This window comes from Talpa europaea (genome assembly GCF_964194135.1).
Source record: "Talpa europaea genome assembly, chromosome: 4".
Taxonomy (NCBI): Eukaryota; Metazoa; Chordata; class Mammalia; order Eulipotyphla; family Talpidae; genus Talpa; species Talpa europaea.
In genome coordinates, this window is record NC_140070.1 from 11,158,130 (window position 1) to 11,302,308 (window position 144,179).

The window sequence follows — 144,179 nt, forward strand, 5'->3', positions numbered from 1 at the left end:
CACCGGCTTTTATTTTAGCCATCCTGATAGGTGTACCTCAAGCACTCGCTGTGGTTTTAATGTGAATTTCCCAAGTGGCTGGTTATATTGAACAGCTGTTCCTGTGCTTACTTGCTTTCCACTTTGCTTTGTCAAATCTTTTGCCAATTTTTGTTTATATCTTTAGCCAATTTTCTAGTTTTTTTATATTGAACTTTGAGATTTCATTTTTTTCTGGATATAATGCCTTTGTTGGATGTGGGGCTTGAAAATATCACCTTTGTTGGATGTGGGGCTTGAAAATATCGCCTACCAGTGTGAAGCTTTGCTTTTTATTCTCTTAATGGGGTTGCACACACGGCAAAAGTTTGTTTTAATGAGATCAATTTATCAAAAAAAAGTTTGTATCATGCCTTTGATGCAATGCCCAAGAGCTCTGCCTAACCACAAGTCCTGAAGACAGTCCCATGTGTTTTTGTTCTGAATGTTTTACAATCTTACATTTTATATTGAAATCTGTGATCTTTTTGGAATCAATTTTGAATAAGGTGTGAGATGTAGGGTGAGGTTTGTTTTTTTAGGAAGTCCAAGAGTTCCAGCCCCATTTGGGGAAATGCTATCCTTCCTCTGTTGAATCATTCCTGCACCTTTGGCAAAAGTCAGTTGGGTGGGTTTGTGTATAATGCATGATTTTTAAGTCTTTCATTCTAGTTAAACACACTACATGATGAATCCCAATAACTATCTTTTGCTGAAATTAATATAAAATATCAATAGGAGATAATTTTGTAATAATGAAAAAGAAAGCCTAATAACATTAAACATTGTATCTAGAAAATAAAGAAAATAATTCAAAATGAGGAGCAAATCTTATATAATCTTAATATCACCATCTAGGTTAATACCTAATTTTAAAGAAAAGCTATAGAGCAAATTAGCAGAAAGCTGGATCTCTGAAATGTGTTGTTATGGTTTAAATCCTGATTAGGCAATTTACCAGCTACAGGACTCATGTCCCTAGCTGCTAAACATTTTGATATCTGCATTTTTCATCTCCAAACTGTATGTAATAATCCACCTATCTCCTTGTATTACTGAGAGATTAAGTTAATAAATGCAAACACTTAGAATAATGCTTGACATATTATGAATGTACTTAATGTCATCTATTGTTCATCAAATGTGATATAAAAAGTCAGATCATTCCAGTGACAGCTTGAATCAAATCTATGCTAGAATTAAATATATTCCTCTTAAACTTTGGGTAAGTTCCCTGATTTAACTCCACTTCCTCTTCTACGCAATAGGATGGTAATGAAGAAAAAAAAACGAGCTAGTTAGGAGTGTATATCTCTGTGCTCGGTTACATAGTAAACATTTCTTTAATAAATGCCTCTAAAATTTTAAATACTGGGCCTCCCTGGTGGCTCAAGGGGTTAAGACGCAACCTATGAAGCTATCAGCAGCCACTGCAGCATGAGTTCAATCCCCAGCCAGGGAGCAGCCTCACATGGTGCAGCAGACCTCTCCTGACTCACCCGCTGCTCCCCTCTGCAGTGGATTTCACTCAATCTGCCTGTTCTGCTCCCCACTCTGTCTCTGGTGAATCCTCTCACACCCCACACCTCTGGCCTATACCCCAGTTCTTGTATGAATAAATAAATGAATTTATAAAGTTAAAAAACTTGAAATACTGTCTATTATATGTCCCCATGATCAATAATATCAAATGTTTTTTTGGAGCCCTAACTGTGTTAGCTACTAAATAAGCAACAAAAGCAGTCCTTATGCTAATTGCATCGTATTGTATGTAAGCAAAATTAGCATATACAAAACAGAAAAAGGAGGGTAGCTATTATTCCTAGAGGCTTGGGAGGCTAACTAGATTCAATATCCATCATACCCAACTGGAGTTTGCTTGTGGGAACATTTCAACACCAACGCTATTCACCTAGTTTTTAAAGATAGGGTTGACATTTAGCAAACCAGAGAAAATTAAGTTTCTCTGATATTCTAAGTGAAAGGCGCATACATAAAGGAAATTTTTCTTCTCGAGAAGAAGAGCAGCATTTGGTCAACTTAACATATATGGGAATTGATTGTCAGCAAAGAATATTCCATAGGGGATGTTAAAGCACTGTGGTTGCTTAATTATTAAGAGGATGATCTAATTCATATCATTTATATGATCTAACTCATATTATTATATTTATATAATATATATTCATATATTATATATATTCATATATATTCATATATATTCATATATATATATATATATATATATGTGAATGACATGGAGGGGGAAAGGAGATAGACAGGCATTTATCTACAAAGTTCTTGGAGTCTCTAAGAACTCCGCAGACTGAGTCAAGTCACTGGTGCCCACACCACTGCTGCCTCCTGACAACTTACCAAATTGCAGCATCTAGGGAGTTGATGCAGTGAAACTTTGCTTCACTGACAACAAATACCTCACTTTTCCAGAGAAGCAAGATGACTCTGAGAAGCCCAGTGCAATTCATTGTAAAGCAAATCCTAAGGGTTACACAGTTACATTAGTTACTTCAACAATAAGTGCCTTAGCAAGGGAAGCATTTTTGTTACGTTGTTCATACTTCTCAATAGTAAATAGATTCAACTTGAAAACAAAGTCTTCTTTTCATGACATAGCATCCTCCAGCTTAATCTAATTACCTTCTTTTTTAAGTTATAACACTGTACTCATTTTCCTGTAGATTACCTTATTGTAGGTTTACTATTTTAAAGACAATAAATTAGCCTGTGCAATCTCGTATCTTTCCGGGATCATGTCCTTGTCTTTTTTTCAAAAGAGAGTCCTAATGATACAGCCAGGACTTGAATGGCTCACTGAAGCTGAACCTGACCGGGGTGGGAGCAGGAATGACACTTGAGCGCATCAGAGCAGACGTGACCCCCTCCCAGAGGCCTCTGGAGTGAGCGGACACCCTCTGCCTCTATTTCATTCCAGGGAGAGCCTGTGTCTCTTTTTGATTCACACCTAACTATAGTTTGTGAGCCTGAGAAAACGTGATCACAGCCAACTTGGAGGGAGAAAGGATGAAGAGACTGGGTCCAAGTTGCTGCGACCCTGTGGAGACGAAGGATGTGGCTTATTTGGGGCATTTGGAAATAGATTCTAAAATGAGTCTTTACAAAGTTTTATGGTGACAAAGTATTCTCAGGTGTATTAGGCAATTTTAGCCCTCACACCTAAATAGGAGAAGCAAGAATATACATACACCAGTACAATAAAAACTATAGTGGGATTTGTGGTTTTGTTTGGTTTTCTAGGACCTTCTGAATAATCTTTGAAGCAGATTTGTCAATTCCCTCAGATAACACCAGAGATCGTTTGATGCATGCCAAGAAAAGAGAAAAGGTGGAGAATTGTATTGACATTAATTGAACAGATGCACTTATAAGCAAGTAACAATCAACAGAACAGAATAACCCTCCCTTTAAAATCTTTCAACTCAGGGTTATCACTAAAATTCTAGACCAATGATATATCAATCTATGTTATTGATCTTCTAAAAATAGATTGTTCGGTCTTCCTGAAGAAAATTACAATGCAAGAAAAAAATAGCTATTATTAGTAACTCTTTTCTCTAGGGGAAACAATAATATCATATATCCCTGGGATAAAATTAACAAGTGGTATCAAGTCTATGAGAAATAGTTCCTTAGAAGTCTTAAGAAGATAAAAAGAGCAAGAAAAATCAGCAAAATTAAGCAGATTCAGGAGGACTCTATTGAGAAATGGCTAGAATTTGGATACAGTGAGGAAAATAAGCAAGAGGATTCAAGTAAAGAAAGAATGTATGAGACACTGCTGGTGAGTAATGTGAATGCTGTGGAATCGTTATATTATGGACAAACAGACATTTCATTGAGGGTAGACATGCCAGACAGCTCCTAGACAAAAGGTGAGGTCGTTAATTTTCTTTCTTTTTTTTTTTTAATAGAGGCATGTTTTATTTATTTGTTTGTTTGTTTTGTTTATACAGGCACTGGGTACAGTCAGAAGTGCGGGAGGGTGAGAGAATTCACCAGAGCCAGAGCGGGGAGCAGAGCAGGCAGAAGGACCGAAGTACACTGCTGAGGGGAGCAGCAGGCGGCAAGAGAGGTCTGCTCGCCATGTGGGACCCTCTGGGGAGCAGCCGGGGATCGAACCGGTGCCGCAGAGGCCGCGGGCAGCTTCACAACCCAGCGCTCAACTGCTGCACCACTGGGGAGGCCCGAGGTCGTTAATTTTCATTCAGGCTTTCAAAAATGGGAAATCGTTGATGGACTTTAATAGAAAAGAAATCTATTTAGAAGTTATTTTGGGGAAATTAAGCACTGAAATGCAGCCTGAATTGGAGAAAGGCAAAGCTGGAGATAGGAAGACCAAGTGGGAGGCTCTAGCAGTCTCCCAGGTAGAGATCGTGTTGTGACCTTCAGCCTTGGGAGTGGAAATACAAAGGTACCAGGATGATCATGATTAGTACATATTGAGTACTCATAATGTGCTGGGAACTAGCTAGGGTTTTATGTCATCCTTATAACACAGCAGTGCAGAGAGCACTAAATAAACTAAGGCCTTGCAGTACTTACTTAATAAGTATATGGCATTGCACATAACGTACAGAAGCATATACATTGAATACATTGCACACAACTGACTCCGCTGGAGAAACTTGAAAGAAAAATCAAGGACGGGGCCTCCCCAGTGGCGCAGCGGGTTGAGCACCACACTGTGAAGCTGTCCATAGCCTCTACAGCGCAGGTTCGATTCCCAGTCAGCTAGGGAGCTACCCATGGCGCAGCTGACTTCTGTCTTAGCCGCTGCTCCCCTCAGCAGTGTATTTCATCAGTCTGCCTGTTCTGCTCCCTGCTCTGTCTCTGGTGAATCCTCTCAACCTCCTGAGCCTCTGGCCTATACCCCAGCTCTTGTATAAAAATAAATTAAAAAAAAAATTCTTTCATTTAAAAAAAATCAAGGAGGAAATAAATAGGTTTTCTTTACCACCAAGACATTGGGCTTAGCTTTCAACCAAATTCCCAGTGAACTCAGATTCCTGGGAAAGACATGCTCTATGAACTCCTGCTGCCAAGTCTGGAATTCGCTAACTTACTCAATGAAAGGATACTTAGAAAGTTTACCAAAATAGTGTAGTGAACATTTTGTTGCAAATATATTGAAAAAAGAACTTCCATGGAAAATTCTAGGTGTTTTTCCATTTCAGTATTCAGACCTTGCCTCTCAAATTATGTACCTGCTTTGTGCATCGGCTTCATTGATTTGTTCTTTTGCACTAATAAGAAAGTGAAATCTCAGGAATGCAAGCAGGGCCAAGCCAGTAGTTGATAGCAATTTAAATAGAACCATCTTGTCAATGAAATCCTTGCTGTTTCCAATATGCAACACCATCTCACACTACCTAGAGATGCATCTATTTTTATTTACTGAAAATTTTAAAAATCAATTGTTCCTTGTGCTAATGAATTGGTCTACTATCTTATTTTGCTAGAAGCCCTTTTGAATACTAAAAGTCTTCTGCGAATTCTTCACTAAACATTTTACTTTGGCATTATCTGAAAGAGCAGTCTGCTATTACCCTCTCCATATATCAACAAGGTGGTTTTTCTAAATGTGATTTTCATAAAGACACCAAGGCCTCTGTTAAAGTCAGTGCTATTGACCTCATTGTCCAGCCTGGATTCTTCAAGATGTAAAGATGGAAATACTTAAATGCATTTCATCCTCAAGTAAGCTAAAACCACAAACACACACACACCCCACACCACACCACACCATAGACACATGTACACATATGCGTATATGTGTGTAACAATTAAATATCAATTGAATGTATGTGTGTATGTATGGACACACACACACACATTCAATTGAATGCTGATGTTGAATCATTCAATTGTATAAGTAGTTTGGCCCTTGATTGTGCTAAAGAAAAAAGAATCCACTGCTGAGGAGAGCAGTGGACGAGGCAGGAGAGGTCTGCCTTGCCATGTGGGTTGCTCCCTCTTCTGCTGCCCACTCTCTCTGGTGAGTCCTCTCACCCCCCACACCTCTGGCTTACACCCCAGTTCTTGTATGCATAAATAAATAAATAAATCTTTTAAAAAAATAGAACCAAGGCATTTGTAAGCACACGGGATTGTACTGATCTGGGGAGGTGAGGGCAAAAACACACCACTGATGACACCGTTCTGTTCTTCTGGTCTGTTTTCACCATTCACCATCTGAGGTTACTTTCCCGGCTCATTTTCTTCATGGCGTCTTGCTCTTCTTTTTGTTGGCTTGTCTTTGCTCTTCTCCCCACCACCTTTACTCCACAATTCCCTTGTTTCCAGTAACAAAACAAGATGTCCCTCCTCTGTCTCATACACAGCAGATTCTTATTCCTCTGAAGTCACCAACTGATACGCCCCCAACATTTATGAACGCGAGTTCTGACAGAAACGACTCAGAGAAAATATTCTATGTCAGATATTCAGGGTTATTATCTAACTGAATTATATTTTTATCTGTCTTTCAATGAGGTTGGTCTGTTGTGGTCATGCTGAAAATCATTAGGATGAAACACATAAATTCCCTGAAGTTCATCTCATTTAATCCTTAGTAAGTATAGCAGAGGAAAATTCTTCTTCTACCCTCCTAGGCTCAGTAACTGGCATCCTTCAAATTAAACTAACAAAAACAGATTAAAGTGAAAAAAGGCAGACAATTTTTACTGGTGTATTTTTACACACACACAGGGGCTTCACAGAAAAGAAGTGAAAAAGCTAAAAATGTAGACTCAGAGACTTATATGCCATGTTAATAAGGGGTTATAAATAGCCGAGCAGTACAAGATGAAGGACAGAGTTTGGGCTTCTAAGGTTGATGAGTTGTGAGAGGGATGCTAGAAGGTTATGAGGGATCCAGTGGAGACATGGGTTATTTTAATGAGGTTTATTTGTATAAACTCACATGGTGTCAGCTTCCTATCTCTGATGGCAAAAGTTAATCTCATCTTGGTATAAAAGGGGGAAATTTGATGCCCTGTTTTTAGGTAGAAAGGCCAAGGCAGAGAGCTCTTCTTGCATTAGCTGTTTCTCAATAACCTTCAGCTCAATTGGCAACATAGCATATTTTCCAGGGGCATTTCCTGATCCTATTCACAAGCAAGTGAGTATCTTTATTCCCACTCTCAGCTGAGGATTCTAGGCAACAAAACCTTAGGAAATTTCCTCAAGATAACTCAGGAATAGGGGGTAAAACTTCTAAAAAAATCACTCATGTTTCGGGGGCCTCCCTGGTGGCGCAGCGGTTGAACGCTGGGTTGCGAAGCTGCCCGTGGCCTCTGCGGCGCTGGTTCGATCCCCGGCTGCTCCCCGGCCACTGGAGGAGGGTCCCACATGGCCGCAGACCTCTCCTGCCGCCCGCTGCTCCCCTCAGCAGTGTACTTCAGTCCTTCTGCCTGCTCTGCTCCCCGCTCTGGCTCTGGTGAATTCTCTCACCCTCCCGGGCTTCTGACTGTACCCAGTGCTTGTATAAATAATAAATAAATAAATCTTTAAAAAAAAAAAAAAAAAAAAAATCACTCATGTTTCATGAGGTTTTCCATGACCACACAATTCTCTAAGCATCGACACGATTCTCTGAACAAGTATGCTTTTCAAGCTTGATTGTATATGTTCTATATTATTTTCGTGTGAATCTTTTCTTCTTGACAAGACAATAAATTCTTCCAGTACCAACACTAGCGTTAATGAACTTCTCTCCTATCCAAGATTAATAACCAGTCACCAAATTTAATAAACACTCTTGGGCTTAATTTAATAATAACTTTATACTAACTTTACACTTTTGAGATTAACAGGATAAAGGGATTATATACAGATCTTTGAATAAAGGTGGTTTTATTGGTATCTCTAAACTATTAAAAACCAAGTTTAAAACAAGATGAATAAACACTGGAACAAATTATTTGGAAGTATCATCACTCAGGATCAACCTTTCACTAAATGCTTTGAAATGCAGTTTTACACACATAAAATAGAAAATTCCACTTACCTCTTGCTGTTGTTTTGGCTCTCCAGAGAATTCTTTTTCCCAAGGCTACTTACTTTGATCCTTTTCTCTGGTACTGAAGAGCATCTTAAAGCCCCCTCTACCCCCCCAATCTAGCCTACAAAGATGATAGTCAAGTAAAGTCATTTAGTTAAACAGGATTGTTTCTAAAGATTTTTTTTTTATATACAAGAACTGGGGTACTGGCCAAAGGTGTAGGATGGTGAGAGGATTCCCCAGAGTCAGAGCAGGGAGCAGAACCGTCAGAAGGACCGAAACACACTGCTGAGGGGAGCAGTGGGCGAGCCAGGAGAGGTCTGCTGCGCCAGGTGGGTGTCTCCCTGGCCGGCTGGTAATCGAACCCACCCTGCAGAGGCTGCGGACAGCTCCACAGCATTGTGCTCAACCTGCTGCACCACCGGGGAAGCCCTGAACAGGATTTTTTTAAAGAAGAAAAAAAAGAAAAGAAAATTGGCTATAAGGTGGCAGCTATAAATAACCATTTGTGGTGGTATCTGATGCTGTTTCTTTATTTTTCTCTTTTAGGCTGGGAAAAGAAGATTGAGTGTTTAAGAAATGCTGGAAATATTCTATCACCAGTTAGCTAGAACATTCTTTGGCTTTTAATACACCCCTGTGGCCTAACTCACTACATTCTGTTTCATAATGTACACAAATTATAGTGTACTTCTTGATTTATATCTCTTTCTCTACTAGACTGTAATCTAGTACAACTATTTGACTCTTCAAATAATAATTATGTAAATAGTGCATTATATCACTTATTTGTGAAATCTAACAAAAGACTAAAAAACTGGAGAGTAAAGGGGTAGATACCAGGGCAAATGGGGAGAGGTAACTCAAGGATATAACTTCCTGTTAAAAAATTAACAATTTAAGGGATCTAATGTACAACATGGTGTTTATATCCAAGAGTACTGTATCCAGACTCACATGTTGCTAAGAGTGTTGATCTCTAATCTTCTCAGCACACACAAACACAAAAAAGGAAATGGTAACTATGTGGCAGAGATGGTAATTAAATCTAGGATGGTAACCACTTTACTCTCTGTAAGAGTCTTAAATCAACACATTGTACATTTTAGATTTACACAATGTTTGTGTGAATTATATCTCCATAGAGCTGAAAAATGTGGAATAATGAATAAATAGGTATCAATCCAATTTTAATAAAATTACTGAAGGAACTTTCTCAGTTTTCCTCTATAATTTGTTCTCGTACTCTGACAAAACTGCTGGTTGCACAAACTAGAATGAGTTGATCTTGAATCATAGTTATTAACATCTAGCTCCAAATGGAGATTTCCATCTGACAATACATTCATGTTTCATTAAGTCTCATCAAGTTATCCCCAAGAATGTGCACTCTCCTTCCTTGGTAATGGTTTTGCTCTGGTATTCTGGTATATGTTCCCATAACCAGATTCTCTCTGCATTGATGAGGTTAGAGCAACTTTCTGATTTTGCTTGATTTTTTCATATATTTTACATCTTTCTTCCTTTTGTACAATGCATGCTTTCTCCTCTCAGGTGTAGTCCCCACAAAATCCCCACCACCAGTTCACCTGTGCACCAGGCATCGTCACCACAGTCCCTTGTGGAAGGACACACTCCCTCCCCTGTTGTGATCCCTCTCCCTCCCCCACCCCTGCAGAGTGTCTCTGATTAATAGTTTAGAGCAACTTATTTGAACAACAATTTCTTTGACATCTAGTCCAGAGAACTCAAGTGACTTGCCCCGATCTTGACACTGTGATGATCAAATCATGCTGAGGTTTTCAGGGAAGCAAAACTCCGTGACAGCCAGAGTGCCCAGAACATGGTGGACACTTAGTAAGAAATGTGTTTTGTACTGTTATTATTTTACACCAATGTCTTATTTGGTTCCCCTATATTCCTGCAATAAGTAAAACCATCTGCTATTTTTCTTTTTCCTTCTGACTTGTTTCACTGAGCATAATTTCTAGCTCCATCCACATTGCTGCGAATGGCATGAGTTTATCAGAGACATCCTGCAGGGGAGGAGGGAGAGGGATCCGAGGGAGGGAGGGAGGAGCACAGGGGACTGAGGTGATGGTGCACGGGTGCATTGCAGAAGGAAACTCTATGGGAACCACACCTGAGGGGGTGGGGGGAGCAAATATTCTTTAAAAATGAGCAATGGGGGCCTCCCCGGTGGCGCAGCGGTTGAGCGCTGGGTTGCGAAGCTGCCCGCAGCCTCTGCAGCGCCGGTTCAATCCCCGGCTGCTCCCCAGCCACAGGGCGAGGGTCCCACATGGCGCGCAGACCTCTCCTGCCGCCCGCTGCTCCCCTCAGCAGTGTCCTTCGGTCCTTCTGCCTTCTCTGCTCCCCGCTCTGGCTCTGGTGAATTCTCTCACCCTCCGACACTTCTGACTGTACCCAGTGCTTGTATAAATAAATAAATAAATAAATAAATAAATAAATAAATAAATAAATATCTTTTTAAAAAATTAAAAAATAAATAAAAATGAGCAATGGAGGCCTCCCTGGTGGCACAAGGGGTTAAGTACCCACTATGAAGCAATCCACAGCCTCTGCAGCATGAGTTCGATCCCTGGCTAGCCAGAGAGAAATCCACAAGGCGCAGACCTCTCCTGACTCACCCGCTGCTCCCCTCAGCAGTGTATTTCAGTCAATCTGCTTGTTCTACTGGTGAATCTGTCTCTGGTGAATCCTCTCACCCCCTGCACCTCTGGCCTGTACCCCAGCTTTTGTATGCATACATAAATAAATCTTAAAAAAATAAAAACGAGCAATGATATAAAAAAATAAATAAATAAAAATTTTAAAATTGTGTTGAATGAATAAATAAACCCATAACTGTCTGTAAACACTAAACCACACACTTTTCCACTTATTTAATCCACCAGCCTTGTTAGCCCTGAAATAGTGATAAGATTTAGTCTTGATTAGCAGAATCAACCCCAAACCTTTGACCAGCTATGCAGGAGAGGAGCAGGTGTTTTTCTGAGTAACTTTCTTTCCTAAAGCAGAGTCCAAAACAGAAAGACCCAGTCTATGGGTCTTATTTTTTTCCAGATAATTTTACTACTTTGTCATCTTTAATTGCACCCGGGTCTTTAATTTTTCAACTCCAACCTCCTTTATTTTCTTTTCTAAGTAAGGTTTTACTGGAACGCAGCCATGTAGTCATGATGCTGGTGGTAGTTTCACACCACAGCAGCAGAGTGAGGAGGGGGAACAGAGACCATCGGGTCACAAAGCCATGTAGAAAAATTATAGAAATATTCAGCCAGCCCCTCGCTTTGCAGACAAGCATCCAGGCTTCATATCAGCGCTCAATGTCTTTGTCTAGAGACTCCCTCAACAGTGCTGGGGGGGGGGGGGCATGTGAGGAATACTCCCCTGTGAGAAGACACCTGGAAAGAAAAAATGCAGGGAGAAATTCTGATATCGATTGTGTTTATCACTGAGTTTTATTTCTTCTTCCCTGACGCTACAAAAGACAGCCTGACATAAGGCTGAATCCCCACCCCAGAGTCCTCCAGGAGAAGACAAGCCACTACACAGACAACATGGCAGCCAGTCTAATCCCTGCCTCTCTTTCTCTAGGCTCTGAATAAGGCTGATTATTCTCCTGCCTCAGAGAAATCATCATAGATACACCAGCATCACAGACAACATTCGGGGCAAACATTTGGGTTTGTTGCTCAGAGAAGGCAAATTTATGGTACCTGGTTCCCAAGTTGTGGTCATTGGGAGAGGCTGGGAGGTGGACAGAGTGAGCACGGCTGTAGGGGAGGTTCTGTCTGCCTTTGATACAGAAAGAAAGAGGATTCTTCAAGTCTGCTGGGAAAGAAAGTGTCAGTGATATGCCCTCTGTGGCCCCTATGGGCTGAGACATACGGGCAGCATATCACCACCTCAAACAACTGGTCCCCAAATGTATCGTCTCCGTAGATGCTCTGATTCAAAAATCTTTAGTTTTTTGTCCTTCTTTAAGAATAGACCCATTGTTATTATCTTGAAAGGGAACATCAGAAACACATCAATTTTACATCTCTCACTTACATGGAGTTCAAAATATTGTACATTTTTGAGGGTTTTTTTTTTTCCTGTAAGAAACTGCTACACGTTGACCCTGATGTTTCCTGATGAAGTTAGGGGTTTAGGAGATTAAGTTCACAGACTTAATGTTTATGTTAACTATTGTATCAAGTTGAAATTATTGCTGTTGGAAAATAAACTGCTAGGATAGTTCAGAGTGAACACTGAGTTTTGTCAAAAATCTGTCACTTTCAATGACAATGAAAATTACGCTTAAGAAGTCACTATTTCTGGCTTTGCAGATGTGGTTTTCTACATCTGAAAAGAGTGGAATGTTAAATACTCACTGATGACATCAAAAGGTCATTCAAAACATTTCAGTTGGTTTGACTTTGTTAACTATTAATTAAAAGAAGTCCCCAACTGTCTTATTAGTAATTAATCTGATTTCACCTAACTTTTTCATTTCATTTCTCTGAAACAAGGCATGAGTCTCTCTGTGAAAGTAGTCACTTGTTGAAATTTCACTGCATTTTTAAGCTCCTGAATTAAACTTGGTGCTTTGTGGCCGTTATTTTCTAAACAGTTTAACAAGGAGTTTTGGGAACAAGATCCTTGCAAGGAGTGAACACCAAAGCTACCCTCAAATGATCAGCAAACCACAAATAATTCCCATTCTTTTGTAAACTAATCTATTTTCACACCTGGAGTAAAGTTGCTTCTTCTTTTGCAATGTCTATTTTAATGAATTAAATACAAGAAAGGGGGCTGAGATTGTTCTGGTGAAAGGAAGTATCCATCTGAGTCCAAATCCTAAGGTAGAAGCAATTAATTCTCCTTGGCTCAATTTTGTCTTCACCCACACAGTGCTCCTTCACCTGAAATGGCAATCAGAGTTTAACAAACAAAAAATAAGAGAGGGGATTGAAATAACTTCACCTAAAACAACAGGTTTTTTGAACAGTAGAGAGTAGTCACCTGGGAAATATTATATCCTTGTTGTCAGAATCTTGGGGTCACATAGGAAGTTGTATTGAGGGGTCTTCTGGGACACATGGATAAAGTAAGGATGGAAATAACATATGGTAGGAATGTGAGCAGAATCTGTCTGCCTCTCAGATAATTACTGTCATTTTATGTACGCAGCTGGACAAAATAGGAAACTGAGTACTCTGGTAGGTGATCAAGACCTTTACAAAGTTGTAATAGTTGCCAAGTTTCTTGATTACCAAGATGGTGTTGAGTACAAGTATTTTATTTCAAAAATATTTTTCCAACTGTCTTAAATCATGTATCTAAAAGGGGAGCAACAAAAGACGAGAAAAACAGTAAAGAAACAAGCGAGGCCATGGGGGACAAAGATGAACAAAGCATAGTCTGTCTGCATAAGGAGGAATCCATGTCTTCTGAGGAAAAGAATTCAGAGAGAGAAGTTAAAATGTAACATGGTAAAGGTATTACAGAGAGGGGGCCAGGAATGCTGACAGAGGACAGCACAATTTTGTTTCTTGATGCAGATGGGAATTTCATAGCATTAGGGGTGGATATTGAGGAAATAACAGCAACTCATCAAGAAGAAAAAGAAAAATGTGAGTGTGGTGTTCCAGGAAGGAAGAACAGTTCTGAAGTCTGGCATTAGCAGGAGGAGTAGGTCAACGAGAAAGAAGCATAAAATGCACAAGGTATCCAAATGCAAGGAGGCTGCAGAATTCAGGAACCTCAAGACAAAGCCACTTGAGGCAAAAGTTCTGAAACTTTACTGGATTTGAAATTACCTGGAGGGATTGCTCTCAGTAGGTCTGGGGTAAGACCCAAGGTTCTGTTTTGCTAACAAGGTCCTAGGAGAATTGATTTTGCTGATCCAGGGAACACCCAGTGAGAATCGCTGAGATGAACACTGGAATTTCACCCCCAGGACAACAGAGAAAAATGAGAGACAGAGAAAGTGACGAGAGACATATCCCTATCATGGGTGTACTGTGTGAAGTATCACTAGAGCCTGGGAGGCTCCTAATAGGAAATGGAACCATGATTAAACATTCTGCCTGAGAAATAACTGAGAGCTTCCCATCTTAGTAGAAACTGAAAGGAAGTGGAAGGAATAGCTAAGAAGTATTTCTTAGGCTGAAGCAATAGGATTGGCATCCTCTTGAATTTGAGTGTTGGGGGTGGGGGGGGGAAGAAAACAATGAGGATTGACAGTGTGAGTCTTAGCCCAGGAGGACAGGGACATAAAAGGGCATTAACTGAAGTTTAGAATATAAAGCAGGGGAGCAGTTCTCAAGAAGGAGGGATAGTGTGACTGCCATTGCACAAAAATTGCTTTACAGATTGTTTTAAAAGCATCCCTGGTCAGTACTTCATTGAAAAACAAATGCTTTGTAGGGTGACGAAAATACTCTATACAATGTTATAATGATGGTTGTATATCAGTAGGCATCAGTGCTGCCCACAGAATGTACAACACCAGGAATGAACCCTAAGGCGAACTATGAACTTTAGGTGATTCTGGTAAGTTCATGTGAGTTCATCTTTTGTAAACAAACCAACCAACCAACAAACCCATTCTGGTGTTAATGCTGATAACCAGGCTGGGCATGCATGTTTGGTGGTAAGGAGTATGTGGGCAATCTCTGCACTTCCCTTTGACTCTTGGCTGCAAACCTTAAAGTGCTGGGGGAAAAAATGCATTAAAAAAATCCTTTTGGCATAGGAGTGTGCCCTAGAGAAATTCTGTTCCTTTAGGTCTTTTCAAGGCATTCTTTTGCTGTCTTCAAATCTCACCCCACTTCCCTTTCCTACTTCCTTCAAGATCTAAATTCTCTGGAATTTGCAATTACAAGCCAGTTTCACTGGCTCTGTTGCTCCTAAATTGCTTGAATCATTGGCAAGAGGGATGAGGGCATAGAAAGAAAGTTTAAATAATGGAGAGAGGGCCTCCCTGGTGGCGCAGCGGTTGAGCGCTGGGTTGAGAAGCTGCCCGCAGGCTCCACGGCACCGGTTCGATACCTGGCTGCTCCCCGGCCACCGGAGGAGGGTCCCACATGGCGCGCAGACCTCTCCTGCCGCCCGCTGCTCCCCTCAGCAGTGTACTTCGGTCCTTCTGCCTGCTCTGCTCCCCGCTCTGGCTCTGGTGAATTCTCTCACCCTCCCGCACTTCTGACTGTACCCAGTACTTGTATGAACAGATAAATAAATAAATATTTACCAAAAAAAATAATGGAGAGAAGAACACACACACACACACACACACACCCCCCAAGTGCCAGCATGTAGACCACAGATTTTACTTGATTTGGCTTATTTGATCCTCATACAACTATTCAAGAAAAATGATATTATCTGCAATTTGTAAATGAGAAACTGAGGGATTAAGAGAAATGAGAAACTAGAGAGATTAAGATATCTGTTCAAGTGTAAAAATAAATAGTACATAACAGAATTAAGAATTTGACTAAAAAATCTCATCACTAAATCAGCTAATCAATTCATTAATCTCTGCCTAATGCTAAGTTTTCTTAAGATAATGTAATATGAAACTTTACAAGAACTACTAAAATAAGAAGAGGTTTCAGAAACATCTGCCTTTTATTTATAGTTATGTAGATTTTAAAGCCATGGATTAGCCCTGCTTCCCAGAGAAATATATAAAAATTAATTTTAATATGAATATAGTATCAAATGGTTGTTTGAAAATTATTCCTAATGCTAGATTTTTTCACACTAGGATTAACACTTTTATCTTCTTCCAAAATGCCCAAAACATTGTGTGTAAAAGTAAATAATAAATAGGCTATATTCCCACCTATAAATAGATTTTTTTTCTATACATAGAAATAAGTGAAGCTCATATAGTTCTTGGGGGACTAGATCTTGACATGAAGAGGGCAGACAAACCATCCTGGGAAAGCTGGGTCCTTAAATATTTACTGCCAGGAAATGCTATGCTTATCTTGAGACACCAGTGAGAGGGGGTGGGGGGGCGGCATTCTCAATTATGTGACTGGTTTGTAACACAGGGGGATAGATAGCCTGGTCCAGACCCCCAGGAAAGAGACAACCAGAGTCTGGAAAGCACAGACAACTGCCACAACCTTTTAGAAAAGGAATTTGAATTTATGTCCTGGATTTGTCTTTCATTTCATTTCACTGCCTTTTTTTTTTTTTTTAACCTGGTACACTTCATCTTTTTCCTCAGATTTTATCAATCTGTCAGTTACATAACTATATCATTTTGGGGGTCAAGCGTAGGAAAAATAATTCTTAGACTCTAAAATAATACACACTGGCTACCCAAGGAAAAGTGGGTGGGAGATAAGGAGGGGGCACATCATCCCATCCCCTTTTGACTCAGAAATTCTACTTCTGAAAATTTATCCCTGAAGGTCTTTTGATGGGTCACTTGGTTAATTAAGTTCCTCATAAACACTTCTCTGGGTGTTGCTGTGACAGTATCTTGTGGATGTGATTACAGTGCATAATCAGTTGACTTGAAGTAAAGGAGATTGTCCTGGACAATCTGAATGGGTCTTATTCAGTCAGTTAAGAAGACTGAAGATTTCTCAGAAGAAATTCTGCTTGTGGACACAATGTGGGTTCTGTCCCCGGGGCTCTAGCCTGCCGTCCTCCCTGAGAGCTGGCTCTCTGCACACGGCAGACTCACTGCAATCCCAAGTCCGTTCTTGGTGATAAATCTCTTAATGTCTACTTCCTCCTGGTCCTGCTTCCCTGGTTGAACACTGACCGACAATCTAAGAAAATACTCAGAGTTTGTGTAAGTTTCATGTAATAAGATGTTCACCTGAGTATTTTCAAAATAACAAACTGGAAGTACAGTATTATGGGATTTCTGAAGTAATTATGGCAGTCACTTGATGGATTTTAAGTTATATGTATGCAAGTTTGGTTAATATTATAGGGGTGAGTGTCCATTTAATTTTCATTTTAAAATTTGGGATACAAACTGTATATAGTGTATGATCAAGTAATGGAGAATGCACCCAAGAAGGCTTAGAAGAAAACTGGTATTTAAAAGGTTGTCTTTAAGAAGTGGAATTGACAGTAAAAAACTAAAATAGGGGTCTCCCTGGTGGCACAAGGGGTTAAGACATAACCTATGAAGCTATTCACAGCCGCTGCAGCACAAGTTTGATCCCCAGCCAGGAGCTACCCACATGGCACAGCAGACCTCTCCTGATTCATCCACTGCTCCCCTCAGCAGTGTATTTCAGTCAGTCTGCCTGTAATTGTTTTTTTACATCATTGGTCTCCCCATAGGCATAGTCCTCATATTCCCCCACCACCACAGCATCCAAAAGCCATCGCCATAATCCCTGTGCTCCTTCCTGCCCTTTTTTGACCCCTCTCCTTCCTCCCTCCCTTGCTCTTTGCCTCAAATCTATGGTCAGGTTGCAAGTTTTGTCTTTTAATAAATTTTAATCTTTGAAAAATAGCAGCTTAATGTTAATGTGTGTTCTTTCAGAATTAAGGTCATTTCCAAAATATACATAATTTTTAAATTACTGCTTTTAAATTCATTGGCAATTTTCCAAAGAAATCTTTGCTTCACATTTTTGTGCATTGATAACATATTCCTGCACCACATATAAACTGGAATAATGTTATTACAAGCTGAGTGAGCTACTTGATTCTAGAACTAATGGCATAAATGAGACAAAGCCCAAGATCATTGTAAAGGAAGAGATAGGAGATGAGTTCTCTGAAATTTCAAAAAATTTCAGTAATAAACTCCAGCAATTTGTTTTTATTTTATTTGTTTTTATTCGAGTCGTGAGATGTGTGAGACATTACACTGAGTGCTATACATTGCATAGATTGATTGTGGCTAGTACAATCAATCAGAAAAGTAAGTGAAGCCTGATAAAAGGAGTTATCATGGCTCCGCTTTGTGAACAGTTGCTTGAAAATAGATTTTAATCATGATATTTCCTATTAAAGTTTATGAAAATAATAACAATTACTGATGCTTCTCACAACTCATCCCTACCCCTCTATTGATCTGGTGTTTGGCAATCTGTGTGTGTGAATGTGAGTATAACTTTGAAAATCAGTAGCTTTGTCAAAAAGGACTCAGAAAAAGAGATAAAGAAGGAATCAGGGCTACAGACCCAGGAGGTTGTCCTTAAGTCAGCCTGAGGTGTGTGCAGACACAAGGTCCAATATAGATTTTATGTCTTCTAGGATTTGTCCAAGGCAGATAAAAACTGGGGACAATACCTTAGCCCTAATTGCCTCATGCCATTTAACCTATGAGTTACTATCTAACCTAAGATCATTTCTGACATATTTTATACATTTAAACAGGCATTTAATCTAGAACAAATACCTTTAAAGCAGAAACCATTGTTTTATGTTATTTCATGTTGTGCAAGACTCGATTTTTTCTTATATATCGTGAATACATTCACTGTTCAAGTCTGTGTGTATAGTCATAGGCAAACTGATATTTCAATAGGTCAAATTTTTAAAAACCTATTTGAAAGGCACAAAAATTTGGACACAAAATCCAGGGTCATGGGGATCCTTTTCTGCTTGTTTTGTGTCTCTGGAGCATGGAGTGACTCCAGATCCTCAGATCTGAAAGAAGCCAAGCTCGGGAAGACTCAGAGATCAGACAGGGGGTTTCAGTTAGTGTTGTCCTCACATTGCATGTGGGCCCCCCTCCCCCAGCACTCCTGGGGGTACCAGCTCCTTTGAATAAACACCCCAGGGAAGTGTGCTCTTTAGTGAGCCGTCCTGAACTCTATGAGATCATAATCATAATTTCATACAGAAATTTTGGAAGAAGTCAATAAACTTTGGCAATGTGCTGTGGGCACGAGCTTGTTAGAGAAAACATGTAGTGATGGTGAGGAGCTGTTGACAATTCTGGATCCTCTTCTTGGAGGCATCTGTTTCCATTTATATTCAGCTGTTCATCGGCTATTCATTGAGGAAGGTTTGTTAGTAACTTAGACTTACTTCAGCTATTGAATATTTGAACCTACAGAGAAAGTTAATGATATATACAAGGGGCAAGCAAGATGAAGGCTGACTTCAACATGTATCTATAAACCACAGCCGCCTTTAAATTGTAGACTTATCACCTTTATTTGTACTGAAACTCATTGTGAGGAATAATATCATTTGGAAGGCAAGTGACTTACATTCTGTGATTCTCAACCTACAGTTCTTATGGGTTGACTAAATCTCCACCCCTTCTCTATTCCCTGGCTACTCATTTCTGCTCAGAAGCAACCAGTTATCTATTCTGAGATATTTTTCCAGAGAAAATATCTTTCCAGAGATATTTTTTGTATATATAGACATTTCACCCACTTTTTAAAAAGACAATGTTGATTTACATTATTTTGTATTTTGGAAGCATAGATCCATTCCTTCAGATGTTATTACCACCGTGCACCCAGCTAAGCACCCCGAGTCCACCACCATAGTCCACTGTGTTCTCATCCTTCTCTCTCACTGGATTCCTCACTTCTAAGGTCAGTTTTCAAAGGTTTGTTTTTTATTTGGCTTTATCTGCCCATTGTTTGGTTTCTCTGTATTCTATCTATAAGTGGCACCATCCAGGATTTGTCTCTCTCCTTCTGACTTACTTGGCTAAGCATTTCTTTGCTTAGTTTTCCAGCTCATACATGTAAAAAATTATTTTTGTGTTAACATGAGTGCAGGTTTTTTTTTATGACATAGAATGTAAACTTTGTTTTTAAACAATATACTTGGGTCACTCCTCTTAGACCTCTTAGATCTTTTCAACCACTTTTTACTCATTCATTCTTTTTTTTTTAATAAATTTTATTTTTATATTCCCCATACAATTGCAACTCTCTTATTTTGACCCCAATCCCTCCCCTCCCCGCCCCCCACCTCCCATAGAGTGTCTCTGGTTCATAGTTTCCGTTGATTTTGATTTTCACTTTCTTATAGTTATTCATTTTCCTGGTCCCTTATTTAAGTTTTCTAGATTCCTGCTATCACTCATTCATTCTTTAACAGAACACCAAAAACACAAGTTATGAAGATGTTGGGTACATTGGACTTCATTAAAATGAAACACTTTTTTTTGGCTCTTTGAAAAACTCCATTAAGAAAATAAAAAGCAAGCCAAAAACTGGGGAAAAAAGTGTTTCAACATATGTCAGACAAGACTAGAATCTACACTGTAAAAAAAAATGCTCACAATTTAAAAATCAGACAACTCATAAAGTTGTTTCTGTCCCCTGGCTGTACAATTTCTGCAAGTACCAGATGAGAGGCTTCTTATTCACTGGGTGGTCTTTGGAAAGTCAGGCTACCTCTCTCGGACTCAGAAGCAATGGTAGAATGCAAAATTAGTCACAATGAAGAGATCGAAGTCTGCTTCTCACCCTTTGGATCCTGGCAGAAGGCACTAGACATGAGAGATCATTCTGATTCTAACCGGGCCTCAAGAAGCCTTGCAGTTTCCACACTGGAGCTTTGGGGGCTCGTCCACAACCACAAGAACCAGCCTGGGCTGGTCGGCTGGGAGTGAGCGACTTTGTGGTCCCTGCTGCCTCCCTCAGGCCTTTATGACGGTCTCGCTCCAGCTGGCCACAGCTCTTGGTGCTCAGCCTTCCATCACCTTCTGATGAAGACCTTCCACTCAGTCTGATGAAGACCTAGCACCCATCGGCCAGGCCCCGCCCAAATCACTAAACTACAGATTCCTGAATTAAATTTGGGGTTGGTATTTTAAGTCACTACTTCAGAGGTCATTTGTTAATGACAATAGCTAATTGATAAAGATATCTTGTCAGGAAGATGGGGCAACACAAGCAACTACCTAGTGGGATTGTTGGGAGATTTAAATGAGAAAGTAAATGTGAGTGGTCCATGTCCCCCCCAACTCGCCCCCTCAGAGTAGATGCTCAAACATGTTGGTAATGATTCATGTCCTAACGATTGACAAGGATTATCTTGAAGGGGAGGCGTCTTTTGCAAATTTGGTTTTTCTGTGGCTAATGTAGACAGGTAATCGCAAGAGCTACCCAGGTATGTGGCAGCAGTGGAGGAAAGTCACTCTTCCTGATAAGAAAGATGGAGAAGCTTCTCCAGATGCTGCTATTCAATGTAAATATGTCGCTGGTGAAGAGAAGACACTTGATTGTTCTTCTCTCTACTTACCGATTGACTCATATTCTTCTATCAAATTCAGCAAACTTTTGGTCTTGTGCGCCATTGAAGCGGATCAAATAGATATAAGGAGGGTGGGAGAAGAGCATAGAGATTACATCCTGGAGAAGAAAGCTGGGTTCTGGGAATACCACCCACAGCAAGCTTAAGCCGACTATCTTGATTAGCTAAGACTAGTAGCTACATGTCATGATGTTACAGGAACAATGATGCTCATTTGCATATAATGCTTAGAACTCTACACCAGAAAAAAAATAGAACTGTATTCCAATGTAATCTTTTCTCATGCCCCCAATTCCCAAAATGTAAAAGATATATTTTTAAAAACATAATCCTAAACCCACAAAGGTTGAGCAAACATCAATCCTTTTTAATCTTTTGTTGCATAATTTTCTAATGTTTTACAAAGTCTGTCTCAGCAGTGCATTAACTATTACACTAACAAGTGTTAATGTAGTTCCTGCCTTTCCCCAGAAGGACTGTAAAACTGCAAGGCTTTTAGGATTTAAGGCATGGATATAAATATTCAACCCAGGTGTTTCTAAATCACCTTCCACAATCTCAAACGATGGTATAGTTGAAGAGTTCTGGCAAAATGTCTCAGAGTGTCGTCTGTGTTTGTATCCAGTTATGTTACATTCAGAATAAATGCATAAAATAAAGCAAAGCCTGCTGACATATTTATTTTCAGGACAGTTCTGTCATGTGAACTTTCTAATCATATTTGAAAATCCAGCTGTGGAAAGGTATGCATTATAGAGAAATGGCTGTTGGGTCTTTGCCAGACCACAGAATTGAACCGTATATGGCAAAGAAAAATTCTCAACCGCTGTTAGAGCAATTCATTCTTTTAAGTTAAAATCTCCAATTAACCACTTAATTTCTGTCAATATCAATATAACAATCCTTTTATGCCTATGAAAAATGAATAAGATTACAACACTTGTCTGAATTGCCCCTAAAGTGATGCCTTTTCTGGCTTTTAAAAGTCTTATCTAAAGTGTGCCTATAAATATAAATGTCCTGTGCCCGCTGTAATCAATTCTTGGCTTTCAGTAAATTCCAAAGGACTCTGCGCTCTGCAAGAAGTATTGGCTCAACGTCCTGGGGGGTTGTTTCTATTAGGAAATCCGTTCCTTAGGAATGTCTCCTGTGTCCCGGACTTCAATTCCAGGAAGGCATCAGGTTCGATCCTGAACATGATTTCCCTCCTATTAGGAACAAATTTGTGTTTATTATTCCAAAAATACAGTGCTTGAGCCAGAATTTATGGAGATGCTCAAATGGAATCATTTTCTCTTTCGATTACAGCGCACGTTGATGCGAGCCTCGTGTGTGGAGCCGCATCTGACCCCGAAGAGCTGAGTGATTCATGCCGCGTTGCTGAGATTTTTGGCAGTTCAGGCAGGAAGCTTAAACACGCCCTGCCACTTGGAGATCTGGAGCATTTGGAGCTATATTTTCCATTTTAAATATGGTCATGGAAATTAAAGTACTTTTCCTTCGTGAAAATAATCTGAAAAAAAAAAGAAATTAGCAATTGGAGGAGTCAATACGTGCAGTGAATGGAGCAGAGGCCTGTCACAGGTGAGGCTGGAAGTGTGCTTAGACGATGTGGTGGTGCGCGTGCAAAGAACCAGCAAGTGTTGTCCCCAACATCACCCCTCTTCTCATTGCCTTTGCTTTCTCCTCATCCCCTGGGTAAGAGGATTCACCAGAGACGGAGCAGGGAGCAGAACAGGCAGACTGATGAAATACACTGCTGAGGGGAGCAGCAGGCGAGACAGAAGAGGTCTGCCGCGCTATGTGGGTATCTCCCTGGCTGGCTGGGAATCGAACCCGCACTGCAGAGGCTATGGACAGACAGCTTCACAGCACTGCACTCAACCTGCTGCACAACTGCGGAGGACCTTGAGTTGGTTGTAATAACTAACACGGGAGCAGGAACCTTAGATGCAAGGGATCTAATTTATTTTCTCTTCATTGCCCCAGCTTATAAGAAACACTGCCTGTTAGAGACTATTAAGTTTGCAAAAACTGTCTCATGGGCCCTGCTCAGCTCTTGCCCTCCAGCTTTCATTGTTGAACTGCCTTAATTTCTGCTGTCCTTAGATGGTGTTTGCAGTTTTCACTGTTCGGGGTATACACCCTTTATCTTTGTGTGGATTAAGAGCAGCGGACACTGGGAGGAAGGTAAGGATGTGTTACTTTATGGACTTCTGCAATAGTTTAACTTTTCTCTAGCGATCTTCATTACGTTAATGAAGTTTTCTATTTTAAGAAAGCAAATATTTTCTCACCTTCCAAAGACCATTTACCATGACAGTAAAGGAATATGAAAACTATAAATGCATATGAAGAATAAGAGTGAGCGGCTATCAGCAGAGGTTTGCAAAAGTTTCTGGAAAATGGAAATCAGATTGGTAGGTGCTGATTTGTAGCAAAAAAGGGAAAAACCATAGGTTCGGATATACCCACTGAAAGAGCTGGGGCTGAGCAGGGAGCCAGCTTTCTTTTTTTTTTCCTTCTTTCTTTTCTTTTTTGTTTTGCTTTGTTTTGTTTTAGTATTATTATTATTATTATTATTATTATTAGGGAGCCAGCTTTTTAGACAGAATCCTAGAGAGCCTCTGGACTTAGTGAATGAGTCCCACTAAAATGTCAGAGTACAGCAAGATAAGGAAGACTCCGGGGCCTCCCTGGTGATCACAGGTTAAAGTCTCAGCGCTATCAAGCCACTGTGGCATGAGTTCGATCCCAGGCCAGGGAGCTGACCCACATGGTGCAGCAGACCTCTCATCTCTCTCCCTTGCTCCCCTCAGCAGTGTATTTCAGTGGGACTGTCTGTTCTGCTCCCCACTCTGTTTCTGGTGAGCCCTCTCACCCCCCTGCATCTCTGGTCTACACCTCAGCTCTTGTATGCATGATTAAATAAATAAATAAATAAAATAGGAAGACTCGGGGGCAAGAAATACAAATGAAACATAAGAGAGAAACCAAAGTTCTATCCTGAGCAGGATGGAGGAGGCCCAGAGAGCCAGGCCAGGTTGGAACAGGAGGATTGAGTTTTCCATGTGGCAAGATTCTAGGAAGAAAATGAAAAATGACAGATTAAAATAGGGTAGTAACATCTCAGTAGAAGGGTAAATATGAATCGGACTGCTAGTTCTTTCTCTCACGTAACAGGCAGTCCAAAAGATAACACTTACTGTAAACCGAATCACAAACATAAAACTATAACCCTATTATTTAGAAACACATAGAAACTGAAAGAAACAGTTCAGTCGTTCAAGGTTTTTTCCATTGGAGAGGAAGGCTGGATGCTATGTGGTAAGGTACAGCTGTAATTCTCCAGTGTAATAAACAAAACAACTTAATAATATAATGATGAAATAATGTAATTATGGACTAACTAGTAGCTATTTAAAAATTAAGATATTCAGGGCCTCCCTGGTGGCGCAGCGGGTTGAGCGCGGTGCTGTGAAGCTGTCCACAGCCTCTGCAGCATGGGTTCAATCCTGGCCAGCCGTGGAGATTCCCACATGGGGTGGCAGACTTCTCCTGTCTCACCCACTGCTCCCCTCAGCAGTGTATTTCAGTCAGTCTGCCTGTTCTGTTCCCCAACATGTCTCTGGTGAATCCTCTCACCCTCCCACATATCTGGCCTGTACCTTGGTTCTTGTATGCATAAGTAAATAAATCTTTAAAAAAAGAGAGAAAATATTCAATTGTGGTGAGTCTACACTTAAACAAAAACTCGTATAGAAGAGTATAACTTTTATAAACATGAAGTATGAAGTGGATGCCAATTGCCTTAATCATTGCCTATCCTGGAATGATGACCTAGGGGTATAACAATATAGATCAGCAAAGATTCATATGTAGAAATGCGTAACATGGTGCTCTTTATATTTGAGGACTTATAAAATATATAACTAGAGAAATATGCAATAAACAAAGTAAAAGGTTTGTTTAAAAGATCATGGTATTACATCTGGCGTATTGATGGTCAAATGTCTAACTTGTAGAAGAGGATATTTTGTAACTATTAACTTCCAGATTTTGCATTTGAGAATATATTTAATGATGTCAAAAATGCTCATGAATTCCATGAAAAACACTAAAATTACATCTAAAATGGAATTACCATTTTTCAATAACCCACACTATCCACATAAATACACAGAGGCAGGATAAAAATAAAATGAACTTGTGTTATATATTCAGAATAAAAACAAAAATAATTGTATATTAGTATACACAATCTTATAGTCATTTTAATAGGAAGTCTGAAAGCTGAGACTATAATAAGTATTCTTATCCAAAAAATTCCAGTTTACATATTCCTTTTGACCTAAGGGTAGAGGATGTTATTTGTAATTCATCCAAACTCATCTTTTAAAATTTAACAAGACAGTTCAGTAGTCAAATTTCACCATAAATCTATCTTGAGCAAGCATGTTGATAACCTAGAGGTTAAAATATTCATTAGCAATTTTTTCCCTAAATCGGAGAACAGCATAATCCAAACAGTCTTATCCTTCCTTTTTCTATAACTGAAAAAAAAACCAAAGCCACTGACTACCTTTTGAACTTTTCCCCTTCAGTTTCTCATCACATAATTTTTAGTTCCCATGAGTAAAAAGTACATTCTTAAAGCTATAAAGTGTGAGAAAATTATTCAGGAAGCAAAAGGTTATTGCTAAAACTACCAAATGTATTTAACATCGGCTATTTTATGACTTTCACAGATTTGAGGCTATACCAACACAATTTGAAAGTCTATGACTCTTTTAAATTTTGCTTTTACAATTTAAAATCAAATCAAGATGTGCTAAGATGGGGAGGGCTAGCAAGTTTTCTTAACTTTATTAACTCTTATGAAAATGTGTAATTTATTGCTGGAGAAAGGTGCTTTCCTACTGGAGAAAGGTATATTTTCCTACTCATCCTGATCCGCCTTGCTAATAATGAAGTGGGAAGGTGTAGCTGTCACTTACTCTGTCACATCCTAACCTTAAGTACTAATGATCTGTCACAATTTTTCTGTTATCAGGTGTGAAAAACCATTTTTAGAATTGTGCTTTATTAAACCTAAAGAAGTGTATTATAAAATTAAATTGTTACACATCCACAGTGTTACTGCTGCAGAGTAGACAGAATTTAAAACAATGTTTATAAAGGTGTTGGTTTAAGAAATAGAATTTGGGTCCCCTTCCAAAGGTAGGGTAAAGTAGATCGCACCAAATCAACACTCCTGCCATAAACAACCAAGAAATCCAGACAGAATATTAAGTAGCCACCATTTTCAAGGCACTTTAGAGTTGCAGAAGTAATGAGGGTCGGAGGAGTTAAAATCACCAAAATAAGAATAACCTTAGAGAAATTGTCTCAGAGTAATTTTTCCCTATGAGCATTTACCAGTTCTGAAAATGGGCCAGCTCAGTGGAGATTCCTTAAAACGTTAAAAACAGGAATTCCTGGGCCTCCGTGGTGGCACAAAGGGTTGAGCGCAGCGCTGTGAAGCTGTCCTCAGCCTCTGAGTTCGATCCCCGGCCAGGGAGCTGCCCACAAGACGCAGCAGACCTCTCCTGACTCGTCAACTGCTCCCCTCAGCAGTGTATCTCAGTCGGTCCTCCTGTTCTGTTCGCCACTCTGGTGAATCCTCTCCCCTCCCACACCACTGGCCTGTATCCCAATTCTTTTTTTTTTTAATTTTAGTTTTTTTTTAAATATTTATTTATTTATTTATACAAGCCCTGGGTACAGTCAGAAGCACGGGAGGGTGAGAGAATTCACCAGAGCCAGAGTGGGGAACAGAACAGGCAGACCAACGAAATACACTGCTGAGGGGAGCAGCTGGCGAGACAGGAGAGGTCTGTCGCGCCATGTGGGACCCTCCCCAGTGGCCGGGGATCGAACTGGCATTGCAGAGGCTGTGGGCACCTTCACAGCCCAGCGTTCAACCGCTGTGCCACCAGGGGATACCCTGTACCCCAATTCTTGTAATCATAAATCTTTAAAAAAAAAAGGAATTCCATACAACTTAATTATCCCACTTCTGCGTATTTACCCTGAAAAATACAAAAACAGTAACTCAAAGATATATGTGTGTGTGTATGTATCCCCCATATATATGTATACAATGTGTGTGTGTGTGTATCCCCATATTCACTGCAACACTATTTACAACAGGCAAGAACTGGAAACAACCAAGGGCCCATCAATTGACAAAGGGATAAAGAAGACTACACAGCTTTAAACAAGATGAAACCCTGCCATATACAACATGGATGAACCTGGAGGGAATTATGCTTAGTGAGGTAAATCCGACAGAAAACACCATATAATTTCACTTATGTGGTATAGCGATAAAACAAACATGACTAAAAAGAGAAAAAAAAATAAGCTTTCATAAGCCAAAAAGAAAAAGAAAAATACCGGATGGTCTCACTCATAGCCGGAATCTAGAAAACTTAAATAAGGGACCAGGAAAATGAATAACTATAAGAAAGTGAAAATCAGAATCAACAAAAAACTATGAACCAGAGACACTTTTGGGGGGGTGGGGGCGGGAGGGGAGGGAATGAGATCAGAATGGGGGGGTTGCAATTGTATGGGGAATATAAAAATAAAATTATTTAAAGAGAAAAAAAATAAGCTTTCAGACTATTAAAACAATTCAAAGACCATTTTAATATATACTGTTAATTCATAGTTTGGGTGTAGGAAGAACAATTGACACCTATTTTGTAGCATTTACCTAGCTCGAGTTGATATATTATGGTTAAACAATCAAATATATTGAATAGTTTTTCTTTGCCATGAGAAAAGAATTGCTGAAATAAGTCTGATGTTATTTAAAAGTTAGATGCAATTTTCTAGGTACCTCATTATATGCCTTAGGTCTTGAATAATGACAATATATTGGTTCATGCAGTAGAAAAGGCCATAGGGAGTGTGGCTTTGCAAGACATGTCCTCCAGCGTTTCAGACAACTGTATCACCATGGTAACTTCAGAGATCTTAGCTTCCTCTTTAGGTTTCTTGTGGCAGAAACCAAGGCACAAATAACTGTGACATCCTCAATCAGGAAAGTCGTTTCTTATAGCTACTGTGGAAGAAAAGGAAATTTCCTTTCCCTAAAAGACCAAAGCTTCTTATACATTTGGGTTTTCTGCACTTCTGTCAAATCAGTTATCTGGGAATAAGTAGAATGAGTTATAAAAGGTAAATCAACTCACATCTGAATTCACTTCACTTCAAATTACTGACTCAGGGAAGACTTTGCTGCCCATTAAAAAATTTTGGGGGGCCTCCCCGGTGGCGCAGCGGTTGAGCGCTGGGTTGCGAAGCTTCCCGCAGCCTCTGCAGCGCAGGTTCGATCCCCGGCCGCTGGCTGCTGGGCGAGGGTCCCACATGGCATGCAGACCTCTCCTGCCGCCCGCTGCTCCTCTGAGCAGTGTACTTCGGTCCTTCTGCCTGCTCTGCTCCCCACTCTGGCTCTGGTGAATGCTCTGGCTCTGGTGAATTCTCTCACCCTCTCGTGCTTCCGACTGTACCCAGTGCTTGTATAAATAAATAAATAAATCTTTAAAAAAAAATTGGGGGAAAATTCGCCTCCCTAGTAGCACAGGGGTTAAAGACACAGCACTATCAAGCTATTGGCAGCCACTGCAACAAGAGTTCTATCCCTGGCCAGGGAGCTACCCACGTGGAGCAGCAGACCTCTCCTGTCTCGCCTGCTGCTCCCCTCAACAGTGTATCTGAGTAGATCTGCCTGGTCTGCTCCCTACTCTGTCTCTGGTGAATCCTCTCAACCCCCACCCCGCACCCCTGGCCTGTGCCCCAGCTATTGTATGCATAAATAAGTAAATCTTAAAAAAAAAAAAAAATCAGCATTCCCACCCCTCTAATTTCCACTGTTCAAATTTCCTGGGTAATTAAGATTGTGATCCTCACTTTTTCTTAAGATAAAGTTTAAAAAAATCACACCTTTGGGATACTTATTGAATAAGTCTTCTTAATTTTAAAATGTTGAGTTGAACATTTTATATTTAAAAAATTAAATAAAAAAATGTATTAGTGATTTAGTGCACTTCAAAGAGAAAAATAAGATACACTAATAGTCCCTGTTCCTACAAGTATTCGATATAAATAAAACCATGATAAAACGAAAATGGGTTTCAAAAATCCCCTACCCCCAAATAAATCTGCACGTTCTCAGTGCTGCTGCTGCTGTCAGTGCTGCCTTCCAAAGATTTTTTTCACTCTGAATAGTTAAGAAACCTGCGGTTTTCACTAGAAACATTAAGAGTCACTCAACACAATAATTAAGTTTTAATTTTGTAGTTTAATTTTCGTTTCCCAGTACCACCACCTCTTCACCTTCTCTACAAACGTAGTTAAAAAGTAAAAATAAAATCTATGATGTTTTTTGAGTTCAAAAAGTGTTGTAGTTTATAAAACCAACAAGGTCCTTTTACTTTTATTACCTCCCTGAGCGCCTGTCAATTACATAAAGCTGTGAGTAATGAGTGGCAAAAACACAGTTCCAAAGTCGTAAGTTTTATTTTTTAAGGAATATGTCACGTTAAAACATTAAAAATGCGAGAGTAAAACACACACACACACAAAACAAATGATATACAGGTAGATAAAACTACTTTTTCTGACATAATAATTCTTAAATTTGGCTAGAATTCTCATGGCGTTGACGTGATGTCTTCATTCTGTCTGGCGAGGACGGGACATGCACCCTCCCCCTGGTCCCCAAGTCCTAGGGCCAGACCTTTCCCGGGGAACAGCAGACAGCTGCACAAGCTCTGATGCCTTTGTTGGTAGTAAAAGAAATACCTTGTAATGGCTTATGGGAGAATTAAGGGGTTCAACTTAGTGCAAACTCCAGTTAACAAAGGGTTTAATTATGTAGCTGGAAATAATCTGGCCAAGACTTGATGTCCCTCCTCATTTTCTCAAGACTTCCAAGGTCACCACCAGGGGCTGGCTGATTGCTACAGGCCACTTACCAAAGTGTGTAAGAGAGAAAACTTTTCTATTTCTAAAAGTGCTAGAATATTAAATCATTTGGCTTTCCCTTCCACGACTTCAACAAAGTCAAATCTGCTTGCTTTCTTTCCAAATATTAGATTGCTAAAGGAGTACGATATAGCAGTATACTATTATATTGCTGAAGAATGAGATTCTAAGTGGATGGTATTATGAACTGATTATTAGTTGCTGTTTTTCCACTTAAGACATCTTTTACTATATTTTCAACGTATATTTCTACTTTGCACACTATATGTATCAGAAATGTTTCAAGGCATCTAAAAGATTATAAAGAAAAAAGGAGAAGGATAAAAGAGACAAAGGAAAAATACCAAGTTTTTATTCTTTTCCACAGAAAATTTCAAATTGTTTTCTTTCTATAACAGAAATGGAGATTTTCAAAAGGAAAAATATATAATTGTATTTTGGGGGAAATCATGTTTTAATAAATGGCAAAATACTGGCATATGAGCCACAAGGTGGGGCTGTAACTCCATGCTAGTACTGATATTCCAGACGTTAATTGGTTTTTCACTTATAACTGTTCTCTTGATTTTTTAATTTTTGTAATTGAAAAAAATAAAGTTAATTGTATTCATTAGTGCTAAAAACAATGAAACGACTAAATTCAAGGTTCTATGCTAATTTCAAATGTTCATAATTTTTAAAGCCAAATGTATTAGAATACTAAAAATGCTTTTTTAAAAGTTACTTCTACTCAGAATTATAACTTAATATTAATATTTTATATGTGACAAATGTAAAATTATACATATAACATAAATAGACGAATAAATAAAATATAGTCAGAAGAGCCATATAATAATTTAAAAAAAAAACTACTTCTCCTTTTTCCTTCCAAATAAAGGAATCAAGATTGAAGTTACCCATGATTACTATTATTACATGCTTGGAACGTTTAAAAAAAATAATAATTTACCTAAACATTTAAAAACAAATTCCATTTTATCCCTTGATTTAACTGTATCTAAAACTTTGTCTCTCTCCAGAAAAAAATGTAACTTCACATCATTTAGTGAAAAAACCTCCCTGTGACTTGTAATACTGGACGGCCACCATCTGTGTCCGAGCTGCTGGTCTTAAAAGGTGTTACCGGATGGAGCACTAAAATACTCAACACATTCTTCACACTGAACTTTCTGACCTGCTTCCAAACACAAAAGGAGAATCATACCCTTCCTTCCTCAGTGGTAACTGAAAACGTGTTGCTGCTTTTTGACTAAGCAGGAAATAGCTGTATTTTGTTTTATTTAATTTTCAACTTTTCACTGCAACATGTTCGTCAGGACAGGTGGCAGGAGGGTATGTCCGCGAGCCTCCTGGGGACAATACGCAAGCCCCACTTGGAACGGTTCCAACGGGACATAAACCTCGCTCCTCCAGCCTGTACTTTAAAAACATATTCCTCAGCACACTGCCAGCAAATGTCAACACAGAAATACAGTGCTCTAATGACTTCACTCTGTAAAAGAAATGTCGTTTTCCTAAGAAAGGAAAGCAGAGTAAAGTAGTATAATCATAGCACAAAAATACTTAAGAATTTATTCAATCCTGAAGGAAAGGGTTCATATACCAAGTGGAATTGAAACTCTTAATAAAAATATTGTGGTCAATTAAATTATATCAAGAATCCTTAAAATATACATATACAGAAGCCAAAGTCCTAGAGAAGTTCATGCAGACAATTATAATTGGTGATTTGGACATTTCAGTAACTCTGCAGTTTCTTCAAACCTGCAATGTAACAAATAATATTAATAATTCATGAGGCATAGGATTATTGAAATTGTGCTTATGAATCTAAAAGAAGTTTCAATTTTTTCTTATTTATAGGGCCAGTTGATGTTAATAAATTAATAAATAATATAGCCAGAGGTGGGGAAAAACAACTAGAGTCAACTGTGAGTCTTTTTCATTCTTGGAGTTTAAGTTATTTCAGTTACTTTTCAAACTTCAAAAAAATATATGGTTTTTTAAAGTAGTAGGCTACATAATAATCTTATACAATTTCATTGCGTTTTGCTTTTTTTCATTGCTCTTTAAAAATCATTTCATATTTGCATAGATGAAAAGTGTGATTTGTAATATTACCATACTAATAACTATCTGAAAAAGACTAGTGATACTTTAACAATACTTAAAATGTCTCCAAACCATGAATCTACACATATTATTTAATATTTTGATAAATCAGTTATCAAAAATAGATGATATACTCTTGATTAACTATATTAACCCAAAAGTATCTCTGCGCTCTTTAATTCATAATTAATTCCATCAACAATGTTTTACCATCACTTGCTGGAAACCAAAACAGTGACTCATCTTACAAACACATAACTATAAGTGGATTTATTATCCACCGGAGTCCTGAAGGAAATTCCACACCTGATTGTGAGACCTTTAAGGTTTGAAACACACATGCACATTCTACATGTCCTGTAATCCAATACAATTCCCCACAGAGAAATGAATTTCTGTTGCCCCTTTGTGTTACTTACATTTTTTTCATCCTTTCCATTCTCTGGATTGTTGTTTCCTTGAATTTAAAAAGCAACAAATTCAGGAGAGTTTTCAAAGTAAACCATTACCAAAGAGGGACTGTGAACACATAAAACACAATCTAAAACACTGCAGTAAGCACTGTTTACTTATCACAAAGAATTTTTAGAGAGATTAAGATTTGCAGTTTCACTATTTTTCTTGCCAATGGCATCTACAACTGAATCTAATGTGGTCTTGTTCTCCTGACCTAGAAAGAAAATTATCTAAGCAGCTGCCAGGTTTCCTTACCTCTGAAATATCTCTCAAGCCAGAGTAAGTAAGAGCCGAGTTTCGGGCAGTTGACGCTGATGAGCGTGTACCGTAACCAGGGGGCAGAGGCATGTCTGTTTGTCTTCCCTCGTAGTTTTTGTCTGTAGAGAAATTAATTTTTAGGTTAATTTTTCCTTTCACAGAGAAGGCAATTTATCTAAGAAGTATTATGAAAAGATGGTAGAAAAACAAACGGATTATTTTAATATAAAATGACTACTAGTACAGATACAGATGAATCTTTAAGTCAATGCCTCACATATGGAGAGCCAGATGTTAAAAATCAGCCAATAAAAATGATAAAAGGTAATATCTTTATCATGCTAGCAATCAACAGAATAAATGGACAAGTTAATAATATATTTAAATATAAGGTACTGCCTCATGTATATTCTTTTCGTAAAAGGGTGGCAATATATTCCTAAAACTGATAATACATGCTTTTTTAAAATCAAGAAACATTCCATTTGAAATGAGTTGACGCATACGGGGAAAGATGCTTAAAATTCATGGTACACAGATTTCCTTTTTTAAAGAATTGAACAACTTTCCATTTCCAGTATCCTGATACGATTCATTCCACAAAATGATGGCAAAGCTTTCCTACAACTGAATAACATACAGGCATGCACCTGCTGAACTACCCCTAAGTCGTTTTACTCACAGTACACTTGGCTGCAAAAAACAAAAACAAAAACAAAAACAAAAAAACACAAAAAGGTAGAAAAAGAAAATCACACACCCATTTAGGCAGGTTAGCATAAAGACAGTTGTATTGTGTGAAGTCTACCCAGACAGCCTCAATTAGGGAACAAAGTATTACCACATGAGGACTAAAACCACTCGAAAGGCTTTTATTTTCATGGCTAGTGGAGCCAGTCTCTTTTGTCTACTCTTGCCTCTTTGCTCCCTGTTCCCTTCCTTTGTTACACATCAATGTCACCTCGGCCAAAACAGCCAGCCAAGTGCAGGCTCAGCATCATTTGACTGACTCACACTTGATGTCCTAATTCCAAATTTCTAAAGGAGAGAAAACGATTTGGCTCTTCTCTCTCCATTAGAGTTCCCTACATTAGGTGATCCATTAGCTGAGCTCAAGGGTCAAAATCACCTGGCACAACTTGAGGACTAGCTATACCCAGTTCTTTCATCCATGGGTTTTGTGCAATGATAATTTTAAGAAATAATTTGAAAGTAGGCAGCAACTAGAGCCACTATGCCCAATCTTGGGTTATTCTTTACAGAGATGGGTGTCTCCTGGAGATAATGAACATCTTCGGGTGTTCAGAGAAAAACAGGAACTGGGAAGACAGGATGGAAGGTGAAGCAATGGCTCTCCCTGCCCTGCCTTGGGGACTCAGACTCTGAGGTGTCCATCAGCCTGCTGGAGGGGGAACTTCATGGTGGGAGAAAGCTGGTGTCTTGCAGGCTGGGGGTGGTGGGGGGACATTCGTTCAGCATGGATCATGGAAAGAACACCAGCCACATTCAACAGCAGGTTCAGTTAAATGCATATTACTTTCTGTGGACAATTTTTCCTATTGCTCTCCTGAGACTTTAGTACAGCCTAATTTTAGATGCTTCTCATTTTATCATTAGTGAATTGCTCAAATGCAAGAGTTTTGTAATATCTTACATTATTGACAAGTGTGTTTGTCTTTTCTTACATATATTACTTACATAAGTGAAAGCTACCAAACTTTGGAAATCATTTTTATTATTCTAGAGCACTTAGCAATTAAAAGAGAAACAGTGGGGCCTCCCTGGTGGCAGAGGGATTAAAGTCTGAGCACTAACAAGCTATTGCCAGCCACTGCAGCATGAGTTCGATCCCCGGCCAGGGAGCTGACCCAAATGGCGCAGCAGACCTCTCCTGCCTTACCCACTGCTCCCCTCAGCAGTGTATTTCACCTGTTCTGCTTCCCACTGTCTCTCACCATCGCACCACCCCCCAACACCTCTGGCCTACACCCCAGTTCTTTCATGCATTAAAAAAAAGAGTAAAAGCACTCCAAAAATATGTAACTTTGTATACTGGAATTTATTCAACCACTGTATCATGTAAGATATGTAGGCTGGTGTCCTTAGCAATCCTTGGCTTCATTAGTCTAGAAGTCAACATTTTCTTTGTTCCGAGATGTTTTTCAGTTTCTAAAAAAATAAGGCTTGGGAACATCAGAATACCAATAAAAATCACTTCTCTGAAAACTCCTTACCAAACAACCAACAGCATAAAAACTTACCAGGATTCAGATTTTTGATGTCACAACTGAAAACATAGTCTCCGCTCGTCTCATTAAGTTCTATAGATTTATCATTCTGAAATAATATAATTTAAAAGTTAGAATGAAATGAAATGAAAATTGTTCTCGTTTTATACTCTTACTGCTAAACATAAAATATAAAAATAGTATGATAAATGTTTAAATATTTTCACTATTTTATTTATAAAATCAATACAGAAATATCCCTGTATGTATGAGAAATAATCTTTTCAATGTGGGAGAAGACATGAGCTTTTTAGATCTACTAACTTTACTTCTAGGAAGGAAAGAAAGAGCAGGACCAGAAATTGAAACCCTAACAAATCAAGAAACACATTTTTCAGATTTGACAAGGTAATGATAAATTTGGTAACTATTCCCATGAAATTTGTAATCTGATTGAAGTAAATGAATGAAAAAAATTAAAATTTTAATTTTTTCCCTCTTGCCAACTTTTCCTTATAGAAACACATCATTTGTGTTTTTGAAGACTATAAAATAATTTCAAGCTTTTCATAAACAAAACCAAACACTTCATTTTAAGTACTTCAAGTATTAACAGCTTTTAAGCTCAATTTACAGTTTTGTCAGATGATCTTACCTGCTGAAAAGACCAACAGTTACAACAATAAAACGGGGTGTTACCTATATAGGACTTCATTCCAACAAAACATTTCCCCATGACCTAAATATTCTCTTATTTAGTGTTTAGAAAACAGATAATAATGAATAAAAGAAATACTACATTGTATCTATAGATATCTATGAGCTATCTATAAATGTAAAGAAAGAAAATACCTTCTTAGACAAAAGCAATTCTGTTTCAAGAAGAGTAATACGACTCAGAAGATTAGTCCAGGATTTTTCATTTACCATCACTTTCCCTTTCATTTTCTCCTCCAAAGAATCTAATCTACTTTCTAGCCAACTCAGTCTCTTAAGCTTCTCTTGGCATTCTGCAAGCACAGTCTGGAGTGCAGCAATCTCAGGATTAACTTTTATATCCTAAAATTAGAAGGATTACAAATAATAACATGCAGGCTGAAATTTCTTTACAAATCAATGTATTCCCATTTCCTTTGTTTTACTGCAGTAGTTACAAAAGACAGTACAACATGAGAGGTAAGTTTTGCTGGAGGCAGTTAGGTTTCGTTGTCTCTGGAGACAGAAATGCTTTGACACTCTCACTACTTGCTTATCTGAAACGTTAAGACCCCATTGTTTCAATTTCCGCATCTAAGAGAACCATAAGGTACCAACAGTACCTACTCCATATGGTTCGTGTTCTAGCTTAAAGCTCTTCCCAGGTAATATGAGGAAACTATCACTAACTTCTGGGAACAGCCCCTCAAGCAAAACTAAGAAGAAATGACCAAGAAAAATGGCAATGGATTGAGATTATGCAATTTCCTAGAAACAGGAAATAAGGTTCATGATATCTGACAGGTTTTATGAATGCCAAGTGTATAAACATGTATAGAAGTCACACAACCCAGAAGACAGAAAAAGGAGTCAGAGCAGAAGCTGCAGAGACTAACCTCTAGTGGGATCGGTGGCAATAAAGTAATAGCAAAGGTATTCTGAGAGGGAAAGAAAAGGATAGTGTGGGCTCAAAAAAGGAAATGAAAAGGCAATGGGGAACCAATTTTCCATTCAATAATAGACGGAGTAGGTGACAGAGAACCCTCAATGTACCGAGTATTATATCTCCATCACTCTCACTAAATTGTAAATCCCCTGAAGCCAAACACTATGATATACATCTTTGAAGTACCCATAACGTTGAACTAGGACCCTAAACATAAGCAGCAAATAATGTCTGTTGAATTACAGTCAGTAAAACTTCTTGATTCTTAAGTTCTTGTAACAAAGGTAATATGTCATGATTTAATACTTCAAAAGGCTAGCAATAGTCCAAATTTTAAATACTGAAATAATCATGTCCATAAAAGTAAGAAATACTGTTATCTGTTAAGAAATCCTTTAACTTGTTGTTTATTTGCTACTCAGACTTACTTGATGCTCAGTCTCAATTTCAGGGACCTTTATTTCAGGAATCTTTATTTCAGCAGGCTTTACGTTGCACACCTCAAACCCTTCATTAACATCTGTTATCGTACTTGATGTGTCCTCAGGGATGTTAACACCATCTTCGTTATACAGGTGACGGATCACCACAGCTTTCGTCTAGACAGAGAAAAGTTTGTCAGAGTTGCTTCAATGTCTCCTCACACAACTATTTTCAATGTACACATACTATGTTTGCAAAAGGAACATCTTGAAATCATCACATACATTGTATACATCAAACATTATGCACTATTATTAATATTTTGTGTGATAATGAAAGTGTGGTTATGATTTTTAAGAGCGTGACTATAGAAAAATTTTCAGATATCTATTTAGTGATGTCTGTTTCAACATGTTTTCAGATTTGCAGGGAAAGATGCTGAAAATTGTTTCAATAATGACGAAACAAGATTAGCAAAGCAAACGTTGATAAATCGCTGGAATTGGAATGTGTACTTCTGTGTTTGAAATGTTCCATAATAAAGTTATTTTTAAAGGTTACCAAATAAGTCTCCTAGCACAAGCTGGCTCTAGGAGCAGGACTTATCACAATTTTTGTCTATTAAACAAATCACATAGTATAAGACCTTCGGCTAACAAACTTAACACTGATAACGAGAAAATCCTGAGCATAAGGTCAAACCAAGCATTTATGCAGGTCTCTTCCATCCACTTACTTTTCTGCAGAGTCTGTGCATGTGGCATAAGGACTCAACATGTATGACGGGCAAGTCATAAGTAGCACTGGGAAAGCAAACAATTTTTTTGCCCAGAGACTCCAACTTTTCTAAACTGAAATACTTTTAATGTTTAATCAAATTTCTGATATTTAGAAATTTGATGTAATTGATTAAACTTTGTTTTAAGGGAAGAGAGCAAGAGTAATGTCTTGAAATTTAGCTTCTTTCTTTGTTAGTACAATTTAGAATATCCCTCAACCCCCATAATGAAAGAGAAGACTGAAAAATACACGTAGTTGTATCAACTCAGGTTTAATAAATGCTTACAGTGTGCCTAGTTCTGTGCTAAGAACAATGAAAGCAGAAAAAAACCAATATAGGAAACTTCCTTATTATATGTATTAGAGGTAAGGAAGGATGCAAAATATAATATAAATGACCTAACAATTAGAAAATAAAATTGTTCAAAATAAGAATTAGATAAGTCAGATGTGCAAGTGTTAGATAACTCTGGGCATTTGAACAAATGTCCTTTATAATCAATCCTTTCCTTATTCTCATTACTTGAAGCAAAACAGGCTTCAAGTAACTCTTAAATAACAGTTATTGACATAAATCATTTCATACAGTAAAATGTCACTATTTTTTCATAAAGGCATAAATGTCTATTTTTCTAACAGATTCTGATTATTTAGACATGTATTCTGGATTGGGGAGAAATAACTCTCTAGAGTTCACTTCAGTCAGAAACCATTCACATCCTTTATCTAACTACACTCTGATTATTTCTCTGGCATTATAACCTTAAATCTCAGAAGGGGTTTACCCCAGATGGAAGATAGTAGAAAGCACAGTATCATCATAAAATAATATTTTAGAACCAATTTTCTTTGAAGATAGAGAAAGTATTTCTAACATGCTGTATTCAGAGGTACAGGTGCTGGAAGCAGATAATGGGGGAGAAGATCTCTATCAACAAAGAGGAAATATTCAAAATATAAACTCAAACCCAGATTGTAGATTTAGAGACTATCAAGCATTATAATTCACACTGATAATGGAAATACAAATGTACATAAATGAATCCATATAACCTATCACTACAACTAATGATAGAATCTTCATATGTTCCCATGTTTTAGGATATTGGGTATCTAGTTGAGAATATTCATGATTGCATATTAAAATCTTCATAAATCATCACTATTTTTGAGAAATGAGAAGCAATCAGAAATAAAAAGAGAAAGCTTGTTCAATTTTACACTTCTATTGTTTGAACTTTTAAGAATGTTCTCCAGACAATATGTGGTATGATGTTTTATCAGATGCCAGTCAGAAAACGGACTCTGTATACTCAGGTAGAGAACTCTTGAAACTGTATGACATTGTGCTTTCTTACCTTTCCCGAAGTCAAAAACCTCCCAGTGATGTCAATGCCAACAGGTTCTGTAGATATTTTCTCACTGCTTGAAGAAGGTTCTGGTTTATTGAAATTGATTTTCTTTCTTTGTTGTAGTGGAGTCTTAAAAAAAAAAAGCATTAAGAAGTAATACAATTTGTCTGCAAGTTTGATTCTATTATGATTAAAATTTTCATGTGAAAAACTAAAATTTTCTTATGTGAAATATAACTGCCAAATAACGAGAGCCTAATGAACTACATGTCTTGAAACTAAGAAGTAATAAACATGTATCATGTTTTAATTGTCTAGGAGAAGTAAGTCCAAATCAAAAATGTGCAAAAACAAGTTTAAGCACATTTAAAACAAATATCAGGCATTATAAGGTTACCCATACCTGTGAAGAAGCAGCAAGTGTACTACATGTTAATTGTTGTCTAGGGTATTGATGTTGTACATTAAAATGCTGGGCTACCTATTAGCAAGAGCTACCAGTAAGATCTATTCATAAAATTACCTTCTCCAGACCACACAACTCCTTGTGCTTTTTCATCACACAATTCAGAATGTCACAAACAATTTGGATTTTCCATTCTGCAAATCCACACTGGAGAAACTGCTTTTTTGTCAAGATTGGTTTATAATTAAATTGATCACGAAGAAGCTGTAAAGAGGGAACAGATCAATATAAAAAGAAGCAATTTTTCCCCTAAATTCCAAAGCAGCCATGTGGTCAGGGGTACAATGCCATCTTTAAGAGGAGAGGAGGGTCAATTCATTAACCAAAGGGCATTAAAGGATCTTCAGGAATGGTGTGGGTCATGAACACGTAGGAAAGGCGACCGGGCAGAAACAGGCACGAGGCATGTACCACAGCACGGAGGATTATTCAGAGGGTAGGGAAAAGCAGCTCGTCAAACAGCTCAAATATCCTCAGAGGTACTCCTTAGCTCCCTACAGATGAAAGGATCCCAGAATACCATACCAACTGTCAGAGCCACAGTGGTTTATAAATTCTTTATAAATCTTCATTACCTGATTTTTAGATAAATCAGTAGGCCTCTGTGTTTCAATTTCTCATTTGTATAATGAGAGAAATAGACTAGACCAGTAATTCTCAAAACCTACTCTGTGGAGTTCTAAGATTTCTTAGAAGTGCCTCTTAGCTTCCATGGAAGCGTTCTAAGGTGAGAGACAAAGAAAGGGAAGATTAAGCAGAGACTCTGTATATAAAAACTCCTATTCTGTCAAATGCAACTTTCAACAACAACAACAAAAAAGATCTGATCTGATAAATGGGCTTTATTATTTAAAAAAATTATTAAAAAAATATTATCCAAAATATTTGAGCAAAAATTAATGACAGCAAGTAGGGTTTTTCAAAATAAAATAAAATTAATTTCAATATACAAATAGTATATAGATGTTGATATTACAGTAGATATAAATATGGTGTTAGGCCCCAAGGAACAGAATATCTCAGTCAAAGCTGCTGTTCCTCCTTAATACACAGCTAAAGTAATTCATAATTTTATGGATAACAAACTCTAATTTTTATAATCATATTTCTTTCCAACTTTTTCCAGTAGACTAAATTTTACGAAAATTTAATCTAAAAGGGCAAATGATAACTAGTAACAAAATCTACCAGTTGTCACATTTATTAAAATATGAATAACATCTTGATTGCAATAGGGACTGAGTTATTAAATGGCATAAATGCATAAGAAAGTACTTGTCATGTGCTACACATATTTAAGGAATTATTATTTACGCAACCTTAAAATATCAGACTTTTAAAATAATTATTGTTTCATAAACTCAAAATACCTTATAGACAGTATCGATAAAGCGCAAGTCATTCTTTGCTATCAGCTCCACATTGGATTCCACAAGAAGTTCTGCTATATAAGGTGAATATGAGGTAAGAGAGTAGCTGATGATGGGCAAAGACGCTGCTGTGTCTCCTTTAACCAAGCTGTTAGAAAAAAAAGAAAAAGATTTCTAATGAGCATAATTCTACAGTTAGACAATCAAGGACATGTAAGAACTCTTGTTGATACTTTATAAATTAACATTAGAGCCATAATTATTAGTTGATGCACAAGACTAAATTCCATCCCTTACAGTACATCAGCCTAGCCAAATTACCATGAAATACTATTGTCCAAGCTCAAAAACTTAAAATAGCTGTACTATTGTCCAAGCTCAAAAACTTAAAATAGCTGTTTGTTTATTTTTTTGGTTTCATTGATTTTTTTAAATTATTTTTATATTCCCCATATAATTGCAACCCCGATTTTGACCCCAATCCCTCCTTTCCCTGCCCCCCCCCAAAATGTGTCTCTAGTTCATAGTTGTTTGTTGATTTTGATTTTTTTCTTTCTTATAGTTATTCTTTTTCCTGGTCCCTTATTTAGGTTTTCTAGATTCCTGTTATGAGTGAGACCATCCGGTATTTTTCTTTTTCTTTCTGGCTTATTTTGCTGAGCATGATCCCTTCCAGCTCCATCCATGCTGCTGCAAATTGCATGTGTTTATCTTTTTTGATTGCTGAGTAATATTCCATGGTGTATATGTACCACGTCTTTTTATTTTTAAGATTTATTTATTCATTCACTCATTCATTCATTCATTCAAGCACTGGGTACAGTCAGAAGCGCGGGAGGGTGAGAGAATTCACCAGAGCCAGAGTGGGGAGCAGAGCAGGCAGAAGGATCGAAGGACACTGCTGAGGGGAGCAGCGGGCGGCAGGAGAGGTCTGCGCGCCATGTGGGACCCTCCTCCAGTGGCCAGGGAGCAGCCGGGGATTGAACTGGTGCTGCAGAGGCTGGGGGAGCTTCGCAACCCAGCGCTCAACCGCTGCGCCACCGGGGAGGCCCTGAAACATCTTCTTGACCCAGTCATCTATTTTTGGGCATTTGGGTTGTTTCCAAAGCTTAGCTTACAATAGCTGTTTAATACGGACCTTCACTTCACTGAGGTATTTACTGATTTTCCAAAGTCTAGTCTTACTCAATTTAGTCCATATTTTCCTACTCATGAAACAAATGTACCACCTCACAGTACTCAGGTACATGGTTTTTGAAAACACTTGTTACATTACCTCATCTGCTTTTTATCACAAATCCACAAAGATAAAGCATTATGAAATTTAAGTTATAGATGAGGAAGATGGGACTGAAAAAGGTATTGACTGTGACCAGCCTGATCGGTTTACCATCTTCCACTACATCTGGCCCTTAGTAGCTTATGCTAATTCCTCCAGTCCAGTAAGGCATCCAGTGCTTTGCTATCTAACTATTACTCATTCTTTATGAATAATTTGTCACATCCCAAGCCTTCATGAACATGAAGCCACCCTCAACTTTCTGATCCATACTGATCTCGCCTGAAATGATGCCCAGCATCTTCAGAATCTGCTGTCTCATACTCTTATACTGTTTTCTTTCTTTTTTTTTTTAAAGTTTATTTATTAATACAAGAACTGGGGCACAGGCCAAAGGTGTGAGAGGGTGAGAGAATTTACCAGAGACAGAGCAGGGAGCAGAATAGGCAGATGACCGAAAACACTGCTGAGGGGAGCAGCGCCCAAGACTGGAGAGCTCTGCTGCGTCATGTGGATATCTCCCTGGCTGGCGGGGAATTGAACTGGCGCTGCAGAGGCTGCGGACAACTTCACAGAGCTGCACTCAAGCGGTTGCACCACCGGGGAGGCCCTACACTGTTTTCTAATTGTCTACACACATGTATTCTTATTTCTCAATGTGAAGTACCTTCAGAGTTCCCCACAGCAAAGTACAGGGGTATTTGTAGAAATAACCAGTTGTATTTGTTCAACTGAAGTAAAAATGTTCCTATGTGAAAGATTCGTTTTCCCCAAAATTCAAGACATGTACATAACCCCTGCCCAAGTTTTTCTTAATAAGTCAAAGAACAAATTTAAGATGATAGCACGTTTTATTTTTTAGAACAAATACAAGTTGTTTCTTTCATGTTTATGGGTACAACGATTACCTGATGAGAAAACCACACTAGCAAACTTGTCTACTTGCATGACACTTCAAAAATAGAAAATGAAAAAAAAAAACCCTTTTGAATAGCAAAATCCATTCACTTTATGTACATTATAAATAGAAGACAATCAGATCTGCATTGCACCTCAAAAATCCCAAACAATTTTGATAATCTAGTTTCTAAGCACTTTGATTAGAAATTATAAGAAAAACATATTACAAACAGGCATACTAACACAAAAAATGGCAGATAGCAAGAAAAAATTTTAAAATGGGAAAAAGTAGCAAGAACCAAAATATGTGGGGTCTGTGTATGTGAGGGTGGAGGGAATGCAATTTGAAGGACCAACAGCAAGGAATGTTACCTACCTCAATGGATACTGTAGATACTACTGCTGAGGAGTCATCGAAAAATTGCTGATTTTAATGATATGCTTGACTCAGTAAGAAAATCAGTGTCAAACACTATACTTAGAAGACAAGAGAATTATCTCTTGAACAGACATCTAAGATACCTCTAAAACACTGATGCTTAAAGTAGTAAGAGGAATACTTGGCTACTTAAGCTGGTTAAGAACTGGCAAAACTGAGTGGTAGAGATTTTCCTGTTTGAGGATTCAAGATATGACTGGTACATACTATTGAACCATACTATGGAATACCTTCTGCTTGTCACATGTAATACCTGTAGTAACAGTCATTAGAGCTCCACTTTCTCCTTGTCTGCCTCACATCGGTTCTTATATGGAAAGCCAATTACTCCAGGGTTCTACATAGCCGTTAGTTTAACCAAGTTTCACTCCACTTACTGGAATATATGCCTAATCAGACTTGTCCCTTGATACTCCTAAAATGTCTGATTGCTCCTATGTATGCCAGGCACAATTCTAGGCGTGGTATACAAAAGTGAACAAAACAAAGTTCTAGAATTCAGCTTACATTCTAGTGGGGAACTATTTACTCAATCAATAATTCCAGGTAAGAAGAAGAGAGGTAATGAAGGACAGAGGATGGCAGGAGTACCACATTCAATTGGCACGAATTCAGGAGAAATGTACGCTGCCACACTCACAAAGCAAGTAAATCATCTCAGAAAGTAAAGTGAAAGGGCCAGAGAGGGCCCTTTAACTGAGATAACTTAATACTTGTCTTCAAACATGGTATAAATTGTAATAAAAGAGCTATTTTCTACAGTCTTTCAAATCAAAAAGAAATACCATTGACAGAACATAGAGGGTAGTAAATTATATACTTAATAAAGTTACACTTCTATGAGTTCAAAAGCTTTACAGAGACCAAGCTGTGCACTGATAACACTGTGCTTCTGTTACTAAACACATTTGAAAACTTGGGTTGCAATTTTCCATTGACTCATATTTGGAAGCAAACTCATCAATTTCCTGCTTTCTCAAATATTTTAATCATTTCAATGAAAACCTTTAAAAAAAACGATAAAACCCATATATCTCTTTAGACATTCCATGTCAAATGTTATCTCAAACCATTACCAAAAAGAAAACAAATAAATTCGGTATTATAGCTTACCCTACACAATCTACTTCTTTAGGATAATTCAGCAAGCGAAGCACTTGTTCCAGGTTTCTTAAGCTTCTTTTTAAGTCACCTGTTGCCATCATTTCACATTACATTCAGCATCAGCTTTTAAAATAATCTTTTCACCTAAACATAAAAATCCATGAAACACTGAGTAAGTCTACACAGTTTTGCTGTGTCTCCTACAGGCACTTACCTTATTTATCTTACCCCAGCTTTCCCCCCCTGGCTTATCTCTTCCCTTTCCAACTAATACTATCTTGCATCTACTATATGTTCTTGAATGTCAGGTGTGCTTTTTCCCCCAATGTCTTTTCCATAGCAAAAAACAGACTTGCCTTGTTTATATTCTTACAAGTGACACCTGCCCCAATACATTATTTTGAACAACAAAGTACCATTTGGGAAGTCACATCACTCCAACCCCAAATAATGTCTCTCAATGACTATTTTGGATGTTTATATAGGTTATACTAAAATTAGTTTAAAAAAGGAGACAAAGTACAAACTTAATCATTATTCTGAGGACTCTGACCTCATGTAGTTTACCAATCAGATATTTTGCTTAAAAAATAAAAATTGGCAAGTTAAAAGAAATTCAGGTTCAGCTGCTTAAATATGGCTGGTATTTAATACATGATGCTTTCATGTCCTTTTCTAAACATCACTTACATGAACTAATTTATTAACAAGCATATGTATAATGACCAGGGAACTAAAAGGAACTCCAAATGACAGAAGGGGTATCAACAAAATTTAGAATATAAAAAGCAAATAGGTGGGTGGTAATAAGCAAACTAGCAGAGCAGAAAAGGCAGTCAATTCCATCTGTCTGTTCAGGGAGAAAGAGCTGGATATAGGTTCAGAAATGAGGATGCCCAATACTTCTGATAAGGCTATAGCGTTAGGCCAAGAGGTTGAAATAAGAATGATTATTTGAACATCCATACATGGAGGTCCTAAACCCTAGATTTTTCACTTTCTCTACCCTCCCTCTACCTCACGCAAACATAAGTCCCTCAGCTAAGCAACTACCTCTCTGCTTCCCTGAGTTTCTGCATGTACATTTTTTACATGCAATAAAAAAATAAGTTGGATTTTATTAAAATCCTCTGTTCCTCAAAAGACACTGTTAAGAGACTAAGAAGACAGGCCACAGACTAGGAGAGAATATTTACAAAACACACGCTGGATAAAAGACTGTTGCCAAAATACACAAGAACTTAAATTTAAGAGTAAGAAAACAAACAAGCCAATTAAGAAATTTGCAAAATATCTGAACATCCATCTCATCAAAGAGATACAGACTGCAAATAAGCATATAATAAAAGATGTTCCACAATATGCCATTAGGTAATTGCAAATTAAAATAAGAGCAAACAACAAACTACTACTACTACACACCTATAGTGGCTAGATCCAAATGGCCAGAATCCAAAAAACAAAAACAAACAAACAAAAAAAAAACAATGCTACCAAATGCTTATGAGGACTATGAACAACAGGAATTCTCATTCATTGATCATGGGAATGCAAAAGGTTTAGCCATTTCGGAAGACAGTTTAGTAAATCTTACAAAGCCAGATATAGTCTTAAGAGATAATCAGCAATTGTGCTGGTAAGTATTTACCCAGTTGACTTGAAAACTTATATACATACAAGATATTACAGGGATGTTTACAGCAGCTCTATTCATAACCATCAAAAACTAAAATCAATCAAGATGTCCCTGAAAAAGTGAATGAGTGAAATCTGTGGTACATCCATACAATGGAATATTATTCAGTAATAAAACAAATAAGTGCTGTAAGGCCATATAAAGACATGGAGGGAAGGTAATGCATATTGCTAAATGAAAAAAAAATAGTTTATAAGTGCTACACATACATATGATTTTACTTACATGACATTCTGGAAAAGGCAAAACTGTAGAGACAATAAAAATTATAAAGATCAGTGGCTGTTAAGGTTTCTGAGAAGGAAAAGAGACGGTTTGAACAGGTAGTACAGGGGAAGTTCTTAGAGAGGTGAAATAATCTAATACTGTAATGGCAGAGTATCAAATTATGCATTTGTCAAAACATACAGAATTGTACAGCATAGAGAGTGAACCTTAATGCATGCAAATTTAAAATAATCATTTAGGAAGCTGGGCAATCTCCAGGAGGAATGCAGACCGTGATGAGGAATCTAAGTGTGAAGCAGTCTCATAAAAGGGAATAGGTTGAAAAGATGATGACTAAGTAACTTGGGAAATGAGTGGAGCCTGTGACATGAAAGGTAAAATCAACTGCATGGTATAAACTAGACATTGTCATTCTGCATCCCGCATGCAAATGAATTAATTCTGATACTTCTATACATATATACTGAAATTAAACAAATACAGACATGGTAGAATAGTAGGAGCCAAGTTTCTCCTGCTGGAATGAGAGTTTACAGACAAGAAAGGGCAGGAGAGCACAATGACCCATGTCTAATTGGTTAGTTAGAGACATCAGTATGAACTCATGTGTAGTTTAATATATAATGTCATATTGAAATATTTATACGTATGTCTGTATATGCAGATATCTTAGAATACAGACTCATATTTTCTCTGGTCAGCTGAAAATAACTAAAAGCAATTACACCCCAGCAGTAAAGAGTGCGTTAGCATTCAGATCTTGGTGTGTGATGTTATTCTCTAATTAAAAAAACAAGAAGGCAAGCAAGTACATGCACAAAAACAAACAAACCTATCCTACAGTGATTCCACCAGTGTCAAAGGGACACAGGAGTCAAATGAAACATCTCCCCACAATCAAAGCCAAAAAATTTAAACAACAAAACTAATAAAGTAATATTGGATTATAACACAACATCTAAGACAAAAAAAAATCAATCAATATAATTCAATAGATTGACAAAGGAGAAAAATATCTTAGTCATTTGAATACATGCAGAATAAGCACTTGATAAAATTCCACATTCATTCATAATATATTTCTTAGGGTATCAGGAAGAGAAGGGAGCTGCTTGCACTGACAAAGGCTATCTGTAAAAAATCTGATGCAAACACCATATTTAATGGTGAAAAACAGCAACTTTTCTTATTCGGATGAGAATGAGGTAAAATCACCTACTCTCATCATTTCTAGTCAACATTGTACTTGGGGTCCGAGGTAGCACAAAAACACAAGAAAAAGAAATAAGAGGAATGAAAGCCAAAAAGGAAGAAAATAATGTCATTTTTCACAGATGACAGAACTGTATATGAAAATATCCAAAAGAAAGGTAGCAAGGCTGCTCTGGATAGAAGCCAATATACAAAAATTGTTTTCTCTGTATTTCCAAATCATTAGAAAATGTTTTAAAATTATGCATGTATAAATAATTCACTATAGCATCAATACATATTATAAACATGTGAATAAACGTAGAAAAAGGTGTAAAAGGCCTCAAAACAGAAAACTGTAAACTTTTATCAATTATTAAAATAGTCCTAAATTGAAGGAGGTATACATCTTCATCAAGGAATAGATGACTAAATAGATTGATTGAGAGATTCAATCCATCCCCTTCCCCCCCTTAAAAAAAAAAAAAATCCCTGCAGGAGAATTTTTACCTGATTGTAAAATTTATATAGAAACGAAAGAGATAAAGGATAACTAACACAATCTTCAAGATAAAAATTGAAGGACTTAACTATTAAGGCATAAAGACACATTACCAAGCTAAATTTGGAATTAGTGAAAAAACATACAAATAGAACACTGGAATAGAATAGAGTCTAGATACAGACCATGCACATAATGACACTAGACTCATGACAAAGTTGTTGCTGAGTAGCTATGAAGAATGGATGGTCTTTTCCTAGTGGTACTGTGCCAATCGAATATCCAGATGTAATAAATAAATCTTGACACCTTGATATAAAGGGGACATCACAGTCTTCACAAAATTAATTCCAGGTTTGTTGAAGAACTATATGTGAAATGTAAAGTAATCGGGCTTTCTGGAGATCATAGAGGAGAATCTCTTTATGATCTTCAGGTAAAGAAAAATATCTTAGGAGTGATAAACCACATTAAAATTAGGAACTTCTGTTCATCAAAAGAGAAGAGAATGATAAGCCAATGAGCAGATGATGCTGCTGCAGTACATATAACTCACAAAAATTCATATCTAAGTTACTTCCTACAAAGCCGTCAGAAAACAGAAGACAACAGATAAACAGGAAAAAGATCTGAACAAGAGCTTTACAAAAAAGTAAACATGTGAAAAGTTACTCAATTATAGTAATTATTAGAAAGTTAAAAGTTAATAAAAAATATGAGACTGCAGGGCACCTGAAACTCACCCAGGGCACTGAAAGGGTGAACTATTAACAATTGCTTTGGAAAATATATTGGTTGTATGTATTAAAAGTTGATATACAAGGAGCCTGCGAAACAGGAATAGGACTCAAAAAAAAAAAATACATAATGCAAATATGCATACATAAATACATACCAAATTAATGAACACAAATGAGATTTCAAATACAATGTTTAAATTATTTAAAATCTCAACATAATACCATGGAATTATATTTTAAATGACTCATGTTACAGCATGTAGGACTTTCATTAAATTCTCAAAGAATGCTATTCCCAAAGGAGGTTTATAAAATAAATAAATAGAAAGGTAAATAGTTAAAATCATTTGCCAGATGGAGATAAAAGGCTTCTGTGTTATAAATCTAATCGGCCAAAATGGCAAAGCTCAACAGTACACTTAAACATATCTCCTTTCACTGACCATAGAAACTTCATAGAAGAAAATATGTAACAATACCTTAAATAATGGACCCTCTGGGAATGAAGTTTCTTTGAAATGAAGTCACTGTGATTAAAAAGAAAACAGCACATTTTTAGAAATCAGATGAAGTTAGTCTGATCTTTTCCCACTAATCAAAATTCCAGCAGTTGCCCAGGACTCCTTACACCTCTGTGTTGACACATAACCTGAGATAAATCAGGCTAGCAATTTGCAAAATCCTAAACTTATTAAGCTTTCTATGTTAAGGCCCTACCCATGGAATTCTATACACTTTTCACCTCCTTAGGAACACAGTACTTTCTTACTTCAAATCTCCTTTCCTTCATCAACTTGATAAAGAAAATGTACACTCTCATGCATAGTTTTAGTATTTTTCAGTCAACTCATTATGCCTACTAAACATTTACATTTTTTAGGCAGAGACTACTTTAGGTACTATTAAATGGGAGATAGTCAGAAAAAGAGAAAGATACCCTGAAATCACATTATACAAAATAGAGGGCAAGGTAACGTTCATTTAACGTCTTTTTTTAGGACAACTTGGTGGTAAATGAGCAAACAGAAACAACAAGAGAAATAACTTCCCAAGAACAGCCTTCACTTTCCTGTGAAAGATGAAGTAGTAACTAATTTGGCTGTAACTGAAAAAAAACTTATTCTTGGATGCTGACATTGGTTAATACAACAAACAGGTCTAAGCTTGTTCTACGTTCCAAACCCACAATTCTTCTAGTGGCTCCTTCCCCACCCAGTCATTCTATAACTTTAAAATAAATTGTCTCTTTCCCCAGACTTTAATTCCCTCCAGATGGAGAGTCCATATTTTCAGCACATATAATTTTATACCATTTAACATTTTTTGGTATCTTTCCATCTTCTTTTAAATCCTCAAATAGATATATCAATATCTCATATCATTTCTACCTCTGATAATGGAATTTCTGACAACAAAGTATGTCCCTGGAACACATCCTCTTCAGTACCAGCAGAATAAATATTTTGAAGAAGAGTAAGAGACAAGTACAGGTTGGATCTGTAGGTGAAGGAAATAAGTGATAAAATAAAAAAAGTATGGAAAATAAAGGAATTTTTTAAAAGTGAGAATTACAGAAAAAAATTACAGCTACCCCTCTACATTTTCATGCACAAGATACACATTTTAACATGGTATTTGGAGATGAAAAATTTGTTATTTTAAAAACTGGTTGACATTTTAATTTTACAATCCTTATCAAAGTAAATTAAGAGGTGGTTCATTACTCATCAAGGTAAATTAAATGGAGTAACATATATTCCAACCATTAAGAAGTTCTCAGTATTGCTCGCAGGTTTCCTCCAGAGAGTGCTCTGTCCAACTTAATTTACTAGGGGAGGCGTGGCGAAAGCGGTGCACCATAGCGGCTTAAGGTTTTTCTCAATGCTGTTAGATGTCATGAAAAGATCCTCCGAACAGAATGCCACTGAATGCAGTTAAGAATTTTGTTCGGAATGAAGCACCTAAACTCATCTACTATGGTAGATGACTAAATTTGTGACATAGTTCACAACAACAGATATTATCTAAACACCGTGCATCAAAAATAAAAAGGAAGCGGAGTGATGAGGAAAATCAAGTTTCCAAAAGTCCCTCCTCTCCCCAAGAGATAACACGGAAACCCGCTCTAATAAATAGGGAGAATGGTCTCGGAAAGGGAAAACTTGAGAAAATGGGAGGAGGTGGAGGAGAGGGAGTAAGGAAAAAATACAGAACTCAGGGAAGCTGCTGTGTTCTCATATAAATGTGGCTGATCATAGAAAAAGAACCTAGTGTAGCCATAATGCCAGAATCAATTTCGAGGTTAATTTCTTCCCTAAGGAGGGAAAAATCTAGCCCTCTAGGACGGTGGTGAAATATTTGAAACATCAGAGAAATCAAACATGACCTATTTTTCATTTCTTCCTTCTAGGCGGTATTTCAGAAAAGCAGATGGTTCCTCGGATCCAATAGGAGGAATCAGACGATAAACTTTGCAACCTAAAGACATAAGCGAATCAGAGAGGAAGAGCTGCCAGGACTCTTCCCTCTTAGTTGTTAGCAAAAGGATGTATTATTCCGCAATCAAAAAAGATAAACTCATGCCATTCACAGCAACGTGGGTGGAGCTAGAAAGAATTATGCTCAGTGAAATAAGCCAGAAGGAAAAAGGAAAATAGCGGATTGTTTCACTTATAACAGGAATATAGGGGAACCAAATAAGACATCGGTGTAAAAAAATAAAAACAGCACAAAACACAACAAAGCAAAAACAGACAATTACAAATCAGAGACATCCTGCAGGGGAGGAGGAGGGAGAGGGATCAGAGGGAGGGAGGGAGGAGCACAGGCTACTGAGGTGATGGTGCACGGGTGCTTTGGGGAAGGAAACTCTATGGGGACTCCGCCTGAGGGGGTGGGGGCACGCAAATAGTGTTTAAAAAAATAAATAAAAATCTCCTAGGCTTATAGAACAATCATCTCTGCAAGCATTATGAATTAAGACTTTGAATGTGAAGATAAAAAAGTCACAGAGGCGGGGAAAGGAGGGATTGGGGTCAAAATAAGGGGGCTGCAATTGTATGGGGAATACAAAAATAAAATTAAAAAAAATTTAAAAAGTCATAACATTTTGAAAACTAAATAAACCCCTGAATAGTGCTTGCTATTTATAAAAGCTATTAAAAAGGCAATAAAAACATCTATCTATATCTTCTCTGACCAAAATAAAATAAAATAAAATAAAATAAAATAAAATAAAATAAAATAAAATAAAAGGGTGTATGCCCTGGGCATGCAGGGAAGGTAATAAGGGCTCCTGTCCCTGCACCGCCCTGGGGCGCAGCCCCCCGCTCTCCTGGGCGCACCCCGCAGCCGCCGAGCAAAGCAGCGGGTTCTGAAAGCCTCTGACTCCGCACGACCAAGGAAAAGGGGGGCCGCACCTGCAAGCCCCGGGGAGGCCCGCGATCCCGGCCCGCAGCCCCGAGTCCCAGCGGCCGCCGCCCGCGCCCCGCGCGCGTCCCGCGCCGACCGTTTGTATCCGCGACGAGGGTCGCAGCCCGCGACGCGCCGCGGCCGGCCCTGCAGAGCTGCCGGCGGCCCAGCGGCCGGCGATTCCTCGCAGCAGATTCTCCACACGGCTCGTCCGGGCCGCTGAGGAGTCCGACCCTGCCGGGAGCCGTTCTCAGCGGCTGGCCGCATCGCCAGCGGCAGGCTAGCAGCGGGGGTAGGGTTGATGCTCCGAGGAGCCCGGGCTGCTAAGGGAGAAAAGGAGCCTCTATGGCGAATCGTCAGCGACGGAGACAAAAATGCTTTTTCTTTAAGGCGCAGAACCCGGACGTCACTTCCGGCAACAATAGGAAACGTCAAAAGTCCGACGGTCGCGGCCCGGGCTGCTGCGCTGGAGGTGCGGAGTGCGCCGGGGGCTGGGGCTGCGCCCGGGCGTCTCAGCTCCGTCCCCGCCCGCGGCGTGCACGAGTGGGTCGGAACCGGCTTCTCCATGGCCCGGGCGCCGGTTCCCGGCTGAGCCATTTTCCTGTCGGCTGAAGCCCCCACCCAGAGGCCGATTCGTCGCGGCGGCGGTGGGGATCGCAGGTCGCGCAGGTACAGGCGTCGGCCGGGCTATTTCAGAGCTCTTGCCTCTTCTCCCTCTACACCCCCACTTTCCCTCTGCACCCCCACTTTTCCTCTCGGAAATAGAGCTAAGCGGTGCTCGCCAGTTGGCAGAAACTTGCCAACCAGCAAGACTTTAGGGCCAATGGCAGCGCGAAGCATGTTGAGTGAAAGCGGTGGCGGCATATGAAATGGGGAGTCAGTGTCTGGAGGCGGGAGGGGGTGTGTTCCTGGGGTGTCTAGGCTATTGGGGTGCAGGTGAGCTCGGGACCCCGGTATGATCTGGCTACCTTCAGCCATGAAGCCGAGGAAAGGCAAGGATTGCTCTCTTTTGGCCAAGTGTTGCTTTTTAGGTAATTCGAGTGTTATTTTGGTGCATAGGCAAAGATTTCGGTTCTTTACATACTTTCCAGTAATAAAAATGCAAACACAGTTAAAGGTCACGATGAATCGCCAGGTGATTTAGCCGTCAGACTTTGGCTATAGAATTGGCAAGTTCTTCATCAGTTGTCTCTTGTCTCACTGTAACAGGATATTCTAGTTCTTTGCATGGTGGGTGCTCCATTAAATTTTACTGATTGGATAAAATCGCATAGTGAATTCCAACTCTCAATCTTTTTTTTTTTTTTAGGTTTGTTTTCAGATTTTATATTTGTTTAAATAAGTTAGTAGTTGAGTCTGGTTTTTAACAAATGGAATTTTTTTTTTTCAAGGAATCTGGCTGTTCCTGTCCAAAGCAATATGTCATCATTAGTCTGACAGCAAAGTGAAACTAATTCTTAATACATTTCAGCTCTCCTTCCCTTCTTTTACTGTCTGGTGTTTGGTATCCCTATTTCTGAGAGAGGAGGGGTTTTTTCCTCCTCAGAAGATGTTTCACGAAATTGAGCAAATCTCAAAATGAAGAAATAATTCTTTCCTGTTTTTCGGTTTTGTATCAGAAACTTCCTAATTTTATCTAGTTAACGTCACAGTTTGATGAAATACTGTATTAGTTATATATTGTTGAGTAACACATTACCTCAAGATTTAGCAACTTAAAACAGCAAATATTTATTATTTCACATTTTCTGTGTCTCAGAAATTTGGGTACAGCTTAGCAGAGTGCCTTTGCCTCGGTGGGGTTGTTTCAGGGGGTTGTAGTCCAGCTGTACTTGGAGGCTCTGATCTCATCTGACAATTACACTGAAGCAGAAGAAGATCTACTTCAAGTGCACTTACATGGTTGTTGTCAGGCCTGGGTTCTCCAACAGATGAGCTTCTCAGTAGACCTACCTCACAGTGCGGTAGCTGACTTTGTGTAGGGTGAACAACCTGTCAGAGAACAACCAAGATATCTCAGAAGTGATATCCCATTACTGCTGCCATGTTTTATTTGTTTCATGTGATCAGTAAATCCAATCCCAAGTCTGGGGAGATGACTACACAGTCTCAAGACTTAAGGATCTTTGGAGGTCATCTTATAGGCAACTTAACACTAATAACCGTGACTGATAACTTTTAGGAGTTAATACATAGGGATCAATGAGCAAAAAAAATGCGTCCAAGAAAAATACAGGCAGACTGGAAAATAACAGATTGTAAAGAATTAAGCAAATTTGTACAAGCATTCTTTCTTGGAAAATTATTTTTTGTCTTTTTTTCCCTATGATTTGAAGGGAGGCCTATTATTATATTATTGTATTTCTTGGGAAACTTTGCCTAAAACTGCGGATATGAGAGGTATGTATGTGGTTTAGGGTCTACATGAGGAAAGTGTATCACAACTGGAGATTGTACATGCCTTACCCATCACCATTTACCTGGTGGAAATGGAATCAGAACAAACATAATTGCAAGAATGCAAATCAATGGCAGCATTTCTGAGAAGTGTGTCACAGAATAAATGTATCTGTTATGTCAGTTTTAAGCATCATTAGGTGTCAAGTACCAACTTTTAACATTGCCTTGCTGTACATCGCCAGCACAGCTTTCATCAGTGATCCATATAAGCTTATTGGACATTAAAGGTAGAGCCTTCAGGATTTGTTCTAATACTGTTTTGGCTGTAACCCATTTTACAGTTGCCTCTGCTTCTTCCAAGTTTGAAAGATGTTATACAATCTTTACTAATAAAATATTATTCACATTTATCTTTTATACCTCAGCTGCTTAACACTAGCCTGAATGTGTCAATTCTCAAATTGCAAATTTGACTTTAGAGTTGGGGCTCCTTATCTGATAAGCATACTTCATTTATAATAATTACTGTCAATTAACTAATGTAATTTCAAGACTTCAGATGTCTGCCACATTTTATATAGATGGATGCTTGAGGAAAGATCACAGTTGAAATACTTTCATCAATATCTTATGGTAATACCTGCTAGATAAGCCAAAACCTGCATTGTGATTTATATAATATATGAGCAGTTTAATAAGGGAATGTTTTGTGTGTTTACTATGCTTTGTCATAGACATTTTAAAAAGTCATTTTCTTCTTTTCACAATATAAAAAACATTGAATTGAAATTATCTTTTCCTTGGTCAAATTGCATTGATATGAGTCATTCAGATTTATGATTTTATTGCTCATTATTTAACCAACTGCTATAAAGCAGCTCTTTTTTTTTCCCTCTCTGCATCTTGATTCATATTTGGAAATGGAGGCTAATCCCTTAGCTGGCCTGTGATACTGCATTGAATCCATTAACAGTGAAGATTATGACCCATTTCACTTTTTTTGTTGAATTATCTTATTATTTTTAAGCAATTTTAGTGAAATAATCCTTTAGGAATGTATATCCTCTTTGTTTTTTGGGGGGCAAATATATTGTCATAGGTTCTACAGTAAAAAATTTAAATATCCCAAATTAAATAAGTTTACATCATATTTGAGGCAAATGTTTAGTTGAGAGGATATTTCCTGTGCTTAAGCAGCAGGTTTAGAGAATGTGATAAGCAGTCACATAAGTTATTTGAGTCTATTTGTTTTAACAAGTGGAATTTTTGTTTTCAAGCATTCTAAGTCTTCCTCTCCAAATCTGTTCTTCAAGAATGGATTGTATAGAATTTCATAAGCTACTTGAATTAGATTGCAGCAAGTGAGTCATGCTGGGAGATCCTGTCTGCTCACACACTTGGAGGAGGGGAAAAGATAGACGGGAGGTTAGATGCAAAGTACACACACACACACACACACATCCACCGCCACTGCCTCTTGCTTTTATTTAATTTTTTAGGATTTTTTCTCATTTTTGTTTTATTCTATTGAATCAAAAAAAATTATAGTTAAAAGAGAACTTATGGATCATCAGGTTCAAAATGCTTGTTTTCCATTGAAATTTAAGTGACTTACTTGCCCAATACTCTTGATTAATATCATTTCATTCAACATCATTTCATTATAATGTTGATGAGGAAAAAGTTTGCACATTCTCTCCGTGTCTGTGTGGCTTCTCTCCAGGTGCTCCATTTTCTCCCCACATGAGGGTCACTGACTTGTCATTTGTCCCAGTCTGAGAGTGTGCTCTGCAACAGAAGGATGGCTTGTCACGATGGGTCCCCACCTTCTGCCTGGGTTTCAGGGAAGTGTCACCAATGACGCTGATCTGGAATAATGGGTTGGAAAATGAATGAATGAATGAATGAATGAATACAAATGATCGTTGAATATTGAAATTATTTGTGGCCTTTATTTAATAGTCTGGTGATGTTTTTGTGACCAGAAATGTTCCACAGAAACTTAACTTTTGTTTATATCGATTAGTCTGTATAGTAAAATAGGTTAGTTGTTGTTTAACATAAAATTGCTGTTTCCAGAACTAGCCATGATGTTACGTGAGAACTTACTATACTCCCAACTAGTTAAAGAAGGCACTTGCATCAATCTTTTCATTATTAGGTGTTTTCTTGTATGTTTTCTAACTTACCTCCAATTTGGGGCTGTCCTCAGCATTTGTTACTTATTTTAACACCTTGTTTTATTTGCATAAAAGCAGTTCACTGAGAATTATAGACAGACGTTTTGTTTTCTAATTTCACAGTTCTTCTGGGAGTGGCTGTTGTGGTTAGTAAGCATGGAGTGTGGTATGACCACAGGAGGTGGGTTGGGATAGGCTGAATTGGCAGCTGCTGAGTACAGTGGGGTTGAGTAAACAGTGCATTTAAGAACCAGTGTAGTTACTAACAATGCTGATGAGAAATTTGTTTGATTTAAAAGTCAAAATGATTAGACAGTAGAACATTTCTTACAAAATAACCCAAAGAAATTAAAATAAGCCTAAAATTCCCAGCTGTTTGGTCACATTTAAATGACACCTTAATTTTTACATTTGTTTAGATGTCTTTTGGTAACACTCATTGTAAAATCAAAGAACAGGAAAAAAAAACCTTCAGGAAACAAAGTAATATTGTAAATCTTCTTGAATTTAAAAAAAAAAAAACTATAAAAGGTGTCCTTTCAGTAACAAAAACTGTTTTTGCAGCCCCAGATCTTTAAATTTAATGAGTGGGGGTTTTTTGGTTGTGGGTTTTTTTGTTTTGTTTTGTTTTTTAAGGTGCTAAATAAGCTCCTGACCTCCTTGTACTTCGCCATTCCCCTTTCTTCCTAGAAAGACCTCCTTGTGGACTCACCCTAACTTCATTTCTCTACATTTTTTTTGCCTTTCAATTTTAGGGGTGTGATTTGTTATCAGGTTCTTTTTTCTTTTTTTTCCCCCTCAGTCTCTTCAACTTAGGTGGTCTGTTCTTTTGGAAGTAGAGAAATAAATGCTGGGCTGTCACGTTGATTCTAAATGTCTCAGAAAATACCTGCTTACAGATTCTCCATGTTCTTGATGCCATTGAGTAATATTCCATGAAATCACTTACAGATTTTCAGAAATAAAATAATCAAAACTCTAGTTGTTATTCTTTCCTTAAAAAAAGTTGAAAACTTCTAAAAAATTAAAACAAGTGAACTTCCTCATCTTTCAGTATTAATGGATTAGCTTTTAGAGATTACACTTTTAATTTACATTTTAGACCTGTAGCTGAGATAGGAAATTTCTTACATATAAATTTCACTCTACAGGTGCTAAAGAAATATTGAAGAGAAATTACCCATTTATAGAGTATTTATTTATTTATTTTTAAATTTATTTATTTTTATACAAGAACTGGGGTACAGTCCAGAGATGCGGGGGGTGAGAGGAGTCACCGGAGACAGAGTGGGGAACAGAACAGGCAGACAGGACGAAGTACACTGCTGAGGGGAGCAGCGGGTGAGACAGGAGAGATCTGTCCCGCCATGTGGGTTTCTCCCTGGCCGGCTGGGAATCGAACTCATGCTGCAGTGGCTGCGGATTACTTCATAGGTTGCGTCTTAACCCCTGCGCCACCAGGGAGGCCCTTTATAGAGTATTTAAATGAGATTATCACAAAGTGCCGTCACCACATAATGATTTACCACTGTTTGATCAAAAAGACACTTACTTACAGAATTGATTTGCTTCAAAAAAAAAAAAAAAAAAAGGTATTTTAAGCAGAATGCTGAGACTTCCAGAATCCTTTCTCTTCTTCTCATCTTCTACTGTCTATTCTCCACCTAAATGGTTTATAAACCAATATATGGTTGTCTCCACAGCATTTGTCATTTTAATGCATACTGCCCCAGAATCAAAGTTTAAAAATTAAAATAAAAACACATTAGTATAATTACCTTTTTCTTTAGTTGGTGTTTAACTCGTCATGCTGGGATGTTTTGATGAAAGTTGTCTGGAGTTTTTACAGGTAGGCTTTATATTAGATACCCCAACAGCTTGTTAATAATTTCTCTCTATTGTTTTGTGGAAATACTCTACTTTTTTAAAAAAAGAACACATTATAGACAGTCCAGAATATCATCTTTAAAAAAAAAAAATGTCATCTACTGAAAGTACATAGAAACTATTTCTTTTCTTTTTTTTGGGGGGGGGGGAGAGGAAAATTAAATTCTTTATTTTTAAAGTATTTTTTTAATTAAATAATAAATTTTATTTTTATATTCCCCCATACAACTGCACATGCTCCATTCTGACCCCAATCCCTCCCCTCCTGGCCCCCACCCCCCAAAAAGTGTCTCTGGTTCATAGTTTTTGTTGATTTTGATTTTCACTTTCTTATAGTTATTCATTTTCCTGATCCCTTATTTAAGTTTTCTAGATTCCTGCTATGAGTGAGACCATCCGGTATTTTTCTTTTTCTTTTTGGCTTATTTCGCTGAGCATGATCCCTTCCAGCGCCATCCATGTTGCTGCAAATTGCATGTGTTTATCTTTTTTGAATGCTGAGTAATATTCCATGGTATATATATACCACATCTTCTTGATCCAGTCATATATTTTTGGGCATTTGGGCTGTTTCCAAAGCTTAGCTATTGTAAATAGTGCTGCTATAAACATAGGGGTGCAGGTGCTCTTTGGAATTGATGTTTCTGTGTCCTTTGGGTAAATACCTAGGAGTGGAATTGCTGGATCCTGTGGAAGCTCTATGTTTAGTAGGTCCAGAAATCTCCACACAGCTCTCCATAGTGGTTGGACCAGTTTGCATTCCCACCAACAGTGCAGGAGAGTTCCTTTTTCTCCACAACCTCGCCAACATTTGTTGTTGCTAGTTTTTTTAATATGTGCCATTCTCACTGGTGTAAGATGGTATCTCATGGTAGTTTTGATTTGCATTTCCCTGATTACAAGTGATGTTGAACATTTTTTCATATGTCTGTTGGCCATTTGCATTTCCTCTTCAGAGAAATTTCTTTTTAGCTCTTCTGCCCATTTTTTGACTGGGTTATTTTCTTTGTTGTTGTTGAGTCACATCAGCTCTTTGCAGATTTTTGTGATCAGTCCTTTATCATTAGCGTTGGGTGCAAAAATGTTCTCCCAGTCGGTGGGGTTTCTCTTTGTTTTTGTTATTATCTCTTTTGCTGTGCAGAAGCTCTTTAATTTGATGTAGTCCCAGCTGTTTATCTTTGCCTTCACTATCACTGCTTTGGGTGATGTGTCTGTAAAGATGTCTTTGATATGCAAATCACGTAGTGTTTCACCTATATTTCCTTCTATGTATTTTATGGTTTCAGGTCTTATGTCTAGTTCTTTAATCCATTTTGAGTTGATTTTTGTGTATGGTGTGAGGTAGTGGTCAAGCTTCATTCTTTTGCATGTAGCAACCCAGTTTTCCCAGCACCATTTATTGAACAAACTTTCTTTGCTCCAATGCATAGTCTTTGCTCCTTTGTCAAAGATTAGTTGACCATAAATCTGTGGATTTATTTCTGGATTTTCTATTCGATTCCATTGGTCTGTATGTCTTTTCTTGTTCCAATACCATGCAGTTTTGATGATTATGGCTTTGTAGTCTAGTTTGAAGTCTGGGAGTGTGATGCCTCCATTTCCTTCTTTTTTTTTCAGTAGAGCTTTGGCTGTTCGGGGTTTTTGGTGATTCCATATGAATTTCATCAATAATTGTTCTATTTCTTTGAAGAATGACATTGAAATTTTGATTGGAATAGCATTGAATCGGTATATTGCTTTTGGTAGGATGGCCATTTTAATAATGTTTATTCTTCCAATCCATGAGCAGGGGATGTCTTTCCATTTCTTTGTGTCTTCTTCTATTTCTTTTAACAGTGTTTTATAATTTTCTTTGTATAGGTCATTACCTCTTTTTAGAAACTATTTCTTATAAATTTTAACAGATTACTAATTGGTATAATTATTGGGGATTAATTTATACTGCTGTCTGGGTAGGAGTTCCTTTATCCTATGTTATAACAGGTTCATTTATTTTTTTAAATTTTTTAATTATTTTTTTGTTTTTTACATCATTATTCATTTTTAAACAATATTTGCGTCTCCCCACCTCCTCAGGTGGAGTCCCCATAGAATTTCCTTCCCCAATGCACCCATGCACCCTCACCTTAGTCCCCTGTGCTCCTCCCTTCCTCCCACTGATCCTCTCCCTCCTCCTCCCCTGCAGGATGTCTCTGATTTATAATTGTCTATTTTTGCTTTGTTGTGTTTTGTACTGTTATTATTTTTTTACACTGATGTCTTATTTGGTTCCTGCTATAAGTGAAACCATCTGATAATTTTTCTTTTTCCTTCTGGCTTATTTCACTGAGCATAATTCCTTCTAGTTCCATCCACGTTCTTGCGAATGGCATGAGTTTATCTTTTTTGATTGCTGAATAATATTCCATTGTGTATATATGCCACATCTTCTTCATCCAGTCTTCTATTTTGGGGCATTTGTGTGGTTTCCAGGTTTTACCTATTGTAAATAGAATCCATGTTTTTGTGTCCTTTGGGTAGATCCCTAAGAGTGGAATCGCCCGGTCATATGGTAGCTCCATTTTTAATAGACTGAGGAATCTCCACACAGCTTTCCATGGTGGTTGAACCAGTTTGTACTTCCACCAGCAGTGCAGGAGAGTTCCTTTTTCACCACATCCTCGCCAACATTTGTTTCTTGTGTTTTTGATATGTGCCATTCTTACTAGTGTAAGGTGGTATCTCAATGTGGTTTTGATTTGCATTTCCCTGATTATAAGGGATGTTGAGTATTTTTTCATATGCTTGTTGGCCATTTGTATTTCCTCTTTGGAGAAATGTCTTTTAAGTTCTTCTGCCCATTTCTTGACCGGATTGTTTATTTTGTTTTTGTTGAGCCTTGTGAGTTCTTTGTATATCTTTGTGATCAGTCCCTTATCAGTTGACTGGAGTACAAAGATTTTTTCCCAATCAGTGGGGTGTCTCTCATAACACGTTCATTTAAACTAAAACTGTACTATTTTTTAAAATGAGAAAACTACATCCAAAATCATGTCAGAAAAAGATTAGAGTATCTCCAATTTTTGCATTTAGAAAAAAAAGAAATGTAAGCAAAGCCTACATACTGCTTTACCAATTAAAAGATGCTTTTTTATATATTATCTTAGTTAAAGTTCATAGAATCTTTTAAAATAGATAGGTTTGGGGCCTCCCTGGTGGCGCAGTGGTTAAGTGCTGGGTTGCGAAGCTGCCAGCAACCTCCGCAGCGCTGGTTCGATCGCCGGCCACCTGGTGAGGGTCCCACATGGTACGGAGACCTCTCCTGCTGCCTCCTGCTCCCCTCAGCAGTGTACTTCGGTCCTTCTGCCTGTTCTGCTCTCTGCTCTGGCTCTGGTGAATTCTCTCACCCTCCTGCACTTCTGACTGTACCCAGAACTTGTATAAATAAATAATAAATAAATCTTTTAAAAAAAATAAAATAGATAGGTTTGCTTGCCCCATTTATAGGAAACAGAAGCTTAGAAAGCTTACTTGAAATGTCTAAAGATCACATAATATACAGCATAATTGGCGTTTCAACATTTAAGTTCTTACTGCAGAGTAGAAATGTCAATAAAACCTGTACATTTCTCTCAAGCAAACATTATTGCTGCACCTCCCCCTGCAGTGACCTTTAGGGCTAACTGTCCCTAGGTCCGGCTGGGCAACCAGCGCGCAGGGGGAGAACAGCAAAACCCTACCTGCTGCACCTCCCACCGCAGTGATCTTTAGGAATGGCTTTCGCCACGGTCCCTAGATGGAATGGCTTTCGCCACGGTCCCTAGATCCGGCTGGGCACCAGCGCGCGGTGGGAGAACAGCCTGAAGCAGAGGAAGTGCAGCAGAAGCTCCCTGAAAAGGCAGAAGCTTATCAATAGATAACGACCACCAAGAACCACTACAAGAATGCTAAAAATCCTATCCCATCTTCCTAGAACTACAAACTTTAATCCCTTATCTGTCTTTCTAAACTTCCTCCTTTCTTCTATAATGGTCATTGCTTGTTATGTAGATCACCTCCCTGATAGTGATAGACTGAGCCAGCGAGCAAGCTAATTTCTTTGATATTCATTCCTGTGCTTTTAGAAAACATATATATACTAGTCACAAACTTAAGAAAAATTACACTCAGATTTTCACTCTTGAAGTGTGTCTGTGTGTCATTTCTTTCGCCGACGCCCTGACCACCCTGCACGCTTCTCTCAACCCTGAGGTGGCCTCATCGTCTACTGCTATGCTGGTCCGCGGCACATTATGTATCCCATATTCTGTAATAACAGCATAATAAAACTAGAAATTAATTCTTAAAAGTTAGAAAGACCTTCAGTAGAATTTTTTTTTATTATTATTAATGGGCAAATTTAATTTTGCAATACTACCAAAGGGACCTTTGACATGATGGGTCGTCCCATGAAATCCATGAAATCTTGAAATCTTCATCTCTAGAGACATATTGGTAGTAAAAAATATTTCTGTTATCACTGATCAGTGACTTGATCTTATTTGCCAAACTCTGTTTTTATATTTCATGTATCAGTCTAAGCAAAGTCCACTTTTAACTAACTTTATTTTTTTTTAAAGATTTATTTATTTATTCATTCATACAAACACTGGGTACAGTCAGAAGTGTGGGAGGGTGAGAGAATTCACCAGAGCCAGAGCGGGGAGCAGAACAGGTAGAAGGGCTGAAGTACACTGCTGAGCAGCGGGTGAGCAGCGGCGGCAGGAGAGGTCTGCGCGCCATGTGGGACCCTCCTCCGGTGGCCGGGGAGCAGCCGGGGATCGAACCTGCGCTGCAGAGGCTGCGGGCAGTTTCGCAACCCAGCACTCAACCGCTGCGCCACCGGGGAGGCCCTTAACTAACTTTATATATTTACTAGTTGTTGTTTTTTTCTTCCTAGCAAAGGTAAATGGCATCGCTCCAAATGTCACTAATCATAAAAAATTTAGAATCAGGGGCCTCCCCGGTGGTGCAGCGGTAGAGCGCTGGGTTGCGAAGCTGCCCGCGGCCTCTGCAGCGCCGGTTCAATCCCCAGCTGCTCCCCGGCCACCGGAGGAGGGTCCCACATGGCGCAGACCTCTCCTGCCGCCCGCTGCTCCCCTCAGCAGTGTACTTCGGTCCTTCTGCCTGCTCTGCTCCCTGATCTGGCTCTGGTGAATTCTCTCACCCTCCTGCGCTTCTGACTGTACCCAGTGCATGTATAAACAAAACAAACAAACAAACAAATAAATAAATAAATAAAACATGCCTCTATTTAAAAAAAATAAAAATAAAAAAAATAAATAATAAAAAAAATTTAGAATCAGAATAATGGCTACTCAGTCATACAAATACTATTTTTATATTTAAATACAAAATAATCAGGGCTTCTCTGAAATGGAAGAACCAAAGTTAGAGTCCTCATTTAAAGGGGACTAGAAGGAATGAATGTAGAACTACTTTTATTGGAAATTACCTACTGTGGGCTAGGTTCTTAAATGTTATCCCCCCTAAATTCCATGGGAGAAGAATCATCCATTATTTTTCTGATGAGAAAAGTGAGGACCACAGACTACAGGCAAATCAGATTGTGTTTTGGATTTTGAATCCAATTTTTTTTTTTAATAAAGCCTATGTGCTTTCTGGAAGAACAGTAGCCTCAAAGAGAAGCTGCAGCTGAGAACAGCAGTGACGGTAATAAAGGGTGAGAGAGGTACAAGATGGGAGCCAGTGATGAAGAAACAGATGGTAGACGCCTTCGCCATCCGTGGACTCTGACAACCCTGGCATGAGGTTTGGTGGTTAAGAGTAAAAGCTTTGAGAAAAAAGAAAGAATAAAAAAGCTTTGGACTTGCTTAGACCTGAATTTGAATCCCAGAGTTTCCATCTGCCAGCTGTGAGAGATCACACACAGCTGCTTATCTCTCTGGCTCACCAGTCCTTGAATAAAAAATTAGTATAGTAATATTCATCAATTAGGGTGGTTGTGAGGATTAAAATGAAATCATATATATAAACTTAAATAGCCCTTGGCACAGTCAGTATTTATTAGCATTTTGAAGGGAAAAATATCTATTGACACACTGCATTTGGTTTCTCCCATATCCCTCCTGATCAGATTCAGGTTTTACATTTTGGCTGGAATACTGTATTTGATGCTGTGTCCTTGGCTGTCATATCAGAGGCACATGATATCCATGTGTCTCTTATAAATGTTAATTTTGATCATTTGGTTAAATGCTGTCTGATGTATTCATTTCTTTCTGTAATTAAAAAGTATGTTCTATGTGCTCTCCAGCTGCTAGCTTATAAATAGCAATCATGATAATAAGATGGTACCCTACATTTATTTTTATCCAGATCCTGGCTTGAAACTTAGTCCCAAAACCATGTTGACATGGACTCAAATAATTTGCATTTAGAACATTAAAATTAAGCAATTTAATGCCAGGAGAGCTTTTCTTGGAAGGAAAAACACCATATGCATAACACCTGTTTTATCATGTCTGAAATACTGTCTCGTACAGGTAGTACAGATCATCTACAGGTGATACTAGCTGTTTGCTCCATAGGGGTATCTTTAGCTAAGCTAGAAGGCTAATGCATGCTTCTTGGTAAATAATCTCCAAGGACTTTGTTATATTTAAAGATTGTTGGAATCTTCCTAAAATTGTTAGTTTCTATTTATGTCATCACAGCAGCCACCATGCCATGGCAGCGTGGGACTTTAGGAACAGAAAGTTACATTTGAACAGAAGTTAACTAAAATATAACAGTAAGCACCAAAATGAAATTCTGTATGTGTGTGAAATTAAATGAATAAACTAACTCTCAGCTGATAGGGCACATTTATCCCCAGGACCAGTGAGTGTTCCAAACCATTCAGTTTGCTTACCAGTCTCTGTTGAATAGTCAGTGCCAGGCTCTGAGTCCTCTCCCATTAGCATGCCCCATGAGTGCATTTGCAAATAGTGCAGAGTTGAACATAAATATTTTGCCCTTAAAATAGTATATGATATCTCTAAGATTCAAGGAGCATTACTTGACTACTGTATCAAAATGTTCAGGATTAATTAAATTGATACCTGTTTGCATAATTCTAGAAAAATAGAAAATCTTGAATAGTGTTCATTTGCCTATTTGACCGTTGCTTCTATTCTTTATCCAGTTTACAAAGGGATTCCAAGATGTATTTTGTACTAATCATTCTCTGTAAAGTGTAAATTTCCATTTACTAAGTTATATCTAAATCTGTGGTTGAGTAGCATTTTTATAGCATTGACAAATAAGGAGTAAATATCATCCTGTTTGCCTTGACTTCTCTGCCCCCCACCCAATTTTTTTCTTCTGAAAAGAAGAATTTCAACATTTAAATCATCTGTAGAATCTATTGTTAGTATACTTTTTCCTTTGTGGTATAAATAATTATGAAAATTTTGTTTATTTCTCTCAGATGATAAATAATGAAGTACAGTTTCTGCTTCTGGAGACCAGGAGAAAATATCTTTGATTTGACTTTGAAGCTACTTTAGAAAGAATTTTATAGATCCTCTGACCATGATAAAGAAGCTAAACAAAATAAATCAAAGAGTGGAAGAAAAGGCATGGGGCATGTTAAATTGTATTAATTTATATTCATGACTCATTATTTTTACATTTTGTATTTGTAAAATTAACTGCTCACTGAAATTCATCTGTATCCCCCAAGTCAATACCCTGGCACTTTTATGGTCATTTTCAGACTTGTGCAAAGCAAAAAAGTCTGTGGAGGCACAGTTTCCCTACTGGAGTGGAGCAAGTCCATTCTCTCCTTCTTGTCTTAGCTCTCATGTTATAAACAAGTGTCCTTTCATTGTCTATTTAGTTTATAAACGTTTTCCATACTTTTTTTGATTATTGTTGGTGATTTTTCTGCTTAAATGGCCCCAAGCTTAGTGCTGAAATGCTGTCTAGTAAGTGCAAGAAGACTGTGGGGTTCTTCACAGATACACGACTAGGTGTGTACAGTAAGCGTCATTCAGGATTGGTGAGGTCAGTGTCAGTGAACTAGCAGTATATGTTAAATAAGGTGTCTTTAAGCAGAAGCACACATAAAACGCGATTATGTACTCATCAATTGGCAAAAATGTGACCAGAAGCTTACAGGGACCTAATCCTGTATTTCCCCTTGTGGCTCAGTACTCACTGATTCACTGTTTACTGTGACTTTATAGAACATCATTACTGTAAATCGCAAGAATTGATTGTATTTATTTTATTTTACATGAAGTAGATTAATTATTCTCTTAGGAGAATAAATGCTATTTCCAAGAAATAATGATTTTTCCTCTACTGATCAAATAGCAAATATCAGTAATACTTTTATCCCAAAATTCATATTTACATCAAAACTAGTTATTTCAAATGCAAAAACTTTTATATTTTGTTTTCAATTTGAAGCTACATATTCAGTGATTTCATCATGCAGCTTAATTTTTTTGCCCAAATGATGGAGCATGGTATGTTTTTATAGTATTGTTTTAGTGTTGGAAAACATACCAAGGTTTTGTAAAACTTTAAGATTAAAGAGTTTGTATTTTGAAATCTGTTTTTGACGGGTTTGAATGCCCATTTGCAAGAATTTGAAACCATGCAAGAACCCATGATGAAACTGAATCATATTTAATATCTCCTTTAGAGCTAGATGTTGACAGATTGCGAATGATAACACAAGAACTTATTTCATGCCTTGCTACTGGCACTATTACGAGGCATTCTGAGTTTTGAAATTTTTTGTGAAATATAGCATAGGCTTTTTTTTTTTTTTTGGTTTGGTTTGGTTTGGTCAGAACATGCATATAAAAGAACAGCATTTATGGAAAACAAATAATCATGAATGAAATACCAGATAAATAAATCTTAGGAAGCCATCATCCACAAGAACAGATGAGTTTCTTCAGCAGGCAGAACATCAGGACGATTGAAGTATCATTAAATAGGCTTTGCCAGGGTGCGCATCATTTCCACATTAGGAAAATATAATTTTGTCAAAATAAACTAATGGCTATCATTTTATTGATTATTAGCTTTGTAATAGATTTTATGTGCATTATTTAATACAACAGGCTGTTGAGCTAAAGGTATTTTCATTATTGTATTTTCATATTATATATGAAGAAACGAAAACTTAGAGTAGTCAAGCAAATCCCCCATCATCCTGTAGGTAATAACCTATAGAGCCCAGATGTAAACTCAAGTCCGTCTGATGTCAGAGTCCACAGCACTATGCTTCCAGGCCTCATGACTGACTTCACAGCTTCTGCAGTGGATGTTCTGAGAATTTTATCAATTTTCCGACAGTTCCGCCTACATTTTACCCCCGTTTCCCCAGGGAAGATTGGGAGTGGTGAGGGAACATGAAGGAGACCCTTGCTTTACTCCAAAGGATAAGCTTATGATATTAATCTTCCTCAAGTGATTTGTCATACTGGGTTCTTACCCATTATCAGTAACTGCTTCAAAGGGAAAAGGAAGTCTCCAAAGAGCAATTTGCACGATTATTTATCTGTAGGGAAATTTTAAAATGAGGCATAATCTTGTGGTTCTCTTTGTCTGAATTATGTGTATCTGAGCTTCAGCCTCTATCCTCCCCATCAAGTTTGGATTATTTGCTTTCTTTTTTTTTTTTTTTTTTCCCTTAAGAACCAACTATTGGCTTTACCTCTTTTTGCCTTCTGGATGCCTTTTGAATCACATTAACCAGTGCTCTCAGTTTAAGTGATCCCCATTAAAGTCCAGAGCCAGAGAAATCACCCTGATTCCGGGTTCCCTAGCAACATCCTGGAGAGTAACAACAGATGCCTAACCATATGCCACTGGAAAGATGTGGTAGTGAAAATACAAAGAAATTGATAATAAATGCCTTAAAAGTCTCAAGACATCAAATACCGTAGTTACCATTTTGATTATCTACCTTTAAGTTGCATAAAAACAAAAGAGAAGAATAATTTAATTGTCTAAAATGACAACAGTTAATGCAAAATGAGCTAAGTAATCAGTGTGATCCCTGGATATTTGCTTGCTAAGTTTAACAGAATTAGCCATGTGAAAATAAAATACCTTCCTTTCTGACTGTGAGTCTGAAAATGTTATACTTTGGTCAAAACTTGTACTTATAATGCAACATGGCACATTTAAACATTAATCAAACATAAAACTCCTTACAATTTTTTTTTTATTTTCCGTATTTTTTTTTCTGTTTTAATTATTTTTGGTCTCTGTAATTTTGCCTTTCCCAGAATGTCATATAGTTGGAGTTAGATACATTATGTGACCTTTTCAGATTGGCTGCTTTCTCTTAGTAATATGCATTAAAAGTTCCTCTGTGTCTTTATAGCTCATTTCTTTTTAAAACTGAATCTATTGTATGGATATACCACAGTTCATCTGTTCACCTACTAAAGAAAATATTGGTTATTTACAAATATTGATAATTATGATTAAAGCTACTATAAACTATGCATATAGGTTTTTAAGTTTTTGACTTATTTGGATAAATACCAGGGAGCATGAATGCTGGGTGATAGAACAAAAGTGTGTTTTGCTTTGTAATAGGAAACTCCCAAACCATCTTGCAAAGTGGGTATCATTTTGTGTTCCCACACCCTTGCCAGAAGGGTGTTGTCAAAGTTTTGGATTTCGGCCATTTTGATAGAAGTGTAGTAGTATATCATTGTAATTTGTGTTTCTCTAATGCCCTGATGTACAAAGCATCTTATCATATTCTTATTTTCTGTCTATGTATCTTTTCTGGTGAGGTGTCTCTTCAGATCACCTGATTTTTTTTTAAGTGGGTTGTTTGCTTATTGTTAAATTTTAAGAATTCTTTGTATATTTTGGCTAACTAGTCCTTTATCTGATGTGTTTTTTTAATTTTTTTAATTTTTTTATATTTTTTTATTTTTATATAGGCATGTTTTTATTTTATTTTATTTATTTGTTTGTTTTGTTTATACATGCACTGGGTACAGTCAGAAGTGCGGGAGGGTGAGAGAATTTACCAGAGCCAGAGGGGGGAGAAGAGCAGGCAGAAGGACAGAAGTACATTGCTGAGGGGAGCAGCGGGTGGCAGGAGAGGTCTGCGCGCCATGTGGGTCCCTCCTCCGGTGGCCGGGGAGCAGCCAGGAATTGAACCAGCGCTGCAGAGGCTGCGGGCAGCTTCGCAACCCAGCGCTCAACCGCTGCGCTGCGCCACGGGGGAGGCCCTGATGTGTGTTTTTTAAAAAAAATTTCCCCACTTATGACTTAACTTTTCCTTCTCTTAATACTCTATGACAAGAAATAATAAAATAATTAAATAGCTTAACCACTAGTCTAGGAACATACCATTAATTAGTTTGTGTTATAGGAAGAAAAGTTTATCTTCTGTGGCTTCTTTGCAAAAACAAATTTCCGTATTTAAGAATCATTAATACGTCCCTTCTTTTTGGGGTTTATAAAACAAAAATATTTTGTTTGTAAATCAAAGTAATTACTTGTATTAGTTTACAATTCTGTTACAAATTTTCTCAACGAATTTATTTGCTCAGGAAAAGTTATATATGTAAAATCAAGATCAAATAGGAAGTCTAGGTCAATTGTTTTTTTTTTTTTTTTTTAGATTTATTTTTATTTGTTTTCTACAAGTACTGGGTACAGTCAGAAGCGCGGGAGGGTGAGAGAATTCACCAGAGCCAGAGCGGGGAGCAGAGCAGGCAGAAGGACCGAAGTACACTGCTGAGGGGAGCAGCGGGCGGCAGGAGAGGTCTGCGCGCCATGTGGGACCCTCCTCCGGTGGCCGGGGAGCAGCTGGAGATCAAACCGGCGCTGCAGAGGCTGCGGGCAGCTTCGCAACCCAGTGCTCAACCGCTGCACTACCAGGGAGGCCCTAGGTCACTTGTTTTCTAAATATTTGTATGTGAAGAAGTCCAGTGTTTATAACAGACAAATGCAGACCTGTTCAGGTTGCGGGGCACCTGGAGGTGAAGAGACGGAGCAACACACACACTCTCTATCTGCCTTTTCCCAGGAACCTCTGTTCAGTCCATAGGGCTGTATGAGGAAGAATTGGAAAATTACTCTAAATATGTCTCTTAGTCAAAGCAACAAAACCAATAGTCATTACTGAGCTATTTATCATGGAGTTCTAGGTGTCTAATTTATAAGGTTTCCGAATTAGACTTCAGGGCCTATGTTACATTTTATTACAGTCTACAACATAAGTGTAGACTGGCAAGAATTAAACTAAAAGCCTGTTTAACAGCTGTTATGCATCTGGGAGTTTGGTTAAAAGGGTCTAGCTTAGCTTAGCCTGAGTTGTGATAAAAACCAGGGTCTAGAGGCCTTTTAACTAAAGTCTTGTGCTCTGATCAGAGCCGTATTTAATACTGGCCCATAAGTCCACATAATTATAATTTGTAAGAGTCTTTAGGACATGAGTAACTTTTAAATCTTTACCATGTGAAAAATGATTATGTCACCTGTGGACTTTAAAAGTAGCTAGCACACTGGAATAAAGGTGATGATCAAACTAATTAATTCTGAAACTTTGTCCAAGTTTTGCATTTAGGATGTTCCAACTATTCTGTTTAATGCACTGCTCCTTTTAATATGCTTCAAAGAGGAATTTTAATTCTGGTAAATGAATGCTTCTTGAGAGATTTGTTGTACCATTGGGAAAGATGGGTTGCTTTATTAATGTAACCTTATTGCTTTCTGGCTTTCTCCCAGGCTTGCAGATGGGTCAGGGGCTGTGGAGAGTGGCCAGAAACCAGCAGCTACAGCAAGAAGGTTATAGTGAGCAAGGCTACCTCAGCAGAGAGCAGAGCAGGAGAATGGCTGCCAGCAACATTTCCAACAGCAGTCATCGTAAACAAGTCCAAGGAGGCATTGATATATACCATCTTTTAAAGGCAAGGAAATCTAAAGAACAGGAAGGATTCATTAACTTAGAAATGTTGCCTCCCGAGCTAAGCTTTACCATCTTGTCCTACCTGAATGCAACTGACCTCTGCTTAGCTTCGTGTGTTTGGCAAGACCTTGCTAACGATGAACTTCTCTGGCAAGGGTAAGTTGAGCCTGACAGCATGGGTCAGGTATCTCTTAACATAATCATGCTTAAATAGTCTCTTTATAATAGATTTATATGTACTTTGAAATGTTTCTTTTTAACTTGTGCTTATACTTTACATTGTTTTGTGTAAAAAAATCTGGAAAAATATAGCTGCCACAGTCAAATTAGATGTTAGGAAAAGGACAGTGTAAAAGAACATGGCATCACCATCGGAGGAGAGCTTGCCAATCAAGATGTGTTTAGGGCCTCCCTTGTGGCCTAGGAGTTAAGTCTCAGTGTTAACACCTCTATGGCCGGAGTTCGATACCCACCAGGGAGGTGACCCACATATGGCACAGCAGACCTCTCCTGTCTTGCTTGCTGCTCCCCTCAGCAGTGTATTTCAGTAGATCCACCTGTTCTGCTCCCTACCCTGTCTCTGGGAATCCTCTCACCCCCCCATAGCTCTTGCCTGCACCCCAGTTTTTCTACGCAAAACAAAACAATGTTTATTATAAATTACAAATTGTTAGTCTATTCTGAAAATATAAGTTATGAAGTGAGAATTTTGATTCCAGTTGTAAAGTGTCTACATCCCTGGTTTGGATTATGCTTCCCATATGAAATGGGAATTTTAAAAAATCAGTAAATATTCTCCAAATCACACTGTTTTCATTGGTTGCAAATGAAGTATGTCTCTGTGTTTACTTATTGACACATTTTAGCTATTTTTTAATATCAGAGAAAGTGAAAATACTTTAAAAATGATTCATTCTTTATGGTAATTGTTTCTCTGCATATTATAGTTCCAGAAAACTTAATTTGTATTTCTGTGTTTGAACTTAGAAAAGTTTATTTCTATGCTTATTGGAACACAATCACAATGTAATCTTCATTTGAGGTTTAAGTCTAGATTGTTATTTCTGAAAGAAGTGCTTCCTTTATTGTTTACCGTGCAATTATACCTATTTTTATGACACTTGGATTTTTTTTCATAGTGGTAAATTGCTTCTATTTTAAATTAAAGAATCATTTTTATTTTAACTTTGGCTATGTTGGGTTGCTGCGCCATGTGGGTTGCTCCCTGGCCAGCCGGGGATCCAACTCTTGCTGCAGAGGTTGCAGATTGCTTCATAGTGGGGTGCTTAACCCCTTGCTCCACCAGAAAGGCCTGGATATGTTGATTCTTAATGTAGAGAGGTTCTGTTATTTTCACACTGCTTAGAAATAGAAGTTAAATGCTAAAGAGTGCTAAAATATTGGTAATTTTCTAAACAAGTTATTAAATTTTCTGTTTCAGAGTCAACTATTTTGTTTGGTTGGTAAAAATAATGGAAAGATATAAATTATTAAGATATTCTTGCATTAAATTAGATATTTTACCCTATCCTTTGATGTTATAGGCTGAGAAAGTAATATTTTCTTGTTTTTCTATACATTGTGTATGTGTGAGAAGAAGAGAAGTTTGAGGCAAAAATCAATCATGAATGTCAGAAAATAAAATGATTTTAGTGTTTGTCTCTGTAAGTACTTGCTTTTTAATACACAAAAATCAGGCAATTTCGAGACAGGTTATTTAAAGAATATCAAAATATAATTTCAGTATTCTCCATGCACTTATATTTAATGATTTCTGATACATGGGCTGAATTTCTAGGTATTGTAATAAGATAGAACTTTAGCTTTCAAATAATAACTAGCTAATACATCTGTACAGTGTTTGAACAGCTCTCCCAATCTATAGAAATTGCATGTTTTCACATATGAACTGACAGCATTTTAGATTTTATAGAATTTTTAAACAATCTTGTATCTCTGTGAGAGTGAAAAACCAGTGTTTTTGAAACAGTGCCTTAAAAATAGCTGTACTTCATATCACCTTTTGATGTATATATTGCAGTTAAAAGTTGTAACTATTTTTGTGCTTAATTTGCCTGTTGCTTAAATATGCATTATTAAAAAAAAAAAATGAAGTTCCTCTTCTGCCCAGCAATCTCCCCCCCTCCATTTCCGTTCAGTTTTATTTCACATTAGTGCTCATAGGTTAATAGATCCTGGTTCACTTCTTGGTTCAGATTGCAAACTCTGAAGCAAGACTCCTTGGCTGCAAATCCTGTCTCTCCACAAATTAGCCATGTAACCTTGGGCAACTCTTTATTCATCATGTCTATATTTCTTTATTTGTTTGTCCAACATAGAATTGTTGTAAAGATTAAGTAAGTTAATCCTACTAAATGTTTTAATTAATGTCTTGTACTTAGTAAGCAATTGGTAAATGTTGCTGTTATTATTAATACCTTGTATTTAACTTCAGATAGCATTTACAAATACTATTCATCTTTGTAACTCACATTTATTACGGGCTATCAAAATTGCTAAATTGCAAAATGTTCTATCATGCTTTAGTTAATAAAAAACAATTACAGAATTTAAAAAATTATATTTTAGAATAAGATCCAATTTTATTATTTCATTTTACTTTTTATGACATGTATATATGTTTAACTTAGGAAGTTAAATATAGTAATATTTTTGGTCTGATTTTTCTCTTTTACAGCTTGTGTAAATCCACTTGGGGTCACTGTTCCATATACAATAAGAACCCACCTCTAGGATTTTCTTTTAGAAAATTGTATATGCAGCTGGATGAAGGCAGCCTCACCTTTAATGCTAATCCAGATGAGGTAAGTGAAGAACTTAAGTATTTGTAACAGTTATTTTATTACTCTCAGACTTTATTACTCTCTCACTGCACCTTTCTAATTTATAAACTTGTAAGTAATAACAGGTCACTGAACATGCCTTTTCAATCACCGTGAAGCCCAAGATTTGAAGTTATTGTATATGACAGGGTCATTCCTCTGACCTTACCAGGTGACAAAGTGATCTTTTACCTGCTCACTTTGTATGTATGCCAGTTTCCATGACGTGTGCACTTAATTAAGGATATGTACTCCATTATAAGTGGCAAGCACAAAATATGTTCATCAAATTTTATCTGCAGTATTTTCTTCCTGTTCTATTGTTTCTACTTAATAAGGATGCTACTTTTGTCAGAGATGATCATAACAACACATCAAAATGTTCTTAAATATTGCTTTTAATAATGGAATTCCATGTTGACGCAGAAATTGCTTATATAAAATTGATTCTGGGTAGCTTACGTTCAATGGGAAAAATTAACTGGCAAACTTTTAATTTTGTTGTAGAGATATTAAAGACTGTTTAACTCATGCAAAATATTTTTTAGAATTGGACTGGTGGTGAACCAGATATAAATATTTAAATTAAGGTATTTCTTTTCTCCTTTAACCAGAAAATAGAAGAATGGTACTTTTAATGAAAGTTAAGTGATTTATAACAAGTTAAAATTTAGTTATATATTTAAAGCCAATATAATATTAACTTCCGGAATCTAACAAACATTTTTTAGAAGGCAAATTAATGGATATGATAAATTTAAGTTTTGTAACTTGACCCTTTATTGAAAATTTTTTCTGATGATTTTTGTCATAAAATACACTTGATTTTTTTTTAATTTGGGTCAAATCCTAGTTCATTCTAATTCTGTAGGAACAGCAAGGATTGCCCCTTTTTTTACCTTGCACTAAGGCACCAGTGCTCTGTGAGAGATTCTGCTGCACTCAGTATGCAAAGAGTGGCCTGTATTCAGAGTTCATGATTCTTGTTTATTAGACTTAGACATTACTCGTTGCTAATTAAAATGGTTCATGTAACAAACTTGATAATATGGTATATATTTTGTATTAGTCTCGTGGGTTAGTTGAGTGGTTATTATCAGAGAAGAACTGGAGCAGAATAGTTCAATGTTTTGCTCTAGATACAATAGGAATCAGGAAAGGTTAGTCTTGTTACAAGCCCCAGTCTTATCGTATCCAGTTTATTAAGGCACACTGGCTCCTGTCATGAATTATACTGATGATGAGTAAAATTGTCATCTTCAATTCATATCACTTGCAAATGTTACATTCTAAGGAAAATGTTACTTGGTAAGTACTGAGTTGTAGATTTACAAAGTCAGAAAGTTGGATGTAACTGCTGATACTGATTATGGTAAGTAATCATTCCTTACTGAGGAAATACCTTTCTTTAAATTATAAAGTCATCCATTTTATGCAAAGATGAAAATATAGATAGGCCCTCATATGCCATAATATGATATTAGTAGTTTTAAATATCCAAATAGGAAAAGCTGGATGTCAAAATATGTTTCCATCTTTGCAACCACATATATCAGACTATAGAGTTCTTGTTAGTACCTCCTCTAGTGTTGGAGGGGGGGGCAGAGAACAGAGGTAAAATTAAAACCCTTTTTTTTTTTCAATCTGGCAGATTTTTTTTTTTTAATTTCAAGACACATATTTGCTAAGAGAGGAGATTGGAGTTATTAATTTAAAAATATTTTTAGATCTTCAGATTTTCTTATCCATCCTACCTCCTATTGTTATTGAGAGTTGGCTGTATTTTTCTTTTTCTTCACTCCCTGGCCTGATTTAAGAGACAAGCTGGAGTATTCCAGAAGCATCGAACTCACCATTCTGGGTTCATACAGTGCTAAGAGGCCTAGAGCTGAACCATTCCAGGTGACTTGTGGCTCCAGAATTCTGCTTCTATGCTTTTATGACCATTAGTGACTTAGCAGGTGTCACCTAATAGCAAAATATCAGTCTACCTTTACCCTAATTCACTTAGAATATTAGTAGGCAAAGGAAGACACTGAAGTACGCTGTAGGTACAGCGAAATGAGGGAAAATATTTTAATGACTGTTCTATACTTTCTTTCTAATGTAGTCAATTACAAATAATGTCGATTTGGTTAATTTTTTATTCAACTCAAACCTTCAAACTTAAAATAATATGTGAGAGAATTATTTATCCTAAGAGTTATTTTTATTTAGAACTTACCTGTGTGAGCTATACATCATACAGGTCTTAGAATGATTTTTGCCAAATTTTTAAAAGAAATCAGGTAATATTTTTTTGTTATTTTTTTTCCCTACTCAGTGGAGCACTGTCACTATATGTATTATTTTGGTTTCATTTAAGCCTGGGAAGTAAATTTGTTTTGATGGTATGTAAGTAGTGTTTATTGTAAGCACCTGAGATGAGATGTATATAATTGTTCAGTATTGTAAAAAGTCTACTTTTCCATAATTTCTAGTTCTGTACTTAACATTTTGATAGCAAAACATCACTAAAATATTATAAAAATAAGAATACTTACAGCCACAGGGAACAAGATTCTCCAAAGGACATCGTGCATATCACGGATATGGGTAACCAAACTCCACAGCAGCTGCTGGCAGTGGCTCATGGGGTGGGGGAGAACTTCCGCACACGCTGTGGTACGATGATGTGGCACGCTCTTGTTATCTGCATGAAACTGTGATCTCAGCTATATGTAAAGTCTTGATCTTGTGCATGAGCTTGTGTACTTGTGGCGGGTGACCACATTCTAGTAAAGGAATGTGCTACAACTGTTGACATTAGGCTGTATCTCCCCTGCATGTACCAGTTACGTGTGTTGGTTTTATTCCACTAGTAGTATTATAATGAAGTCATTTTACTTACCAGCCCTTAAACTATATTTCTTGTGCTCCATTTGGTATTGTTTTCTTGATATAGTTATTCTTACATTTAGAGTCTGATAAATTGGTAGTGAACATGGGTTAACTGTAATATAAGTTTAATTTGTCTGTGTAAATATATTTTTTAAGTATTTTTATTAATATGATCATTGGGATCAGGTAAAAAGTCTCTTTCTTAAATTATATAAGCACATTTTCCTGTGTTCTAGAGAAAGATATAGTGCATTTAATTTTTTGCACTTTATTAGATTGATCTGGTATAGAATGTATTTTGAGAAACACTTTAAATATGATCTCCTGCTTGTGTTTTAGATGGAAATGCATAATAAGCAAGATATTTTCGGAATGACATTCTCTTGTTGAGCCAGTTAAAATATAATTCAGGGAATTTGTAGGAGTTCTTCATTATAGAAAGTATCTTCAGATACTTTCAAGAGTTTATATTAAAAATTAAAGAGTTTATATTTCAAGATCAAGAGTTTTTATTGATCTCATGAGTATCTTATTAAATCTTCCTGGCTTTTTGCTCCAATATACAGTTGCAAAATGTTCATTATTGTTACTTCATAGCATGGTAACAGTAATTAAAAGGTACTTTTACTTTTATTCTTAGAGGTAGAAAATACTGATTGGTGCCATCAGAGTGTAGAGATAAACATTTCCCAAATGTATTCTTTGGAATGATTTACTTCATAGGATAACAGACATAGTTAAAGGAGTTACTAGTCTAATATATTTGACCATAATAGGTTGTAATTGGCAGATTTACAGAATAAGTTTTTAAAACCTTTAATACTTTGATGCACATTATGAATATCTAAGAGGAGGATGTCGTTCTGTGGTTTATTTAAGTTTATTTGATATGTTGTCCTTTTGTGGGAGGTGAAGTAACATTCTAGGAATCATATTCTGGAATATGCTAGTATCTATTATCTGTAACATAACTGTGTGAATAAATGGATAGACACTAGACTGAATGATTAGAATACCCTGTTGTTCACCAGCAGCTATATGATATTTACCTGTAACCTTCTGTCTTTGTGAAAGTCTATTGATCTACAATTACTTGTCCTCTTTCTTTCGTCTGATAGTATTAGTACAAAAAGAATAAAACTGAGAGTTGAGTTTTGACAGATTGAGAGATTTCGCCGTGGTCTAGATTTTGACCATCACCTAACGTGTGAGGGAAAGTATTCAGAAAATAAGAGTAAAGTAACAAACCTAATAGCAATATTGAACCCAGAAACTTGCTGGTAGACATTGATATAAGTATCCTTGTCAAATAATTTAGAACAGATCACCCATCAGTACATCCTTGATATCTCATTCTCTACACTAACACTTCAAATCTTAACAAATTAAGGGTATTCCCAGTGAAGAATGGCAGGCCACTAAGATGCTTTCTAGTCTGGAAATGTATTGCCTTTGGATATTTTATCCTTAGTTCTATAGACCTGGAAATTTGACTTTATCTCTCCACCAAATCAGTTACTCAAGGAAAAACTTAATTGTCAATAGTAGAATCTAAGCCAGGTAGACAGTAAGATGTGTATCCTTGCGCAATGCCTGATAGCAGAAAAAAAAAAGATAACTAAATCCCAAACTCATCACTTACAAGCTAACTGGATCTGGGAATACTACTACTGTTCCACTCAGTTTGATGATCTGCTCTCTGCAGTGTCCACTTGTCCCTGCCAACTAGGGTGTTTTGACTTGAAGGAACAGAGAATGTAGCTAATAGTAGCTTCAGCCATAGAATTTTTTTTTTTTTCCAAAAGGAATCTCAGAGGTGGTTATTCTAGAAACATTTCAGCGATATAGTGATCTCATCATGGGCCCTAGTGTGTTGACTTTATCCTTTCTTTGATAACAAGATGGCTCAAAATATCACATTATGATGTGAAAGTTGACATCATATTATCCTCAACACAAAGAAAAAGAGCAGACAAAGAAGCCCTTCCCTCAAATTCCTTAAGCTCATTAGAAGGAAAAAAAATATTTCCAGGATCCTCAATTTAAATTTCTGCTCATTTCTAATTGAACAGAACACAATCACGTGAACACCCCTAGACTAAGAGAGAACAGAACAGAAAGGATTACAAGACAGGCTTTGATGTGCCATGATTTAGCAACCTCAGCTGATATGCTAGAAGTTAATGAAAAAAGTGAAACATCTGCAGCACAGTTTTTCCTGGTGAACCATTTACAAAGTTTGCGATTCCACTTTCCTTATTTCTAGGCTCTACTAGTATGGAGAGGCCTTAATACCCAACAGAATATTGCACCAGACACACAATTCAAATTGATTGCAGAGAGTACTTTTTTTTTTTTTTTGCCACTTTATAGCTCTTCCCATCCCTGAGTAAACAGGAAAAAAGGGTATGAAGATAGGCAATTATCCTGTGGTTGAGATGATGAAGCCCAGTTACCAGGAGGAGATAGTTACTACATTCAGTGGGGAAAACAGGGAACTATAAGTAGAAGCCAGGAGATGTCTTAGAGTTCTTTCTAATACTACCATAGTTCATGTTAAAAGTAACTTTTTAAAAAAAATCACAGTGATTCTAGATGGTCAGGGTTTAAATCCTGTCACCTTAGACTCCTCAATCATCTGGAAAGGGTGACTCCATTCCCAGCTTCAAGAGTTGAAAATAGATTATTTCAAGCTAATTATGTTTAATGCCATTCCCCTTGGATCAGTGACATCCATGCAATCCAGTTCTGACCTAAGAAATTGGGGGAGAGGGATGTTTTAGGCTTTGAGTAGAGATAAAGGGATGTAACACTGTGTGTGTGTGTGTGTGTGTGTGTTCACATGTGCAAGTGTGTGCCTCTGGTCAGTAATATATGAGGATGTAATGGTAGAAGCACCTGCAGCCATCTTGCAGCCATGAGAGTTCTTAGCAACACACTGAGAATAGCACATTAGAAAGAAAGAATTGGGTCTATGATGACAGGTGTGAGCTTAACAGTTCTTGGGCCACATTAGTTTGAACCAAACTAATTTGGGGTTATATAATACTAAGCATAAATTATTTTTATAAAAAATAAGCATTGGTAATTTAATTAATTTTATCCTTATTTGCCAATGAGAATTCAATCAGAGTCAAGTGTAGATCTAGGAATTTGGACTAGAGGGAAGAGTAAGGGTACAGTATTTTAATGAAGATATTTTAGCACCACAGTGTCCATAGGGCCAAAGCCAAATTGAAAAATGGGAAATGCTAACATGAACAAGATGTTTTCATCTTTGAATTTTGTTGCCAATATAGAAATACACCTAGAGACTTTGCAATTTTGTAATATTTCAAGTACATTTCAAAAAAAAATGTTTGCCTTTCATTTTCTTATCATACACGATCTGATCACCTTGATACACCGAGTGCGTCTTTGTCTTATGTGACCACAATATCAGTAAAACCTGACATCACTTTCTAGATTGAAGTTCTCAGCTTTGATGTCACAGGAGATGTCACTCCAAAATATGAGTACTTTATTAGACATCTGAAAGACAGTCTTTCTTCCGTTCTTGGATGGCCTCAATTGTATGCCATCCATCAGTTTAATTGTACCTTTTGAAATATGGGAGTGTGAAGGAAGCAGTACACTAAAAGCATTTTTGTAAACCAACTAACTATAGCGCACATTCATCCATAAGATAATGTAATTTTTTTTCTTTCATATCATAAAATGTTTAGAGGTGCCTTGTTTATAATCAAAGTCTTACGATCTTTGTGAACTACTTTTGGCTATTAGCAGTTAATTATATCATCTGATTGACATGCTGCCTTTTATTATTTAGACTGCTGACTCTGACCTTTGAGAGTTTATACTTTGAGGCATTTCAGAGTATATTGGAATTTTGGCCCATCTCAAGGTTTTGTTGTTGTTGTGTTATTGTCGCTTTTCTCCTTAGTTGAATTATAAAATCCTAAAAAGTTTATAGCTCGTCTTAAAGTCATCCAGAAGCTTTGTAAAGATAGATTCAAACATTTATTCAGTAAATATTAAGTATCTCTGCTTATTATATGACTTTGATCTTGGGCAGATTATTTAACCTCTCTATGCTTTACTTTCTCCATCTTAAAATGGGGCAATAAAAAATGGGGTAATAATGGTATACAATGGTAGTATTGTAAAGATTAAGTAAAATAATATGTTAAATGCACGGTACTGCTAAGTGCTCGCCAGCATGTAACTCTAGTTCAACTACAACAGCCTGTGTTCCTAAGAGCCAGGCACCGCTCTGTGTTTTGGGGTTCTTCTTCCTGGGATTGTTGGGAGCCTGGTAGGTAAATACTTGTTCTTCATGAATATGTATTAGTCACACCAACATCTCCTAGCTTAGCCTTTAATTGTATTTCCTTCTATCTGATGAGCAATGTCTTAACATATACAGTAACATTTTGCTTAAATGATACTGTTTAGTTTTACCTTTTTGAGGACATTTTAAGTAATAATTAGGGCTCCAAAGTTATGTTCAAACATGTGTCTTGGTTGAAATAATAGTATGATTAGCCAATACTTTACTGCATGAATAAGTATATACACAGGCTGGCCATGAAACTACCATTCAAATCCCAACTTGCTTCTCTGCTTGTCTATCAAGATTTTAGGGGTGTTTAAATGCTTAACTAAAAATTGTCAAAGCTGATAAAATATCTATAAATGTACCTAGAATCATATGATAAAAGTATAATTTGTGGGCCTCCCAGGTGGCGCAGCGGTTGAGCGCTGGGTTGCGAAGCTGCCCACAGCCTCTGCAGCGCCGGTTCGATCCCAGGCCGCTGGGTGAGGGTCCCACACGGCGCGTAGACCTCTCCTGCCGCCCACTGCTCCCATCAGCAGTGTACTTGGTCAGTCTGCCTGCTCTGCTCTCCCCTCTGGCTCTGGTGAATTCTCTCACCCTCCCACACTTCTGACTGTACCCAGTGCATGTATAAATAAATAAATAAATCTTTTAAAAAAAAAAAAAAGTATAATTTGTATTTGTGAAGGTAAAGTTAGTTATTTAAATATACATTAAATATATATACACATTGAAAATACATTATTTGTAAAAAAAGAAAATACATTATTTGTGTGACTTTTTTTTAATAAAGCAGGATTCTAAATTAACTAGCACTGGCATTCAGATGTGTTATTTTCTCATTGTTTGAATTATTGATCATGCCTTAACCTAATAGTTTAGCTTCTTATTTTGATTAAAATGCTTTCTAATTTATAGACAGATTAAGATAAAAAAGGCTTTTCCAAAAAGCTTATGCCTCATCTACCAGCAACTTTTGTCCTTAGTAATTGCGGGAATGATTGTTATGTTTAATTACTAGTAGTTATCATTTAGGAAGTATCTGCACATTCATCTTACCGATCTATGTCACAGTGTGTTTTGGGAACGGGCACTTGAGAACTCACAGTATGACTTTTTCTGTTTGAGTCTCTTAGAACTGACTGAGAGGGACTTTTTATTGTTACTAAAACCTTAAACAATGAAATTAATGTATTTTTGTCTGATGTCATTATTTTTTCTCCTTTGAAAAAGGAGAAAGATCTGACCTACACCTTTCCTCCATTTTTCCGGGACTCCACTGGAGGAGATTTTCCATTTTCCTTTCGGTTTTCTCTTTCTTAAATCTTCCTCCATTATTTTGACTTTCCCGTTGACATCTTCCAGCTACAAATAATTTAGGGTATATGTATGACTCTTTTTAGCAACCCCTCTGCATTGTGTACTTTCAATATATCATAAGACCTCCATAAATTGTACTTAGAAGATGAAGTCCTTGCCAACTCAAACAAGGTTTATAAATAAGCAGATTTCACTTCATCTCCCATACTCAAAACTGAACAATATGACTCTTCACTGACCTCCAGATAAAATGCCCTGTTCTGACCATTTCCAGTAAGTAACGGTACCAGAGAGAATTGGCTAATGGGATATCGGCGCTTTCTCTTCAGAATTGCCACCGCCCTCCAGTAAACACAGACGCTGTTTACTCTCTACTTCCTAGGGAAGAGACACAACTGAAATCTGCAGATCAGCTTTCAAATTGGCACCACAATAATCTTCATATTTCTTTCCCAATTTTCATTTGTCCCTTTCCTCGGAGTTGTAAGGCAGAGAGCCTTCTAAAGCCAAGACACGGACATCTCAGTCAGGAGAAAATACTACTTAGACCTCTTAAGAAATAATCTTTCTACGTAGGATAACTCATCAAACCTGGACATAGTTATTAATGTTAGCATTTCATTCTAGTGACTGATAGGAATAACATTTTAATACTTGTGAGCATTTCACATTACCATGAATAAGAGCATGTGGGACATTTCTGAAGCGTGTGCTGCAGGTCACTGTCATATGGCCTAGCACCTGACAGGGAGAAAGCTTTGCAAAGCTCAGTGGGTAGGATGATGTGAAATGATGAGCTAACAATCTAGATACTCCACCTTAAACTTTCCCGTCAAGTATTCTGCATGTGTTTTGCTACAGGTAGAAAGCAAGGTGTTGACATTTTTTATTTGCAGAGTAAATATCCCCAGATGAATTTTACCCATTCATGCTCTGTGTAGGGTTTTTTTTTTTCCCCATAACTATAGAACATATGTTCTTTAATGAAATAGGGAGAGTGAGAACTGCTGGGCTAAACAAAAATGACTAGGTTTTATACTCTCCTTAGTAACTCTGCAAGCACAGGTTCTCAGAGCAGGCATGTCAACAGCTGCATTTTTCAAACAAGACAATGGGGGTACTCCCATCTGACCTCTAGAGGGCCGCCCTCGGCCGTACTAATTCTTTTTTACTACCTAGGGAATAAAGTTTCCTGACATATAATGGATCACCTAATCTTGGCATTTCTTGTAGTGTCAACATGTTGCATTTCACTATGGTTTGAAGAGTTGTCCTCTTTCAACGACAATATGTAATTGCTTTGTATACCCTTTTCATTTACTTCCATGTAAGAGCCTCTAGGACATTGTTCTGCTGTCTTCATTACATGCTCCCTCATTGATTCTTATTCACAACCCTTAATCTGTATCTTCAGCCATCATTTTTTTCTTTATATCTTATTATAATTGTCAGCTGCCTACTGTGCCCTTCAGTATATAAATCATCACCGGAAATGCAGTATGTCTAAGACCAAATGCATCACTGTTTCCTTCAAATCAGCTCTGTTTGTTGTTTTCAGTCATATCCTCCTTCATCTAAGCCAGAAGCATCAGTTATCTTCATTTTTCACTTTTCATTTTCTCTTGATTCATGAGCCAGTATTTTGACAAGTGTTGTCATTCTAATTTTGAAATATGTAGCTTATGGATTTTTGTATAATTTTTTTATAACAGAATTTCCTCTGCATTTCAATTGCTTTTCCATGTTCAAGCCCGGATAGTTATAGTAACCTCCTGTCTACTTTCCCTTCCACTGTTTCTCTTCACATTGTCAAATTTACATTGCAGTCTATCACTTCACATTAAAAAGCCCTCAAATGTTTCCAGTTACATGTAAGGTAGGGAATAAATATCTTACCCTGAAATTTAGCACTATTTCCATTGCAGTCAAGTTCTAGACTTCTTTTCAAGCCCAAAATAATTCTCCCTTTTTCATGAAGGAAGCCAAATATTTGAAAATTTAATAAAGCTTTTGCTCATATAATAAATGTAATATTTTCTGAAATATCCCTCATTCTGAGCTATCTGAATCCCTACCATTACTTTATTTTTCCTACTGTTTCTTTAAGTGTATAATGAAGAAAACTTTATCCAGATGTTCTCTCCTGCAGCGATTCTTCCTTTTATTGACGTAGTGAATGCTTATTTTTCATATCCCTTCATTTAGGTTTTGTTTTACTGTCTTATATCACTGATTTGTTGTATACGTATATTTTTCTTATTTGCCTCATTTTCCGAGATAAACGAAATTTTCTTAGAGTAAAACTCTGCTTTACTTCTCAGTGTCTGTCACTGAATACCTTGCATATAATACCTTGTATGAATATATTTTAAATGAAGATGTAGATGATTTGTTTATTTATTTTTTAAAGATTTATAAGAGCTGGGGTATAGTACATCCAGAGGCGTGGGAGGGTGAGAGGATTCACCAGAGACAGAGCAGGGAGCAGTACGGGCAGATGGACTAAAAGCACTGCTGAGGGGAGCAGCAGGCAAGATGGGAGAGGTCTGCCATGCCATGTGGGTATCTCCCTGGCTGGCCAGGAATCAAACCAGTGCTGCAGAGGCTGCGGACAGCTTCTCAGTGCTGCATTCTACCTGCTGCGCCACCAAGGAGGCCCTAAGTTTATTTATTTATTTTAAAGATTTATTTATTCACACATACAAGAACTGGGATAGAGGCCAGATGTGCGGGAGGATGAGAGGATTCACCAGAGAGAGAGTGGGGAACAGAATAGGCAGACTGACTGAAATACTCTGCTGAGGGGAGCAGCGGGTAAGACAGGAGAGGTCTGCGCGCCATGTGGGTAGCTCCCTGGCTGGCCGGGATCACACGCATGCTGCAGAGGCTGTGGACAGCTTCACAGTGCTGCGCTCAACCACCTGTGCCACCAGAGGAGACCCCCTAAATTTATTTTTTTTCCTAAATTTATTTTTGATTTGATATTTTAGAAATTTTTTAAAACAGTATATACATACCTATATGAATATACACACAGACTTACATATATCTAGTTTACCAGTTACTCAATGGGCATTTTCATAATAGGAATTTTTTATGTATCCCTCTGTAACTTTCCTTTAAAACTTTTTCAAAATCCATCTTTGTCCATTGCTCCCTTTCAGCTGACACGAATTTACCTTTATGTATGGAGTCAACTCATTATAATAAGTCTGACATCATCAAGATTTATCTCAAGGTTATATGACAGAAATGTCTCAGGATTATCCCCAAGTGGAGAAAAAAGGAACTATACTATAGTTGTTACAATTCTGTAATTTTAAAAGCTGAACAGAGTAAGTTTTGTATCATTGGGTTAAAATTTATATAATTAAGCAAAGTAGTAATAAATTTGAGGGTTAAGCTTGCTTTGAAACTGTAAAAAAGAATAATAAAAATTGAATCAGGCAAATAACAACAATGAGCAGGGGCACTGGGGAAGCAAACTTTCAAAATAAGTATGTTAAAAATTGTATATATACATGCTTCTGGGAAGAAGTTCTGTAGCTTTCATCAGCTTAAGAGCCTCACTAAAACTACACAGTGTCTGTTTTTACCATGACAAGCCTTTCGGATGCCTTAAAGTCATGATCTTTTTTTTCTTTTCTAATTATCTTCTTCTTTGGGCCTAATATCCCTATATTCCTCAACTCTTCCTAGCATAACCGGAATTCTAGATTCTTCACAGTCTTATCACGTCCTGATTTCCTTTATCCAGATAGTTCTAGTTTGTCAACAAGGCATATAAAATGTAACATCCAGAACTGGACTAATTATTCTGTTAATCATGTAGATAATAGTGAGCTACAACCTTTTTCTGGAAACTATATTAATATATACATGATTTCCTTTGTGTGAGAGATTTCCCTGCCCCCCGTTACACACACATACACACACACACAAACGCACACTCTCTCTGTCTCTCTCTCTCTCTTTCTCTCTGTCGCTCTGCTGAGAGTTCTAGTCCTGATTAATGACTAATGTGTTATGTGATCTATGGGCCTGTCCGTCCCATTCTCCCAAAACCTTATTAAAAATGAGAAATACTTTTACCATTTATTAAATAAATGTATGCTTATTCAAAAGATCTCATGGCATGGTTTCTTCAGTATTTCACTGCTTGCATAACAAGATAGGAATTCAGAGGGTTGTCGGCTTGCTTACTGAACAATTTAATCTGGTCTGGTGCCTTTTATTTGTATGCCTTTACCCTTCACTTTGACAGCCTTTCCAGTTAACCTTCCCTTCCAGAGGAATTCCAGGTTAGAAACTGATGCCTCCCTTCCTCATAAAACCAATAGAGCTGACTGACTTCAAGCTGTGTGCCCGATTTAGCAGTGGGTTTAAAACTGTATGCACTTACTCTGTATTTGATTGATTTTTAAGAATTCAAGTTAACTTAGATTTTAAATTCTCAAACCATATATTTCACAGAAAAAGAAATGGCCAACAGTACAGTTTTCCAGTGCCTGCCTGAGAGAAATAGCAATGTGCACTTTTAACTATCATCGAATGATATTAAAATGCCATATGTCATGTAACTGGAGAAATATTTCCTCTTTAATGGACCATGGTAGTGGGGGGGGTTATTTTATATAATTTTTAGAAGTAGATTACAGTGACTTCGACATATCTTAACTATTGATTTGCACATAGGCATGACAAGCCTATTAAATAATGCTTAATTGACATTCCTTTGTGTTTGAATCACGTGGACTGAAATTAAGCACCAGAAATACTTCTGAAATATTGTTATTCTTTTAAATATTATTCTTTTGGAAAAAATAAACCTGTTTAATTTTTTAAGTAGATCAACTAAATATACAGTCAACTCTCGATTATTCACACGACTGGAGGAAAGGATGGAAGAAGCATTCCCATTTCTCTCGTTCCTGCCCCCTCAGACAATTGCTGATCTCATTCCAAACAAAATTTTTGGCTTTCCATCTTGATCACGTTACATTGTGTCCAGGATGCAGTTGAGTGGAGTGGACGAAAAAGTTTCATATTATCACATTCTGTTCTTTATTAATACATTTTTAAAATCAGTGCATGGCTATTGTACTATTAAAATTCACACAAGAATTTGATAGCATTGCTATTAGGCTATTGTGCTGGTGGCTCATACGATTAGTTTTATATAAAAAACTTACCTTTGAATTACAATTTACAGACAATTACAACTTTTCAAAAGCATTACCGCATGGTACCAAATTGCTTTAAAAAATTTTAATATAAAAATTTTATGAGTTTTATCTTGAAGAGTTTTATAAAAATTCTTCCAACTTTTTGAATTCTTGATATATATATTTCTCAGTACTGTGTAAGTGTTTGTAAAGGGAAGAAATGCTGAAGGAATTTATGTGTAAAAACAATATGTTGCGTGTATATAATACGTCATTTTCTCTACCAATTAGCAGCACACACTGTGCTATTATCCAGACATGAGCATTCATGGGAATGCATGTATCTGGATAACAGTGAGTTGAAATAAATATACCTGCCTTTTATTTCAATAACTGCACATTCAAATCCACATAAGGCATTTATTTGAATGTGGCCTCCATATACATGAGGGAGCATTGGTTTCAGTGTTTTGATTTTTTTGTTGTTGTTGATGTTTTGTTGTTTTTGATTTAAATCTAAAGTAGGTACAAACTTATGGTAATGCTTCTCTGGAAAACTGTGCATGCAGAGAAAAGGAAATTCAAAGATAAATCCTATGAAAAACATTGAAATTGCTTTGTCTTATGATGCTTTGCCTCTGTGTGTATTGGAGCTAAATTCTTATAGAATGTAGCAATGCTTAAAGCCAAAGTGTATACAGCCCATAAATCAGCTTGGAACTGTGCCTACTTTATTTTAAATTAATAATTTAATTCTTTTTCTTTTTCAGAATGAAAGTATTAAGCTTTCATTTGGAGAATCTTTTTTTTTTTTTCCCAAGAAACCATTTCCTTGAAAAATGTATTAGAACATATAGCTAAACTTTAAGCAATCATTAGCAGTGGAAGTGTTTGTTTCAGGGCTTATTTTAAAATCGATGTAATAGTCTCTCCTCTTCTTCACCCCATTTAGACCATATTCCCGTATAGTTAGTTTTAACTGACGTGAGCCATATAATTGAATTAGGATTTCTTTAGGAATCTAACTTTGAATTTCCTACTTTTCATTGCATGGAAACTATCAACCACAAATAATTTTCAGTGTAAGTTCTAGCTTGTATTTTGCATGGTTAAAGCTATTAAAAGTCTATTAATGCCAAAAAAAATTTATAGCTATTGTTCCACTGTTGCCTTCAACTTTCAGTGTTGAAGTTATAAATAAAGACTGGTTTTATTTATATGGATTTGTCTTCTTCTCTTAGGGAGTGAACTACTTTATGGCCAAGGGTATCCTTGATGATTCACCAAAGGAAATAGCAAAGTTTATCTTCTGTACAAGAACACTAAATTGGAAAAAACTGAGGATCTATCTTGATGAAAGGTAAAAAAAAAATTAAGTTTTCATCAGAAATGAATTAAGTAATGCTTTTAATGAATATTTTATTTTATTTTGTTTTACTTTAAAAAACTGTATCATGTAACAGTCACCTAGCTGCAAAATTGAGTAAAGACAGGGTAGAGATTTGTATATATTTCAAAGCATTTGTTTTGCAAGCTTTACTTACTGATGCGATAGTTGCCATTGTAGAAGTTAAAAAAAAGCCCATGCACACTTGCAAACTGGAAGCCCAGCATCTTTGTAATAGCAAGCCCAGATGTTTAAACAACTTAAAGTTCTGAATTCTGAAACTGTCCATGTAAAAATCATATAGAGGGGCCCTCCCTGGTGGCACAAGGGGTTAAGATGCAGCACTATGAAGCTATCCGCAGCCTCTGCAACACGAGTTTGATCCCTGTCCAGGGAGGTGACCCACATGACACAGCAGACCTCTCCTGACTTACATGCTGCTCCCCTCAGCATTGTATTTCAGTAGATCTGCCTATTCTGCTCCCCACTCTGTCTCTGGTGAATCCTCTCACCCCCCACACCTCTGGCCTATACCCCAGTTCTTATATGCATAAATAAATAAATCTTAAAAAAAATATAGAAAAACTGTACAAATCGTAGACATACAAGGTATACATATATTGGATATTTGCATGTAGATGCTACACAAAAGTCATTTACAAGCTTATAGGATTAGCTGATGTGATAATAAATAAAGTATTTTTATCCAAAAAATGACTTTTTCTTAATCACTTCTTAAAAGAGAGAAAAGTTAACCAGATCTGTATTTTTTTTTCTTTCTTTTTCTACTAGGAGAGACGTCTTGGATGACCTTGTAACCTTGCATAATTTTAGAAATCAATTCTTACCCAATGCACTGAGAGAATTTTTTCGTCACATCCATGCCCCTGAAGAGCGTGGGGAGTATCTTGAAACTCTAATAACAAAGTTCTCACATAGATTCTGTGCTTGTAACCCTGATTTAATGAGAGAACTTGGCCTTAGTCCTGGTAAGAAAATAATGAATTTTTTTCTACCTCCCTCCCCCTAACTTCCCCCACCATCACCAGGTAAAACAGTATATGAGGGATTTTCCTCACTAAAGGGAAAAAATGCTTCAAGTAACTGCAAATACTTATACTTGTTTTACTGCTTGTAGCAGTGATAGCTTTAGTTTGTCACAGATATCAGTTTTATATAGTAATATGAACTCAACTGTATAAATTCTTTAAAATTATTCTTGTTTGAGCACTGACCTATCTTACTAGCCTAATTTTGAAAGCTTTGAATAATCCACATATTGCATAGGTGACATACTGAATTTTTCTACTACAGTGTATTTTTAGTACAATTAGTTTTCACTGTGTGTGGATATATGATAGAGCCTACATGACCTATGAATTGCTTTCATGTGATAGTTTTATTTATCACTTCATATCAAAAGTTTTGTGTTTATCTTATAAGCTATTGTGCTAAAAATTAATCAGAGAGTATAAAACATTCACTTATATGAAATTTTTGGGTATACTTTTGTAAGACAATGTTTAATTTTGCTTTATTCAGGCTAGAATTTTGAAATATAAAAATATATAAATGAAAAATAAAACATCATAGTAACAGGCATTAAATAATCATATCAAGTAGCAGTGGCATCATTCAGTGTGTTACTCTTTTAATAGCAAACATCAACTATTGCCCTGAGCTTATATAAAAAAGAAAATGTTTTGTTGCCAAATGCTCAGATTCATCTATCTTTTCCTCTAAAGATATGACTTTGAGATTAATATGTAAATTCTAGACCTTTAAAATGTGTGTCTCAAATGAGAATATTAATTGAATAGTCTCATAAGTTATTTACATTTTATTTTCTATACCAAGTTAATGCATTTTCTTGTCATTAGAGATACTTTCAACTTAATGTTTTACAAAAGGATATGTAAATAAATGTCACTTTTCTTTAGAGGCGGGAAATAAATATTAACAGTACAAATGCATTTTATGGGAGGGTGAATGGGAATATCATGTTTGAAAGCAAGGGTGAAAATAAAGCCAAATCTGAAATTTTTATATTTAGAGTTTTCACTGTAAACTACTAAATTATTCTCAAGTTCTGATTTGGAGAAAATGCTAACTGAATTAGTGTTTGGAATCATCAACTGTACTTGTTTTCCAGACTGAGGAGGTGCCCTAGACCCAGAACTTTCAGTGCTAAAAGTGGAGGAGGCCCAGGCAAAGTCAGATGAGCTGGTCATCTTATGTTTAGCTTATAACCTTGAGATCTTAAAATTATGAACACTTGGCACTATATCATGCCTGCGCGACCACAAAACTCCCCGTAACTTGAATTGTTTCTTTTTCCTTCCAGATGCTGTCTATGTGCTGTGCTACTCTTTAATTCTACTTTCCATTGACCTCACTAGCCCTCATGTGAAGAATAAAATGTCAAAAAGAGAATTTATTCGAAATACCCGACGTGCTGCTCAAAACATTAGTGAAGATTTTGTAGGACACCTTTATGACAACATCTACCTTATTGGCCACGTGGCTGCATAAGAGCACAATTGCTAGGACTTCAACTTTTAACTTCAAACTAAAGCTACCAAGGACTGACTTAGCAGATATGGGGGTTACATTAGTGCTGGGCATTCTAGCCTCTGTGTACAATCAAGCTGGAGTGTACAACTTTTTTTCTCTTTCTCTGCTTTATTTTTTAATAATTTCCTTGGGGAACTAAAGAATTTTGTAGAATTTTTCTTCCATTTGCTCATCATGTTTTGCACAAAGCAGAGCCACTGTCTGACACAGCTATTTAAGAATGTTAAACTGACATTATGCTCTAAAAAATGGGATATGTGTGTGTTAGATTTGCCTGAAAAACTTTATTCATTTCTATTCTTTTTTAAAATACCATGTAATGTATACATATTTAACTAAAGAGATTTATAATCATAATTATTTTATTGTAAATATTTTGACTAAAGTCTTTCCTTTTTCTCTCAAACTGACTTCTGAAATTTATTTGATTCTGATCTGTGATTATTGTCTTTGGAAAAGCTGAACGTGACTTCACATGGAAGCCAATACCAGCTTCTCTTTCCTTTGAACTTTGAAAGGAGTATTAATTTGTTACTACTGACTATGCAAAACTTGCATTTATTTTTATATAATCACTTGAATTTTTCATTTTTAAAACTGTGTAGTTAAATCTCAGTAAGTTATTTAAACCACTTAAGATAGCAAACTTAAATCTAAGATTTACAAATATAATAATATAGTGTTATTAGAACTCTAGTAAACCTTTGGTTATATCTGAAATAGTCAAACTTCATTATCCTGCTAATCTTGATAATTTCTGTTCAGAATCTGTTGAGAAGAAAATACTGAGAATGATAGTATGCATTCACTCAGTCATTCTTTCACTCATTCATTCAGTATTCTCCAGGGTTTTCCATGTGCTAAGCACTGTGCCAGATCCTAGTGATATGATACATGGACTCTGCCTTCATAGCTCTTCGGGCCATGAGCAGAAGCACTGCTTCATGGACAGCAAACCTATGCAGTATATCTTAATTAACATTTACATAATAAATAAAACACTTAGCATTGGAGTGGTAAGAATTACATTTACATGGTAATTCCAAAGTTGCCTGGAAATACCTCCAACTAAAAGCATCAATTTTGGAATGAAAAGCTAGGTGATAGGTCGCTCAGCTAGCTTTGAAGGAAGGCCTTGGGGTAGAAGTTTTGCTAGCGGTGTGGAATCCTAGCTTCCTCCAGATTTGGCTGTAAGTCTAGTGTTTACTACAACTAGAATGATGTGCTACAGACTTCAAAGAAAACAAGGCAATCAAACAACTTTTGAAAGTTAAAGGGACTTTTGGACTGGTAGTAAACAATTTCTAAGTTTGTGAAATACATAATTTTGGCCTGTTCATAATTTTGAATTCTATGGCAAAATAATTCTAATGATTTTCAAAACTAATTATTAAGTTTCAAAAGACAGTCTTTTAAATATTAATATATTAAACACTTAATATATTAAATTTTCCAGTGAGTAGTATCTTTTCTTTGTTGTCTTTTCTTTGTTTTCTTTCATCTCCATCTCTCTATCATTTGGTTCTCTGTGCTTCTATATTTATCTTTAACTGTCTTTTTTCTTAGTATCCTCATTTTATTTCCCAATATTTTTTCCCTTTTTTTTCTTACTTTTTTTTCAGTTCTATTTTTCCACCCTGACCAGATTATAAATGTAGTTTGGCAGTATTTTGTTTTTCAGTATTTTCTTAATGTAAATTCCTGGATATATAAAAAAATTATTTTCCATATAATACTGTATACCCATCACCTAGATTCTACAATGAAAATTTTACTGCATACACTTTTCCTGCATTTATTCATCTGCTATCCATCAATCAACCCATCTTGGTGTTTAAATATAGGCCAAAATAAGTCTCATACATCATTATACTTCATTCCTAAAGACTTCAACTTGCACATCATTAGCTAGAGATAATTTTTTTGCTTTTTTATTTTCAAATAAAATGTTCATTTAATGGAATGTGCAAATCTTAAGTGTCCTCATCTGTGGCTTTCACAAATGCATAGCCATGTGTAAACCAAACTCATATCTAGATATGCAACTTCATATAGCCTATCAACAGCTAAGATTGTACTCCAAATAAAATATAAACCTTGTGACTATATTGGCGTGTTTATCCATTCACCATCTGTTACCCTATTAGTTGTCATATATATTATATATAGCATTTATATAAACTCTAATATGATTTGCTTTGAATAGTTATATACTGTTTATATTTCAAATAAATTCTAAAAAATACCCTTTCATATTTATCCACATTATCAATTCTTTTTTTTTCATTTATTTATTATGCATGGAAGAACTGGAATGTAGGCTCAAGGAGCAGGGTGTGAGAAGATTCACCAGAGACAGAGTGGAGAGCAGAACAGGCAGATTAACTGAAATACACTCCTGAGGGGAGCAGAGGGTAAGACAGGAGAGGTCTTGCCATGTGTGTTAGTTCACTGGCTGGGATAGAACTCAGGCCTTAGTGGTATCTCGCACTGAGACTTAACCCCTACACCACCAGGGAGGCCCCCACACTATCAATTCTAATGCTCTTACTACTTCCACAACATCCAAGTTTCATGCTAGCATCATTTATTTCAGCCTGAAAACATAGACATCTGTTAACTTCAGGTTTGCTGGCAATTACCACAGTTATATATGAAAAATATATTTTTTTTCCTTTTTGAAGACTATTTTAGCTGAGTGTATAATTCGATGGTGATAGTTTCCCTCTCCCCGCCATCCATCATGCTACTTTAAAGTTACTGTTCACTGTCTTCTGACCTTCATTTTTCTGATAAAAAAGTATTCACAATTTTTCCCCTATGTATAAAAATCTCATTTTCTGACACTTCCTCTATCTTGTTAAATATTTTCTCAGCTTTATTGCCTCTTCATTACAATATGCTAGACCTTTTGATGTCCCCTCACAGATTCATGAAGCTCTGTTGAGTGTTTTTCTAATCTTTTTTTCTTTATTTGGGTTATTTCTCTATAGTTCAGTTCACTGAGTCTTCGGTAGTCTTTCTCCTTTTAAGGTCATTCAATAGAGTGTTTTCTTTCAATTGCATACTGTATTTTTAGGTTCTAGAGATTCCATTTCATGCTTATAATTTTTATTTCTTTGCCTTTTCATTCATCACAAGCATATTTTCCTTTACAACTTGAACATAGTTGTTACAGCTGCTTTCAAATCATCTGCTCATTTCAATATTTAGATCATCTACAGTCTTTTGAGAATATATTTTCCTGTACCTTCATATGTTAGTAATTTAGATTTTGTCCTAGTCATAGTAAATAAAATGTAGAAGCCCAAGATTCTGATATGTTTCTCCAAAGACTTCTTTTCACACTGGTAGTTAACTTGACAACCCCAGTTGCAGAATCTGGCTCCCTACAGCTCAAATTTCAGTTGAGTTCTTTATGTGGCTGCTGAACTTGGAAACTTGCCTCCACTCGTGCCTGCTTCATAAACCACCCAGAGTTTAGGGCACTCTCTGGTACTTTCCTTGCCATTATTCCCCTCTTCAAATGCCAGCCAGCTTGTCCCCAACTCTGTCCTGTGGTTCTCCAAGTCAGTAAAATTACAGGGTAGCCTGTCTCTTCTCCCAAGTGTTCCCTGTAGGGTCACCTGATTTTGGATCATTTGTCATTATTTTCAGATTGTCGGTATTTACATTTTGTCCAGAGTTTGTGGTTTTGTCTGTTGGAAGGTGAGTCTGACAGAGCTCCATCACCATGGCTCGAAGTGGAACCCGCTCCAATTGGGCTATGTTGCTTCCTATCCTTACTATATAAGGATTTATTCATGGTTATTTTGTAAACTAGGTGAGTAGAAATTTTAATATTTTCTATCTATGAAGAAACCTTAAACCTTAATGATAAATGTTTACCAAATTAGCAATTCAGTGTTTCCCAGTGGGGATCCTGGATTTTGCCCATTAGACGTCAACACCATCCGTTAGTCATCATGACATACAAATAATGTCCCCACATAGTTCCAAGTGTCTGCTGAGGAGGAATTTCCCCTAACTTGGAGAACTAGTGGATTATTTTTTTTTTCAGATATAACAAATTTGTTTTCCTAAAGCACAAATTCCTGATGATGAATCAGTTTCAGTTCTTTCAGTGTCTTCTTTCTGCAGAAGTGTATAGTCTCCTTAGCAAGGCATGTAAGACCCTTCACAACCTGACTTCAGCTTACCTTGAAAACCTTATTTCCAACATGGATCCTCAAATGTGGTCTGGTCTGTCTGCCTTTTGCAAGCTGTTCTTTCTTTCTGTGATAGTCTTCTCCCCTCTCTACCTAAAGTTCCCCTATTCATCATTTATGATCCACCTCAAATGTAATTTTTTCCTCAAAGCTTTCAAAGAATGTCTTTTCTACATGCCAACACCATTATCAGAATGGGATTTTGTTAAGGTCAAGGACTGTTCCCAGCCTGTCAGATTCCATTATGAAGCCTGAGGTAGGCGAGTGGCAGAGGATTTAGAGAAAAGGAATGAAAATTGATAGTGATTATAGAGAAAGATTTCTAAAATGATTTCTATTGCAAAAGGTAGCTCCTAGACAAAGCAACCAGTGGAGAGAAGCGGAAAAGATAATATTCTCAATGTTTGGGTATGCGTTTTTGAAAGTATCAGACTATTGATGAGCTACAGCGAAGAATGAGACAGCACTAAAAAAAAAAAAAAAAAAAAAAGTGGATATGTATGTGGATATGTATGTTTGAGGACATATTAGTATTTAAAGTATATTATACAGTATATTATACAAAGTGAAAAATGAGGGAGGGGGGAAGCATCTAATGAGTATGTTGAGTAAAAAAAAAAAAAAAAAAAAAGACACAACATTTTGGGTTTTGAGAGAGAAAAAAGGCCAGAAAAAGAAGACTTATTAAATCTGTGAAAGGACCGGAGAAGAATGGTAACCCGAAACTAGGGGAGAAGTTTCCGGAGCTTTGCATTTGCTGCAGCTCAACAGCTTCTTCCCTTCTTGAGTCTACCTTTTCCACTTGGGGCTCAGTTCTCTGAAGTTAGAAAACCACAGTAGCGCTAATGGCTTTTATGTTGTCTCTCACCAAATACCCCCTCACGAACTGTGGCATCTGAGCTCTGTGGAAACCTGCAGGAGGTGGATCCCCTGCAACCCCTCCTGTGCACACCTTCCTTCTCTACCAGGCTGACTGCCGTTTTATGGCCCAAATACACCACAGCAGCCGGGAACTGCCAGTGAGTTCTTCGTACTCTCAATCACCAATTATGTTTCCTAAGCTACAGGTCATCCTTTTTAAGAAAAGAAAGGAAAGGGAGAAGATGCATGGAGCTTCCAAATTCATCAACAGGTTTATCCTAAGTACACTCTCTAATCTTAATGAACCCTGTAGTTTCATCCTTCTGATCATTTGCTTTATTCTTTCTTCTGGAAAGCTCATAGCCTTCTCCGTGCTTACAAGTTGAAAAGTTATTTAGCCTTTTAAATTCTCTCAGACTCTTTTTCCCTCCAGAACACCTTTCTCAGTTTTTTTCAGGTGGAAATTGTGTTCTTTTATCTCTCTTAGTAACTAACACAGGTGTTAGCTCAGAGCAGTTTCTCAGTAAATACAACTGAATTCTTTGAATCTCTAATTGGGTTTCTACATAAGAATGAAAGAGGATGGCCTTACTGTTTCTAAAAAATGTATCTAGGGCTTTCAGGCATACAAATTTTATCAGATGGAATATTTTAAAATGAACTTGTAAAAATTATTAATACAGTCCCAACCAGTAAATTCATCTCCCTGGAACTTTTCATTTTAAATATTTGGACCAATCACTGCTGCCTTAGGATTGTTTATCTTTTTGATTTTAAGGGTTTAAGTCATCGATCTTATTATTTCTCTATATTTTTGACATTGTTATTAACATGGTGCTTTGATGAGAGTAAGTTCATTCAGAAGGCTTAGTATTTAAAATAATAAACTGCTTATTCTAATTGAGGTCTGTTTTCCTGTATTTAAAATGAACATTTTCTTAAATATCACTCTAACATCTTCAGTTTCTTTACAAGCATTCGTAGGTGAATATGTGCACTCTGAGGCCACACTAATGGACTCATCCAAAATAGAGGAAAGTCAATATGGACACCCTTAATCATGTCATTGTTTTTAATTGAAAAAAAGCTGAAAACCACTGGAATACACTGAACTTGAGGCTTTTCTAACACATAACCAATAAGCATTTGAGTATATGCTATATACCAGACACTGTACTAAGCACTAGTCAAGTAAACTAAAACACATGTTCATAATATATTACTATGAAATGATGTTTATGAATAACATGGAAAAGTTATAAGTAATAATATTAAAAAGGAAATGAAATTATGCATATATGTTTGTGTATACACACATTATAATAACTATGTAAGACAAAGCAAAAACCCATGAATGGAAAGAAAAGACTGGAATAAAATATAGCAAAAAATTACGGAGACTGCATTTTTTTTTTCATATTTTGTCTTCCCAATTATTAAAGATCAGGTGTTTCAGATAGGTCACAATTAATTCCACTCAGAATATTTCTAAGGATTTTTATTCCAAAGTTGTTTTATTTTCAAAAGACACTTGGTTGATCTGTTAAATCATACCTGGACAAATGTTTTGTTTTCAAGCTTAGAAAAGATGGTTGTTTTATTTTAGTTTTGTCTCATTGAATTAAAGGCCAAAGAGAGAGAGACACCAAATCTTTACTGAGGAAATTTTCATTTGTTTGGGGGCGGGGAGGGAAAGACTTTTTTCTTAGCCAAGTTGGACAGGCAAGGTTGGATTTAATTTAAAATGATTAATGAGATTATGTCAGGCTCCTTGACTTCACCACCACTGCAGTTTGTCAGCACAATAACCTGGGAAGCCGGGTCGCCACTCTGTCGCCCAGACCCCTCCCTGGGGAACATGTTAACTGGCGCAGGAGTGGCAGGGACACATCAATGGCATCGTCTCTTGGTTACTGACAGTTTGAAACTTGGGATCAGAAATGTGTATGTTTTGGGAACCCCTATTCCTAAGATGCTGTTTTCAGTGTCTGCCAGTGGTTAATCACTTTTTACATATTTCAGTTGTTGACATTTTCTACAGAAAACTTTGAAGACAAAATCATTACTAGTGTCCCTCCTCCCGAATTTATTTTATCTTTATCCTTTGTCTCTAATTAATTTTAAAAATGAAAACAGACAAAGATCAAGGATTCCAGGACCCTGGGTTACTTTCTTTTTGTTTGTTTGTTTTTACTTAAAGAATCAGGTGAAGCTTTTTTTTTAGAGAAAATTTTTTTTTCCCTTTGAAAAACAGTTAACGATTAGCTTGACCTAATTTTATAATCAACTGTTTAGATTAAACTACAAGGTTATGTGTGATCTGAATTAATTCACACGTTACTGCTTATTTGTGAATTTAAACTTAAAAATAGTCAATGATGTGATTTAACCAAATTGCTGTTATTAGGTGGTCAATGCAATAGGTACTTTTGCTTTGGTGTTTGTTTAACCACATAAGAAAGCAATACCAACAATTACCATCTTATTTTAAAACCGGCCCAAGGCAGCTCAGACAAAAGGAATTGCTTTCAACAAAAGCACAGAGAAGGTCCTGAGGTGATGACTGACATCCGAGGAACAACTGTAGAGTTTAACATTCTTAATGGTTGTGGATTTTGATCACAACAAAAGAACAGAGTATTTTCAAGCCACACGATTTCAGAGTAGCCTCTGCTGAGCTGCTTGAACTGACCCTCCCTGAGAGTGACCTTCTGCCAGAGCTCGACTTCCAGCTTCCATTGAGTCACCTGTGCTTGAGGGGGAGGTGGGGGGAAGACAGAGGAGGCCAAAGAGGTGGGTCAAAGCTGTTGCTCTTACTGAGAACAAGCAAGCAGCCACCTAGTCAGTCTCTTCCAAAGCCGGTGTCATTTCAATCCTGAGTCCCTCAGAGATGTGTATCAGTAGAAGCTGCCTGCTCTGCTCCCCACTCTGTCTCTGGTGAATCCTCTCACCCCCTGCACCTCTGGCCTGTACCCCAGTTTTTGTATGCATAAATAAACAAACAAACAAACAAAATACATCTTTAAAAAAAAAAGGCATCAAGAAAGGAACGCTCCCAGGTACATTCTGTATATTATTAACCTTAATATACACCAGAAGAAACTGTTTTAAAGGATCTTTCATTAAAAAAATAGTATTTTAGACAAAGAAGATTGAGCGATTAATACTGACTGAATGTGGTTTCAATCGGTGTATTCCTGGGTGGTGGGAAATAGCATGATCAAAGGCACAGAGACATGAAAGTGCATGAGGGTCTTGAATAGTGGAACAATAGCTGGAATTGGAGGGTAAGGTGTACAAGAAATGATTTAATACAAGAAAGAACAGGAAAATATAAGTTGGAGAAAAAATGTGCTACAAGAGTAACTTATTTCTGTAGGTATTTGGAGATTTTAATGAAGAAATGTCCCATTTCTGATTGGTGATTTAGGAAGATCTTTCCAAAGCCAATCTAAAATGTAAAATGCAACAGATTCCAGTATAAGGGAATCTGTGATGAGAATATGGAAATCATGCAAATGAAAAAATGAGGGAAATCTAAATATTATCAGTATTGTTACTGAAAGTGGAAATGACAAAGGGAAGATTTGAGACATTTTCCATGTAAATCATCCTGGCAAACTGCTACTGGCTGTTGGACATAGAGGTCAAGGAGTTAAAAATCATTCCAAATAGTGGGAAGAAGATAAGCCACTATAGAGAAAGGAAACACAAGTGAAGGACAAGTTTCCTTGGCTTGGGTGTACGGTGGTAAGGAGAGAGAAGATATGAGCAACAGAGAATAAGTTGTTTGGGTCAGTTAAGTTTAAAGTACAAATGGCAGTGACTCGGGGAAGTTGAAACTGGGAGTATTGTTTAATGAGAAAATAGTTTCTTTTTGTGATAATGGAAAAGTTAAGACATGGATAGTGCTTATGGCTGCACAACATTGTGAACGTGTTACAGGGCAGGGAGAGGGGCAGCCCAGACCCCGCAAACCTGCCTATTCTAAATGGGTTCTGCCATCCGCCGCATCAACACAAAACATAGGAGACTTTAATGGGAAGAAACTTCAATACAACTAGGAAACAATACAGGAAAGGCAAAGAGTCTAGTTTCTAAATCAAGCACCCAAAGTTACCCGTCCCCTCGTGGGTAAAAGTCCATCCATATGGGATCGGCCCAGAGCAAGGCCCCAAAGCCTGCCACAAGTCCAAAGCGCCTTCCAGTGGGGACCCACAGAAAACGGTCAGAAACAACCAGACAAGCCCGGAAGGAAAAGAGTAAAATCAACATCAAGATAAAAGCTGCCATTGTCACCTCCCCACGGGTCTCACCCACATCTGTGTCACCCAGTCCACGACCAAAAGACAAGCGCAGTTTCTTCACGTGTCTCTTGGCCCCATGTGCCTCCTCTAGATCTCCTCTGGCTCTGTATCCTGCTTCCTCCTTCCTCAGTCTCCTCTGCAGCTTCCAGTGGGGACCCACAGAAAAGGGTCAGCTACCTGCTCAGCTCCACCCTCCATTTGGGTGGGGCATGGAACCTGGAACCTCCCCCTTTCCTGGGGACCACCCTGTTATAAACGGACTCAGTGTTGTACACCTTACCTCAATAAAAAATAAAGCAATTTAAAAAAATTAAGTGCTGAGAGAAATACAAGAATGATTTGCTATGATAAAAATGCATCAAAATTGCAAATAAATATCTGTTGAACTCACTCTGGATATCAAAAAATCCCAAAGTACTTTAATAACACGCTTTGGACTGACAAAGGTGTCAGCTGATTTCAATTTAAAGATTCTTTCACAATACAATTTAAAAAGCAGACAACCAAGGTATTGGCTGTTTAGCAGTTTCCTCTTCTCAGTCCACATCCTTACCAGGACATGAGGTGCTTGCTTTCCTTATAAAATATTCTCCTTTTCCCACATACTCTTTTTTAACAGCTAAATTGTAATAAACCCCACAATTTCAGTACTCAAAAGTAAAATGGTATAAACCAAATAAAATCTTGTTTGATGAGTAAGGCGCATAAAAATTGGATCCCACCCCCACCTGAATATTTCTGAGTCCTCAGAAACTCAGATTTAGTTGTTTTCACAGGCCACTGAGGTAGAGGGTTCAGAGTAATCGTCAGGGTTCCATCTCACTGCCCTCAATTCCTTCTCATATATTAGCAACTGCAGACTCTAAAAGAGCCAAAATGGTGGTATTCTCTGCAACCTCCTGAGAATATGGTGTATTCTTAGCAAAAAATGAGAAGACTGCTCTCCTCATAGGACTTAATGGAATTTGTAAGGTCCTCCTTAGTAGTAGCAGCAATGGAATGTGAGTTTCCTCTTCTTCTGCCTTTAGCTTTCAGGTCCCACGGCCCCTCCACCCCCAAAGCCCAGCTCTGCACGCAAGTCAGCCAGACATCTCTGGGTCACCAGCTTCACCAATTTCTCAAACAGACCCACTCTCAGCTGAGGACCACCCTGGTGCGCCTCAGCCTCTCAGCCAGGCACCTGCCTCATAACCTGGGGGGGTATAGACTTTATTGTCTAAACCAGGACACTTTTGAGAGTGCTAAAATGCAAAACCAGATGGTTCTTCAAGACAACAGGCGTAAAGTAGGAAGTGTGGTTACCCTGCCGTGACTCTAATACAATGTGATAAATGCAATAATAAAAGTTTAAACACTTTGCAGTGGAAACATTTTGAATGTAATGCACCAAAGGGTCAAAATTTGTTTCCAATCAAAAAAAATCTCTAAATTATTTTCCAGTTGGCATCATGATAAAAACCATATCATTAAGCCAGGAGTATCTGTATTTGCTGCACTGCAGAGCTCTAGCTGAGGGAGGAAATCATCTTCCAGCATATTGGAAATGTATTTTGCTACTTAAGACACAGGTGGAGTCGATTTGTAATTTGGTCAACACCTGGACCTCTGAAAATATTTTGGAGATATTTAACCGAAAATAATAACATTAAAATCAGAATTGTAAATGACATTTATCTTAGTTTTCTTAAAGACTTTGTGTTCCTTAACTCAACTAATTTTCAAAAGTACACCTTGGGGAGGAAAATGGGACTTTACCTAGAGTTCACAGGCTATGGTTTATGTTTATGTACATCTCTATCTACCTAAATATATGCATCCCTAAGAAAAGCTGAATAAGACTGTTTCAGAGGAGTGAAGCAGCAAATGCAAATGTCCTGAGGCTAAAATGAGTTTGGTCCCATAGGGGTAGAGTATAAGCTTCCGGAAAGAAGACACTTTCATGCATTCTTTATTCCAAGCACTGAAAGAGTCACTGAAACAAAAGATAAAGTCAGGAAATATTTGAAGAATGTTTAAGTGAATAAATGAGTGTATGTGATAACCCAGAGCAGGAGATAGGTTTAAAGAAGGCAGAGATCATGTCGTGTAGAGTTTGGGAAGTTGTAATAAGGAGTTTGGGTTCTATTTAAGCACAATGGGGTGTCATAAAAGAGGGGGGTTGAGTGATGCCTTGTGATTTGGGTTTTTTTTTTTAGATTTATTTATTTATGCATACAAGAACTGGGGTACAGGCCAGTGGTGTGGGGGGTGAGAGGATTCACCAGAGACAGAGTGGGGAACAGAACAGGCAGATCTACTGAAATACACTGCTGAGGGGAGCAGCGGGGAGACAGGAAAGATCTGCTGCACGATGTGGGTAGCTCCCTGGCTGGGGATCGAACTCATGCTGTTGTGGCTGAGGATAGCTTAATAGATTGTATCTTAACCCCCTGTGCCACCAGGGAGGGCCTGATTTGTGTTTTTAAAACAATTAATCTGGCTGCTGTGTGAGGAGTGGATAAATAGCAGGAGAAGAATGCAAGTAGTGTGATCAATTACCAGGTTTCAGAGATTGTTCCCATGAAAGAAAGATCACAGAGCTTAGAAGGTTGTGCAGGAGAGAGGGAAAGACATGAACATGGGTAGATTTTTTTGTTTTGAAAGCTAGTTGTTGCTGGTGCCATTTACTAAGATGAGGAATGTTCAAAGAAGTAAGTTTAGGGAAGAAATCTGAGTTTGGTCATTAACCTAGAGAAATAGAAAAACTTGTTAAGAATAGGGAGAACCACTTATGACAAAATATTCAGTAAAAAATCTAACTGGAATGTGTATCATAATTACAGTTATGAAGAGTCTATGTTCGTATATGGAAAAAGATGAGTAAAAATATGGTTAAATAAAAACCAGTTTTTTTGAGTAGTATGTGATATTTAAAAGTTCAATTTAAAATGCTAGTCTGGGGCCTCCCTGGTAACACAAGGGGTTAAGCACCACACTATGAAGCAATCCGCAGCCTCTGCAGCACGAGTTCGATCCCCGGCTAGCCAGGGAGCTACCCATATGGTGCTACAACCTCTCATGTCTCACCTGCTGCTCCCCTCAGCAGTGTATTTCAGTCAGTTTGTCTGTTCCGTTCCCCACTCTGTCTCTGGTGAATCCTTTCACCCCCTGCATCTCTGGCCTGTACCCCAGCTCTTGTATGCATAAATAAATAAATCTTTAAATTAAAAAATAAATAAAATGCTAGTCTGTTTATTATATTGTTGGTCATAAAAAAGTAAATTTTAGTTAAAATAGTCTATGAGAAAAATCTGAAATGATTGCAATCCAGAATATATTTCATTATGAATAAATTCATTAAAGGCTTTTGTAGTGAAATTATTTTAAAGCCACTTAAAGTGGTATTCCCAGGTATTAAAACCCAAAACAAAATTGATGGGGGTGGGGGTGAAGAAGAGGAAGAGACTAGAAAGAAAGAAGGAAAGAAGGACGGACGGAGGGAGGGAGAGAGGGAAAAAACCAGATTATTGATAGAGAATTCTACTGTTAAAGACCTCAAAAGAAGAGTCTGCGAGCTATTGTTACAGGGCAGGGAGAGGGGCAGCCCAAACCCCGCACACCTGTCTATTCTGATGGGTTCTGCCATCAGCCGCATCAACCAAAACATATGAGACTTTAATGGGAAGAAACTTCAATACAACTAGGAAACAATACAGGAAAGGCAAAGAATCTAGTTTCTAAATCAAGCACCCAAAGTTACCCATTCCCTCGTGGGTAAAACATCATCCAAAGGGGACTGGCCCAGAGCAAGGCCCCAAAGCCTGCCACAAGTCCAAAGCACCTTCCAGTGGGGACCCACAGAAAAGGGTCAGAAACAACCAGACAAGCCCGGAAGGAAAAGAGCAAATTCAAAATCAAGATAAACCCGCCATGGTCACCTCCCCCCGGGTCTTACCTACATCTGTGTCACCCCCATCCACGACCAAAAGGCAAGCGCAGTTTCTTCACGTGTCTCTGGGCTCCATGCGCCTCCTCCAGGTCTCCTTCTGGCTCTGCATCCTGCTTCCTTCCTTCCTCAGTCTCCTCTGCAGCTTCTTCTCTCCCTGCTCAGCTCCACCCTCCCTTGGGTGGGGCAGGAAACCTGGAACCTCCCCTTTCCTAGGGACCATCCTGTTAGAATATTACAGTACATTTCATTCCTTCAAACTTTAATCTCATCAAAATTCCTTCCCTTTTTTCTAACACAAAGTACTCAGGTCTCCGTATGCTTTACTTTGAGATGTTTTCTTGGTTTGCCATCTGTGGAATTGGATACCAGCTGGTTGCGGTTCAATTTAGAAGCATTTAATATACTTAAACACCTTTTAATTGTCCTTTCTTTTGTTCGTGCAAGTAAGTCCTTTCACAATTAAAATCCCATCAAGAACAAATTGTTCACTAGTCATCACACCCTTGGCTGGACTATGTTAAAGGCTACAAATAAATTTTATACAAATGAATTCTCCAGGAAATAATCATCCTATCCATCAGTAAAGCTATTACAATGCAACCACAAGTGTGACCATCAAGCTAAGCAAGGAGAGAAATTGATGCCCGATTGCATACTCAGAGCAGCAACAGCCACACAAGTGTTCTCCCTTGTCCATCAAAATATGGTTAACCTAGATCTCTGATAACTCAAAAACAACCACACTTGCCAGAAAACTTATCCACTTTTCAATGTATGTATAAAAGGAAGCTGCCTTTGTTTATTCACAAATAAACATCATTCCTGTTTATATTCAGGCCGAAGTCACCATCTCTGCTGTGGTCCATGGATTTCAAATATATTAAGAACTACCAAGGCCAAAGTGGAAGTGTGGAGGGAAAATTTTTAGTCACACTTGTTAAAATGTTTTTTTTTTTTTAATAGAGGCATGCTTTATTTATTTATTTATTTGTTTGTTTGTTTTTGTTTATACATGCACTGGGTACAGTCAGAAGCGCGGGAGGGTGAGAGAATTCACCAGAGCCAGAGCGGGGAGCAGAGCAGGCAGAAGGACCGAAGTACACTGCTGAGGGGAGCAGCGGGCGGCAGGAGAGGTCTGCGCGCCATGTGGGACCCTCCTCCGGTGGCCGGGGAGCAGCCGGGGATCGAACCGGTGCCGCAGAGGCCGCGGGCAGCTTCGCAACCCAGTGCTCAACCGCTGCGCCACCAGGGAGGCCCCACACTTGTTAAAATGTTAAAGTTTTCCTACATATGCTCTTCGAAAAAGAACACACAGATATCTTGGGGAGAGAGCATCTTCACTCAGACAAATATTTATCTCTAATATCTCATTTTTAGATATAAAGAGCACTCAACAGAAAAAAAAATCCTGATTATATAGCCAATTGGCACAAAAATCTCAAACTCTGCATTTAATCTACTCTATAAATATTTCTACATTCAGTTCAGACCATTTTTCAAAGAAGGAATTTTTTTTTAAATCTCTTTGAGAGAACTAAAGATGAATAAAAATCTAGTTTTATTTGGGAATAATACCTTAATTTTATCTCAAAAAAGGAGGTCTGATTAAAGGAAGTAATTTTATTTCTTCCCTTCTGTAATTGTGAGGTATCACTTAGGGGTCTCTGAACACAAAATAAATGACGTATGTGTTTGACTACTTGGCAGCAGGATAGATGATATTCTAAAGTGTCAGTGTTTTAGACAATATTAGCAAGTTGCAGTGTGACACCTAAATTTATCTATGTAAATTTGAGTATTATTGACCCAAGACTTTTTGAAACTCTATGTAAAACCAGGTGTTCTGCTCCTTAGGCATATTTCTATAAACCTGGCAGGGAGGAAAAGAACAACTTTTCTTAAGAGAAGTTTAAGGATCTTGTAGACGAGCTTCTGGGGCATGCAGCTGCGTCTTTTCTTTCCTTGAAGGGATGAGTACTTGGCTCCAAATGCTTTGTAAAGCTGAACACAAGATATAGTCCAACCACTAGCTATTAACTGTAGTGATCCAATAGAGAGATTTATAACATAATACAGTAGAAATGTTTCTAGAAATACATTTTTCTTTGCACCAAATTTAGCTCCACATTGAGGTCAGTTTTGCACATTTGGCCACCTAGTGGATAATCTGTAATCTTCAGATTTTTTCCACCCTGAAGATTAATTTCCTTACTCTCCAGAAAGAATTGCGCTAAGCGCACTTCCCCCTGCAAGTATTTTGTTTGTTTTGTTACTTGAAGGTCTTAGAATGGTGTCTGGTTCTTAGAAGATCAATAAATAGCAGCTAAATGAATGATCATTGGAGTATACTCCATTTGAAGACTATTATTGTAGAGGATGTAGTTGAAAAGGTAAAGTTCACTGTAAGGTGTTGGGAAGATGTATTTCCTAAAAAAAGGGTCAAAACTATTTCAAAATTAAATGATGGAGGTTTATATACTTGGGTTAGTGATATCTACACATTTCATGAGGAATGAGATGTCATCATTGCTCTGCCTAGATAAATAATCCAGATAACTTAATTTAGATAATGAGAGTCTATGTCTCCTTCACGCCAATTGCTGAAAATCAAATTAAATCTACCCTGTGAAATTCTCTTGTTTTTGTCTAAAAAATCACGTCTTGCTTGCTATAGGCTATCCGTGCTAGTATTTCCATTTTCTTTAAAAAAAAGCATACATCTGCATATATATGAGTATACATTTTTCTTTTTCAAAATAGCAGTCCATGTTTCAACATCAATGGGTCTAAGGTGTTAATGACCCTTTAATGTGTTTCTTCTGGTATGAAGATTGCCCATTTTAAAAGGCCGAATAATGATTATAATTAAAAAAAGTGTATTTCTCTCATGTCTTTTTGATTCTTGAGACTTTCATTTGGAAATATTTTGAAATACATTCATAGGCTTTGCTTTTTACAGTATTTTCAGCCTCCGTAAAATGAAGCTGGAGAAAAATCATTAGGCTCCACCCTAATGCAGGAGGATACTTTTGTAGGAGGATAATTTTCCTTTCTAAAATCAGCAGAATAGTATACATAGAACATACAAGAGTATGCATGCCAGCAGTTCATTAAAATAACATTATGTTTCTTTTTAAATTGAGCTAATCTTAGACTGATAATACCCTAACTTTTTAATAATATATTGTTTACATACAAAACTGGTTTTTCAAAGAATAAATTGTGTATAGTCATTATGTAAAACTCATTTATGTTACATAATTAAAACTCTCCTGAGACCACTTTTTTAAAAAAATGCACATACCTCCAAATAAACATTAAATCCAAAATAAAAATTATTAATAATTTATTTTGAGTCAAACTTACATGTATAGCTTATCAAAAGAAGCCAGAAATTTTTACAATGCCAATTTTGAAGAAGCCTCACCATGTTTAAGATGAAAAAGACGTAAGTTATGGATTAAAATATTCAAGTTTCAAAGACTTTGAAAGTGGAAGTTGCAAAGCAATTGCTTTCTAAGGTTATTTTCATCCCTCACAAAGAAATGAGATATAAGTAATATTTTTATAATACCATCATTTCTTACATATATCTGTGTGGTTGAGAATAACATTCACAAGTACATTCAAAATAACATACACAATAAAAGCAAAGTATAGAATAACATTTTAATTATTTTCTAGTGTCTGTGAAATAATTTGTTTCTAACTGGATCCCTGGGTCAAGGTCTCTCCAATTTATTTAAACCAGCTAGCTATCTCATTTTCAAAAACGTCCCTGGAGGCAATAGTCATACATTGTTACTTCAACCTTCACAGAAGCAAAACAGCACAGAACCCTGTACTGTAATAGACAATGTGGAACCGTCACAATTTCAACTCCTGTTACATTGACAAGACTCCTTCAGGTAAGAGAGTAAAACATTCTTTTATCATTATAAGGTTAGTGACCATTTTAATGGGATAAAAGGATTATTTATGCTGCATTGGGGATAGGAAGTTAAGGATGTGAATATGTGGAGATGTCTTTTCCTTTTTATGCTTTGGGATGAAATTAACTGTATATTCTTAAAGTTAATGTTTACAATCAAAGCTATTGAGGATACAGATTACACAGAGCCTGACAAAGGAATTCAATGTACATTTATTTTAACCAGGTGGAGGTAGTTTGGTGATTTTCAGAGACTGAGGCAGTTTTCCTTTTAATATCAGCACATAGGACTAAGTATCTTTGCTCTGGCTTTGTGACAAAAAAATCTACATTTTATTCACTTACCTCACAGTGATGATATATAGTGCTCTTTAAAACAAATGGGGAGATTCAAATTATCTTTCCCTGCTTAATATTCACAGTTTATGTTGGAAAAGACAGAGAAGTTTAATCATATGCATATTCACACATGTAAATTATGGAGATTAGAGAGAGGGGATAAGAAAATCTAACAAATATAATCTCTAAAATTTTCAAACAACTTTCAAACAGCTAATTTCCTCAGTTTATATTTTGATATTAATGACCCTTCATTGGGGAAGGGGAGTCTTCTTAAAGAAAAATCAAGGTGATACTACAATATGCACTTGGACTTAGCAATAAGGCTTCTGTTTTGCTTCTAGCTATATAATCTACGTGAATTGTTTCATCAAGTGTAAAATTTATAGATGACAATTTCATGTGGTTAGATATCCAATGTAAGTTATATTTATTAGCATGTTAATTTTGATTTTTAATTTTTTGAAGGTATTCATTTATTGTTTTCCAATTCAAAAATTTAGAAAGTAAAGTTTTTAACCCAGAGTTAGTTCTCTTTTTAGGTTTAAATGGGGGTAACCATTTCTGATTTATGAGAGGTGAACGTATTATGATAATTTCTAAAATAGGAACTTTTTTTTTAGTCTTTTGTGCATGAGCCAGGTAGTTAAAAGCATAGTTTTAAAATTATGGTGTATGTTAAAAGCCCAATCTACTATCTTCTGCCGTGTGTAGTAACTTGACAGGGGAGCAACATTTTTCCTGTAAAGTTTTATAGCCAAACCGCATCATTTTCAAAAAACTAAGAGTTGTGCAAACAACTAAGAGAACTTCATTTTATTAACTGAAAATGCAATTTCTTCATTAGAACTATTCCCATTAAATTATGTGAGCATTTTGTATATGGTTATCTTAGTGTTGAGTGTGTCCTTTAAGAAGCTCTTTCAGACTAACTATAATAAAGTAAAAATCAAAATCTACAAGCAACTATTAACCAGAGACACACTACAGGGGGAAATGGGAGGAGGGAGTAGAATCAAAACAGGGGGGGTGGGTGGGAATTGTATGGGGACTATAACCAAGATGAAAATGCATACATTGTGCAAAAATGAAAAATGATGTACAAATACATAAAATTAAAAAAATAAAAAATAATAAAAATAATTGCCTTAAGGGTCAGTTAGAAAAAATAAATAAAAATCTAAAAAGAGCATTAAAAAAAGCAGCTCTTTTGATTCCTTTCCTCTAAGTGTCGTGGCACGTGACTAGCACTAGCCTTGCCAACCTCAGCACCTTCAGGTACCTCTGGAGACGCCAAACAATAAAAACATTAGTCCTGAGCACCTTTAGAGCAATCTATTACAATAAGGAAGGGTTGTCTGCTTTTGAGTTTGCTGCTCGGGGACCACTGAGGGATTTCTCTTGCGCGCCCCGAGGCTTCCACCAGAACTAAGCAAAAGGCGCGCCTTTAGGAGACCCGACCTCTGGGGGTTTGGGGGAACGGAGTGTCCTCTCTGACCACCCCTCTTTCATTTCCTCTGCCACCAGGTGCGCGTCCGGGTGTTGGGAGGGAGCAGGGGGCGCTATGATATAAACAAGACGCAAAGTAGAGAAGCAGGGCTAAGCTCCTCCAGGATTCCCGGGTCTTATCTCAGGGGGTACTTACGGCCTGGCGAGCGCACCTCCAAGCCCCGGCGTCCGCACCCCCGCGCCGGGCGCCGGCGATTCGCGGCTTTGGCTGCGCCTCTTGCAACCTGGACTACTGGGGGGGGGGGGGGGCGGTGGTCTGGGTAGAGATGGGTTTTGGGGACTCAGCACTGCAGGGAGGGAGCGGATCAGCGTGTTTCCCCTACTCTGCTCAGGACCATCTCCGCGTCTGTCTCTGGGACCGAGTCGATCGCAGGATGGAAAGAAACAGCAAGAATCGTGCAGTGGGGAGCCGGCTCCCCAAGTCTCAAGGGAACATCTTTCCAAAACATTGGCTCCTGACTTGCGTTTAATTCTTTGCCAGCTTTCTAGTCATGTGTTTTGTCTGAGGATGGTTTTAAAACGGATTTGCAAACTGCTAGGCTGAGAAACCAACCGGGGAGGAACACGGTGGTGTCCAGTCTGCACCCACGCTCCGCACTGGGGGTCCCGCCGCCCCACCTGAGGCCCGGGGCGGAGGCCTGTGCCTGGCGGGGACCGTGGAGAGGGCTGCAAGCTCGGGGCAGGCCGCCTGCGGAGAACTCTGAAAGCAGAGAGGAGCATTTCAGGATCTGATTGCTTAAAAAAAAAGTATGAATTTGTAACCGGATGGAACAGGCTCAGTCCTGGGCAGAGAGCGCAGTGTGGCCGCTCTCCTGCCCCTGGGGCTACCGCCAGCCCTGGAGGAGCGCAGGTCTTAAAACAAAAGATCAAGCATCTTTCTTCCTCCCACGCCCCCCCCCCCCCGCAACCTTCCCCCTACCTCCGACTCCCCCATCAAGGCAATTCACCTTGAGCTCTAGCACTGCGCTTTGCCACGGTCCGCGCGCGGTTCCGGGGCGCGCTCGGGGTTCCAGCCTCCTGCACCCGGAGCTCTGCAAGGCGCGCGGCCGCCGGGACCCGCACCGCCCAGCCCAGGGCCTCGGGGGTCTGCAGGCCGGACGGGCGTGGAGAGGCTGTCAGTTAACCGAAAGGTTTGAAGTTGAGACGAACCAAGCAGGAAAAGCTGCAATCTCTGCTCCCCGGAGTGCGCAGACCCGGCAGGCCAGTCTAGGAACGGCGTGCGCAGTGGAGGACCTGACTTCTGGGCTGGGCATCCTGCGTTACCTCCACCTCGGCTCCCCATACAGTCTCACAACTCAGGTTTACTGCCCGCTGCGTCGCCCGCGCATAAATCACTGTCAGCCCCGACAATAGGCGCAGGGCCCCGGGCTTCGCGCAGGCCAAGCCCGCCCTAGGCAGGTAAATTGCCAAGGACTCCGCCCGCCCAAATGTACCCACCCGGAGTGTTTGGCATGATTCCCTCCACCGAGGCACCTTAGTTTCAAATGCGCGCTTGTGTTGTAACAGATACCCCAAGGGCGCCGGTGGAGAAGGTTCTAGCAACCCCCTGCTCGCGCCGGCCTCATGCCTGTCCACCTCTCAGGACGTTCAAGGGCACGACGTCGGATCTCGTTTTGTGCAGGAAGAAACCTGAGCCCATCAAGCTTAAATGACATTCTCAAGGTCACCCAAAGCCCAGCTGCATCCAGGGTCTCTCTGCCCAGCCCCTCCCCCGCCCGGCCGCTCAAATTTATTCTGTTTTAGAGGCCCGGGGATCTGAAGATGCCTGTCAAGATTCAGCACTTGTGGTCATTGCAATTTATCACTATACTTCCCGGCGATCGTCTCGGGAATGGACTTTAGATCTTGCTCATTCGGCCTCACAAATTCAGATAAGAGGACTCTCAGGCAGATAGCAGGGGGCTGCAAGCTCGCGCGCCAGGCGCCCGGGCCCTGGGTGGAGGGTTAGCCCGACGGGTCCGGGCCGGGGGAAGAATCCCGCGCTGAGCCGGGGACTGGCGGGGGTGGGGACCAGGGGGTGGGCGCCGGCCTGGAGAAAGAGCCTGGGTGAGGCGAGCCGGCAGCCAGTCAACTTTCACCTTCTCAGATGCTGTTAGAAAGGGCGCTGGTTTTCGTCCAGCAAACTCTCCCCTCGGGCGTTCAGGCCTGCACCTTGTCGCGATTGTTTCTCACTATTTATATTAATTAATTTTGGAACATACACACGCACACATGCATGCACGCACACACATGCATGCACACACATGCATGCATGCACATATGCACGCGCACACACATGCACGCACGCACACACATGCATGCGCGCACACACATGCATGCGCGCACACACGCATTCATGCGCACACACACATATATGCATGCACGCACACACACCCCTCTAAGTAAATACAAACTCGAGTCATTTCAGATTTTTGCCCTTTGGCCTTGCAGTATGTTTAAAATTCGGTTTACAAAGTTGGTAGCGCTCAAAGCATTTATTTCTGATGAGGCCATATAGTAACGAGCTCTCTGCTTTTAGACTCATTCCAATGCTCTCGCTCGCTCCCTGCTCGCTCTGCCTCTCGCCTCTCCCCTGCCTCCTCCCTCCGCCCCTCGACTCTCTTAGTCCAAGAGAGAAACCCCAACCTTCAACTGTCAACTGTTTTCCAAACTCCAGATTAATGTTCCCCAGGACCCGGTAGTAACGTGACCTTTCTGTTTTCAGATGTGTTTTTCGACATGTAATCGTTTGTTTGTTATGTCTCTCAGTGTGCAACAAGGAGGCTGGGGGAAGGGATGAGGGTTGTCACAGGGGAAAAAATGGATTTGGAGACTTTTTGTTCTCCCTTCAACATAGGAGAGCTGAAAGCGTTTTATTTTTATTTTTCAGAATTTCATCTCCAGGCTCTCCCCCTCCTATCCCCAATCCTGGTACTGAAAAGAAATCTGAACAATAGATGATCAACTATTCAAAAACAACACACCACTCAGTAAAAAAATAATAACTGCATTTTTTTTAAATGAGGGTGACTGCATGGTAGTGATATTCTTTTCTTGATCCAGATAGGTGTGAAATACTACTTTTTAATAACTTGTCAGGCATTTAGGTTATGATTTGTGTCTCTTTTTTGGATGACTACATTTAAATTTAAAAGTTTTTAAAAGTCTAAGATATAGGAAATCTCTGATGTGTGCATATATGTCACTAGCTTTTAGAACTTATTCCTAATAATTTCCAGACCAACATCTTATTACACTGCATTTAAGAAATTTATCAATCACTTGGTTTCTAAATAACAGGTTCTGAATCAAATTGACAACAATGCCCTTGAATTAGTTATTTGAAAACATGTGTGTGGTTGTACAAACATCAAATAAGCAATGTTTTAAGAAATACCTAAAGAAATAAAATAGCTATTTGGTTCAAGGACAACAGACTTCATATTTTAAAACAGTCGTTAATTGTTTGAGATGAACTCCTTTTAGAAAATACCTGTCCCCAATAAAAACTTTAGAAAAGCATCTCTGCCTTGCAAAAGTGGATTTCTGCTGCTTGAAAGATGTCAGTTTTAAACTTGTGTTTCCCTCCATAAATTATTATTAGGCGGCGGTCATGGTTAGTAACTAAGTGTTTCACCACAAAACCAAAGACTAAATCTCTCTCCTCGTTTAATCAATAGCTTTTATGGCTGGTATCAACTCCACTAATGACCCACTGCTCCCCCCACCCCTTATTTATTCCTCTCTCCTCTCCTTTCAACTCACCCCAATGTTCCCCCATCTCCTTCCAACTCACCCCAATGTTCCCCCATCTCCTTCCAACTCACCCCAATTTTCCCCCCACCCCCGCACCCCAATTGCCACCCGCTTCCCACCTCCAGCTCCCGCCCGAATCCACCCTTTATCTGCGGGATCAATTGCTGCAGCCGCTTTGCCCCCACCCCGGGGCTTCGCTGCGCCTTTGCTTTACAGACCCTTGCGCAGTTTTATGATTGGTCGCTGTGGCTGGAATGTTTATAGATAATGAACAAGTAATGCATTTCTTGCCTAATGACTTGCCCCACCCGAGTACCAGGTTCCCACACGTGCGCAGCTCCGGGATCCCTCTGAGCCTGGGGGGAGCGGAGGAACCGAAACCGCCTGCTCAGCGGCCGCTCCATTCAGAGCCGCCGGCCCCGAGGTCTGCACCCCCGCACCTCCAGCTCCTACCCGCCTGCAGCCCCCACCCCGGACTGCGCACCCCCGACCCTCTCCCAGCCGCTGCAAGGGGTGAATTTCAAAGGTGCTTTTCTGGGCGTCTAGTGAAGCGAGTTGGAGGTCCCCGAGCCTGGGCGCACGCACCCGCCTCCGATCCCCCCCTAGGGCTCGCAGCCACTCCTGATGTGGCCTTGCCGGCCTCTTCAGGCCCGACGCCGCGCAGCCGAGGGCCAGTGCGCGCCGCCCCAGCTCTGCACGAAGTTCTGCGGATGGAAAAGCCGGAGGGGGCGGCCTGCAAGAGCTCGCGGGCGGCTGGGAAGGAAGCGCTCTGGGCTGGGAGCCGGATGGCTGATGCGAAGTGCGCGGTCTAGTTAACACCTTGGAATCTAGTCTGAAATAAAGAAAATGTATGTTCACACTCCCAAGAGACCTGGAAAACGTGGAGGATCGGCCAAAAGCGTTCCAGAACAGAGGAAACCAACGCCTGGGGGAGGTTCTTTTATGCACGCTATGGCAGCTGACCATGGTGTCCTCCAGTAGCTGGGGCAGGTTGTGATGAGGGGGACTAGGGGGCTGGAGGGGGCCCTGGGCCCCAACCCGCGTCCCCCAGCTTGATATTGATGGCGTCCCCTGCCTGGTTTCCTCTTTGAGTGCCCAAGAGAACGTGGGTGTTCGCCTTGGGGGTATCCCTTTACCTCAAGCCCAGAAGGGAAGCCAGTCAGCCCTTGGAAAGTCCAAGGTCAGCAATTCTCACAGGAGATCCCTGTGCAGAGCTCATTTTGCCCATCACTCCACTTAGAATGAAGATTGCCCTTCCTGACACAGTAGTTTGAAAGTTGTGCAGTTTTACGTTTTTATTTTTTTGTAAAGATTTATTTATCTATGCATACAAGAGCTGGGGCACAGGCCAGAGGTGTGTGAGGGGGTGGGGGGTGAGAGGATTCACCAGAGACAGAGTGGGGAACAGAACAGGCAGACTGACTGAAATACACTGCTGAGGGGAGCAGTGGGGTGAGACAGGAGAGGTCTGCCCGCCATGAAGGACCCTCCCTGGTGGCCTGGTATCGAACTGGTGCTGCAGAGGCAGCAGCAGCCTCTCAGCCCAGCGCTCAACCGCTGCACCACCAGGGGATGCCCCAGTTTTACCTTTTTAAATTGAACTCTGCAAAGCTAATGTTTATCTTGCTTTCTATCTGAGCCCACCTAGCCAGGCTCTCTTCTCTCCAAGAACCCAGGGAGGATCTGGCCCCCAATCCACAGGGAAGTTGCTTCCCCTTAATATAAAGAATAGGTAAAGATGACTACTGGGTAATACAAAGAATTAGGTGTGTCAGAATTAATTTTTCTGAGTGGCTGGTCCTATGGGTAGAGACCTTTCACTAGGCCTTGGTTTGTAAAGCCCATTGTTTCTTGGGGGATGGAGCCTTCTGATACTCTGTCATCCAATTCAAAAAATATATTCTGCCTACTGGTCTAGACCTTGGGGGCACAACTATCAAAAACAAGCAAACATTTCCTAGAACTTCATGTACAGGAAAGATGGGGTCTCCATTAGGACTCCATTAGGGGCTGGGTGCTGGGAGGATGTGGTTTGTGATAGAAGTACCAGGGTAGCCCGGCCGCCTGGTTTGAAACCTCGCTCCTTGTGGCCTAAGAGGTTTCTTGATTAAGGATCTTTTTAATCCCAGTCTGTGCAGAGGACCCGAGGCACGAAATAGCAGGTAACAGCTCTCCGGCCTGCCTTCCTGCTACTCCCCACCAGGATGCAGGCCCTGGAGGCAACCGCTCAATCTATTGCTCAATCTATTTCGAATCTTCTGCGTGACCTTGGCCTCTTGTATCTCCGCTGAAACCAGGCCAACTTCAAAACAAAAAGCAGGTCAAGTTCCTCAGCGACGGAGGGAATCTCTCCCTCCAGGCGCTGGGTTTGGCGCTGCGGCGGCCCTAGGCCCCGCGCCCCTGCTCTCGGGGGATCGAGGTGTTGCCAGGAGCAGAATTAACAACTCCTTAACCGCAGCCGGAGCCCGCCAGGTTTCCCCAGGCATGGCCTGATTCTGCTGGAAGGAATTTTCAAACCCTCTTTCACTCTCGGCTGAAAGCCTCCCCCTCGGTGGGGAGGCAAGTTGCTCATTTAACACCCGAGCGAGCGAGGAGAGCGCGCAGGGCCTCGGGCTCCTCCAGCTACCGCCCGCGCTCCGAGGACACCGATTCAACCGCCCCGAGACGGAGAAGAGAGTCGAAAACTACCCTCCCCGGGAAGCTTGGAGGAATAACAAAAGCAAAAAGCCCCTGCGAGCTGTTTGATTATTTTCTCTGGCTCTGCTGTTGGAGTTGAACGTTCCTCATCAGAAATAAAAATAAATAAGGACGCAAAACGTGGACTGGTTCTGCAGCGCCGAAAGCGTGCATGGTTGACACAAAGAGAAAAGAAAATAAATTCTGGCTGGTTCACGAGAGGGAGATGTCAATTGCCGCAAAGTGAGTTTTAGAAAAAGACCCTTGGAGCGCGCAGGAAAAGGATGTGGGCACCGGGGAGCTCGGAGCGAGTGGGGTCTGGAGTCGTCGTGGAAGCCACGGGCTCCTGCGCCCCCCAGATCCTGCACTGAGCCGCACATCCAACGGCCCAGAGCGCGGCTGGGTTTTATTTCCCCAGCAAAGGAATGGATAACCAGTAAAGCGTTCGGTCCAGGTCTGCCTCGTAGGTAGCGCTGAGAACTTGGGAAAGGTGGGTGCCCATCGGGGTGCCGTCTGAACGTGAGAACAGTAGTCTGTGCAGAAGAGAGGGCTCCCTTGCAGGAGGGTGTTGCAGGGCAGGGAGAAGTGTTCCCGGGGACCACCCTGTTACAAAGGTACAGCTGCTTCTGTGTCTGGACCGTGGTGCAGGCGGTGGGACCGCGTTTGGCACCGCAGAGCGCAGGGCGGGCGAGCTGGCGGGGTCTCCTCCTTGAGGGGTGCTCTGCAGCCGCCAGGTAGCCATCTCCATGACTCTCAGAGAGGTGCAGAGTGTTGAGGGGTCACAGGCTGCAGAAAAGGGACAATGCACGTGAAAGCATTTTCAGCTGTCCAGGATTAGATGACGCTTTTTCTCTGGGCATCTGAAATGTTCACATGAAATTCAAGGATACATTCTAGGTAAAGTTCTGACTTCATTTCATGAAAATTCCCTGCCACCTCTCCGTTAGCTCCCACTCTCATTCTGAACTTAACATTTATTGAACAGTTGCACAGTCCATAAATTACAGTCCTGTTGCCTTCTTCCTTTGTGAAGTCAAGCTGTCTGCAAACTTGATTTTAGAGTGAACTAGGGATCGCTTTCTATTCTGAAGCACAAAATTACTGCGTGTACAGAGGCATGCCTAAAGGAAACTTCCTCTAGTGCAAGCCTGGAAAAGGAACAATAATTTGCCCACAGTGACTCATAGTTTCAACTCAATTTTACTCATTCCTTAATAATGTAAAATTTTCCACCTCATAGGGTTCCTCCTTCCCTTCATATTAAAAATTGTGGAAGTCAATAAATACTCCTCCCATATCTTGCTTCAAGGAGAATGTAGTTAAGGGGTTTATGGCATTGTACTTTCTCTTTGCAATCTGGATTGACCTTTATCAGTTCCTTTCTATAAAGAACAGGGTCATTAAATCTCAATTCGTAGAATGGATTTTATGCATATATTGAAAACCTTTCTTGCCAGAATTTGGGAAAGAATAAGCAATTTCTGGAAAGAGACAGAACTCTGGGTCAATATGTTGCACATTTTTATTGATATTGGTGACAACAGAAGCCTTTTAGAGTACTATTCAATTAAAGAAAAATATTTACAGTTGGTATGATCAGAAGAAAGTACTCATAAGTAAGGAAATCTTTGTTGATCTGAAAGGAGCTCTGCTGAGCAAGGGGAGCCTCAGATGAGGACTGGCCCCCACCTGTAACTAGGTATCAGCCCTCCTTTCACAGGTGGAGGTGAGCCTCCACCTTCAGAGCCTGCATTTGCTATCACTGGCCTGCTACTGCCCCTACCACTCCAGCCCCAACCCCAAAGTAAACAGTTCCCGGCATTGTCACCTAGGAAATATTTCTCTACCCCTCCCCCAATGACCCATACTCTAGGTCCCACTAGAGGCCACAAGTTAATGAAGGTATTTATATGTAAGTGCTAATGGATGGATTAATGTGTTTTCTTGTCCAATCTATTATAACTGCTCCCAAACTGGCATTTTCTTTTGTAATTTAATTTTTTTTTTCACTGATGTCACATTGCTTTATAAAACCATGTCAGTTTCAGGTCTCCATCAATGAGAATCAACATGTGAATATACTACATTAAATTCATGGCTTAACATCCAGATTTACCCTTCATCCTACCATTATCTGCTTTTTCTTGATTTATCCACCTCCTTTTCCTTTTCCCTTCCAGTAACCACTCCACGGTCTTATAGTCCAAAAGTTCAGCTTGTAAAATTGGTATTTTCAATGCCTTTTTAAAAGATGGGGCAAATGTGGAGTTTCTAGGTGACTTTGCCACAAGGGGATATTTGGGGGTAGGTTTCTGATAAAGGCTCTTTTAGCTACAAATATATCTGCTTCTGGGCTGGACTGAGATGTGGCATCACTGGTAGTAAGAGAATCCAGTTCTTCAAAGTTAACAGTGAAACCCTTTCTTCAAATGGAATTTCACTGGGACACTCAATACAGGAGGTGAATTGAAAAAGAACTGCCCTGTTTGAAAGGAGGGCACTGGACCTACCACCTGACCACTGTCCAGTGGCAGCCCACAACCCCTCCCTTTCCTGTCCTCCCCCTGGGCTCTTAGGAGTAGAGTCGGGGAAATTATTGCTTTCTATACGTTCAATATGGAAGACATTGTAAATATAAGAAACAACTGGTTAGAAGCAGAACTTGTATAATTACAAGCATTATTGGTGACCATAAATGAGAACAATCCTGTATATGTATGTGATATGTAAAGAATTAATAGACCCCATAGTCACAGATTCATAAGTATATTTATAAACAATGATTACTAGAAAGGGTTCCCTGTTATACTTTCCTTGAACCAAGGGTCTAGTAATGTCACCATCTGTGTGGAAGAATGTACATTCTACATTCTATTACAAAAACACAGTTCGAGGTCTGGGAAGAGAGCCACGGGAATGAAATGCTATGAATTGTGGAGATGTGTTTCTGTTATCCCCATTCACAACGGGTCAGGCCGTACTGATAACAGCTGCAGAAACGATTGGGACCTCACTCATAAAACCGAAGGCACCATGCCAGATGGCAGCCAACCAAGCAACTTGAGGATGGAGAGTATTACAAAATGCTGGTGAAACAGGGAACAAGTCCTTTGGGAATAAACATCTCGATGTTTTTGTTGAAAATGTAGAAATCAACTATTTTGTGTGCCAAATTGCAATCAATACGGTATAAAATAAAAGCAATAAGTGTTTGCTAAGTAAAAAGTTTATCCATGGAGAAAAACAATTTTCTTAGTAGAAAGTTTGATGGGCTGTTTAGGTTATTCTGTCATTTTTCTTGTCTCTCTTCATAATTTCTATGTAATCCAGAAACAGCCAGTAAAAGGAGAGAATCTCTGCTTCTTTAATTACTTCCTGTAAATTTGACAACTACTACCTTAGTCTCCTTGACTATTCCAGTTTTAAATCGGTCATTTTTTTGAAGACAGTAATTATTTGGGTACACATACTTCCCCAGCTATATATCATGCCTATCAAAACTAAGTGCTTCCAACCTGCCTTAACAACCTTACCATCTTCAGTGAGCAGTAAGTTTAACTGTGAAATGCTGTTTCATTTCTTAGCTGGTAAATATTCAAACTATTGATAATAATATACACTCAAATTCTGGAATAAAACCTGAGACAAAATTCATGAAAATTGAGGATAAAAATTTAACTCAAACTTTGTGATGAATCAAAATGTTTGAATCCTACTTAATCTCACTCACACCTGAATATTTTGTAACTTCCTATGAATTTTATACGTGAGACACTCTTCTAGGTAAAAGACCCATAGGAATTAAAGGCAACTTAGGAAAATTGTATGCATGCTTAACTGAGAAGGAAATACCCCTTTATGAAAAACACAAGCCAGAACTAAGTTAAATTCTTGGGATTTAATGAGTTACCAAAATTCTTAAGCTTAAATTATAAGTGTTTTTCACATTCTATGAAAAGTATTTTTCAAATTTTACAAGTGTTAGTATAGATAAAAATAACTAGATTGTTTTTTAAATTAGAATTTTATTTAATGCTTCAAGATACTTTTCCTAAGAAAAATTGTATCTCTTCATTAATATTTAAACCTTGGCCATGATTTCAGTATAGGATTAATCAGGAAAAAAATGCTAATTCAAGGGGCATTATGTGAAGTTAACATTAATGTTCTGTTTTTTATAGTGTGAAGTCAAAGGAATTAATTTGACCCATGAAAAGCAGTCACTCTGATAATTAAAGAGCCTTCAATGGATTTCATAATTATACAGTCTTTAATGGATTTTGAGAGATTTTAGTTTATCTGCTTTGGCTCTTTATTGGTGAAATAAACCATTTATTACAAACATCTACATTATTATGTTCTGTGCAATGCTTTGTAGTACTACGAGGGGCAATAGTTAGCTATGAATAAAACTTTGATCCCAATGCTTGACTCCTAAATATTATTTTTATAACTTTACCTAAGAAGTTGAGGCATTATCACTTCACAGTTTAGCAGATACATTTGAAATAACGATCAACTATCATTGCTATATAGGCCATTTAGGAAGCAGTAACGAGGTGGGTGGGCGCTCATGTCATGTCTAATATGTGCAACATGAAATGGAGTTGGACGCAATTATGAAGCAAAAACTTCAGTAGAAACATACCTTCAGGGAACCTGGAATGTGGCAGGAATTGGAGATTTCTAAAATGAAACAGAATCAGCCATCACAAATCAGTGATTCTGTTAATCTTTGTATCAGGATATGGATCAGAACCAAAGGAAATATGGTGATGTGTGTGTATCTGGAAAGCCTTAAACTATCCAAGGAAGGCCTCCCTGGTGGCGCAGCGGTTGAGCGCTGGGTTGCGAAGCTGCCCGCAGCCTCTGCAGTGCCGGTTCGATCCCCGGCTGCTCCCCGGCCACCGGAGGAGGGTCCCACATGGCGTGCAGACCTCTCCTGCCGCCCGCTGCTCCCCTCAGCAGTGTCCTTCGGTCCTTCTGCCTGCTCTGCTCCCCGCTCTGGCTCTGGTGAATTCTCTCACCCTCCCGCACTTCTGACTGTACCCAGTGCTTGTATAAATAAATAAATAAATCTTTAAAAAAAAAAAAAAAAAAAAAAATAAACTATCCAAGGAAAACAATGCACAATTTGCATTTGCGATTAGTCATGCTTTAAATTCCTTTTAATGACTGAGCATGTGGAGGAAGTGTTGGAATAAGCCTTCTGCTTGCTTACATTTTTACCCTTCTTAAAGGAGGAGGAAGGTGTGGAGATTCAGTCTTATCTATCCCAAACTTGAAGAAAGAATCACACATCCGTCAAGGAATGTTTATGTGACAGACATTTCCATAAAGAACCCCTGACAATCTTCATAAATTGGGAAGAAAAGATTTAAATATGCAAAATATTAAGTATTTACAAAGGAGATAAATAGTCACTTGCTACTTATTTATTTATTTACTTATTTATTTTTAAAAGGATTTATTTATTTATCCATACAAGAGCTGGGGCACAGGTCAGAGATGTGGGGGGGTGGGGTGAGAGTCTCCACCAGCGACAGAGTGGGGAACAGAACAAGCAGATGGAAATACACTGCTGAGGGGAGCAGCGAGTGAGACAGGCGAGGTCTTCCTTGTCATGTGGGTTTTTCCCTGGCCTGCAGGGGATCTTAACCCCTTGTGCCACCAGGGAAGCCCTCACTTGCTATTTTTAATAGTCACAAAATTGATAAATAGTCACAAACTGCTAGGCATATTAAAAGCAATAAATCTTATTTGCTTCTAATAAAATATCTCTAGAAGATGACCAGGAACTGATAATATTGGTTGCTTCTGGGTTGGGGGCAACGTTGAAGCTGATTGAAGGGCGGAGTTGACAGATAGATCTTTTTTTGTGTGTATATATATATTTTTTAAATGTTATTTTATTTTATTTATTTTTCAAAGATTTATTTATTTATATAAGCACTGGGTACAGTCAGAGGTACGGGAGGGTGAAAGAATTCACCAGAGCCAGAGCGGAGAGTAGAATAGTCAGAGTGACGAAGTACACTGCTGAGGGGAGCAGCAGGTGGCAGGAGAGGTCTGTGCGCCATGTGGGACCCTTGCCAGTGGCCGGGGATCAAACCTGCGCTGCAGAGGCTGCGGGCAGCTTCACAACCCAGCGCTCAACCAAGCGCTCAACTGCTGCGCCACTGGGGAGGCCCCTTTTTTTGTATATATTTTTGTACCCCTTGAATTTTGAACAAAGCTTTCCCCAAGCCAACAAAATAAAAGAAAACAAATAATGGAAATCATAACTGATTTCCTGTATGATGATACAAGTGGGTACTATTCAATTTGGAATTCTTCATTGGGCCTTAGTGAAGACATAGCAACCTGGACTGATTACTAAAAGATGAATAATATTTGAAAAGACTGAAAGGAAAGGAGGAATAAACATTCAGTGCAGGACAACTGGGGAAGAAAATATAAGGTAGTCTTAATAAGTGGATCAAGCTAAGTAAACTGAGAGCCATGGCTACAGAGATTTAGGGACAGATTACAAAGGGCCTTGAATGCCAGGACCAGGGGAAATCTGTCACCTAATGATGCACAGTATGGATTGAGATGGGAGAGGCTGGAGTCTAACACAGCATTCTAAGCAAGAAGGTCAGTGTGTGGGAGGTAGAATAGACTGAGATACACTGATTGGAATATGACAACCAGTTCTGGAGGGTCCCCAAAGAGAGTGTCCTCATCAGCATTGAATTTTTTTTTTTAAATTTAGATTTATTTATTTATTTATTTGTGTGTTGAAGAACTAGAGTAAAGGTCAGAGCTGCAGGAGTTGGGGTATTAAAGAATTTACCAGAGACAGAGTGGGGAGCAGAGCAGGCAGATCTATTGAAATGCACTGCTGAGGGGAGCAGCAGGGGAGGCAGGAGAGGTCTCTGCTGTGCTATGTGGGTCAGTCCCTGGCTGGATGGAACTCAGGGTGTAGCAGTGATAGCACTGAGACTTAACCCTTAGGCCCCAGCATCAAATTTTTAAAGGTTAAAAGGAGAGTCTCAGAAAATATTATTTTATCTGTTAATTTGTAAGTAGTTACTGAGAAAGTATAAACCACCTATTTTTGATAAGTGTACATTTTTATGAGAGTAGAGACATGAAAATTTAGAAATGGTAAGAAAAAAGAAGCCTATTCCAAGTAAGTAACCCAATATAGTAAATGTTTTTGAATGGCATGTGCCAGAACTGTATTAAGCATTAAGGATAGCATCCGGGTCAAGACAACTTCATTTTTGCCTTCATGGAATTTATGGATCATTTAAAACAAAAGACTATGGGTGCGTGGATTATGTGCCACAGAGAAGGGAGCACGTGGGGAGGGTACAGCAATGCTGAGAAGGACAGAAGTGGGAATCTGCAGGAAACTGGGGGGGACACATAGTCGGGACAGTAGATCCATGAGTGTTTGAAGCCATACTGAAAGGAGTCTGTGGTGAGGACAAGAGCAGTTGATGTAAAGTCCCTGGGGAGGTAAGAGGAGCTGGAATTAAGCACACATGGAGAGAGTTCCCCGTGGCCACAGAAGGCCAGAGACTGCTTTCAAGGCAAGAGGGAAGAAACGAACATGTTAGTACAGAGTCAGTTCTACTTGCAGAAGGGACGCTGGGAGGGCTTCAGTCTAGGCTCTTCATGCTCAGAATAAAGTTGGGGCTCCAGGATTGTGGGTTTGGAATTGTCAGTGGAGGAGTATGTTGAGACTAATGGGCTTCCTTCTGCTTTAAGGCTGTAGACTGCACTTTAACCCCTCCTCAGCCCAAGGCCACGGGGAGGCAGATGCGTGGCCTGTTCCATAGAGGCGGGTGGTGACACTCATACACACGCACACACATCTCTTGGCACTCATGTGAAAACCAATTTCTAAATGGAGAGACTTAACATCAAAAAGCGTGTGAAAAAGCATTCTATTTTTTTCATATTATATGAAAATAAGATATGTTACTTATGTGTGTAAAACTCTCACACAGTAAGCAGTCCTCGTATGGTTTAAAAAAAAAAGAACTTTAAGAAGGATTGATTGAGTCAGTAAAGAGATTTTCAGCTAGTTTGGGAATCTCTGGAAACATGTGATATAATCAGTAGATTATGGAGGTCACGGACCTCAGGATAAAGGGTGTGGCTAAGAGCGCTTGACTCTCCTTCTGTCGGGATTTGGAAGGATAAGAAGAGCCCAGAAGACAGTAATTAGAGGCCTGAGTCACAGGCCTCTGAGTCCACTGAGTCCACTGAGCTTCTACTTCCAGCCCCAGATTGATGGGTCTGGAAGGGCAGCCCTGGGTTCTAGGTTGGGGCATTTGGAAGGAAAGGGCAGGTGATGGGCAGTTTTCCAAGCTGCCTGCAGGCCGCCTCTGCCCTGTACACCTCCTCACAGCTGCCACTCCAGGCCCCGAGCCCACCTTCCTCAGACCTCAGCTGAGGAGAAAGCCTGTGTTGTAACAGAATCAGAGGATGAAGGACACATTCCAAGCCGTGCAGCTGATAATCAGGATTTATACTAGTGCATTTAACACATTTAGTGGTTTTGAGAGTTTAATCTAGATCCGAGAATTCAGAAAAAGGAGCACGTCTGGTTAGAGACTGGGTGGTATAAATCACTCAGTTCGCTGGGAAGACAGTGTTGATAGGGCCACTGTAATTCCTGAGTAGATATTTTAATGAGAAAAAGCTACATATTATGTACTATGTTGTCATACACTCCCTGCAAAAATATCTCTTTGCCATTTACTTGTGATAGCATTTCCTTTTTATTAAGCCCCGTTGCCGATCATTTTATATCATGTGATAAATCACAGCAAAGTATAAAGAGTTACTACAATTTAAAAATAAATATAATCCCATGATTGCCACATTTTACAGGGCATCAGAAGTCAGTCTGTCCTCGTTATTATTATTTTTTAAATTAAATCTGTCTATCAGATAACCTAAGCCTTTAAAGCCATATATCCTATTTTAATTAAAAAAAAATTCTGGTTGTGATCATTGTATAGAATTAAAATCCCATGTAAAATATGGGAAGAAGGGAGGTAAGGGGAGGTCATATAGTGTTACCTGATAAAAGGAGACAGTAATATTTAAAATGAGGTAAGTGTTGCACCGATTTATGATGTATTTTATCTTCAGGAGAAACCATAGTTTATCGTAGTGTCATTCAGCTTGAATCGTCAGTTGTATATCTTTTACTTTTTGAATGTAATTGTTGAAAGGAAAAGACTTTCAGGGATGTGAGCTATGAGACAGATCAAAAGCTTAAAGCAATTTTGCTTTGCTAGTTCAAATATATTTTTATTGAAACATATTTTGTTGTCATGCATGCATAAATATTATATAGCAGTTAAAGAGGCAAGGGTCCCGGGACTGCCGGGGCTCTGATGTGAACAGAAAGACAAGAAAAAATGGAAATGTTCTTTTAAACTTCCATGATCGCAAGTTCTTTGCTCTATTTTTCTTTTTTAACACCTAATTTTGTAGCAGTCATTCTTGTCCATAAATAATCTCTATTGTAGAAAATAAAAATTAATTCATGATGGTAAATTCACAGACTCAATTTAGCAGTACATTTAAAGAGCATAATCCTTTATGAAATAATAGTAAACACCAATTAGAGTGTCTTGAGAAGTTGATTATCAGTCCACGTCCTAATATCTATATTATTGCTTGTATACTACAAATGCACATGTTAATCTGTAGCTATTGTTTAATTTTTTTTATCACACTTGTGTTTCTTGAGCTTTCAACCAATAGCACTGTAAATAGTCATAAAACCAAGTTTGTTAACAACCAATACTTTGATAATTGTTAAATTATTTGAGTGAGGTCCATTTTCTTGTTTTAGCTTTAGATTTTCCTCACCAATATTGCATTTCCTTCCCATTTGATATTTTTAGAAACCAAGAAAATATTTTTTTGTTCAGCTCTTAGAACAGATTTGTATAATCTTTAACATTTCCTTTTTTAAGGAGTTGATTTTGATTTCAAATTGATTAAAATAAGTTTTTGAGAGTCATTAGAATCACGAAGAATCAGCATGAAAGGAAGGAATTTAAGTCCTTTAACTGTCTTTGCAGAAATTAATCCTAAAATGTTGAAATTATTTAATAATAAATATTCAATATAAGGGACAGGTGAATACCAGACAAGGGATTTTGCTGTTTGTTCTATACTTCTAAACACGATTGTCTTTTCATTTCATTTTTGGAAGTTATCAAAGATTAACTGGCTTTTCTGTTTCCCCTTAACCAAGCTTCCAAACATAAATGCCTAGAATGTGCCCTAGCTCATATCATCTTTGGTACCCTCAATTGAGATACTGAATTGAAGCTTTAAGAGGGAAAAAAAATTAGGGTTCATAAGTTAAATGTACTGACCCCTTTCTCCAAAATCCAGGACAGGATGTGTTTTCGCTCTCAGTAAAGTGGACAAATAACACAGGTTTTCTTAAAAGGATTTAAAAAAATAATAAAGCAGCCTAGTGTTTTGGGTTGGTGAAGCAATTTCTACCAGGAACTTAGAGACTCTCATATAATTTTTAGTATTATTTAGGGAACAGCGCCTTGAAGGGTTCTGATGCCTTGTATCTTACTCAGATTTTATTAGATTGTTTACAAAAGGACTCACTTCATAACTCACATCCTTTCTTAAAGCAGTCACTATAAAGCAGCAAACATATGACAGATGTGTGTCTTTGTGTCTTTTCTGCCTTATTTAGACTTTATAGAAAGTCTCTTTTTTAAAGAAAATCATTAGTGGAGGATCATGTCATATTAACATGCATTCTTTTGTTTGTATTTTTTTTAAAGCTGGCTTGAATGTTGTGTTTTCATTAGGCTCATCAGAGAAAATATTGTATGAGTTTCTGTATTTAATTTAGGCCACTCTATGCTAAATTCACATTTCCTACAGTTTATGGTAATAAAATGCCTTTCAACATTTTCACCATATTTTATACTTTGCTTTTTCAAAGACTTTTTCCCTCAAAGTCTCTTTGCCCTTCTTTTTTTGATTCTTCAGCAAGGTGAATGATTGATTAAGTAGAGTCTTAAAAACTAAAAAGCATCTTATAAAAACTTTTGAAAGAGACCCAGAATTTCATACATTTAAACAGAAAATTCTTATAACTGATGCCTATATCCAATAGATATACTGACTGAGAAGAGTCTGCGAAGGCAGAATAAGTTGTAAAACAAGTATTGCATTTCAGATCTTGTGAGCAAAGAAATAAAATCCATTTACTAAGATCATATTTATTTATTCAGGATAATATACTAATATCCATTGTGTGGCAGATATTGCCAATAAATATTTTAATTTTACAAACTAAACAACATTGTCAACTATTTTGATTTCTTGTTTTTCAAGAAAGAATTAAATGTACCACATATGGTAAGATAGCACAATTCTATTCCTCTTATTTATTCAAAGATTGTCAACCCTTGAAAACTAACCATAGACTTTCAAAGTCATAGACTTTCAAAGAAGGTGAGCGGAGAGCCAAGGGGGTGGGGGAGAGAGCACAATGGACAATAAAGGAAGACTACCGGTGCTTTGGTGTTGGGAGTGGTGACTATGGTGATTGCACCCCAAAAGGGAATCCTATACTGTCAAACATTAGCAGGGATGTAAGATAATGTACTTCAATAATAGAAAAAAAAATTCTTTTATGTGACACTTAATTAGATCCATTCATTAATGCTAATAGTGGAATCAGTAATAGTTCAGAGCAAGCCTAAGTTTATTAAAATGATTCAAATAGTAAAATAAATTTTTATTTTGTGAAAATGTTTGATCCTGTAGCGCAAAGAGAGAGAGAAGGTTTGAAATGAGAAGTCTCCATAGTGTTTTCTGTGTTGGGACAGACCACATATTCTCACCCCATAAAGGTGATTCTGTTAATTATTTTGGTTATGTGTTAAATTCTAATAGGGATTAAAGTGTTTCATTGTAGCATAATTATAATATAATATCATAACATCTCATGTATTTTGATATTTCTAATCTAGTTAGATTTATTAACAAATTCTTAACATAGTAAAAATATATCATTTATTTTGGAGACATTTATTTTAAGACTTACCATTTCTCAAAACATGACGCAGTATTGAGTAAGATAATTCAGCTGCATTTTTGTTTTACCTCCTTCTTCCCCAACCAATTTTTTCTTTTCTCTTTCTGCATTCTCTGTTTTCTAGAAAAGAATTTTTAAACATTGTTATCACTGTGGTTGCATTTATAAACTTTGCTCTTCAGATGTATTTTAAGGTTTTCTTTGAGCAAATTTTTTCTTGCTGTGACATAAAGTGTCAGCTTATATTCTGTTTTGATGAGCTTTTTGATGCTTTAGGAGGGAATTTTTCTAAATTGTTCTTAAGTTCATTATGTACCTTCCAATTAACTGAGCCCTCAAAGTGTTAATAACTTTAGTAAAAGGGGGTAACATTTCCTGGATGAGCTCATTAAAAAAATTTTAAATAGTAAACTTTGTTAATAAAAATAAGATGGCTATAATGATTTTAATGCTAATGTTAATATATTTCATTCCTAAATTATAATCATCTTTTGAAGTAGTTGTCTTAGTGCAGTTATTTAAGAAGCATATAACTTGGTTATAGCATATATACTGATGCTATAATTACTCTGATAGCCTGTTTTCTGAGGACTTTTTGTGATTAAAGAAAAAAATTCTACCAACAAAGCGATTTTTCATCTTCCTTGGTAGATGCTTTGCAACAAAAGAAAAAAAAATCATGATAATATGAAACTGAACCAAAATAATAAATCCTTTTAAAAAGTGTTTTAAACTTTGTACTCATTATATTCTAAAATAAGTAAAAAACAATGAAACATTCCCATTTTCATCTGTATCTATCATTTATCTATGTCTATCTATCCATTCAACCATTCATCATCTATCAAAATCTCATTTTCTCAGATTCAAGACTTCCAAATGTCCTGAAACCTGACTTTCTAATTGCATTTCACGTTAGTAATGTTACATTTGAGAGAAATATCACTCTATTTTCACAATTCAAAAGAACTGATAGACTAAAATACTTCTATTTTAAATCATATTAAAATTATCATGTAAGTCTTTTAATACCCAGTATAAAAGTATTTGTATAAACTAAGTATGTTTCCAATTAAATTTTAAATAAATTTAATAATTTATTAATGGCTGATGTCAAAGTAAAATTTCAGGTGTAAATGGTGAAAATGGAAGTTAACTGATGCTAATCAATCAGTTATTATGGACCTTATTGTCTTTTCTTAGAAACAAAAGCTCTTTGTTGACTGCCTTATTTTATTATATATATTTTGCTGATCATTACACATAGATGCTTTATAAAGAAAGGCATTTTATGAATTAAAAGAAGTCTCTGGGAAAAGCTAAAAGACATTGTCAACTCTCAGCCTGTTAATAGTTGAAAGCAATTGTTAAAATATATTATCTTTTTGAATTCTGATCATGTGCCTTTTATTGATGTAAAAAAAAAAACACAAGACTTTCTGCCTGTTACATTGCTACAATTCTTCCTTCGGAAGACAGGACTGTGAAAATCTGCAATAGCCTTCAATGTGACTTGATGAATAGCAAGAGAGCTTAGTGGAAATGTTGAACTCCTTCATGATTAAAAAGCAAACCTTTAATGTAGTTTTTGTTTACCATGTCATAAGTGCAGCGTTGGAAGTTACTGCCAAAGAGTCATTGGAACAGGCATCAGTAAGGCAATGTCAGCCAGGAGTGCTTTGAAAATGATTCAGTTCCTCTACCCTTATGACTAAAATAATATCCAGTGGCTCCAGCCCCAAGCCTGGTTAATGCATCTGTCCAGAACACATAATTACTCGGTCATAACATTCCCCCGGCCACCAGCCAACAAACCAATCAGCATTTCTTCCTAACTCACCAGAATTTTTGCTGTGTCAAACTGTTTGATCTCTAGGTAGTAAAAATGCAAAAAATGGAAGGACACTGCACTGGAAGGTTTTAATTTAGAATAGTTTCTCATGGAAATTAAATTTGAAGAGAAACATGTTTTTGTTGTCATGACTGAAGTTGAAATTTTAATTTGGTATCCCTTTGCTTAGCGTGTAGTTTATTTTTTCACCATAAACTAGCATTTTTAGTCGTTTTAGTGAGGAAATATTCTAACAACAAAATAGTGATGCCTGTCGCTCCAGTTATTATAAAAACATGATTTTGTTTTCAAAACATACAAATATAGTAGTGAAGGACTTTCGCTTTGGTTAATATAAATATCCTATGTGCATGTATTTATGTAATGTGTGTATACAAATGCTTTATGTAGCCTTCACAGAGCAATGAAGAAAAAAATATATATATATATCCTCGTGTGTTTGTATGTAGTCCAGCTTTCAATACATGGTCATAACATTGAAGGGAGCATTGTTAAGTGGCTCTAAATCAAATTACATTAATTTCTCACTTTTGCCACAGGTTCATCTAAAAATGCCTTTGAATGGATTTCAAAACCATTTTTTCTAAGGGGAAATTTCACTGAGTATGGACGTTGAACTTTGTGATAAAGAATAAACAGATGTAAACCACAGGAAGTGAGGAAGAACATCGCTTCTAGAAGGGAAGCCAAGTGGGCAGCCGTGCAAGCACAAAAGAAAACACAAGAGCAGGAATATGGTCGCTAGTAGTCTGTTAGGAGCAAAAGTGAAGCATATGCATATATGCAAGTGTGAGGAGCTGCTCTCCCCAAATTACATAGTTATGTAAGTGACTAACAAATGAATAAAATCTGGAGATGAAGGAAGAAAGTTGGTTCTGGAGTGCAAATGCTAATGCGAGTGTGAATGTGTGCTGAGGCCTAGGTGGCCGGTGGGAGACAGGGTGTGAAGGACTTCGATAGGCAAAATAGAAACAAAGCTATTAGAACTGATAATAGGAAGACATGACCTTGGAACACTTCAAGGGACTACTCAGAGGACACGTGAAAATATTTTTTAATTCCTGATTTCTCGTCACCTTCTTCTTGTACCAGGTTCAGATGGATGGTCTGCTTGGCTCCAGTGTTGGGATGCTGCCACGTGTGGACCTGCTTTGCTCCTGCAGGCAGCTGGTAACGTGTCTGTAGCTTTACTTCATCATCTCACGACACACTGAACTGCAAAAGAACTGCACCTGGAATGAAGATGAAAGATAATGTCATGAAACAAATTTTGCTTTCCAAAGAGCTGGCTGAGCAACCCTTATTAATCGCTCAGTAACTGTCCTCTTGCATTGGAGGGAGAATTATCCCTATGCATAATGTATGTATGTACACACCTATCCTTGTGCACATTATGCTTTCTGCCCTGTTTCTCTGTACTCTCTTGTGTGTGATATTCACATGGAGAGCTCACAGAATCATTTCCCATTTTCATTTTCCAGTGTTGTCCACATGTCAAAAATACCAAAAGTTTGGTATTTACAAAAAGAATATAATCAATAAAAGGTGTGAATCATCTCTAAGACATAACTCATTTCTTTTTTTAGTGATTAAATGTTTTACAATTCCTATCTTGACCTTGGTTAGCTCCTACAAGACAGAGTGACTCTATGGAGAGACTGTGTGAAAGGCTGAGGCTGCTTTTGTAAGTGCAAATCTGCATATTTATGTCCCACTATATCCTTGTAAGTAGATCTAATTTGGAAAAGACTCTTGTTTGAAGGATGGATGCAACTCCTAAAGTGATAGTTAAGAAACTACTTTATCATAAAGATACTAGTGTTCATCAATTCCTATTGTCTCTGCTATGGATGGACTCCAATGAAGGAAATTTCAGAGTGGATGTCAAATATGAAATTTTCTATTTTAAGGGATGAATTTCATGTTTTAAGGCACCACTGCCCAGTGAAAATAGAATGAGAACCATATATGCAATTTTAAAATTTGCAATGGTTTAATAGCAACATTAAATCATGTAAAAAGAAACAGATGAGCTTAATTTTAATAAAATTTTACTTAATACAATGTATACATGCCATTATGCCATTATCTAATCAATATAAAATATGTACAAGACGTTTATATTTAGAAGAAATTGAGTGTTTAAAATTCAGGGTGCATTTGATATTTGCAACATATTTCTATTTTGATTAACCATATAAAGTGGCCACCATATAAGTAGCAGGACTATTGCATGGGACAATTGAGCTCACAGTTATGGTGTGGTAGCTTGGAAGTGCATTTGAAATTCATATTTGCCTCTGTATTGTAGTTCTTGGATAGCAACATACTTAGCTATTTGCCACAGAAATCTCTCAATATGTTCAGATTTATCCATTTGTTTATCATTATTTTTTCTTCTTATTTCTTCTTGAATTTCTGAATTTCCATTTTTCATTTTATTCATCTTGAAAAAATACTTTAAATGTAAGTCTGCTGGATATGAATTTTCCTAATTTTTTAAATCTGAATATGTCTTCATTTCATTTTTTATTTTTGGAGTGTATTTTGATAGGCACATAATTTTAATTTAGATCAGTATTCTATTTTAACACTTTATAGCTTTTTTGCTTATACTGTTTTGTTGAGGTATAGTTACTAACTTAATTATTGCATCTTTGAGGTAATCTTTTTTCTTTTAAGTGCTTTTAAGAGCTTCTCTGTGATTTTCAATGGTAGTTTTCACCACAATGCAAGTAAATGTTAGTTTCTTTTTAGTTTTCTTTCTGATTATGCTTTGCATATTTTCTTGAATCTATGGCTTGCTTTATTTCACCAATTTAGAGACATTCTCAGCCATTTTCTCTGTTTCATTCAGTTTTTGTTCTTCTTCTGGAACTCCCATTATACTTATATTAGGCTTTATACTATATCCCTTTATAATTCTTATTTTATTTTCTGTAGTTTTCATTCCTTACACATATAAGTTCCCATGGGTCTGTTTCTATTGCTTGTTTTTTTCTATTTTTCAGTAGTTTTGCTTTTCTGTGCCTACTTTATCTCCCTTCCACCCCAAAAGTGTGTTTACCAAATTGCTCTTAAAATATTCCAGAATAAAAAAAGATAGTGTTATAATTTCCATAGAAGATTTACTTTTCCCTTCCACGAGGCATCTGGAAGCATAACTAGGTGGAGATCATAATATGCCAACTTTATTATCCAGGATTATTTTAAGCTGAGCTGTAATTCCTCAAGTGCTATACACTACCAACTCAGGCTTATCCTCCATCCTTAGCACTTGAAGGTACCTTTTGTTTCGGAGTTCCAACTGAGAGTGGATTCAACTGGAAATTCCCTTTGGCAAGTTCTGGATGGTTTATGTTCTCTCTGCCACAGCACCATTCACTCTCTTACCCATTCCTCCCCAAATTAAGAAAAAAAAAAAAAGGTGAAAATTGATCACAAGGCTGAACTCACTTTTCTGGTTCTCTTTTGTACCTCAATATCCTGAATGAGTAACTTTTCCCTAAATGTTAATTTCTCCATGCCTGAAGCAGTATGCTTTATCCAGTTTGTCCAGTGCGTACCAGGGACTACTTCAAAATAACTTGTCTACCACTCTCCCATTACTTCTTGCTACTTCTTAAAATTGATGTCATTTTTTCCTATCTTATGAACAAACATAACTCACTGGAGAGGTGATTTATCTACTTTTGGTTGAAATTTAGCTAATAGAATAAAGGGAATCCTTGTAGCTGATCTTTTAAAATATCTTCATATTTTCTTGAGAGTGCCAGAGGGGAGAAAAAAAGGCAGAGGGCATAGTAGAGCGGGGCCCACTGGACTATGGTAGGAGATTTAGGTGCCATAGTGGTGGGTGTGGTGTGGTGACCTACATCTGGAAGATCCCTGTATCATATACAGTGTTGTAAACAAGTCACTCTCAATTTAAAAAAATCTTCATATTTTACCACTTTACTTTTCTTTCCATTCAATTTTAACCAGAAGATAACTCAAAAGTTTTCCTAATATTTTCCATTTTATTTCAGATAATAGATAATTTTCAGTTATGTGTTTTAACTCAAAATAACTCTGGTTTGCATCTTGGGTCATAGTTTGTCAGTAAAATAAATGTTAAATATGAACTTGTCAAGATGCCCTAAGATACTTTTTTCTAAATATTAACCAATGCAAGCAAAATTTAGCATAGCTTTTGAAAACAACAATTGAAAGACTTCTGTATGCGACGCCAAGCTGCCAACCGCACTGTTGCAGATTGTTCCACTTAATTATGTTTTGTTTGGGTTTCACTTTTTGTTATTTTGTTCACTCACATGTCAGCGATTTAAACAATATTTGAAAAGACTGAAGATCCATCACCGCAGTAGATTTCTTGGGGTTAATGGAGGTGCTCATCTAGAGTCCATCAGTGGGTGCTTTAGATATGCAGAAAACTTGATAGGCCCCACGTCTCCCTAAGTTAGGAGAAAAGGAGGTTTGACTTGATTGGCCTAGGAATGCTCAGTTCTTTTTCCCGACTCTGACCTCCTCAGCCAAGTAAGCTTAAGCGCCAATGCAGATTCACAGACCCCGTGCTCTCTGGCAGGAGTGCTCCCTGTTTCTATCGATAGATAGGCCTGCTGGCAGCTCTCCCTTCCTCATGTGTTGGTGGGCATTCCCTTCAGCTTCCTCTCACCCTCCTGACAGAGTGCCTCTTTCTCCCACGTTTCCCTGCTACAGAGAAGCAAGATACTATGGTGTCTGTGGGGAAGCCCTCTCAGAGCCACCCAAAGGTGGTAATACCCTCACAGCAAACTTTGAGTAGAGGGAGCACGAGTAGGAAAATACTTTCTTTCTCCACCAAAAAAAACTACTTTGAGACTCAGAAGCTTCATAAATGGAAACATTTTTGTGAAAAAATTTCTTCTGAAGGTGAGCAATGAGCTCATCATGAAGCTCTGCCCACCATTACTTCATCATCTCACCTTCCATTTCCTCCACCCTCTTGCACTTCTCAATAAAATTTAGCACATATGCTTCTGCCTGGAACTCTGTTTCTAGAGAATGAGGTTAAGATGACTGTATCGGCCTCTTAATAAATATTTACGACTGTGATATTGCTAACTTAGTAGATTCTTGGTAAACACGTGGAATATTGATGACTTATGCTTATCGGAAGATATTTTGATGAAGATATTTCATCTATTCAAGTTTAAAATGTAATAATAGCAAGACATACTGAGAATTTTTTGCCTGCCAGACACTAGTAAATGCTTGGCAAGTGTTCTCTCTTTTAGCCTTCCTAGCAGTTCCGTTGGTTGATAATGTAATTAATTCATTTTTTACCTATGGAGAAAGGGAAGCGCCTAGTGGTTAAATAATACATCTAGAATTATAACTTCGTGTCAGAACTAAATACACTTTACAGAATTCCAGAATTTGTGTTCTGGAAAGAATGAAAAGTTAAAAAAAGAAAAATTTTATTTTATGTATTGAACAGCTGAGAAGTTACCAAATATTATAAATGTTGTTACTACAGCTAATCAATGACATCTGCTAATTCAGTATCAAAACTAACCAGTCGATATTTTTGTGAGGGAAGGAAATTAAGCAAATTAAAAATAATTTGAAGCAATGAAAACAGTACATATTGACTTTACTCTTTTTTATTTAACTTAGAAAATGATTTTAAATGACATTATCTTGAACAAAATGCTTCTTTTTTTTTTTTTAAGGATTTATTTATTTATGCATACAATAGTTGTGGTACAGGCCAGAGATGCGGGGGGTGAGAGGATCCACCAGAGACAGAGTGGGGAACAGAACAGGCAGATCAACTGAAATACACTGCTGAGGGGAGCAGCAGGCGAGACAGGAGAGGTCTGCTGCGCCATGTTGATTTCCCCCTGGCCGGCCGGGGATTGAACTCGTGCTGCAGAGGCTGTGGATTGCTTCATAGCATGGTGCTTAACCCCTTGCGCCACCAGGGAGGCCGGAACAAAACCCTTCTAAATGAGAAAATCAATGGCGCTGAGGCCGTGATGTAACAGTGTAATCCCCAGGGAGTGGGGAGGCTCCAGGTTCCCTGCCCTGCCCTAAGAAAGGGTAGAGCTGAGCACGGAGGAGAAACTGGAGCAGACTGGGAGAAAAAAGGAAGGAGATCAAGGAGACCTGGAGGAGGCACATGGAACAGAGAGACCTGTGAAAAAACATTGCTTGCTTCTTGGTCTTGGACTTGAACCAGGGATTTGGGGGAATTGGAGGGAGATACTTGAAAAAGACGTGGGTGAGAGATCCTGCGAAGCCTAACAATGGCAGCCTTTATTTTGACTTGTATTTTGCTATTTGTATTTTGCTATTTTCCTTCCAGACTTGCCTGCCCTCTTTTACTGCTTTCCCTTGGGTCCCCACCAGCAGGTGCCTTAGATTAATGGCAAGCTTTTGAGCCTCAGTGGCTCCACATTTGGCCAGCCTTGTTTGGCTGGGCATTTATCTATGAGGGGATGGGTAACTTTGGGTGCTTCATTGGAAACTATTTTGATCTATATTAGTTCTCTTCTCTCTATCACACACTAATTGTATTAAAGTTCTTTTCCATTGATGGTCATACACACTAGAATATGCTTTGTCTTAATGTGGCAGATGAAAGAAATCATTAAGAGTGTGCACATTTAGGGGTCCTGGGGTACCCCTCCTCTGCCAGATAACAATATGTAGGAAATATTTTCCGATTCAAATGGATTCTGAGTAGGTAGGCACGCATCACAGTAAGCAATCTGGCCAATCAAGACTTTCATAATTAAACAATAACACCCCACAGTTATCTATCTAGTGCCCACTATCTGTTAGGCATGGCTTTAGATGGTAGCAACACAGAAGTAGAAAAAGACACAAAATTCCTCCCTCTACAATGCCTATATTTTGCTGAAAAATATATTATAAAACATATAATAAAACATATCGTTTATTTTTAATTTGAGATAAGTACATTCTGTACATTCTGGGAGTGAGATATTCTGGATTATTTTTTTAAGAATGTTGGTATAGCTGAAAGTCCTGGAAGATAGAAATAGCTTTGTCTTGTAGAGCCAAGAGAGGCATGCTTAATTCTAATGATTAAAAAGAAAAAGCAGTGTTCTCTCTGAAATAAAGTTCAGGCAGTTTCCATCAATTAAAAGATATGAGTTCCCTAAGCTCAGAATTCTTGTCCTATAATGCAGCCATGTTCAGATACCATCAGCCCTTGTCCTCATCGCCCTGTGGGGATCCAGTCTTGGGAAATGGTGTTATCTGATAATCTGCTGCTTGCTGTGGGTAATAAAGTCCTTTATTTATTTTTTAAAAGATTTATTTTTATTTATGTATACAAGAACTGTGAAAGGATTTGCCAGAGTTAGAGTGGGGAACACAACAGGTAAATTGACTGAAATATACTGTTGAGGGGAGCAGCAGGTGAGGCAGGAAAGGTCTGCACACCATGTGGGACCCTTACCGGTGGCCGGGGATCGAACCGGCACTGCAGAGACTGCAGGTATCTTCGCAACCCAGCGCTCAACCGCGTTGCCACCAGGGAGGTCGTATTTGAGGCTAATTTTTAAGCTTACAAACTAGGTTGAATTCTCAAATCCTTTCTACTATTTTTGTTTGTTTTATTTTTTTTTTTCTTGGCATACGTCATCATCCACAGTATCGTACATTTAGTTTATTTATCCCGGTCATTTTTTTCTCTTCTAGCAGGGAGTTTTGTCTGTTTCGTTCACTGCTGTGCTCCAGCCCCTAAAAGAGGGATGTCTATATAATGGTGAAATGCAAATATTTTTATTTATTTATTTATTTTTTTAAAGACAAGTTTTTTTTTTTTTTTAAAGATTTATTTATTTATTTATTTATACAAGCACTGGGTACAGTCAGAAGCGCGGGAGGGTGAGAGGATTCACCAGAGCCAGAGCAGGTAGCAGAGCAGGCAGAAGGACCGAAGTACACTGCTGAGGGGAGCAGCGGGCGGCAGGAGAGGTCTGCGCGCCATGTGGGACCCTCCTCCGGTGGCCGGGGAGCAGCCGGGGATCGAACTGGCGCCGCAGAGGCCGCGGGCAGCTTCGCAACCCAGCGCTCAACCGCTGCGCCACCGGGGAGGCCCTGCAAATATTTTTAAACAAAAGGATTTGCTATATTGTATTTTCTGCATCTGTGAAGGTAGAAAGTAGCCACATGGATTATTCTGTGTTCCTGCCTCATGCTTGACATTGTTGATCATATCCATGTATGGACAGAGAAGTATGAAAGTGGTATTTTGGAATACCAAGGCCAGTGAGCAGACATTTGGGACAGGAATCTCAAGAGTCTGTATATCTAAAACATAAGCTTCGATGAACTTAAGAGAGCAGGGAAAGAGGTTTATTATTTATTTGTTATTTATTATGATTTATTGTTATTAATTTTTTAAATTTAAATTTGTATTTATTTATTTGTTTTTACTTAAAAATTTAAAAGTCCAATTAGTTTTGTTAAATGTCATGAATACCATGACTTTTAAATTCCACCCCAGTTGAATATCACTTCTTCCTTCAACCCTCATCCCCAATTGAATAGCCCTTACATTTCCTGTTATCTCACTGAAGAAACATCTACTGCAATGGGAGCCATCAGCATATTCTCTCTACCAGATTAAATGGCACGTCTGTGACTTAGCCAGGTTGGTTTCCACCAGGTATACACACAGTGCTCACCTATGCAATCAAATGCTACTGAGAAGTAGGCTAGTGAGCCACATGGAAATTGTGCTAGGAGGAAAAGAATCTTATTCAGTGTATCAAGGATTCATGTTTAATATTAAGAATTCCCAGCAAAGGTTTTTCAAGTTTCCCTTCTTTCAGGTAATTCCGTTCCTCAGTTGTTCCATCATCACCGCCGCAGACCTGCTCTCTCTGCCCAATTCTTGCCTAATCCAAAGGGTCCCCCTCTGCAACAGCCACTTTTGTGTAATCTGGCAACTGCAAATTGCCGGTTCGGTTTCTCTAGGGCAGAATAATGTCTGGGATAATTTGCATGGAAATTTCTGAGATTATATAGTTCTAGTTCAGTTGAGAATTCCCATGTCATGACATGGTTGTCATTATTCGTAGTGGCTGAACATGAAAGTAATTCCATGCTGGCTTTACAATCAGGAGAGAGACACAAGCAGCTCATCCTAGACAAAAATACTTAGTTGTAAGGAATTATTATTATTATTATTATTATTATTATTATATTTACTTTTATTTATTTACGCATACAAAGATCTGTGGTGTCTGCCAGAGGTGTGGGGGTGAGAAGATTCACCAGAGACAGAGTGGGCAACAACAGGCAGCTCTACTAAAATACACTGCCGAAGGGAGCAGCGAGCAAGACAGGAGAGGTCTGCCACACCATGTGGGTAGCTCCCTGCCCAGCTGGGGATGGAACTTGTGCTGCTGTGGCTGGTGAGAGCTTCACAGCACTGTCTTTAGCCTCTGTGCCACCACAGAGGCCCAGATATATGAATCTTTACAAAGGTTAGAACCTTAGACATGGTGAAAGAAATATGGATATAACTATGTCATCTTTAAAATGAGGGATTCTAATTTTCACAAGTTATGTTTCTCAACAGAATAATGATCAGATTTGTCTCTGCTACTTGGAATTTTTTCTCTTTTTCATTGAACAGAATATATCATTTTCATTACTTATCACAAAAAAATAAAGACCCTACTAGCATTTTTTTTCATGCTGTCATCATGAAGTCATTTCAAGTGAGTGAAAAAACTTAGGCAATTTCTGAAGGTTGACATGATAGTCACAAAATTTAAAACACCTGAGAAATTCCAAGCAAATGAATAACTCTTTATTTGCTTAATAAAAATAACTTCACAATCACGAGATGTTTTTGCAAAAATGATAACGACATCTCAACATGTTAACAGCAATATCTAAACTGATATCTCTGGGTTCAAATCCACCTTCCCTTGCATGCAGCTCCAGGACCACACCAGTGTCCCAGCACTGCAGGAGGGTTTCAGTAGATCAGGCAGATTTTGTTCTTTTCCTCTTTCCTCCCCCGAGAATCCCCTAAATCCCGGCCACCACTGCTGAACAGCATGCTCCCTCTGCCCCCGTGGGATTTCCTGACACAGAGTCGATTTCTTATCGCTCAGATAAAAATTAAATGGTAAAACACATACTTCCTGCAGAATCTCACAAATTCTTTTTTGGCTATTTGCCTTTTTCCTCGCTGTCGGTAAGCTAAGCAAATCTCCAACACCCCATCCTCCGATGGTCCTGCTTCTTTCGGTGACTTCTGGAAATAATTACCTTTGCACTTCAGAGATGAAAGCTTAGTTAAATACGTGCGAGACGGAGCAGATGTGGCGGGCAGATTCCGCTGCACATTGTCTGGTGTCGCAGCCGCGCAGCTGACTCGCTCGCCAGCCAGGGCGTCGCCCAGAGAAGTTAGGAAGGAGGGTTGTTTGCAGGAAGGAAATTAACATCTCTGTTATCGTGGGATCTATTAGGGCGACCTAAGATACAAGCCTGCAAAGCATGTGGTTCTATTTTTACCTTCAGAAATTCAGTTATATGTGGCTTCAGTTATATGTGGAATATAGAGAAACAAAGGATCAGACAAAACCAAATTAATTAAAAAAAAATCAGACATCTGGGCCTCCCTGGTGGCGCAAGAGGATAAGATGCAACCTATGTAGCTCTGCAGCAAGAGTTCCATCCCTGGCCAGGGAGGCACCCACATGGCCGCAGCAGAGCTCTCCTGTCTCGACCGCTGCTCCCCCCAGGAGTGTGTTTCAGTCAGTTTGCTTGTTCTGCTCCCTATTTGACTCTGGTGAATCCTCTCACCCCCTGCATCTCTGGCCTGTACCTGAGCTCTTGTATGCTAAAATAAATAAATCTTAAAAAAAAAAATCAGACATCTGACTATGGAATTGAGGCTACTAGAAGGGGTAAGGGGAAGGGAGACAGTGCAGAGGGAGGTGCAAGGGCTAGGGTGGGTTAGGGGTGCCTTGGTGGTGGGTGTGGTGTGAGGACAGGCATCTGAGAAGGTGTTATCGTGGGCCTCTGAGTCACATACAGTGTGGTAAGCCAGTGTTACCTCAAAACAAACAAACACCACCAACAAAAAGAATTAAAACATGATTATAAAATTAAGGAGAGTAGAATAGCATCTAAAAAACTCTCTTTGTTAACACCCAAAGTCATACACCAATTCATTATTTAATGAGAAGCAATTGTGGCACTTGTTTAATAATAAGTAATGTGTAGCTCTACTGTGCACTTTTTTTTTCTCATCATCAAATTATTTTCTTTCTATCATGGAGCCTTTCATTCAGCATTTCTGTACCACTTTTTAAAAACTCCTTTAAAGAAATATTTTCTAATAGTTTAAAGAATTTTATAAACTAGATAGAAAAAGCATGCAACTAGATAGCAATTTGCATTATTCAAATAATTTCATATCTCCTGTATTATAAGATCATTTTTAAAGAATTTTTTTAATGTGATGCATGGTAAGGGAGACCCCCAAGTGTGCCCCTTGTGTGATGTGACACGCCGATCCTCAACACTCATAAAGGATTGTGACTGAAATGAAACAGAGGGAAGCTTTTGTTTTCTGAAGGCTACGAGGAGGTAGTTGGAAACATGCAAAGTTCTTGAGATCTGGATGAGATGTCTTATACTTGTGTTGGGGGACTCAGTGGCCATGTTTTGGGGTCATCAAAACTTTGTCTAAAATGTCAACCCGGGTCCCTTGGAGATGTTCATACTAGACCTTCCCTCATGATGTGTGATGGAAGGGGACAAAGTGACATTGGCTTGAAGAACAATTAGGAAATTCCTGTAGCTGTGGGAAGACCTATTCCTTCAGCATATCCAGACACATGAATGCTCTCACTCTCATCTCAAAAAAAAAAAAGAAAGAAAGAAAGAAAAAAA

The 144,179-nt window shown here is 38.1% G+C and overlaps 2 protein-coding genes across 3 annotated transcripts; one reads left to right on the forward strand and one right to left on the reverse strand.

The window, feature by feature from the left end:
* Positions 1–32,043: 32,043 nt before the first annotated feature.
* Positions 32,044–45,235, reverse strand: CEP44 (centrosomal protein 44; the record flags this gene model as incomplete). Its single annotated transcript, XM_084232139.1, has 10 exons — positions 32,044–32,092; positions 32,860–32,897; positions 33,152–33,273; positions 35,416–35,491; positions 36,235–36,441; positions 37,453–37,623; positions 39,586–39,708; positions 40,103–40,249; positions 41,416–41,563; positions 45,147–45,235. 10 exons carry the CDS (start codon positions 45,233–45,235, stop codon positions 32,044–32,046), a joined length of 1,170 nt encoding a protein of 389 aa, XP_084088265.1.
* Positions 45,236–50,912: 5,677 nt separating this feature from the next.
* FBXO8 (F-box protein 8) lies at positions 50,913–92,760 on the forward strand (the record flags this gene model as incomplete). 2 transcript variants are annotated; one of them, XM_084231983.1, is made up of 6 exons in its annotated part: positions 50,913–50,967; positions 72,117–72,453; positions 74,996–75,122; positions 90,083–90,201; positions 91,021–91,217; positions 92,573–92,760. In XM_084231983.1, 6 exons carry the CDS (start codon positions 50,913–50,915, stop codon positions 92,758–92,760), a joined length of 1,023 nt encoding a protein of 340 aa, XP_084088109.1. The 2 variants fall into 2 exon arrangements, with proteins under 2 accessions (XP_084088109.1, XP_084088108.1); XM_084231982.1 differs by lacking the exon at positions 50,913–50,967 and adding an exon at positions 77,675–77,804 and having other exon boundaries at positions 72,125–72,453; positions 74,996–75,145.
* Positions 92,761–144,179: the final 51,419 nt, after the last annotated feature.